We start from the raw sequence: 144,179 nt of genomic DNA, 5'->3' as shown, positions 1-144,179 counted from the left end.
GGGCATGCTACTCATCAGTCCACTGATGAGTTAATAGCTAAATGTGATTTGGAAGGTGAACCGTGGTTGGAGTGGGCAGGTCACTGGAATGTGGCCAGGAAGGGTCCATCTCCTTTCTTCCTCACCTAATCTTCTCTTTGCTTCCTGCTGCCATGCCATAAGCTCTTTCTCCACTTCCATGCCCCTCTGCCTTGCCCTGGAGCAAGCCAGCTATGGAATAAAACCTCTATGAATTGAGATGAAATAAACTTTTCCTCCTTTAACTTGTGGGGGTCAGGTATTGTGTCTCGGAGACAAGAAGGTAACTAAGAGAGTGAACATTGAGGTGTTCCCCTTTTACCAAGGAAAGATCTAGTTTGTTTCATGGCGAATGCCTGCTATTCAGGAAAGTATCCGCAGGTATAGACTAAGAGAAGATAAGAGCTTTGTGCCTAAAGACAAGTAGGTTCAAATTCCAACTCAACTACTTTCCAACAGTGTGAACTTGGGCAAATTACTTAAATTCTCTGAGCCTCATTTTTCTCATTAGTAGCAGTGGGGCTGCTAATATGCTCTGTAAAGTATATGAAATCCTCAATAAACATTCCTCACACATGCCCACATTAGGATCAAAGCTGTTACTTTGTTGCATCCTTGGTGAGATGGCCACCTTTTGATTTTATCTTTTGGGGTCTCTTTCTTTCTCATTTGTTATCACCAGTTAAATATTCATTTGAAAAAACCTTCTCTTTTCTTTTCTCAGTCCATGTGGCTCAAGTATAAAGCTTCCTTCACAGGAAAAGTGCATACATCTTCATCAGTTAGGCCATTCCAGCTTCCTGCCATACCTGTAAATTTAGGAATGAACATGTTACAAAAGTTTGGTCAGTAAGACAACATAGTACTTTTCTTGATTTTTCTGGAAGGAGAAACTTTATTGCTTCAGTGGTTGTTAAAACCATATTAGATGATTCATTCAAAAGTTAAACACTGAAATACCAGGTAACCCAGAAATTCTACCCATATAATTGCAAACAGAATTGAAAAAAGTGTCCAAACAAAACTTTGCTCATGAATGTTCAGAGAAGCACTATTCACAATAGTCCAAATGTACTCAAATAATTCAAATGTACATGCACTGAGTGGATAGCAAAATGTGGTATATTCACAGTGGAATATTATTCAGCCATGAAAAGAGTTGAAGTCCTAACACATGTGACAACAAGGATAACCATTGGAAACATGATGCTAAGTGAACAAAACTGGAGACAGTTCACATATTGTGTGATTCTGTTTATATGAAGCATGCAGAATAGGAAAATCCACAGGGCTTTAAATCAGGGGCTGGAGGGAAAGAGGAGGCAGGAATCACTGCTTAATGATTATGGGGTTTTCCCTTTTGGAGTGAAGAAACTAGAAACAAATGGTAAATTACCTGTTCCCAGGAGCTGAAGTGAGTTTATCCTGCTTATTGATCTCCAGTAGGATGAAGCAAGTGATGCTGACTCATGCAAATGCAAGTTTTGATCCTGCCTTTATTTAAGATTTTGATATCTTCTTCACCACTGAATCTTTTTCTGCATTAATCTGACTTTTAAAGCTATTGTATTAAAATAAGGTCGCCTCATTTTCCATGTAGCATCTCCATCATTCATCATCCATGCAACTCAGTCTATATTAAAATTCTTCTGTTGGAAATGCTCAGGTGGGGCTCTATCTCTGTTCAGATGCTGACAGATGGAGTGCCTCACACAGGCTTCGATTCACACATCTCTACGAGGTTGCTTTACATTCATTTTACATGTGAGGAGTGATGCTCAGACACCTTCGTTAAGCTGCCGGGCTTCACTATGCTGTGTTGGGGACAGAATTGGATCTTGAACCCAGTCTGTTGGGACTACAGAGTCCTCACTCATAAGCACTACACTTTGAATCTCTGTCCCTGTCTCTGTCTCTGTCTCTGTCTCTGTCTCTCTCTCTCTCTCTCTCTCTCTCTCTATATATATATATATATATATATATCCTTCCCCCTCCAAAAGGACTCAACTAGCAAAAGCCATTTCTTTTCATAAGGAGGGAAGCTTTGACTATGGAAAAATCTTTTGAAAGGGTCTCTATTTGGGCTCTTTCAAAATTGAAATTTATATGCAAAGAATGCAACCATGTGAGGATGGATGGTATTTGGATGAAACTGGGCAGGTCCCTATCTTTTCTGAGCTGATTTGTCTCAGTAAATCCTCAAAATATCACTTGTCTCATTTTCCTTTAATCTTTTGTCTGAGTTTCAGCTGAGAATTTTTTCCTTCCTTTCTTTGCAAATCTCTTGATTTTGGTTATACAATAGGACCAAGCAATTGCCTTTACTGAACAAAAGTCTCAAATGAATAGATATCAATGGTAATACCAGTAATTAACAGTTTTTCTCTGTAGTGGATGTCTGAAACTGATTTTATTGATTTATTTTGACTCTGTTCCATATAGGACAAATTTTCAGCTTGCACAAACATATGCTTATCCCCTTTTGGTTCTTACCATCCTAGGTTCTCTTTTTAAAGACTGTTAACTCCTTGGGACAGTTCTGACAGAGGACAGATGAAAGGGGTTTAGAGAGCCTCGAATTAACTGTAACCTTGAGGATTATAAATGAGTGGAAAGAATGGAGTATCTCTTAGTTTGATATTTGTTGTGCAAATTTTCTGTTTCCTTTCAGATTTGATTTAAGTGGAACTTGGAATCACTTGGAATTGTGGATGAGAAGAAGAAAGACTCAGAAGAAGGAATTATCCAGGCCAGAGTAGAGGTCAAGGAGGAGAAATGTGGGAGAAAGAAAGTCGCCAGTTTTTGTTTTGGCGTGTATGACCTTGCTTCCCTTTGATCAATCCCAGTTGTGCAATTTTCTTTCCCTCAATCAAAGGGGAAAAAACAGAGTACTGAAAGGGCAATTTGTTTGGATGACTGAGTGTGTCAAAGGTTGTTGTTTTTTCCCCACAGAATTAAGTCCCTTATTAAATTTGATGTAGAAAATGTAGATGACAGAAGTCAAAGAATGCCATCCCCCAATAAACTTGAGATCCTACTGTATACATGCCTGCAGAAAATTCTAGTACTGACTATACTATCCATAGGCCATTTTTCAAATCATTGGAGTATTGTGAACCCTTTTTCATATCAGTAATTACACATACGCATTTTCTTTGACTGGCTAGTATTCTGTTGCATGGATGTACAAGGGATGATAAAAATATGTGGAAAAAAATTAAATGTGGGTTTAAAAAATTTTTTTTAAATGTGGGTTCCAGTAACAGGCACATTGACATTGATTGACCTGAGAGTATGTCTTTTACTATAATCATACCTCTAACATTTAACCAGTTGCTTAGTGCTGGATGCTCATTTTTTTTCTTGGATTATCTGTCTCCTTTTACTTCCCCTCTCTCCTTCTCTTCCTCTCTCTTTTTATAACCATTCTTAAATAAATATCCCTGCTGTTCCCACATAAATCTTAAGCATTTGCTCAGAACAAATTCTAATGAGATTTTAGGGTCAAAGGGTGTGCTCATTTTTTAGACTTCTCATAGATTTCCTATCTGTACTCTGAAAATGTCGTACTGATGTTTGGAATGAGCATGGCAACTTTACTCTCAGAAACCACAGGGTCAAACGTCTCTGCAAGTGTGATATTTACACTGAGAATTCAAGATTGGTTCTGAGTAATCAAGGTGACAGGCAGGAATGTGATAATGGTGTTGGTGGTGATGGGAGGGTCCTAAGCAGGCAAATCCACATGGGCAAAGGTCTCCTGGTAGGAAGGGGTAAGGAACATTCAAAAAATATTCAAAAAGGAACATTCAAAAAGAGAGATGGTCCCTGCAGATTGAGCCTGTAGGATGAAGGAGGCATTAGCAGGGTTTCAAGAAGCACAGGAGGGGATGTGGCTGGAGGAAGGATAAGATCATCCGAGGCCTTGTGAACCACATGAAAATTTTGGGCTTTCCTTTTAAGTCACTGAATAGTTTTGGTAATGTTGGAAATGGGACGACATAATCACATTCATCATAATCCTACTAACGAGAAAGAGAAGGCACTGCTTTCTCATGTGTGAAGACTGGACTAGAAAGTATAGCCATTGCAGGAACTGAGGAGCACGTCAGCGATCCCCTATTTAGGAGGCTGAGGCAGGAAAATCACATCACAAGAATCACAAGTTTAAAGGAGGTCTAGGCAATGTAGTGAGATGCCACCTGAGAGAAAGAGAGAGAGAGAGAGAGAGAGAGAGAGAGAGAGAGAGAGAGAGAGAGATTGGTAGCTTATTAGTTTACAAGCCCCTCTCTTTTTGCAATACAAGTTACATTCTTTTGGCTGTTCTAATCCTCTTCTTGAGTCAACACATGCATTGATGGAGTTAGAACAGATGCTTTCAAAACTCCATCCATATTTTCCATGCTCTTTCCTTTACATGCTGAAGATTGCATGTTTCAAATATTTGCAGATATCCTTTTGAGGGCTTTTCTTATCCAGCCACAGGAGCATATACCCAATGCAAAGGGCAAACTCTAAGGGCCAAGGAATTAACATCAGTGGGAGTCATCCAGTGGCAGGTGGTGCTAGTGGATAAATAGTCAGCCTTGCAAGCCTGGGGTTGTGGAATAATTCTGAGGTGTGTGCTAAGGGGAACACAACCCAAGGCAGGAATAATCCTTCCATTGCGTTGCTGCCTCTGGGCTATGCATTGTTGAAACTTGGCAGACTGCTTGGCTTGGAAGCTGGAGGTTTTCCTGATGAGTGTGTGGTCAATATTCTCAACATCTATCCTCACTCTCTGTCATGACCACAGAGCTGGTGTTAGGAGAAGGCATTTGTGGGCACTGTGCAGTGCATAAATCTTACCTGGAATGCATTTCTGCTCAAGGCAGGATTAGACAGTGGGTACCTACAGCATGCTGGCAACCGTGTTGACACCAAGTAGGTGTCTAAAGGCTTAATCAGTAGCTCTGCCAATCTGGGGAAATACACCTGCCATCTTCCCACCCCTGACACCTCTGCTACCCCATGGATGCCTGCAGCTACATCAGTAATTCACTTGAGAACCAGTAACATCAGGCCTTGGGCATACTCATTAACAGTGTGGCTTATGGCCACACTCTTTTCTAGGTCAAGACTGGGGCTCTGTCTTCCCAAACTGCAGGTGGCACCAAGAGAAGAATTACCTTCAGGGTGGACACTTGCTGTCATTTCCCAAGGACACCAACATTGGAGATGTGAATTAAATGCTCATAATTAGAAGGTGCCTTTTTATTAAGCTCCTTTAGGGAAAATTTCCTCCTTGCTCTATCTGATATTCCCATGGAGACAAGGGGGAAAATTCATATCTGAAAGCAGGCAGTTGTATCAGAAATAATGACTCGAGGCACCAAGAAAATGTAATCAATATTTACCTGCTGAGAGGTCCCATGATGGGAAGGAAATTGACTCCTTTCCCACTGCACAGATTCTATTCTGGTGTCCTGTTTCTTTGTGTATTTGGCAGAGAGGAAAATGCATACTCTTGGTTCTTCAGACAGAGCAAGAGATTCATAGAACTGTTACATCATCAGTCTGCATAAAATAATCCATTACTGAGGGACGAGAAGCTCACAATATCCAAGCAGGTATCCTGGTGATATATATATCTCCAAACTAATTCAGCCTGAGATGTATTTTTTCTTTATCCTTCTTACCCCTTGTCCACATTTGTTTCATTTTCTGTGTCATCTCCTTGGGGAAGTGTCCTGATAGAGGGTGAACTTGTGTGGGTTGATAATGTTTATCTGGAGTATTTTAATGAAGATACACTTGTGAGAATAGAGAATCATCTAAAACTAAAATGCATATGATCATTTTTCTTTTACCCTAGCAGAAATGTATTGCTCTAAATGTCTGGGTGCATACAAAACAACAGAAGGGATGTCAGTTTAACTGAGCAGAAAAGGCAGGAAACAAAGGGGGCAAAAGCTGTCCAGGACTTGGCCTCAGGACCAGACCAGCCTTCCTGGGATGTCCCTGCTTGTGTGGTTGCCGTGGATACTTGCATTTTGCAACTGCACAGCTAAATCGGCTTCGGCTACATGAGTATCTCTGAAGTTGGCTGCCTTTACACCTTCTGTTCAGATTCCAGTTTCTGGGGAGAGGCACTGGTTTGATGAGCTTCCTCATGATCACCTACCTCGCTAGTTTATAGCTATGATGGCTAGGTGCTCTGTCCCTTCTTGCTCTTAAGGAAAAGTCTTTGAAATCTCAGCCTTTTTTGCCATATACCCATTTTCCTCCTTTTGAGCACCTCCCATCACTTGGTCCCTTTATTTTCTCCCATAATGCTCACACTCTCCACCGTACTTTTTTTTTTTTTAACCTATACTGTCTTCTGTATGTGTTCTCCTAGTAAAATTCTAATTCCATGAGTGCATAGATTTTGGTTTATTTTATTTCTTACTAAAGCCATGGTTTCTAGAACATTGCCTAGCTAATAGGGGTTGACAATAAATACAAGTGAAGTGAATAAATTAGAAAAGTGGAGTATGGTTTGAATGGTAGATTGCTTCAAAGTATAAGAAATGTCTTTCATTATTGATTGAGTAAATGATAACTTTCAGAAGCTAACTCTTTGTTTTCAGGAAGAAGAGACAACAAACTCACGCCACCAAGTAAAATGTAGTATGGCATTGTTTGCCTTTCAGATCTTCAGATCCCATCTTTAGCCAGTGTCCACTGGCCTCTCTGTTCATGTCTAAAGTGTACCACAGAGGGCTCAACAAGGACCCTGGAACCTGTGAGTTATGGACAAGCTTGACTTTTCCTTCCTTCCTTGGGAAGGGACTAAAGGATGAGCCTGGTTTCTCTCTTTGGAGTAGTGATGCCATTTGATGATTCAGACAGTTTGTAATAGAAGAAATCAAAATCTAGTTGTTTGACCTTTCCTTGTCCCTGATTACATGCTAGAAGACCAACATTTCTTTACTTGCTTTATATTTTCTAAGAAATCATCAGGGTCTTATCTAAATCACCTAGAAAGCTAACGAGTAGACATTACTATTATCCTTCTAGTGCGGAAACTGAGACATACACTAGATTTCTGGGAGTGATACCAAGATACTTGAGGACTTTTCTTTTTTCAGAGTTATAGAGGGGAACAAGTTGCAGCACAGCCAGGCCAACCTCTTCCGAAGGCAAGAGAGAAAAGTGCCTACTTGAGAAATCCTTGCTTTACTGGGCATCCATTTGCCCTGAGGAGGCTTTCTGTTGTGCTACAGACTCACTGTCTGTGTGCTCACATTTGTATGTTAAATTCTAATGCCTAATGTGATGGGATTAGCGCCCTTATAAAAAGGAATCTAAGAACATCCTTATCCCTTCTACAACGTGAGTATGCAACATGAATGCACCATGTATGAACCAAGAAATGGGTCCTCACTAAACACTTTATCTGCTACAGCATTGATCTTGGACTCTGCAATCTGTGGTTTATAAGCCATCTATTTTATGGGAATCTTAAAAATCAGTCTAAAAGTTCTCAGACACGTTGACAAGGATTTGGCTCAAAGGGCTACCTGTGTTTGACAACATCGGGACATGTGATAACAGTAGGACATAGAGAAGACAATGAGACTTTGAGGAGCAAGTGTCAGAAGATTGTAGAAATGGCTGTGATTTCTCCATAGGGAACTTTTCCACTTTTTCACTCCATTTGCATTTGGGCTTTGGAGTCAGTCCTCTAAGGTTCTGTTCCTTTATTTTCTGCCATAAAGAAAGCACTCTGCATTCTGGCTATGATTACCTTTTAACATACAGGATTTTGGCAAAAAATATGCTACACTATTGGTTTTCACTGCACTGTTATCAATTTGATCAAATGAACATACATTCAAAATAGTCTTAATTCTGGGACTGAGATGTGAGTTAGAGAAAGACTAGGATTGCTAGACAAGATAAAATGCTCAGTTAGATTTGGACTTTAGGTACACAATAAATTTCAGTATAGTTTTTCCCATGCAGCATTTGAAATATACTTAATTCTAAAATAATCTGTCGGTTTCCTGGAACTGAAGTTTCACTGGGCATCCCATAGTTTTATATGCAAACTCTTGCAACTCTAAGAAGAATATGACAAATCTTGCTTTATTTCTGGCTATTCCTGGTCTCATTATTGGCCTCCTTCCTCATTCTATTCAAATTTGAAATCAGAAGTCATAAAAGGCTTGACAAAATGACAAGAATTTTAGTGGCCTGAGGCATTAATTCATCTCTGACAGGAGACACATCCAATGTCTTTAGGTTCATTGATTTGGAACGGCAGTACTTTCCCATTTTCTAATTTTCCCCTCCAGTTCGTCCCCCACCAAGAACCAGGATGGACCAAGAAGCATTTGTTTCCATTTTCACTGGGAAAAGTTCTTGCATAGAGGGTGAGGTTTAAGGCCTAAAGGTAGACAGAAGTTCTTTGGGCAGGTGTCAGTTACACGTCCTTTGCACCTATGCCAATTTCTTTAATAGATGTCAGCACACAGGTGCAGCTAGCAATGTTGACGAGCGACATCCAAAATCTGGGTGATTAAGACACATTTCCTCATTTCCACAGTATAATTTGAGATGTTCTTGATTTTTATTTCCGTTAATCATCTTCTAGTGGTAGCACCAACATTTTAATATTTAAAGCCTCTGCCCTCACCTTTCAGATTTTCTCTGAAGCAGTTAATAGTCTCTAGATACGCACTTGATCCTCCAAAAGGAAGTACCTGTTAAAAGAGTCTTGCAGAGAATCCTCACACACAAATGAAGATTACTTTTGTAATGCAAATCACTCAACTTTTCCATTTTATTGGTTTTGTAAATTTTGAGTATTTGGGACACTGATTGCATTTGAAAAACAGAATGTTCTTGTTCGCGTTGATATCTTGATCTGACCTCTTTCTTTTCTCTTTCCATCACCCTCCTCTTGCTTCCTTACCACCCTGCTGTATCTCTTCCTCATATTTTCTTCGAATTCACAGTTAACTGTCAGAGCTTAGATTAGTGGTCTTCCACTCCAGCTATAGTTTAAAATTGCAGGGGTAATTGAAAAGAAAAAGGATGCCAAGAGAACCTCTCCAGAGAACCTGCCTTACTTAGTCAGGCATGGTATAGGCACAAATATTGTTTACAGACTCACCAATTGGTGATAATTATAGCCAGGGTTAAGAACCATCAGTCTAGAGGTAACAAACCAACAAGCAACCAAACACCAAACAGCCTGGGCTGAGGAGGTCTGAATTCTCATTTTAGCTCTTATAACGTGCCTTTTGACAGATTACTGAAATGAAGAAGATTACCAGCTCTTGACGTTCAGTTTTTTCACCCATAAGATGGGAGCAATATTATATTCTGTGTAAGTTTTAAGAATTAAATGAGACAGTCAAAAACTTAGCCTACAGGAATCCTTATTAATTTTAGCTCCTGCATTTTCCAGAAGTCAGCAAACCATGGCCTTCAGATCAAATTTGGCCCACCACCTACTCATGTCAATAAAGTTTTATTAGAACACAGACGTAGCTGCTTTTGTGCTACGTTGAATAGATGACACAGATTGTGTGATTTACAAAATCTAAAATATTAACTCTGAGCCTTAGCAGAAACTTTTCCAACTCTTTCTTTTATGCTTTCATGAAGCTCACAGTCTACTGGGAAAGATATTCTAAATACCTCCTGATTATCCCATGGGAGGGGCAGTGTGGTATCATGGAAGCGGACTGAGATGGATTTCTTTCCTCAAAATCTCTAAAACCATACATATGACCTTAAGAAAGCTATTTTTATCCTCTGGGATCTATAATCTTCATTTCTTAGGCAGAAGGGTAGTGCTAGATAGTCTCCGTGGGATCATTAATGCTTGGAGTTTTCTGATTTCATACTTGGCGTTCTGTGGATTTCCCTAGGCACAAGTGTATCTGTTGCATGGGTTCATATGTCTATATCTGTATCTATATCTATATCTATATCTGTATCTATAACCTCAGTTTGATTTTTCAATAGTATATGTTTGTAGTACACACTGATTACATTTATGGTAAGAATTGCACAGGTACATAACACATCTTAATTCTTTTTTTTCATTTCTTTCCTATCCTATCCATTCCAGCTACCTCCAACTTTTCCCATTTACAAAAGCTTTATTTCCATTTTCCTCAGTTCTTCTTTATTGTTTTTTAATCCCCTTTCCCTTTCCTCCTCTCCCCTTCTCTCTAGATCTTTTTAAAATGGAAAATGTGCCATGAGTTTTAAAGCAGAGCTGGGAAAGCACTGGGCAGATGCTGTCCTCCTCATGATTGTTGTTTCATAGCAAATCAATAAATTTCTGTTCTCAACCACTCTTCCTTCTCTGGAGGTCCAGAAGAAAGTGTGTAAATCCCTCTGTGGTAGGTTGAATAGTGATCTTCAAAGACATGCAAGTCCAAGTCTCTGGAACTGATGAATGTTACCTTATATAGCAAAAGGGACTTTACAGATGGAATTTAGTTAAGACTCTCGAGATGGGGAGATTATCCTGGATTACCTGAGTGCACTCTAAATATAGTCACAAGAATCTTTGTAAGAATATGGAAGAAAGTAGAGAAAAATTTACTATAAAGAAGAGAGAAGGTAACATGATGACTTCAGCTGAGAGAGATATCAAAATATTAAGATGTTAGCTTTGCAGATGAAAGAATAAGCCTTAAACCAAGAACTGTCAGAAATATAGGTCCAGAAGCTGGAAAAGGCAACTAAAAGATTCTTCACAGTGTACAGCTTCTGTGAGGATCATGGTCCTGTTAGTACCTTGATGTGGTTCCAGGGAAACTAATTTCAGACTCACAATCTCCAGGACTGTAAGAAGATAAATGTGTATGATTTTAAGTCACTAAGTTTATGGTAATTTGTCACACTGGCCACAGGAAACTAATATATCTTCTTTACATTGATAAGTAACCCATGGAACCCAAGGAGAATTAGCAATGTGCTTGTAAAATAAGTCTCTTGGCAGTCAGAAAATTAATAAAATGTGTTGTTAGTCACGTGGAAGACTGAAATGGAATAGAAAATGGGAAAGGAGAGAGAAGGAGAAAGAAAAAGAGGGGGAGAGGGGAGGGAGAAGGAGAGGTGAAGGGAGAGAGAGAACTGTACTGTAGTTACTGAGCCAGGGCTCACTGCCTGATGTGCAGGAGCCCAATATGACGGTGTCATATTTTTGCAAAGACAATAAACTTCATTGCAGGTTTTCAGACAAGGAGATAGGAGCATGCTCAAATTTGTCAGCCCAGGAATAGGCACTGAAGGAATTTATGCAGCCTGGAGTATGGAGGAATAGAAGTCTGACTGGTTGTAACCAGGAGTCTTGGTGGACCAGTCTGCACCTAGTATGCTGCTCCAGGTGGAACTAGCATATAATTCCAGTCCGTTGCACAGCTGTTGAAATCATTTTTGATTTCTAATCTAGGTCCATGAGGCTGTGTTATTTTTCCTCAAGATCTGCTCATCCAAGATCTGTTCCATCAGCCTCTTCTGGTCATTTTAGTTCAGGTCCTAGTTTCTTACACCTGTGTCCTGAAAAGCATCTTGAACAGTTTTCAGGAGCAGAGAAGTTGCTGTGCAATGACTTGGTTTTAAAGACTTGAGGTCTTCCTTACCTCTTCATTTCCACTCTTCAATGGAGTGGGCCACTACAGGGTGACCTTAGTTTATAATCAGTAATAAACCGAGGCCCTTTGTCCTGCAGCCACAAGAAAATGAATTCTGTCAACAAGCAAAATGAACTTGGAAGAAGATTCTTTTCTAGTTGGGCTTCTAGATGATGCCCATTTCTTCTGATGCCTGAATTTCAGTCTTGGGGACAATCAGCCAAAGATCTAGGTAAGCTGTCTTTGACCAGCAGAAACTGAGATAATAAATATGTACCCTTCTGAGTTGCTAAGTGTGTGAGAATGAGTTACATGACAACATAAAATAAATACGATGACTGCCTGTGGAATGCATTCTAGAAGTCAGTGTAATATATTACCGAGGTGGTTTGAGGTTACTTGAAGTTGTTCACATTGACAAAAACTTACCCTGTTAGTATCCTCAATGCACATCTTTGTGACCTTTATAACTGAAGATGTCAAAGATCTACCTAAATTAAAAATATTGCCAGTGATGTACAGAGCATGGAATACTTATACGTTTTAAATCTAAATTGATTGAAGAATCTGATAAAATCAATGGTCAATGGTACAGAAGTGTGGTATACAGGATCAATTAAGTTTGGATGGGGTGGAAGGGGAAACCCAGAGTGAGTCAGCATAAGAATAAAATTTAGCATTTACAGAGCACTCGCTGTGTGTCAGAGGTTGTACTTAATCCTCCACATGTATAGTCAGTCACACACCACATAATGATCTTTCCATGAGCAATGAATTGAATACATGGTTACACACACCATATTGTCTAATCACGTCCTCTAGCCTTGTGGCACCCCTGTGAAGTTTGAACACTGATGCCATTATTACATTTCTCAGAATGCACCACTACCATTAAGCAATACATGTCTGTGTGTCTAATTTGATCACATATCAGTGCAGTGGGGGAGGTATTTTGATTATTTCCAGTTTACAAACAGAGACAGTGGCACAGAGTGCTTATTAACTAGATCACAGTCATGCTGCATCTGAGTGCAGATGAGTGGGAGAGATGATGCATTGGGATCCTTGAATGGACAAAACACCTAGGGCTGACTGTGGATCAGTGAGAAGTTAGAAAGGACATTGAAGAAGGAGGAAGATACTTCAAAGAATGGGTCTAAGGTAGTCCCATTCAAAGTAAAATGAGAGGCCACTTGTGCAAAACACGACGCGTAGTTTTATTAGTAAAGGATGCCTGAACATGGTGGCAGGTTACACTGAGACCTTGTCCAAGGTTGAGGAGGAAGAACACTTTGATTTATTAGTTGTCATCCTTGGGTGTGGAGAGGATGGAGCAAAGACAGTATGCTACTGATTTGTCATCTTTAACTTCGGGCCTCATGGGAAAGAACTTCCCCAGGTCATTTTAAAGTGATGACATAAAAGCATTCTTCCAGCCTGACACAAAAATTTGAACCATTCAGTAGTCACAGATGAACATACTTCTTGTCATTCATATGAATTTGCTTGAACAAAAACAATACTTGCATTTAAACATATTATATTTAAATATATATATCATAGCCCCTTGAAAGAGGCTGGAACAGACAAAAATTGGAGTACCATCTTGGCTTGCAAAGATTCCCTTTCATGACTGTTTAGGCCTCTATTTATTCTGGAAATAAAACCAACCCCCAGCCCAAAACTAGGTCAACCATTGTCCTTTGCTCCCCATGGCCCCCCTCAGTGATTTTTCACCGAGGGAGAGAGCAGGACAGGAGTTTACCGTGTAGACTATATGTTTGGTCTTTCTAAAACGAGTTGAACCTGAGGCTTTCGTAGGTAAATGGATGAAACTTGAGACCATACTCATGAGTGAAATAAATCAGACTCACATGTTAAACCATCATATTATCTTCAGAGTAAAAACCTGAAACAATAAATAAGATGTGTAGGGGTTCTGCAGCAAAGGAAAAATAAAGGGACACACACACCAAAGGTCAGCAAAATGGCTGCCACCTGACCAGTGTAAGCAAGCAGCTTTTATTGAGATAAAGAACAAAGAAACTCATATTGTGCATGCCTAGATTATGTAATTTGTTTGCTTCTTGTCTTTAAGGGACCTCATGCTTTTATCTTGAGGGGATGTTTCAAGGCCTGAACTTGCTATCAAGACACTGGCAACTGAATGTGTCCAGGACAAAATGGAGTCCGTGTGTCCTCTCTACAAAGATCCAAAATGTACAGTACATACTGTGAAAGTGATAGGGGAAGAAACTACTCAAAGGGAAAGAACAACAGGAATGGGGGAAAAGAGAAAAGAAGGGAAAGGGTTATATCTATATATCTATATACACTAGTTAATCTAAAAGAATGGTTTGTGTTTTATTATATGATCAGTTTTTTATGCCTATAGCTTATAATCTGAGAAATCACTTTGAAGATAACTATACATAATATATTAACCATTGTTAATCTCCTATTATTTTGCTTAGAAATCCTGTTTCATCATTTTTAATGTTTTTCATTTAAAAAAAAAAAGCTAGAGTTGACAGAAAATTCTTTCATGGAACTCTGACTAGATGATCCAGAGCTGCTACCTACCAAGTGTGCCACTGTGCACAGTAGGTGGAATGAGATCACCTTGCTGGGATCCCCCAGGGCTGGAAGAGAGCTGAGAAACATGGTTTTAGGGTATCTGTTTCTATTTAACCCTGATTTTTTTTATTAATGCATATTTGTGGTACACAGTGTTTACATTCCTTGTGTGGCGTGGCACGTGTACCTAACACATCTTAATTCCTCTTTTCACCTCCTTTCCTCCCCTTAATCCTTTTCTATCTCTCAGTCCTCTTCCCATTTGAGAAACACCTATCTCCTACTTCCTATTTTTTTATTTTTATTTTTTATTTTTTGGTACCGGGAGATTGAACTCATGACCTCATGCTTAGCAGGTAGACCTTGTGCCGCTGAGCTAAATCCCTAGCCCTTCCTACTACTTTTTATTTTTCTCTGTATTTATGATTTGTGTTGCTCATATAAGAGAAACCATGCAATATTTAAGCATATGTGTTGATTTAATTCATTTAACTACTTAACCCTTATTTTCATCTCTTTTGTGATGTGAAGCCTGTTACTTGTCTGATCCCATATCTCCTCTCATCTTTTCAGCTTTAATAAGATATTGACATATAATAACCTATACAAGGGCAATTTGAGGAATATATAGTGGTTAAATCACAACCAAGATAATGAACACATCTATAACAACCCGAAGTTTATTCAAGCTTCTTTGTAATCCTTCCCTTGCCTTCCTAGTCCTCAGGCAACCTTGGATTTGCTTTTTGTCATTAACAAGTGGTTTTCATTTTCTAGAATTTTATATGCATTAAATCATAAAATGCTATTTTATTTGGATTCTTCCACCCAGTATAATTTTGAGATCATGTTTTTCCAGGCATCCATAATTCATTATTTTTCTTGTTGAATAAGTATTTTATAGTTTACTTTTCTGTTGTTGAGTAAGTATTTTATAGTTTACTTTTCTGTTGTTCTTTTTCCTTTTTAGCTTTTGACTATAATGAGTATGTCATGACTATTTGGGAGTAAGTTTTTACATAGACGTAGGCTTTCATTTCTCATAGATAAATGTCTGAAAGTGGAAGGTTTGGTTGTATTTAAAAATGAATGTTTAATATTTCAGAAACTACTTTCCTGCTTTCAACAATGATTGTACTATTAATGATGATTTCAGATGCTCCACATCCTTGCAAACAAGATATAATGTCTTTCCCTCCCCTACTTTTGGCCTAAATTATTTCTAGCTGAGTTTCTGTCACTTGTAGCCAAGTACACATATGATTAACATCAGTAACACTGTATGGAGATACTTTATCTGTAGGATTTCTGAATTTGGATATTTTAAAAATGTTTACTTAGATACTCCAAAGAATCCATGCAAAACCTTAAACTATACACAAAGTGATTTAATTACATTAGTTTGGTACTGAATGCTATTAAATGATCTTAATCCTCACACTGGGAGAAATTATAACCTGTAAATAATGTTATTTATTGTCCTCATCGCACAACTTATTATTTCAGCTAGCAAATGGGATTCAGAGACTGAAATAATGATTGGTGTGGTTAATTTAAGCACTGTGGTTTCTTAAAAAATCCCATAATGAGTTAATAAGAATTTAATAATAGTCTTATAGTCATTTCTAATATGCCTCTGATAAGGAGAAGCATGCTGGCAATAGCAGAATATTTTAACCAAGTAACATAAAAAGACAAAAGTGGAAGTGTCCTCATGCTTGCCTGGACCTTACCATACCAGCACCACACTTGGCTGAAGAGAGGTAAAGGAACAAGAGCAGAGTAATTAAGAATGATGGTCCTCAACTCACAAAGCTTTCTCGGTCTGATGCAGCCACACATCCACCTGCAGCCTCGGGCAATCTATAATGTGGAGATAGTAAAGTACCCACCTCATGGATTCTCACAACGATAAAACAAGCCAATCCAACTAAAGTGTTTAGATTACAATACACAGGCAACAGCTGTTAACGGTTGTTATTGCTATCAACTTTGTTATGTTGATGGACAGCATTCTAGCAAAGAGAACTCATCTTTCATAGCATTTTAATTAGATATTTCGGACACTCTGCTTTATAACAATAATCTCATGTCTTCTCATGGTGTTCATTATTTATGTTTCACATGAGAGAATCCTGGATAGACCTTAATAAGATTAAGAAGCCCTAAATTGGTGGAGCCAATGTTCTGACCCAGAATTTGAGCCCCTAACACAAGATATTTATTCTGTTACTTTACATGGTTCTCAAGAGAAGCACTGACAGACTCTAGGGCAAGATATGGGTGGCACCATCAGGGAACAGAGAAAACATTGCTTTCTGCCCCATACGATGCTGGTGCACAGAGGTAGAGCTCTGCTCTGAGATGTGAGACAAAAAGTGCTGTCCTGAAGACTCTGGAAACTTCCTTAAAGCTCCAGGTCTGCATTCCTTATGGCTTTGATCAGTCCTATACTTCCCTCTGCAAACTCTGGAGGAAAGTCACCAGGTGGAAGGAGACCTGAGAACTTTGGTGCTCTACCTGTCTTGGAAATATATTTTTTACTGAGCATGGGGCAAACAACCACATCATGGATGAAGATGTCATCTCCCGGGATGTCATGCCCCATTACTGCAGCAACCTCAAAGGATTTGGGACATAAACTAGAGACATAGTCTTTTTTTTTTTTTTTATCTTGAAACAACTACTTCTGAAGTTTAATGGGGAAGGCTAACCTTACTTTTTCAGCATTTTGTAACTGAGGGAAGACTACAGAGGCACTGGGAGTGAAAGAGACTTTTAGCAAACTGGTCTCCACAAACCTGGGGAATGAGCTCTTTGGGAAAATGGAAAGAAAGAAAGAAAACAAAGTGAATTGTTGAGAAGGGATAAAAACTCCCAAATAAAACAAGAAGAAAAATTGTGCCTTCCTAAAAAGATCCAAAGTAGATGACACATATTAGGAACAAGACAGCCATGAAGGGTGAGACCCAGACTGACAAAGGCAGTGGATGTGAGGGAGACAGATGATGAGGGCGGACCGTGAAGGCGGCCAAGTGGGAAATATGATAAGCTTTTAAGTGTGAGCAAGAGAGATTCAAGTAATGAGAACTTCAGATAAGACAAATACAAGAAGTAAAACCAATTTTAGAGTGAGACTGATGGGTCAAACGGAACCGACAGCCAGTGAAGGCACAGTGTGGAATATGAAGCATGAAGGAGACAAATCCAAAGAGAAAGAGAATGTCTCAGTTGCTATGGCTGTCTACAGCTTCAACAGGGGAGTGGAAGACAGACAATGGGGGGCTGAGGCGATGGACAAATCCCCCAATCCCGAGTCACATAGCATTAGAGGGATTTGTTTTGTGGTCCGTGACCATTGCCATACTGGGTTGCACACAAGGGCACATTCTGAATCAGTGATGCGGGTTCCTTTTCTGTTTGGGATTAGCTTTAGGCTGAACTCTCTAGAAAGATGCTCTGAACTCCCTGATGTCACATTGTATTCTAAATTTGCAACCTGAAAGGGATGGGCTTTGTATTTTAACAAATCCTACAATACTTTTTCTGCAAGTGTTTTTCCTTTCATTTTACATCACTGTTTTTCAATTGTATTCCAAACCCTCACTATGCATATGCTTAACCGAAGAAAACAACTTGGTGAAAAGGCACACAGAGCTTAGTTATCAATAGATGGGGTTGAAAATCTTTATTCCACACATAACTTTGGCCTTCTTATATAGGATGATGATCATAGCCGGTTGTGGAGACCAGAATAAAGTAAACTGAGCAATGTTCTACTGAGTAAAGTTCTCAAAAATGCAAAAGGTTTCTAGCGCTGGCATTGTGACATAACACAGAGAAGCCTCATGTGGAGTTTAGTGACTATGGATATGGCTAGGAATACTGACATTTGCTCTACTAGATTATGAGGAATACAACTGTAGGATCATATGCAAGGCCTGGTCATGAGCTGGGGAAGATCTGTGCTTAACTCTATCATAGTATGGTCAAGGTGAGGGGGAAGCTTTTAACTTGTAATCAGAAGCTCACTGTAAGGAGAAAGGCTTTCCAGGCCCAAGCGGCATCAAAGGGAAAGGCATGGAGGGTGAACTAGCACATTTCTGAAAGTGTTTCACAGTAGGTTAGTTGGCAGAACCAGAGGTGAAAACGCTAAGTGAATTTTAAGTTACACAAACTGTTTTTGTGATGGAGGATTTGTAAGAACCTTATATCTGCTTACAGGTACAATGAATCTCCAAGTGGGACAATATGGGGTACAGCATGTTCCAAATTTATTTGAGTATAGAGATCATTTGAGAAAGATCTTTCAGAACTAGCATTTTCTCCTTACCTCATCCCATAATAATCAGAAATAAATCTTTAAACAAATTATGAGATGCTGACCTCAGGAATGAGGAATGTAACTGAGACAATTGTAGGGAGATTATTTATTTGAAAAGTAATCTTACAATAAAAATAGAAATCTAAGTCAAAGCACTCTATCACCTTTGGATAACATGAAACATATTGAACTGTCCTCATCCAATTAAGGAAGGTGAGCAGCCTGGCTTCCACTGCCTCATGAGATGCATGTGGGAGGGTGCAGAATAGAAGTCACCAGGTTTTCCTTGCATTTGTTTTCAGAAAAGTCTAACACTCAGTAGAATTTAGAGGTGCTGTGGAGGAGGGATAAAGTAGGGAAAAGGAGATTCACAGATGCATAGAAAGTATCTTATTAACATATTACAGAGTAAGGTCCCTCCTTTCTCCTATATTAGAGTATTTATCCTTTGAAAACTAGAGAGAAAGAGCCATCTCTGATCCCCTGAAACGCAGCTGGGGGTCTGAACAACCTATACAAGTATGCATAGTCAGCATCTCAGTAGAGAGAGTGTATTAGCCATCTACTGCTGCATAACAAATTAGTTTGAGCCTCGAAGCTTAAAACCAGCAAACTTTTAGTATAACATGTGAATGTAACAGGAGATTTCAATCAGGGAAGCAGAAACACCTGAACAAATGTACCAGATGAGTAATGCAATGATGGCCATTGTGCTTTGTATTTAATGGGTTCAGTAAACATTATTAGAATGAAAAAAAGGATAAACAAGTGATTATAAGTTTATTGCATGGGTACAAAATCAGATTACAAATTAATACCTTAGGAAAGCCTTTTTTAAAGCCAGCAAAAAACTTTTTTTTTATGTTGCAGTTTTTGTGGGTCAGGACTCTGGCTGTGACTTAAGGTCTATCAGGTTTTGGGTTTCTCACCATCAAGAGGACAGTTAGGGCTGGAGTCACAGCTGAGCTCAAGATTTGTTTTCGGCTCACTTGTGTGGATGTTGGCAAGATTGAGTTCCTATAGGTTCTTAGACTGAGGGCCTCAGGTCTTCACAGGCTGCGGGGCAGCAGCCACCCTTAGCTTGTTGCTAGATAGTTGTATACCTAAGGAAGCTTCATCAGGGAGGCTATCAGAGCACGTGAACAAATCAGAGACAGTGGCAGTAAGACCAAGATCACTGTTATAACTTGGGCCCTGGTATAAAATCCAAGGAGGCAAGAGACCGAAAATTTAGGTGGCAAAGGCTTTATTTCCAGGCCTGGCAACCAGTCTCCGGGAGCCAATTTGGAGAATGTCTCCCAGAGACTGAAGGGAGGACTTTAAAAAGGGGCTGGAGGAAAAGTGTGTGTGTGGGGGGGAAACAAAGAAACCTGCAGAGCCATCAAACTTGTTGACCTGAGTCTGGAAACTGTATTGCTGTCCACTTAGCTCTGACAATCTCGGGAGTTCCTGGTGTTTCTCAAATTACTCCCATCCTACAGACTGACATTATCTCGGAGTGGCACATCTGCAGCAATATTTGGGAAAGAAAGTGGACAGTTAATTATCCCAGGACAGCTCGCTTTCGCTAGTGGGTGCGAAGGGGTCAAGAGTTACAAGAAGCTGAAACTTAAGTTTTACAAAGATCTGATATCTAACTCATTTGATGCATACAGAACAAAAGGAAAGCACCGATTGGGGTTTGGGCCATAGTATTTCCCGGTAATTTCTTTGAAGCTAAACAGTTCTTAAAATTGGGGCAGGCTCATTTTATGACAGATCATCACCGGGTCGGGAGGAGGTCACCAGAAACCCAAATTCTTTATGGCCTAGATAGATAGGTGAGGGGAGAGGGAGGCAATAAGGCGCCATACAGAACAGAAAACGGCGGTTATGTGTCAAGGTCAGGTAAAGGGTTAAACTCATATGCAGATCTCTCTGCACACAAGCAGGTTACTTTAAACAAGTATAAATTAATGGGCCATTCTAGTTTTCTTTAGCTCTTTAGCGGAGAATAGAGGCGTCTAACAGTGATTAACAACCCTTGTTAGCTTGTTTTAGCAGAACTTCTGTAGTTTGGAGAGGGCAACAATGGTTAACATATCAGTTAGGTGAGATTCTTGCAATTGTTTACAGAGGAGAGTATTGCTCAACATATCAATTAGGTCACTTAACATATCAGTTAGGGAAAAAGGATAAAAAAAACACATTTAGTAAGCCACGTTTGCAGGTTTGCTATAATACACATATAACGAAGCTATTTTTTAGAGTACAACAATCACAGTCTTTTATAATGTAAAGCTCCATCACTTTTACCATTCTCTATTTATTAAGTGCAAGTGCAGGCCATACTTGTGGATAGGAGTTTACACAAAAGCATGAGTACCAGAAAGCAGAGCCACTGGAACCCATGCCAGAAACTAGCATACAGGAATGCAATAATGCTTCCAAAACAGGTCTGGGTAAGTCCCCTCTTGGAAATGATACAGAAGTGAAGTTAATTTAGGGTCAAGGATACTGGAGGGATCACTGGCAGTCTGTGTGGACAGTTTGCTAATCACAGTAGTTTTTCACTACATCAAGTCCTAGAAATCATGATGCAGTCCTGTGGGAAGCAAAGTTCCAAGAATGATTTTGCTGAAGGAAAGGCACATTTATAATTTTAACAGGTACTGGCACATTGACAGTCAAAAAGGTTATACCAATTTTCATCAATAGAATTCCTAATCCTTCTTTATTTTCTTTCTTCTTACTGGAAAAATATTAGGTAGCCTAACCATTGAATGCAATAAAGTAGAAGTGATGAGAGTAAAAATGTTTGTATTCAGTCCAAGTCAATGAGAGATGAATCACAGGCCCTGCCAAACAGCAAAGGAATAGTTTCCAGATTAGATTTAGTGAAGTTCAAGGAGAGAAACCCACTTGTCAAGCAGTAAGTGGGCACCAGGTTGGGAGATGTTAAAGAAGAGAATGAAAATGAAGTTGATTAAAGGAAAGATTTCATATAAAATATGAGGAAAAATCTAACTCTGAAGTTCAAGCTCATCCAAACATTAACCTAGGCTGATTTAAAATCATTCATTCATTCATTCATTCATTCATTCATCAATACATATTGGAAATACTTGTTATGATAGCTGACACTGAGGATACAACAGTGAGCCTAGATCAGGGTCAGAACACTATAGCAAGTGTGCCAAATTTGGCATGCCACATCATAACCTTGCACATAAAATTTTATTAGAATACAGACATATTAGTTTGTGAATTGTCTGTGACTGTTTTCACCCCATGACAACAGAACTGAGTAGTTATTAACAGACCATATAGCCTGCAGAACCTGAAACATTTTTATTTGGTCCTTTATAGGAAAAAAAATTTGCTGATCTCTAGTCTAGATAGTCATCATTCTTACTCTCACAGAACTATCTATCACTTACTTTCTATTAATATTAATCTGGAAATGTGCATAATGCTTTGATGGAACATAGTGTGAAGCCACGTTTTTGTTTTGTTTTAGGTTTGAAACAAGATTTCACTATGTTATTCTGACTCCTGCTTCAGACTCTGAGGTAACTGGGGCTACAGAGAAATGGCAGCATCCCGGGCTGAGGCCAATGTTGATAGGATGGTCGGGGGATACTGCCTGAGGACACATATGTTTTTAAGGAACTTGGTTGATAAGAAGAAGCTATCCTGACAAGACATGAGGAAAGGATTTCCACACAGGGAAGGTACCAAGGCTACTTGTTGGGAAAGACTTTGCTCATTCAAGAAATGAAGAGCAGGCCAGTGTGAGTGACACACTGAATATGAGAAGGGACTCACCTGGGGTCAGATGTTCAGGTCCTCCCTGGCCATCGTAGGAGATCTGGATTTTATTTGGAGTACAATGTGAAGACACTGAGGGGTTTTATGATCAGTTTATGACTTTCCTATGAATAAAAATTCTGTCTTATTTAATGGACTGAAATGGAAGAAAGCAGAGACAAGAGAAACGATCAGTGACAGGCCCTTTTCTTCTCTGTCTTGATGCAACTTGTTCAGAACACAAACTAGTTTGGACATCTGGATGGAGCCAGAACATTTTATTCATTGGTTGACGATGCGTGTCAGGAGTGAGAATCCTGGTGAGGCTGCCAGAGAAATGAGGGCAGGCAGTCTGAATCTCAACATATTTTTGTCAAGTGTGTACCCTAGTCCAGAAGTCATGTTATTTGGGTGGCATACTTCACGGTGAAGTCTGATCCATAGGACTGTCTCAGTATTATTCACTTGTCATAGGACTTTTACAGTGAAGAAGACAGTGATGACTTTTTAAAAATATTAACCTGTGGCTTTTATCACATATAAAAGAACTAAGTGTTTCACATAATTCTTTATCTCCATACAAACTGTCTTCCTCCAATTCCTGAATGCTCTTCCCATTATACTGACCTATCACAGGTGCTAAAATGTCCCCAGTTCAACCTTGTAGCTTTTGCCAAAACTTCATGCTTCAAAAGAAAGTGCTAAACAAACCAGCTCCATGGGTTCTCTCCTTGACACTGAGCAAGGAATTAATTCACTTTTTACAGATTGTACCTTATCTTAATGTCTTTTTAATCCCCTAGAAGAAACAAAATAGTTTAATCATGAATTTGAAAATTCTAACCAACACCTCCTTTGAGTAGATAGCAGTGTAATATAATGAGCTTTTAAGGTATCTCTCCCAATTTTATTTAAAACTTAGTATTCCAGCCACTTAAAGTAATTTTGGTAATTTTTCTTTAAGTCACTTCTCTGAATGATGAGAAAACCCAGAGGCAAACTGCTCTGGATAAAGCATTATGAGTGAGTGATGCAGTTTTTACTAATGTTTCAAGATGTCAAATTATAAAAGTGAATCCTTGTATGTTTAAATGAAAGCATTTTTTCCAGGGACTATCATGTTGGATAAAAATTATGTAGCATTATATAAGCAAATGTTGCAGAGCAGTTCTTAATAGTTATTTTATAATCAAAGACAATGTAAGTTAATAATAAAATTAACAGCTTGTAAAACAGTATCATTATCATTAGAGAGAGCAGAGACAATTAGCCAAATCACAAGTGTATATATTTTCCATTCACCTGTGGGTTGAAGATCTGGTTTCATTTTAAGAAAAAGAGATGAGAAGAAATTTCCCAGATTACCAGGATCTGGGAACTCAAAGAAAGGGCAGAAGCGTTGTTGTGAATGTTTAAAAAGCTAGAGGTTAAAATGAAATACTGCCGTTGGAGCAGGCAGGAGCAGGAAACAGAGAAACTCCCATAGCTTTTCTGGCACTTCCTATTACAATAAGTCAGAAAGACAACTGGCAAAGGAGTCTGTGAAACTTATTTTCAGAGTTAAACCAGCATCATTTGATGAGTACAGGGAAGTGGACTTAGAGATCAGAGGCAATAGGTAGATAGCAAGCACAATAATGTCCTTGTGTGTAAATACAGCGTCTTTGATCAGTTGGAGGCCCTTCTGACTGGCCTCTGGACATTAGGCTTGACCTCTTTAAATTTTGATAACTCTCTTGTAAAATATTCTACATTCTAGGGTCTTTTTGTGACTTTTATGCCCCAGGCCTCAAATCAGACATTCTCCAAGAGCCTAATTTTTCTTTAGCACGGAATGGTGTTTAGACACCCAAATCTGGCCTTTATGGATGTTTATATAAAACCTATATTTTAAGTACCCATGGAGCTACAATCCATATTGTGTATACTACTACTGTGTGAAATTTTGACTGGGAACGTTACAAAGTCTCTTACAGAAAGCTAATTTCAGGCTGTTTTAAATTTCCCTTGTACATGTGCTTTTTTTTCCACTGGTTTCATACTCAATCTTCAGATTTCCGAATTTTTAAACCCTAAAGCATATTTCTAGTTGACAGTATAATTTGTAAGTTACTATTCAGTTAAAAGATAGATGAAGAGTGATATTAAAATAAATCAAACTGACACAGATAAGTTTTGGTGTATTTGTGTTATTGGGGATTTCAGTATTGTGAGGATTGGCTGCAAGTTATAACAATAAAATATTTTGCACTATTGTAGCAGGAGTCTGAGAACTAAAGGTTTAAAAATTTCCTATACAATTAAATGGTGGAAAACGGAAGCAGATAGTGGAAATTTACTAAAAACCTAGATATAAAGAAATTCTCAGATTCAGTCAGAGAAATACCTGCTCAAATTTATCAACTGCTTGGGACTACCATTAAGCATTTAAAAACCTAGTGACATCATTATCACCTTTTCCTTTCCTGTTGTTTGGTTGTTCCTTTGATGCCTCTTTGGATTTTGCCCTAATAACTCAAAGCACCTAATTAATTCCTTTGCTTCCCTGAACAGAAAAACTTATATGCTTCATAATTTCACACATGAGAAACCCTGTGAGATTGGTCAACTTACAAAAATGATCTTTTGCTAATTGTGCTTGGGTATGCATAAAAATTCAGAAATTATAAAAACACATTTCCCAAACCTTTGGGTATAGAGAATGCTTTAGGAAGATACTCCATATTTATTTGGACTTTAACATCTACCTCACCACCTTACCTCACCAATGATTTTGTTTTGAGGTATACTAGGAAATAGTGATTCTTAATACCTGCCCTCTATAATCCTGGCACCAATCAGAAAGGAACATGCACAGGAACTAGATAGGGAAATGAAGTATGTTTATTACTAGGGATTACTGAGCTTCAAAGTGTGAGGCTCCTAGGTAAAAGTGAATTGGAGAACAAAGCTTGGATGTGGTATCTCCTATTACCTTCCTGCCTATCTAGGACTTGAGTTCTGCTAATAGCACTGGATGGAGATCCAATCCCAGAAATGCTCCTCCATCCAGTTCAGTGGAGCTTCCCTATCTGCTTTAGTAAGCTCTTCATAGAAAGGAGCCATGAATGGTGCTTGCTGCTAGAAGAGTAGAGCATGCCTGGCTCTCCCTTCTTATACCATGGGGCCCCTTAGAACAGAATGGGTTTTGCCTTTTCCTTGCTTTTGAGGCAAAGAGAATTCACCTCTTGGAATTGGGGTGCAGGTTCCTTATAAGTATGGCAAATAGAATTAGTATCTCCTTTTTGCGGAAGGAAAGGGTGCAGATAGTGGTTGCAACTGTGTTCTTGGGGACCTTCCCAGGGGACAGACATCTTAGCAAACATTTTGTTTGGAAACATGAAGCTAAGGAAATAAGGAATCTTGCTCTTTGTGAAACAGATATCAGAAGTTCAAATATCTTCAAGAATCAGACAATATTATAAATAAGCAAAGGGGCCAGTGTAGGAAAGGAGATGGTGCATGTCCTGCCCAAAGCCCTCATTACTTGCTCAGTTCTGACTGGCATGCTCAGTTCTGACCGGCATTGACATCTGAGAATATGTATTCTAATTTTTCAAGAGAATCCAGAAACTGAAAGTTTTAATATAGAAATTTCCAATCCAGAAATTTCAACAAGTCATTCACCTTTTTAGAAATGCTGTGTCTGCAGGCCAAACAGAAGATATCTGAGTGCTGGAGTTGGCCCAGACATTAGCAGTCTGAGATATCTGGTGTGTATTAGCATCATCAGTTGAAACAGTGAAGCATCCTTTTTTTTTCACCCATGGTTAGACTGGTGAGATGAGCCATTACTACCATGGATTAGAATAAGGAAAAGAAAAATCCTGTACATAATGGCCTTTTGATTTCCTGGCTTCTCTCATATGTCCCAGCTCTTCAGTTGAGAAAGCCTTTCTTTTGTTGTTTTTCTTGTTTGCAGCTTCTCCTTTTTAAAATCATGCGGTCCTGACATCTTGGCATCAAGCACATGAAATCCGGCTGAAGTTTGCTGTCAGGCTGATTAGCAGATAGAGAAACCAGGAGCTGCTCTGCCGGGGACATGAGACATGGAGCTCCATTTTCAGACCAGAAAGGCCAAAGCCTCATCCTGCACCAGTACACATGCCACTCTGCATTCTCCAAGAGCTGGAGCCAAGTAATGTGACAGCTTAGGGCAGAGCACATCTTTAGTGTGTCAGTGCCTCTGTGTGGATGGCGATGGCCCTAAAATGCTAAGTACAATTAAAGGATTCCTTCTTACATCCACTGGACAGTTTGCATCTGGCTCAGAACACTTGCCTAGCAGAGAAACTTCTAACATTCATTCATCATTAAACAAATATTTATTGAGTGCTACTATTAGAAGGCTGTTAGGGCCTGGGCAGGTGGCATCAAACAAAGTTAAGTTGGTCCCTTCTTTCAAGGGGCTTGTAGTCTAGTTAGTTGAGACAGCTAAGTAAATGCACAGAAAAAAAGATGTTTTCATTGATGATGATGCTTTGAAGAAACTTACATAAGGTGATATGGTAAGACCATGAGTAGAGTCTCCTTTCATAGAAGTGGCTATGGAAACCTCTCCAGAGAGATGATGTTTGAGCTGAGACTTGCATCACAAACACCTTTAGCATGTACTCCATATATTTTTATAAAATTACATGTTAAGTCTCAGTGTTAATAATCAAGAATGTTAAAATTAAATGTTTAAGGTCCAGAAGTAGCACGCACCAGATAATTAACAATGGTTTTCTCCTGATGGTGATGGTCATGTATTCACTTAACTTTAAAGGCATTTAATAGGGCTGGGGACATAGCTGAGTGGTAGATCTACCTACTAGTATGTACAGAGCCCTAGGTTCAGTCCTCAGTACTACAAGAAAAAGAAAAACAAACAAACAAACAACATGAAGATAACAACAATGAAAAACAAAGAAACATCTATTGAGTGCCTAATACGATCTTTGTACTGTGAAAGATCAGGAACGCAGCTGTAAATAGAACAGATGATAGATTATGGTTACAATCTGAGTAGTGTTCTGAGGGAAATATGGTGACATGTTAAGGATAAAAAGGGAGCATTTAACTTAAAATGGTGGCTTCAATTCTACCTAAACTAAGTCTGAGAAATGAGGATGATTTTGTCATGTGAAGAATATTGGTGAGTGGCAATGGTAGAAATGTGCCGCTAGGTGATGAGAACTACATTGCAAACACCCGGGGGGGGGGCAGAAAATAATTGGTTATATTTGAGAATAAAATAAAATCTATTAGAAAGAATCTAAAGGGTAAAGAGAAAATTGGTGATTACAGAATTCAGATCACGTAATTCTGGGGTTATGAGGAAGAGTTTGGACTCTGAAAAACAATGGGAAACTGTTGAGGGATGCTAACTAAGTTGGAGAGTTAGAGGGGTGTTAAATTACAGATGTAAATTTTAAAAAAGATTACCCTTGGTTGTTGGGTGAAGCATGGATTGTTAGGGACAGAGTGGGAAGGAAGGAGATCTGTTAGGAAGTTGCTGCACTTATCCTGGTGAGAGATAATAGTTGGCTGGAGCCTGGAATCTGAGGATGCTTATGGTTTTACAGATTGATCACTGCACAGCTCTGGGGGCAGCATTCGTCTGTAATGTGATGTTTTTCATACCTAAAAGGTGGATTGACTTCAAATCTTGAATAAGAGTAGCAGCAGAGGGAAAGAGCAAAATGGTTGGATTTAAGACTGACTGTTAGATTAAGCTGAGGGAAGGGAAAGGAGGGAGAGGACACCTGAGAATGAATCCAAGGCTACTGACCTGCATAACTTGAAAGTTGTTAACATTTTCTTAAAGGAAGAAAGACGATATGAAGCAATTTGGGGGAGAATACACATGAGGGTGTGTTTTTTTTTGTTTGTTTTAAATTTGCTAAATGAGAGATATTGTGAGACATTGAAGAGAAGATGTCAGGGAGATGGCTGAATAAGCAGGTCTGGAATTCAAAGTGAAAGCATAGATGAGATGAAAAATTGGGAGTCATCAGGATAAAGATGTGACTAAAGCCACGGATGCAAAGAAAGAGAAATAATAAGGTGCCAAGATTGTGGCTTCAGGAACCTGGTAAGTAGTGGTAAGAAGAAGAGGATGCCAGTAGCTGCCAGTATGATGGAAGAGGAGCTTCCGTGGACTGGGAGGAAATCAGAAATTTAGTATCAGAGAAGGAACATGGGTGTTTTTTGTCACAAGGAATAATTTTTAATCAGAATAATAAATGCAAACACATGTATTTCTTTTTTAATTTGATGATAAAATTTTACCTACAGTATTTTTCTAAGTATGGTAAGGGTCTAGCAAATTTCTCGCTACACGGTGATCCATTGTCTATGTGTGGAGGTGGGTGTCAGCAATATGTGATTCAGGACTGTGTGGGACCTGACACTTTAACTCTCATGTGAAATCAGTACAACCAAGGTGTGCCTCTTGTAGGGTAGTGGTTCTCACGGGGGAAGTTTTCTTCCTTGGGAATATTTGGCAGGTTGAAGACATTTTCAGCTGTCACAACTAAGTGGAGAGGGGTGGAAGGAGATTGATACTGATATCTAGTGGCTAAAAGCCAGAAATGATGCTAAACAAGCACAGGCTCTACAGCAGACATTAACTACAAATATCAACAGTGTCTAGGGTGAGAAATCCTGCTGCAGAAAGTGCAGAACAATTTGTCAAGATTTCATTGTTCCTACCTGGAAGACCTCCTTGAAGGAAAGGAGAAAACTGGCAAAGCAAAGACTCAGCTGTTCCTGTCTCCTAGCAGCACCTATGCAGCCAGAGTAGTGACTGAAATGTCGGCAATGATTCCCTTGATTACTGTTTCACACATAGGCAACTCTAAGCATCTGTGATATACAATAAGTGACAGAAAATTTCTATGGTAGCACGAGAGGGGAGGAGGAGAGAGGCAGACAGACAGAGAGAGGAGAGAGAGAGAGAGAGAGAGAGAGAGAGAGAGAGAGAGAGAGAGAGAGAGAGAGAGAGATTCTGGTTTAGAAGAGGAAGAGACAAAAGCACCTGGATGTGGCTCTATGTTTAATTTTCCAGGATACTCAAGGCTGTTATCTTCTCCCTCTCAAAAATGGCATTCATCTTCTGTTCTCTTAGGAACTGATTGCATTTTTCTTTACTTCTTGTATAATAAAAGGCTCATTCCCTGCATGAAAAAAGTGACCATAATGTTGGTCTCATATATGAAATCAAAGGTAATGCAGCATTTTTATATTGCTCCTCATTTCTCCTTAATGAGAAGTTCATAAAGGATAGTGAAAAGTTATTTGGGAAAAGGGAAAATCATGTATAACTCAGAATATTAGATATTTAAGGAACTTTTAAAATCTTCTAATTTTGACCTTTAATAATAAGATATTTTCAACTTTCATGGAATTTTTGGCTAACATGATAGTCTCCTCCTCCAACTTGGGAAGTATATAAGAGACTACACAAAGTATTTGAACAGTAATATGAAACTGGCCTGAACTTGCCAGGCCCAGAGGAGATCAATCAGCTAAAGGTGGTTACCAAGGAGAGACAGAAGAATGTGCTGTGCTATGGCATAAGAAATGCAGAGCAAAGTCTTGCATTAGGCAACTATTATTTGTCAAATGAAAATAAAAATAAAGGTTAGGACTAATGTATATATATATATGAAGGGGCACTAGAGACTCTCTCTCCTCTCCTGCTGTTGGACGAAGACATACCAAGAAGGTGGGTGTTTATAAGCCAGAAGCTTATCTTTTTTTGTGTGTAAATCTTGACCTACTGGCTTTCTGGTTTGTAAGAAAAAGAGTTTCTCTTATGTAAGACAGAAAACAAGATGAAAAGTATGTTAGCATCTAGATCTATGCAAGAATTAATGTAAGGGTACATTATGGAAATTTTTTCGCTGTAATTTTAACCCTTTATTGGTGGCAGCACACAATAGGCACTCAGTAAGTATCTATTGAATGCATGACTAAGAAATCAGTGCAAGGACAAATTTTATTGATTTGTAAGGGCAGGAAAGGGGAACATGTCTATTAATCAAGAGGATACTACTTTTCTTACCTTTTGCCCAAAAACTGATCAAGAGAAATATATAGTAAAGAGGACAAGGATAGTAAATATCAGGTAAGATTTACATTCAATTTATGAAACAATATTTAAAATCCTGGTGACTTAGGTAAGTACTAGGTTCATTTTCTTCATTTAATGAAATGTTGGGAAATATTTAGGGAGTCCAGGATGGCAAACTAAGGATGTCAATGGGGATATGGGATTTGTTTATTTGTTTATTTATTGTTCTCCAACTACTCTTTGCATATATTTTTGTGAACATGGACACAGATCTTTTTCTCTATGTCTCCATGTCTAACCATTGTGTGTACTTTCCAGATAGGAATAAAGGAGAAGGCAAGTGTTATTAGGTTTATTTCACTTTTAGCAGGAAATTAATGACTTTTCCAGGAGCCCTGCCTAGTAAAACTTCTATTTGCTTTTCATTGGTTGGAGCTGGATCAGATGCTTACAGCTAACTTTAAGGGAGTCTGGGAAGGATTTGTCAGCCATATTGGAAAAAAACAATCTGGTTTCTATTACTAAAGAAGATGGTAATGTTGGAGGTTAGTTAGGCAATTGGGCACATATTCTTAATTGCACATCTGAAAGTATCAGGACTCATGTTAGGGAACTGATTTGCCTGGTCCTTTCTAGTGGCTTCAAATCAAGAGGGAGCTCATTCTAGTCTGTCTGCCTTTCTTGAAATAGGATGTGTAGTATGGAGCTTTGATAAAACCACATCTGTTTATTTATCTCTACCTGGGAACTGGGGTTTTGGTCTCTATTAAAGGTTACATGATAAGAGTGAGCCTGTCCTCAGAATTCTCAGAGATATTGATGCCAAGTGAGGTAAAATTAACACAGCTGTATCAGTATCCGGTTATCACTATGAAGCTAGTACTTGCTACAGACATCATATTTGGCCTAAGGAAAATAAACCTGAGCAACATCTTGAGTCCAAATAGTGCAATTCCAGACATGGCTGAAGTTTTTTTAAGTTCTAGAATAAAGCTGATCCAATAAGAAAAATGATTAGTTCACAGTAAATTCTCAATAATAACTATGGCCATTATTGTTTAATGGGTAATGTTGATCAGGAGAGAAATATGATGCACCATAGGATGGTAACTAAGAAGGGTATAAAATATATATGATAGGGGTTGTTTAAAGTATAATTTTGTGTGCAAGAGAGGAGGGTGGAAGGCAAGAACTGAGTACGTGGGATCTAGAATGTAGGTTTTAAATTTTTTTCCTAAGTGTGAAGGGAAACTGTTGGGGCTAGGAGAGGAAGTATGGTTTGAAAATGTCACTATGTAATACTGAGAATAGACAGGAAGGAGCCCAAGAGAAAGCAGGGAGCCGGAAGTGAATATTCAGTAGTTCAGTGACAAATGATGGCAATTGGATCACAGTGCCTGTGTAAAGGTAAAGAGTGGTCTGATCTTGACAGATGGAACTGGCTGATGTATTTTATATGGATCTTGAGAGAAAGAAAGAGGGCAGGGGATAACTCTGTAGTAACAGAAATGTGGTGTTGCTATTTTCCCAGAGGGGAAAACTACCAATACAACAGGTTATGGGTAAATGGTGGAATCAATAGTTTTCAACCACATTAAGTTTGAGATGCCCAGTTGAAACATGTAGAAACTTAACTAGGTAATCAGAGAGTTGAGTCTGAAATTTAAGATTTAGGTTAAGGCTAAAAAACAGTGTTTCAATGTCCTTGTCTTACAAATGTTATTTCAAACCATGGTGTAGGACAAGATCATTAAAAGGCTAAGTATAAACCTAAGAAGAGAAGAGGGTCAGAGAGTGGATCCTGGGATAGTGGGAAAAACAACCAGTGAGACAAGGGAATACCAGTGCGGGTAGAGAATTGGAATCAAAATGGAGAAAGAAGCCTAATAAGAAGGGCATCATCAATTGTGTCAAATGATCCCAAAGTCTGAATATAATGAGGACCGAGGTTGGTCATGGCTTTTGTGTTGTACACTTACGTGGTGGTGTTGACAAGAGCAGTTGTATTCTTATGCAGAGGACAACAGCCTGATTGGAGGATAGAGTTCTAGTAATTTCCCCAAGGTTCTATAAGAGAGAGTATAATGAGATTTGGTTGCTATGCAAAGGGTTTTGAACTTCATTAAGGCAATAGCACTTTAGCAAGAGGACTAACACACTTACGTTTGTGCTGTAGGGAGATCACCCTGGCTGTAACTTGGTAGAGTATAAAATCATCTTGAAAAGTTATTGAGTGATGGTGCCTAGAACCAGGTTGATGACAGTGGAGATGGAGAAAATAATTTGATTTGAAAGCAAATTAAAGAGACAGCATCCAGATAACTTGATAATGGATTGGAGGTGACATGTGGGAGAGAAGGAAGTAGGTTCAAATTCTGATTTTGCTTCTTGGTAGTCCTGCTACGTTGAGCAAATTCCTTAAGTCTCTGAGCTTTGATCTTCTCATCTATGACTGGAGATTAAGAAAAATAAATAAGTCAGAGGGTTGTTATAGAATTAAGTGAGATTTTAAATGTCAAATACTTAACGCAGAGCTTGGTGCATAAGAACCATTGAGAATCATAAACAGAACCTTAGAGCAGATTAGAATTTTCACCTCTTACTAATCATCTACTTAAGCAATAAGGATTGACATATCTTCTCCCAGAAAGCAACATCCATTCCTTCAGAATCCATAGCTCAGAAGACAACTTTGCCAGGAAGATTACATGATTCATATTTAATGCTAGGTATCATATAAGCTATGCATTATTATTTAATATCATCAGTGAGACTCAGATATCAAAAATCACTTTGACTAAAAGGATTCATTCAGAGAGAGGTGGATATGATTGGTTGCTGCTGTGATTGACATTCAGTGACAGAGTTAATGGGGCAAAAATTTTACATGCAGGTTGATTTGCATATATCATGTCTTCAATTTGCCCACACAAATTGGGCACTTAGATACACAATTACCCAATTAGTGAGAGTCGTTTTCTAATTGTAGGGGCAAACATGATAATTGTGCCCTCAAATGGCTAAGCACTCACAATTTGCTTCCTTTTAGGAAAGGTGGCACTTTTGAGTTTCATGTTAAAATTAAAAGCATCTGACAGCTAAGGATTTCTCTCTCTAAATGGATGATGGTGTCATTTTAGCACTGTTTGAGCATGGTTCTAAAAGCAAGGAGTTATTAGATCTATAATTTTTACATAAAGATTGTGGGTTTTGTACTATATACTATATTAGAATTCCTTGTTTTGAATGTACCACTGGACCATCAAGGAATTTTGTTGGTAGTTGCTGATGTTTCTACCTAATTTTAGAACCATCTTTGCCTGACTAGTGCCTCTCTTCTGATGTATGCTTCTTCTTTGTTCCTTTATCTTGTCTTAGTTACTTTTCTCATTGCTGGGACACAATATCTGACACCCATAAATTAAAGGAGAAAATGTATATTTCGGCTGACAGTTTGTAGAGCTTTTAGTTCATAGACAGCTGGCTTCAAGGCAGGGCTGCACGGTAGAGGACAAATAACTCATGGGATGGTGGACAAGTAGGAGAGGGAGAGATCAAGGGACAAAGGAGGGAGATATACTCTTGTAGGCCATACCTCTGAGGCTCATCTCCTCACACTAGACTTTATCTCCCAAAGCTACATTTAGCAGTTAATGCATCAGTGATTAGTGCTGATCCAATCACCTCCCAAAGGCACTACCCAATGAGCACATTAGGCTTTAGGGGAACATCTTGAATAAACCATAGCATGCCTTGAGAGGAGGGCTGTTCTCTTTCTCTGTCTGGCATGCCCTTGTGACATGTCTTGTGGCATGCCATCATTTCTGGGATTGAGATGGACCTACTGATATTTCTGGTTCACTGTAGTGAAAAAGGAGATTCTTGGCAGGATCATCATACAATACTGGGTTTGGAAGTATGGATCTGGCCTAAATCTCAGTTTGGCAAGAGGTCTCTGGACATTCTTATGAAGTTGCTTGAAGAAAACATCCTCCCTTTCTTTCTTCTCTCTTTCCTTCATTTCTCTTTTTTTTTCTGTTTTGTTTGTTTCCTTTCTACTTATTAAAATAAACCCAGTAAAATCAACCCAAATTTTTATTTGGGTTTGATTAGAGAGGAAAAGGTACTGAAACAAAGGAAAATACACAAATAAATAGTATACATAAGAAGAAACTTTAGTCATTAGATAGATGTAAAAACAGACATAAATATGCCTCTGAGAATGATCAATAATACCAACTGTTGATGACAACTTGAGGGGACTGGATTTTTCTTACTTTGCTGGTATGATTAAAATAAATTATATTCACTCTAGAAAAAAGGGTTTGACAGTTTCTTTAAAAATTAAAAATATATCCAGTCAATGGCCTGGCAATTCCAGGTTTAACTAAGCTAAATGAAAACACAAGTACCCTAAAAACGTGTACAAGAATTTTCATAAACATGGGCCTTTTACATTAAAAATTTGAAACAATACAAATCAGTAGGTAGACAGATGAGTAAGGTATATCCTTCTAATGGAATACCATTCAGCAATCAAAATTATCAGCTGTACATCTATACACTACCACTAAAATACTGAATGCTTCTATTCCTGTGAAGTTGTAGAATAGGCAAAACTAGCTTTCCTGAAAAAGTGATACTAAGCTGAGAGTTAGAGAATAGTGTAGGGAGAATCATGCAATTAAGCTAGAATCTAAAGGCAGTAATGAAGACGTCAGAAGACGTGGTGAAGGCAATATGGTAACCGTGTGCAGATATATTAGAGCTGGTGAAAAGACAAAGTCAAAGATTGTCATTTAAAAATTATGAAAAGCAAAAAGGTTTGTCCCAAGTCTTGGTGGTCAAAGCTGGATCGTTCTCTTGCTTTTGGTTTTGTTACTTCTATAAAAGTTCTTTAATTTATGTACAATTAAATTAGTATCAGGTACTATCACTTATATTCTTAGATATCTCAGAGACTTCACTCACCAAAATTTATTTCTTGCTCATGAAAAGACTGCTATAAATGATCAAGCTTCCACCTCAACTCTTTCCATCCTATAGCTCTGCTATCTTTCTGAGCTTCAAAATATTCTCCATTTTGCTTGCCAAAGGGTTGAGGGAGATGGAGATGGTACGTCTCTCTTACTCACTTTGTTTGGAAGGAAATACACATCTTTTGATCTCATTCAATTGATGAAAACAAGTCACATGGATCATCTAATTGCAAAAGGTGCTGGAATATGGTCCTTAGGGTAGATGCTTCCCAGTAATAATTGTATACTTTGGATTGGAAGAACCAATCTCTGGTGGCCAACTGGTCATTTATGTAACAGTTCACGTCTTTCACTGAGCATCACCTTTTCTCTTCCATTTTCCATACAACTTGAGCTATTTCATTGTGCTTCATTGAAAGGTTTACATTCTTAGCAGAAGTCTTGCCAACTGAAACAGAAATGCTGAGTTCTTCAGGCTCACTATGGGAGATCTGAGGTTCATAAATCACTATGCAGAGGCAGTTCATCATCTGGAAAGTGAGGAGGAAGGACTGCCAGAGTCTAGCTGGTAAAACAGATGTTTCTTTGGTGGATAAGAGAAAAAGAAAAGCAAGACAACAGAAACTGAAAACCCAGGAATGTAGTCATCTTATCTTAAATAAAAAGCACAGCATCCATGATTTTCCCTCTTCCTGCATCCCATTCTCCAGGGGGGAAATCATTTTTCTTGTATAATTATGTTCCATTGAAAGCTCAGATAATAGCTATTTTCCTATGTTCCAAACAGGAAAGTGGGGGTATTAATTTTTCCCAGTGTGTGATGAATACGATGACATCATAAAAATGACTGTTGGTAAAATATGTTTCATGAAGCATGTTGCACTACCATCCTTGTTATTAAATCTCACTCAGGATAAATAAGCCTCATTTCAGCTGTAGCCATTTGTTCTTGTTAGGGAGCCACAGGATGGCATGAAATATTAAATGACAAGGGTTAATTTTGTTCTTAGCAAAGAGCTGCTATCTAATTTCCCATAAGGTTGTACAACGGGTCAATGTGTCAGGCTTGAAATGATAGCTTGAGCTAGCTTTAACCAGCCAGGTTTTGCACTCTGGCTACACTGATGAATCAGAATTTTGCAATGGAAAAACAAAGCTGATTTCTGCTGCCACTGAGAAGAATTGGGGACATGATTGTTCCCAGACTGTGTAGCAAAAAAATCTTGAGATTTTGTCTCCAGTAACTGAATGCTTAGTGATTTTCTGCTAGTCCCTCTGTGACTAATGGAGATTTCTGGGGTCTCAATACTTTGACCACTGGTTACTCAGTCTTACTTCTTCCTGTTTCTTATCCAGTGATTGCTTGTGTAAAGGGAAAAGGTTGTTGCTTCAAATTAAATCTATGCTTCATTAATATGTTAAATGACTATGCTCAAGCTATATTCACTTATTACAGTGCATTATGCAATACATTAGTAATGAATGGAAGCACTTAAAGATCTCACTATAAATCAGATGAACATGGGAAAAAGAGTCATTGTTTATTTATGAGATCTGGGAAAGAAATTATGCAAAGCACACCTTATATATTCTCCTATTCTAAAAACATTATGAAACATTGATTATATGCTTGCCATTACGTTTATGCATCTATTGACTTGTTTCTGATATATTATTAATCTTTCTTAACAAATAAGCCACTGAAATCTACTTGGGATATAAGAATGGAAAGCTGTGGAGCAAAGTAGTAAAGTCCTCTTAGGCAGAAACTGTGTCTTTTTTCTCTCAGTGTTGAAGGCACATCCTCCTGGGAATGTTTTACTCCGCCCAGGTCCCACTGCAGATTTGCTTTCTGGAAAATACAAATTAACAGAGAATAGCAGTGGAGGTGGGCTCATAAACAAATAAGTTACAACATAGAGGATCTAGTCTCAGAAGCAATAAGACATTAGGGAAGGCATAACAGGCATACAGACAAGCAATTTTGGGGGGCCTGTCTCACCCATAATATTTTCTGTATACAAGATTTCAAACCAACAGGAGACAAGGTACTATCACATTGTTTTGCTAAGATTCTGTGGAGAGGTGTGATTTTTTAATTTCCTGGTACAATGGCTGAAATAAATATGTGGAATTATGAAAAATTAGTTGTGACCTCTGTTATCCTACAACAGAAGATCCCTTAAATCTTACTATCTTCTGTGCCAGGCAGTGATGAGCATTCCCTAGGATGTGTGGACAGTAAGAGCAAAGGGCTCAGGGTTCAGCTTCTTGGAAGGACCAGGCATTTGCAAACATTTATCTGATAAAGGGTTAGTATCCAGAATATAAAAAGAATTTCTACAATTGAATAACAAAATCAAATTGAAACAGCCAGCTAATCAAACAAAATACAAAACCCCAAGTCACTCTGTTAAAAAGACAACGAAGTTTTTGTTTTGTAAAAAAAGACATTCAATAGTCAACAGGTATGTGAAAATGTGTTTAGCATCACTAATTATGAAACCACAATGAGATACTATTATATCTGTTAGAGTGATTATATTAAGAAAAAACCAGAAAGAACTGTTGATCAAAATGCAGAGCAAAGGGAACTCTTGGGTTCTATAGGTGATAACTGAGCAGCCACTCTGTAAAACACTTATGGAGGTTTCTCAAAAAAAACATAAAAACAGAACTACCATGCATGTTATCTACAATCCCATCTCTAGAATACAACCAAAGCAGTTTAAATTAAAACCTTGAAGAGATACTTGTATTCCCTTGCTCTTTGTGTTCTTCGTGGATCACAATAGAGATGTAAAACAATCTAAATGAACATCAATCAATGAAAAGATAAACAGAAGTAGAACATATATTATTTGACTTTTAAAAAGTTGTTTTTCTTTTCTTTTTTTTTTTGCTTTGTTACAATATGGGCAAACCTTGAGGATGTTATGCCATGTGAAATGAACAGTAGGGTAAATGCTACATCATTCTACTCATATGAGGAATCTAAAATATTTGAAGGCTTGGAAGCAGAAAGAAAGGTGGTGGTCACCAGAGGCTGGTGTTGGGGGATGGTGTCTTAGTTACTTTTCTAATTGGTGAGAAAAAGCACCCAACACCCAAAGTTAGAGTTTATTTTGCACATAGTTTTTAGAGATTTCAGTTCATAGTTGGCTGACTCCAAGGCAGAGTGGCATAGAGGAAGAGCATTGCAGAGGAAAAAACAGTTCATGGCAGGCAAAAGACAGCAAATCAGACAAGGAAGGGCTGGCCACAGCTCTTTCTATCCCTTATAGCTTATCCAGCGTACTTAAAGAGGGTAGCACTCATGCCCTTAATTATAGTGCCCTTGGTTATAGCACTGCACCATGAATCAATCTCAGTGTCACATACTCTAGATCCAGCACCTCTGAAAAAGTTAAATCTGTGCTGCATGAGGCTTTGGGGAGACATCTAAACACAAGTCATAACATACAGGTAATAAATGGGCATTAGACAAAGGTTGTAAAGTTTTGGTTACATAAGGTGAATAGTAAGTCTTAGAGATCTGCTGTACAGCATAGTGCCTGTAGCTAATAATACTGTGTTAAATACTAAATGCCAAAAAGACAGATCAAATGGCCAGTGTTCTCAACACACACAGACACACACACACACATACACATACACAAAGGCACTTTTCCCCATTTTTTATTAGTGCATGTTTCAATACCTAACATTTATACTCCTTAGGTAGAGTTGGTGCATGTACATAGCACATCGTAATTACTTTCCCCTTTTTATTCCCCTTACTCTATCTCTTGCTCCTTTTCTCATTTGGAAAGCATCTATCTTCCTACTTCCAAGTTTTTTATTTTGCTCTTTATTTATATTCTGGGTTTCTCAAGAGAAAATCATGAACCATGCAAGCTTGTGTGTTTGATTTACTTCACTTCACATTATGGTCTCAAGGTGCATCCACTTTCTGATAAATGCCTCTAGTTTATCCTTCTTTGTGGGAGAGTAGTACTCTGTTGTGTATAAATACATTTTGTTTATCCATTCATCTGTTGAAGAACATGTAGGGTGCTTCTAAGAATTGTGTTGTTATAAACATTGTTACGTGTGTCTCACTCTCATATGATGTCCTTGACAATTTTGGGGAGATATATAGAAAGACAACAGCTGGGTCAAATGGAATTTCTAGTTTTAGCTTTTTGAGGGCTCTCCATGTAGATTTTCATAGTGGTTGTACTAGTTTACATTCCCACCAGCAATGTAGAAGCATTTATTTTTCCCTGCAGCCAGCCTCACCAGAATTTGTTATCTTGTATCTTGATGATGGGTGTTCTTTTTCCCCTGGGGGTAAGGTGGAATCTGAGAGCCAGGTGTGGTGAAACATGCCTGTAATCACAGCATTTGTGAGGTCGAAGCTGGAAAATTGCTGCAAGTCAAGGCCAGTCTGTACCACACAGTGAATGCAAAACCAGCTTGGGCAATACAATGAGACATTCTTACAAACAAACAAACAAACAAACACAAATGACAGAACCTCAGTGCTGTTTTAATTTTCATTTCTCTAATGGTCTTCAGCATTGTACAATTTCTTCATATATTTATTAGCCCGTGTGCTACTTCAGAGAAATATCTATTCATTTCATTTGTCCTTTTTTTTTTCAAATTAGATCTTTTATTTTGGGGAGTCTCTTTCTCTATATTTTTAGTTATTTACATATTCTAGATGTTAGTCTTCTGTTTAAAGAATAGCTAGCAAATTTATTGTCCCATTGTGTAGCATTTTTTTCACTCTTAATTATTTCTTTTGCTGGGCAGAGAATTTTTAACTTTATATGATTTCATTTGTTGATTCTTGGTACTATTTCCTATGCAACTGGGTTCTGCTCAGAAAGTTCTTACTTGTGTGTATGACTTCAAGAATTTTCTCTATTTTATCTTCTGGCAGATGAAGTGTTGCTGTTTCAATATTTAGTTCTTTGATACATTTTGATTTTAGTTTAGCATGCATGAGAGCTATGCATCTAGATTCAACCTTCTGCATGCAGATAGGTAGATTTCCCAGCACCATTTGTTAGATACTCCTCCAATGTATGTTTTTCAGCTATTTTGTCAAAGATAAATCAGTCATATTAGAAGTTGTTTCTGCATCCTTATCTGTTCTGTGGATCCTTGTGTCTGTTTTTGTGGCCGTATTGTGCTGTTTTTATCACTATAGCTTTATACTATAGCTTCAAGTCCAGGATTGTAATGCTTTTCATTCTGCTCTAATTACTCTGCAACCCTTTTGCTATTCTGGATCTCTTCTTTTTTCCATTTGAATCTTAGGATTGTTTCCTCCAGTTTTATGAAGAATGCTGTTGGCATTTTGGTTAGGATTACATTAACTCTATGTATCAGTTTTGGAACTGTAGCCATGTAGGCTATAATTGTTCTGCCTATACAGAAACAGTGGGTATCTTCCCATGTTCTGATGTCCTCTCAGTCTCCTTTTTTTCCAGAGTGATGTATTTTTCATTGTGGAGGTCTTTCACTTCTTAGTTAGGTTAACTCCTAAGAAGTTACTTTTCCTTGCTGCTACTGGAAAATGGCATTTTTTCCTAATTGGTTTCACAGTGGGTTCATTGTTGGTGAACAGGGATGCTACTGACTTTTGCGTGTTGACTGAATTCTACCACATTGCTCAATTTTGTTATTCTAGGAATCTTTTGGTGGAAGTTTTTGGTGTCTTCTATGTAGAGAATTTTGTCATCTTCAAATAACAAGAATTTGACTTCTTCCTGTCTTATACATGTCTTCTTCCTTTCCTATACATATCATCCTATAAATATCTTTTATTTATTTGTCTTGTCTAATTGCCCTTGCTAATGTTTCAAGTACTATATTGAATAGTGACAGGAGAGTTGTTGTCTAGTTCCTGATTTCATATGAAAAACCTTCAGTTTTTTCCCATTTAATATGATACTGCCAGTAGGTTTATCATAAATGTCTTTTATCAGGTTGAAATAAGGTCCTTCTGTGCTTATTACCATTAGTGTTTTTTTTATCATGAAAGGATGTTGGATTTTAAAAAGATTTTTATGCATCTAGTGAGATAATCATGTAATTCTGTTTGTGATCTGTTACCTCTGTTTGTGTGATGTATTATGCTTATTGATTTGTATATGCCTAACCATCCTTGCCTCCCTGGGATGGACCCTATTTGTTCATGCTGAATGATTTTTCTGCTGATTTGTTGAGTTCTGTTTGCCAGTATGTTGTTGAGGATTTTGCATCTTTATTCATTAAAGAGATTGGTCCGTCTTTCTTTTTTTCATTGGATCCTTGTCTGGCTTTTTAAATCAGAGTAATGCTAACCTGCAAGGCTGACATTGAAAATATTCCTTTCCTTTCAATTTTGCTAAAAAGCTTGAAGAACATTGCTGTTACATTTTCCCTGAAGTTTTTGTAGTGTTCAGCAATGAATCCAGGCCGACCCGAGCTTTTCAGAGTTGGTAGGTTTTTTTGTTAATAACTTCTTCAATTTCAATGCCTGTTATTGAATTGCCCATTATTTTGAAATCTTCTTCTTGGTTCAGTTTTTGTAATTCACTTGTATCTAGGAATATAACCTTCTCTTCTAAATTGTCCAATTTATTGGTATAAAGGTTTGTGAATAATCTTGGCTTCAGAACACACCTTAATATATAGTGTGAGAGAAATTTTTAAATTTTTAATATTTTTTAATTTTAAAAACAAAGAAGAATAAAAATGATGATATAGAATTTCAAAACAAAATAATAGGAAATTAACACTAGTTAATATATTGCATATTGTCATCTTCAAAGTAATTGTTCAGATTACAAGATTTAGGCATGAAGAAATGATCAATCAAACAATGAAAACATAACCTGTACTTTTTGATGAACTAAGAGATTAGTAATATAGTTATCTGTCTTGTATAAACTTTTCCCTTCTTTCTTTTCTCTTTTCCCCATCCCAGTTGTTCTTTCCTTTGAGCACTTTCTTTCCCTTTCATTTACACAACATGTATTGTACATTTTGGATCTTATTTACTCTTTCAGTTTTTTTTATACTAGGGAGATAATACGATATTTACACATATGAGTATGATTTATCTCACTTATGCAAATGGTCTCAAGTTGCATCCATTTACCTATAAAAGCCTGTGAGAGGAATTTTTTTTGAAGATGATGAATGTTTTTGGCATAGATGATTTCATGAGTGTGTACTTTTCTCCAAAAGCATTGTGATATATTCATTAAATAAGCACAGATTTTTAAACATCAGTAACACTTCAATAGTGTAGTTAAAAACTAGAGGTGAATAATATTTGGAAGGACAGGCCTAAAACAGCCTATTATGTTGGACAGAGCAGTAAGTATCTTGCTAATTCTACAGCTATGTTACGGAGGAAAAACCTGGTGTAAGACGAGTTTGAAAACCGAGGTGGAGAGAAATTGCAATACATTTTTACGCAAAGACAATAAACTTGGATTTTATCCAAGTCAGTTAAGGGCTATGTAACACAAAGGAGAGAGGATAGAACTTGTTCTTTAACCATTCTACTACAATTGGAAAGATGTGTGGGAGGACCTGAGAGCTACATTGGAGTCAGAGAGGGCCTGAACCAAGCAGAAGGCTATTTTAACACGAAGAACAATTTGAAACAGGTAAGAAATAGAATTGATAGGATGGCGACTAACTGGATGTAAGGAGAGAGGGAGGGGAGTAATGTCAAAGACAGCTTTCATGTTCTATTTTCTATGCATCAGTTCTAGAGTAAAAACCAGAGTCAAAATTAAACCCCATGCCTGCACCAGTTTACTCCAGCTAGAGTTCTTCAGTTGGAATCAAAACCAATTTTTCATGCTTGCCTTTGACTCTACATTGCTGTAAGGCAGCTGCTCAGGGTTCTGGGGAGTTGTTCAGAGGAGCTGTATTTATTCCCTCTCTCGATTCTTATAGGCCACCATGTTAGATCTCATTTTTTCTTTAAAAAATAATGGACACTTGTCTGTTTATATCACTGGGAAATTACTGATAACATCTCAGTGCTCATCTCAAAGGAAAGTGCATGTTCACAGGCACCAAACTCTGGATTCAGAGTCTCATTTTCACTTCTGATTCAGCTCTTTACTAGTTGGGTAATCTTGTTCAAGAAGGATAATCTTGCTTTCTTTATCTATAAAATATCAAGTAAAAGTGTCCATTGCTTAGTTGTTTTGAGAATTAGAGAAACATATACCCATGGTAAAAGTTCAAATAGTATTCAGTTTTATTTTCTTAATTTAAACAGATAGTTGTTCTCACTGATGGGACTCCAGGTACCAGAAAGGAGAATGAGTAGAGTATGTTGTGATTTCAAGACCTGGCCACTGGCCCTGAGCATATATATTTGGTTGTGGTCACTACTGATGAATTCTTTGTTTGTACTTTATTTTCTCTTCCTTACATCTTTCTGTAAGTACTGTTGAAAATTTGAATCTTGTATACAATGAATGTATATGACATGTATATTTTTTTTATACCTTTTAGACAGTAGCTTTCCTAATTCTTAGTCATTGGCAGGGTGGAGAGATTAGGTTGTAGTTGAAGAGGTTATGAGAAGTAGCATCACATAGCTCAGGTGGCCAGAAGCCCGTGAGAGATAAAAAGAGAAACAGCATTGTATTAACCTGAGGTGCTCTAACTGGTTTACTATCATGAGACACTTGTGAGGTATGTAATGAAATGAGTACTGCAGGTACTGTAAAATTTCTCAGGAGGAGGAGAAAGAACACATCTCCATGTAAAGGAAGATGATATATTTGCTTTGTGATTTTTTTATGACCTTATTTTGAGGAATGCTTAGAATACAAATCAGGAATCTGAACAATCCCTACTCTTTTTGTAATTCCAGAGGAAAATGCTGCAGTGATCTTTCATAAGTGCTCTGAAAATTGAAAGATTATGAAAATATTACAAAACATTGTTTCCTTTTGATGTCCAGTGGATTCTGAGTTGAACATGTGAAGTTAGGATAGTGAGATGGCTGCCTTAGGGTATGTCTGCTCTTCAATGTTAGTGTTCATTATAATACTAACTAATGCCAGGGGATTGAGTTATCATTCAATTAAATGGTGAGGGGGAAGTTATGGTTTGATATGTAAGAAGTTTTCCATTTCTTTCTTTCTTTCTTTCTTTCTTTCTTTCTTTCTTTCTTTCTTTCTCTTTCTTTCTTTTCTTTCTTTCCTTCTCTCTTTCTCTCTTTCTTCCTCTTCTTCCTACTTCTATATAGCAGAAATTTCTGTTGGTTCCTGCAGTAACCAAAGGGACTTAGGATAGGAGAAATAAGTTACTTGGGCTCTGAACCCAGGCAAACTGGATTCATCTCTCATTCTATCACTTACCAGCCACTAAGTTTGGTCAAGCTTATCTGAGCCTCAGTTTTCCCACTTATATAGTGGTAATAATATGTATTCATAGAAAAATTGTGATAGAGTACATAGAATAATATAAATGGCTAGGTACAGTACTAGGCACATAGTACATAGTTGATTATTAATTTGATTCTGATTCCAGGCTCCTTTAAAAGGAAAATAGACATATATGTTTGGTGTAGGGACTAAAAAAAGATGCATTACACAGAAGGATAGAAGAGCTCCTAGTTTTCCTACCTGTAGCTCAGATGGGTAACCTTATCAGGCTTCCTCTTTGGTACCAGATCAGGGTATTCAGCAATCTGGGAATTCCACACTCTGAATGCTCTGTGAAATGAATGAGAACTAAGGTAGACCATGGCTTTGACTACAGCTGGGTTCCCATCTTCAAGCATCATCCCCTAAAGGAATAAAATCGGACATCATTCATTATCTGAACAAATAATATGAGCACCCTGTGGTCCCGTCATGGTCTAGGGCATCACAGAGGTATCATTCCCAGTCTCCTCTTGTTAGACTCTGTCATCACATGCCCTTGTCCTCCTAGTTCAAGTTCATTACTGCACTATTGGGGATTATTTTGAATAAGTCTAAACATTCCTAAGGTCATTGATCATAAACTCAATACCCAGTTTCTTCTTGGTTTAACTTTTTCTTGGTAAGGGACACAGAGACACAATTCATTCCCATCTGGAATGCAAGTACTTTGACAAATGGTGTCAGTAGCCAGGAGCGCTTTGCCACTTTCCCTCTTTTTTATTGTCACCATGCTTATAATCAGCAATAAAATTTGATTTTTATTTTTCTACCTCTATCCTCCACCATACCATAGTTATAAATATGAGTTTAAAAACCTCCCTTGTAAGGAGCTGATATGAAGAAGATTGGCTTGTTCTTCTAAGACCTGGTCTCCTTTCCCTCCAACTGAAGCCTATAAGAGCTGAATGGAGGATGCTGGATTGGGAGGAGGACTTTGAAATGAATGAGAATGAAGCTGAATGAGAATTTATTAAATTAGCACATTTAAAGTTCAGTAATTTTAAATTTGAAGTTAATTTTTTTTATTAAACTATCATGACATAATTATCTAAATAACATTTGAAATCATAAAAATTCAGTGTGGCAAATATTTATTGAAATACTATGCATTTGGCTCAGTAGAAGACACAGGTGAGGGGAGCAATATGAATGAGACAGAGTGAGTCCCTTGGCACCAAAACCTACTGAGAAAAGTACTATCATTTATAAAGAATCCCAAAGCTGGGGCATATTTTTATTCTCTTATTTAAATTAAATTTAGTTTAACTGATACATAAAAACATAAAATTGTGCATAGTAAGGAAATACCATGTAATATGTCAGTACATGTACACATTGTGCAATGTTTAAATCAGGTTAAACACACACATCTGCAAAACATTTCTCACTTTTTATGGTGAAAGCATTCGAAATCCCTTTTTCTGTGGTTTTAAGAATTATTACATGTTTGTAATACAGAAGAGCGATGTTTGTTCTGAGGAACTGGTACACTGATATGCATATCTTGATCACTTTCATTCTGTTTACCTCCCTCTCCTATTTCTCCCCCCTCCTCTAATCATCTCTCCTGTCTTTGAGAGTCTGCCTTCTAGTTTGTTATCATCTGTCATTTATTTTATTCACTGGTTTATTTGCATTTTAGGTTTCTCATAAATGAGAAAACATGAGATATTTAACTTTCTGAAAGTTTAAAATTGAACACAGATAGATCTTCCCAGTTCATAACAGTGCTGAAGTTTTGTTCTAAAGATTAATTGTCAGGATGCCTGGCACCCAGAGTAGGACTTCTTGTAGATCTGACCCAATCTCTTTAGAGAAAAGACCATTCTTTCTCTAAAACACTTACCTGGACAGCACAGATGCTTGGAGCTTTCAGGTGCATGGCCAGTTCCTGAGGACTGCAAACCCTCTACCCCTGGTCAGGCACACAGTTGGGAAACTGCTGCTTTTGTCTCAATTGCTGTTTAAGGGTTTTCACTGCCGAGGGGAGTTGGAGTTCTTAGCCATGGAGAGGGTGCTCTGCCGGAACCTTTCCCAGTCAGGACCCTGAGAGCCGGATTTTCAGGAGTTAGTGCTTCACTGACTCTGGTAACATAACCTGGTTGTACTTTTGCTTTCTTCTGTGTTAATCAACAGTTTATTAAACTTTGTTTCATTGCCTTTAGCTTGGTATTAGAGGGTTTTGTTGTTTGTGAATTCAGATCTTTAAACAAGGCAGCTGCAACTGGAGTCTCTTCAAGCACACCCTTTTTGAGTGTGCCTTATTTTGCATAATATGAGGGCACTGAGTTTCATCAACTTTCCTGCAAATGACATGCCTTCATTCCTCTTTCTCTTCCTCTTCCTCTCCTCCTTCTTCTCTTCCTCCGCCTCTTCCTCCTCTTCTTTCTCTTCCTCCTTTTCCTCCTCCTCCTTCTTCTTCTCCTTCTCCTCCTCCTCCTCCTTCTCCTCTTCTTTTTCCTCCTCCTCCTCCTTCTTCTTCTTGCATGGGGAATTGAACTCAGGGCCTCATGCTTTCATTTTTCTTGAAGGCAGAATAATATTCCATCATGAAATGTACATGGTTGTTATTGCATCTACTATGCAATAGTGTGCCAGACTTTCTGTTCCGATGTAATTATAATTTAGTAGCTATTGACCAACCTGCCTTCATTACCCTCTACTCCCATTGAGCTCTGGTAGTCACCATTCTACTCTTACATTCTGAGATGAATATTTGTATATTCCTCATGTGAGTGAGATCATGAGATAGTTGTCATTCTATGCCTGCCTTATTTCACTTAATAGTATGATCTTCAGGATACAAAGTAAACACTCAAAAATCAATAACATTCCTATATACTAACAACAAAATCACTGAGAGAGAAATAAGAGAAGTCACAATCTTCACAATAGTATCCAAAAAAACTTAAATACTTAGGAATCCATCTAACAAAAGATGTAAAAGTTCTATTCAGTGAAAATTAGAACACCCTGAAAAAGAAATTGAAGAGGACCTTAGAAAATGGAAAGACACCCCTTGTTCATGGATAGAAAGAATAAATATTGTGAAAATGGCCATTCTCCCAAAATTTTTATACAGATTTAATGCATCTGCAATCAAAATACCATTAATACATCACAGATCTAGAGACATCATTCCTAAAATTCATCGGGAACCAGAAGAGACCTAGAATAGCCCAGGCAATTCTGGGAAACAAGGGCAAGGCAGGAGGCATCACAATCCCTGACTTGAAGCTACTGTAATAAAACCAACATGGTACTGGAATAAAAACAGACCTGTAGATCAACGGAATAGATTAGAAGATACAATAACAACTACAAACACAATCACCTTATCTTTGATAAAGAGGCCAAACATGTCCACTGGAAGAAAAGTAGTCTCTAATAAATGGTGCTGGAAAAATTGACTTTCCATGTGCTGAAAACTAAAACTAGACCCATGCCTATCACCATATACTAAAGTCTAAATGTATCAAAGATCTAAATATTAAAACAGAAACACTAAATCTGTTGGAATACAAAGTAGGTAAAAATCTTGAAGATGTAGGGGTAGATGGAGAATTCATGAACAAGAATCAAACTGCATGGGAACTACTTCCCAGAATCATTAACTGAGATCATGTGTTACTAAAGAGTTTCTGCATGTTGAAAGAAATCTCCAGTGTAGTGAAAAGAAAATCCACAAATTGGGGAAAAATCCTAGTCATCTGTCCCTCAGACAAAGGACTTCTGTCTAAAATATATAAAGAGTTTTTATTTATTTAAATAAATACAAAACAAAATAGAAAACAGGCAGAAATAATACGTACTTTCAAAGAAAAGAAATAGACAGTAATAAATCACTAGCTGATGTATATATACTGTTCCCTATAAATAGTTGTTCAAGGTACACAAGTGGAACATATAAATGGGATTTCAACCAGGGAGACTGCAGACAGTTCTGTTCAACTATCCAACAAAAACTAAGTATTATGGCTATCAATCCTATACATTTAGACATGTATGCATTTATCCATACCTTCATTTATGTTGAGACCTAACACAACTTATTAGATTAAAATCCTTCTGAACAAAGATTAATAATATTGCTGGATTTCACATCATAACACGCTGGAATCAGGATTGAGCACTGCAGTGCCACTTTCTTTCCTTCAAAGATTTTGTTCATTTCATCATGTGTCATCAGATCAGTTCTCATAAATTGTTTATAGGTTTTACGTAAGTATGAGTCTTAACATGTATTTCTCTCCTTTCTATATTAGAGGGAGAAACAAAACAAAGCAGGACAGAACTAAACTTTTTAATATAGACATATAAAACTAAAAAGACATATAAATCTGCTGTATAATCTACTCTGGTCACTATGCTGTTTCTTGTTATCATCAACAGAATTGGCCATATCATCTGATAAAATATAATTGAGCATATCAATACATAACAGAAATACAACTTCGTAGATAGTGTAGAGCTACAAAAACAGGTAGTAATTAAATCAGAATGGATGTCGTAGTGAATCATTGTCATTTTCAGTATAGTTGTCTATACTCCTCAACTTGTTATCATCAACCTTACAGTTTTGAATAAAATCTTTCAATAATAAGCAGCAATCAAACAAGTCAGATTTAACTAAGATCAGTCATGATACAACAGTATAAGTCATACATGGATCCTGATTGAGTTAATAGGGAATAAAAGATGTCCCCTATGCCATGGACAGCTGTCTGTGCCCCTCAGATCCAGTGCTTGTATACAAACTAGGATGGAACAAGTTCAACCCAAGCAGAGTGGTGCAAGTAATAGGGGTGTTAATTCCTGATACACTATTAGCTATATCTTCTGCTGTTTTTTTTTTTTTGAGGACTATTCCTTCCCTTTACTCCACCAGAATGAACTGTGTATTTTTGGGTCTCCCCAACACTCACGGTTTTGTATTGTGGGGGGACCTGCTATTTACCTAAGTGTTTCTGAACTTTCTCACTTCTGGGCTGGATTTCTAGTTATATTTCTTCATTTATTAAAGCCTATCAATAAATAATGGTCTAGTTACCCCTATTACTCTCTGATCCCCTATCACATCAAGTTCCATTTTCTCATGTTTGATTTTGGTCCATATAACCTTCTTCAGGCTAATTATATTTCCTATAAAGAGCCTCTTGGTGGACCCTATCTTTTGATCCACTCTGCCTGCAATTCTCTCTTTTTCTCCTTAAGTTAGTGTATCTTGGCCATCTATATCAGAAATTATATCCAACCTTCTCTGCCTCATTTCTGTTGAGCCTTTTTTTGTCATTAGTTGTCAGTTTGTCTTCATTTTACTTTCTGCTCCATTCATTGGGGCCTCTCTGTCACTGTTTCTGGAATCTTGGTATTTTTCTCTTTTAGAATGTCCTGCAGTATTCTCTGTAGAGTCGAATTGGTGGTTGCAAATTCCTCTGGTTATTCTTTATCCTGGAAGCACCTTGTTTCTCCATTAATTTCTAGGGACAATTGTGCAGGATATAGCAATCTTGGCTGGAGGTTATTATCTTTCAAAGCTTGAATTATTTCGCCCCATGCTCTTCGTGATTTGATGGTTTGTGCCAAGAAGTCTGCTGTAATTCTGATGGGTGTTCCTTTGTAAGTGATCTGTTTCTTGTCTCTGATGGCTTTTAATATTCTGTTCTTATATAAGATTTCTGGAATTTTGATTATTATATGCCTGGGTGTTGTTCTGTTTGGGTTGTAGGTGGCTGGGGTCCTGTATGCCTCATATATCTGAGTATCTTTACGTTTTCCCATATTAGGGAAGTTTTCCTTGATTATTTCTGTGAATATCCTTTGCAGTTCATTTGTTTGTATCCCTGCTTCTTCCTTTACATTCTTAATTCTTAAGTTATAGATCCTCTCATCATCTTTTAGCCTTTGCATTGTTACTGCTTGTTTCCTTGTTATTTTAAAGAAGTTTTTCCTTTCATGCTCCCACATTACAAATCTGTCCTCCATTTCAGATAATCTATCCTTAGTTTCTTTCAAGCTGTTATGCCACCTTTCAATAGAGTTTTTAGTTTCCTGGTAATCTCTTCAAACCTGCTTCACGTATTCTATGTTGTCTCCATCAAATAATTCTCCCCTTTTTTCTGTTCTTCCATTCCACCATCTGTTTTTTCTTGGGAGGTACTTAGCATTTCTTTAACTATTCTACTTATATCTTGCTTTACTTGGTTAAATACTTCACATTTGAACTCGTCTATGAGGCTGTGGAGATATCGCTTTATGTCTATTGGTGCCATGCCTGATATTGCATGTTTTCTGTCCTCATTTTCCTTTGCATTTACCTTTCCTGGATTAGCGTTCTCAGGATTAGGGACTGAGGACACTTTCTTGATGCCCCCTCTTCTCATATTTTTTGTTCCTTCCATTTAGGCATATATAGGAGGCCCAGTTTCTTTGTTTGTTTCAATTGTGCTGGCTAGGTGTTCCTGCCCACTGCAGTGTAGGAGGGAGACATAGACCTGGGCAGCCTATGCTGGGCTCGCCTCTCCAGGTCAGTCAACCTGCTGAAGGCTTCACTGCATTAGGGTGCACTGCCAGGCACAGGGACCTGGTTTGGGCTAGCCTATGGGGTCTTAGTCCGTGGTGTCACCCAGGTCAAGTGCTCCCTACCAATCCCGTTTGAGAGGGGAATATGTGACTGAAGTCACTGCAGCATCCTGTTCTGACTAGTCTGCCCAGTCCCAGAATGTCCTCTGTTGGAGCCTGCTAGTCTATGGAAGGGTCCCCATTCCTCTCATTCACCACAGGTTGATGCAGGGCTCCCCACCATCTCTGCTCTCATTTCAGTTCACCAATTCCTGCTCTCAGAGCTTTCGTGTCTCTATCCTTGCTGTGCCAATTCAGATGCAGCAGTGGCAGGGAATTCAAGCAGCGGTTTCCAGAGGCACGAGTTCCAGTATTGGCACTAAGACTTTAGCTATTCCAGTCGTAGCCCCGGGATTGCATTTCCTGTTGGTTTCTCTCAGGTTAGTTCATTCCTATATTGGCAGGGTATATTTCCCCCTGCTTCGGACTCCCCACACTGTACCATTCCTGGAATCTAAGCTGGCTATCTCAGAGAGCCACTGTAGCTGCTGTTATCTATCCCCCATGTTCTCCACTCTTCAATCTCTAGAACATATAAAGAATTTTTTAAAAACCACCCCCAAAATTCAAAGGCCGAATCCAAAATGGGCATCTGAGATGAATACACAGTTCTCAGATGAAGAAATACAAATGGCAAATAAATACATGAAAAATGTTCAGCATCATTAGTCATTAGAGAAGTGCAAATTAAAACCACACTGAGATTCCATTTCACTCCAGAACGAATTGCCAGGATCAAGAAAACTACCAACAACAAATGCTGGAGAAGCTGTGGGGAAAAAGACTCCTGCACTGTTAGTGGGAGTGTAGACTGGTGCAACCACTGTTGAGGTCATTCTGGAGATTCCTCAAAACCTGGGGTTGGAAGTCCCATTTGACCCAGCTATCCCGCCTCTGAGTGTGTTCCCAGAAGAACTGAAAACATCATACCACAGTGACATATGTGCACCCATGTTTATAACAGCACAATTTGTAATAGCCAGATCTTGGAAACAACCTAAGTGCCCACCAACTGAGGAATGGATAAAAAAGATATTGTATTTTTTTTTTACAATGGAGTACTACTCAGCTATAAAGAATGATCATATTGAGATATTTATAAATAAATGGATGCAACTTGAGACCATACTCATAAGTGAAGTAAATCAGACTCACATGTATAAATTCCGTAAAATCTCCCTAGTGTAAGAAATGATAAGAATACATAAGATTTTATGGTAATCATGGTTCCCCATTACATTGCTTTGAAGTCTTATAATGTTTTCACTCACTGGTTGGAATGGTTTTATTCTGTTTTGATTTTATTATGTGTGATGATATTAACAGCTACTTTAAAGAAAACAAAACATTATGGCAGCCATTGCTGATTTAATATCATCTTGCTTTGAAGTCCTACCATGGTTTTGTTCTTCTATTTCCATTGGTTCTACCATGTTCTGTCTTATTGGATTTTAATATGTGTGGTAGTATAAACAAACTTTTTAAAGAAAATGAGATATTATAGTAACCATTGTTCATTATCAGTTATTTGATTTTAAATGTCCTGTAACACTTTCATTCTCTTGAATGGTTTTATACTATTTTGTTATGTTTGATATTATTGTGTTTGAAGGTGTGCTCAATTATCTCAAAGAAAGAAACATTACGGTAGCTACTATTGATAGCTGATTGTCTTGTTGTCAAATGCTGTGTTGCTTGCATTGTTTTGTTCTGATTTGCTTTATTCTGTACTCTTGTTTTATTCTCTTTAAAAAATAATGACCTTCAGTTTCATTTATGTTTTCAAAATGACAGGACTTTATCTTTTTAATGACTTAATTTCATGGTGTGTGTGTGTGTGTGTGTGTGTGTGTGTGTGTGTGTGTGTTTGTGTGTGTGTATGCATGTGTGTGCACTATATTTTATTTCTATCAGTTGATAGATGCTTAGATTGCTTCCATTTCTTGGCTATTATGATTAGTTCTATGATGAACACTGGAGAAGAGTTTGTTTGGCAAGCTGATTTCATTTCCTTTGAATAACTACTAAGTAGTGGGCTTGCTAGATCACATGGTGGTTCTAATTTTAATTTTTTGAGATAACATCATACCATTTTCTATAATCATTGCACTAATTTACATTTTACCCACAGTGTGAAAGGGCTCCTTCTTTCCATAGCCTCATTACTTCTGATTTTTTGTCTTTTTGGTAATGACCATTTTTACTGGAGTGATGTTATATGTCATTGTGGTTTTGATTTCCATTTCGCTGATGACTGTGATATTGAGCATTTATGTCATATGTTTGTTGATATTTTTAATGGCATTCTATTGAGGTCTATTGGCCCTTTTAAAATAGTGTTAGTATGTTCCTTTACCGAGTCTTTTTGAGTTTCCTATATTTTATGGCTACTTACCCTTTGTCACACATAGACTTTGCAAATATTTTCTCATATCTTCCAGGTAGTCTCTTCACTATTGATTGCTTCCCATATTGTGTGGAAACATTTCAGTTCAATGGAATAGCATTTAAGAATAAGATTCACAGTGGTGAAATCTGCAGCATAGCTAGGTGGTCTTTTACTCTAGTATTCCATGGAATTCTCAGAAAATGTGCAGATTTGCTTAGAGTTCTACTAGGAGGCATGTTTGCTTTTGTGTAGTGCTATACAGGCTTTGCTTTCAGCATTTTATTGAGGTATAACTTACATAGAATAAAATGTGCAAATCTTAAATGTACAACTTAATCCTCTTTTTTGATATCTGTAAAAGCATTCTACATATTTAATGTGTATCTTTGAGTTAAGAATAGTCCATGTCCTGAACCCCAGGACTGTTCTACCTTTCCCCCCATGAATTCCCTTTCCCAGACATAACTTGCACTCAATTTTTCTAGATTGATCTCTCTTGCTTTAGATTGGTTTTGACCATTTTTGAACCTCAGAGTAATGGAATGATGCGGTACCTATACTTTTAAATTTTAATCACCATAATACTTTTCAAATTCATTAATTAACTTTCTTTTTTGTGTGTGTGGCAATAGTACTTGATTCTTTTTTGACTATTCAGTGCTTTTGCTTTGCATTCCATTTGTTTATCTGTTAATCTTTTGATGAACATTTCGGTTGTCAACAATTATTTTCTGCATCGGTTAAGCTGCTACAAATATTTGTATATAAGACCTTGTATGAATATATGAACTACTTCTTGACTAGAGTAAGCAATTGCTAGGTCATACAGTGAGTGTACATGTAACACTAGAAAATAGTCAGATTATTTTCCAAAGTAATTGTTCTATTTTACACCACCATAAACAGTGAGAATCTTATGAGAATCTTTGCTGTCTTCTCAGACTTCTTGATGCTATTGAAAATAGAACAACTGGGTTACATTCAGGATCTGCCACTTAGTTGTTTTCAGATCACTTAATTTCTATGAGTCTCAATTTTTCTCATCTATAAAGTGGGGAAAATAACTACCTTTTTCAGTGTTTTTGAGGGTTGGAAACTATGAATGAAAAGTTACAATAGTAAATATTCTAGTATAGAATAGCTACTATTTTTTAAAAAATTATATTTAAAGAAAGACTAAACAGAACAGAGAATGGGTAGAAATAATACATACTTTCAAAGAAAACATAAACAGTAAGAAATCACTAGTTGATGATTACATATTGTCCTCTTACAAATAGTTGTTCAACATACAAAAGTGAAACTTACAAAGTGGGAATTCAAACAGTGAGACTGCAAACAGTTCTGTTCAACTATCCAACAAAAACTTAGTAATATGCTTATCAATCCTATACAATTAAACATACATGCAGTTATCCATATCTTCATTTATGTTGAGGTTAAACAAACCAAAGCTGGCTAAAATCACTCTGAACAAAGAATATTAGTTTTGCTGGATTTCACATCATGACACTATGGGGTCAGCACTGGGTACTCTAGTGTCTCTTTTTCTTCAAAGTATTTGTTCATTTCATCATGCATTATAAGATCAGTTCTCATAAACTGTTTATAGATTCTACACAGACATGAGTCTTAATGTGTATTTCTATCCTTTCTATATTAGAAGGAGAAACAAAATAAAGCAAGACAGAGCAAAACATTTTCCTATAAACACATGAAATGAAAAAGTCTTATAAAACCACAGTACAAGGAGTTCTACAATGGTTACTGTGTTGTCTCTTGTTATATTCAATAGAATTGTCTATATCATCAGCATAGTATAATTGAATATAGCAGTACATAACAGTATTAATAAAAACACAACTTTGTAGATAGTGTAAAACTTAAAACACAGGTAATAATCAAACCAGAATGAGTATCAGAGTGGATCTTGTCATCATCAGTGTAGTTGCCTATACTCTCAGACTTGATTTATCAATCATAACAGTTTTCAATAAAATCTGTCAATACCAAACAGCAATCAAACAAACCAGATTTAACTAAGATCAGTCATGCTAAAACAGTATAAGTTGTTTTCCTGTGGGTCGAGTAAGTCCAGTGGAGGTGTGGAACTCTCTTCTTTGCCTGCGGGCCAGGCTCTGGCTTCCTGTTGGTCCAGTAAGACCAGCGGAGACAGGATCTGGCTTCCTGTGGGTTGAGTAAGTCCAGTGGAGGCATGGAACTCTCTTCTTCACTTGGGGGCCAGGCTCCAGCTCCCTGTTCGTCCAGTAAGACCAGCAGAGGCAGGGAACCCCGCTCTAGGCTGGCAAACTGTTTTCTTTGCCTGGGGCCCAGGATCAGGCTTCCTGTCAAAATCATTGAGTAAGGAAGGGGCAGGGAATTCTGTCCCAGCCTGACTGACTTGTCTACCTCACTTGCAACAAAACTTGAAGCTCAAAAATATAGGAAAATGACAAAACAAAAGACCAAAATGCAGTCTCAAACATCCAGCCCATCCCAAGAAAGCCTAGGAGCCATGTGCATAGAAGAAAATATATGCCATGTACCTGAAATACCTGACATAATAGTAACTGAAATAAAGAAGCAACTTTGGGAAGCCTTAAAGGAAATCAAACTAGAAATTATCTCTCAGGTAAAAGAAGAAATAATAAAAGAAATGAAGGAGATGCTGAACATATCTAAAGAAGACACAGTTTAAAAATTTGAGGAGATAAACAAAAAGATAGAATCCCTGGATGAACAATATAAGAAACAAACAGAAAATATAAAGCAGATGCAAAGAGATATACAGGAAATAAAAAACTCCACTGAAAGCTGTAAAAACCACCTCAATGAAAGTGAAGATAGAATTTCAGACCTTGAAGACAGGATTGCAGCTAGTGAACAGGAGAGGAAACATCTTTTAAAAATAACAAGGAATCAGGAAATAACAATTCAACACCTACAAGATGATGCAAAGAGGAACAACATAAGGTTAATACGGATAAATGAAAAAGAAGGGAACAACATAAGGGGATGTCAAGAGGATATTTAGAGAAGTAATAGCTGAAAATTTCCCAAACATGAGATTGGAAACAGATATCAAGATCAATGAAGCATATAGAACTCCAAATAGCCATAACCAAAATAAAACTACACCCAGACACATAGTACTGGCCATCCCAGAAATCGAACAAAAGAATAAAATATTAAAATCTGTAAGACAGAAAAGACAGATCACCTATAAAGGAAAATCTATCAGACTCACAGCAGACTTCTCAGCACAAACAATAAAGTCAAGAAGAGCATGGAGTGAAGTATTTCAGATTCTAAATGAAAATGATTTCCAACCTAGGCTGATGTATCCTTCTTAACTATCCTTCAAAATGGATGGAGAAATAAGATACTTTCATGACAAAGAACAGCTGAAAAATTACATGATCACCAAGCCAACCCTGCAAAGAATATTGAAAGACAGCCTAGATGCATCTAGGAAAAAACCACTAAACAAAGCAGACAATTAAACAAAACTGAAAGACAAAGATGCAACAGCAGAAAGATAACATGTCAACAATAAATCAATATATGACAGTAATAACCATTAATGTAAATGGTCTCAATGCACCAATTAAAAGAAACAGACTGGCAGAATGGATCAAGAAACAAAATCCAACCATATGTTGTCCACAAGAAACCCATCTAACCCAAAAGGATACCCACAGACTGAAAGTCAAAGGATGGAAAACAATACTTCATGCAACAGAAACCCAAAAAAAGTGGGGGGTGGCTATTCTGTTTGCAGACAATGTGAACCTCAAGCCAATAATGATCAGAAGGGATAAAGAAGGTCATTACATACTGGTTAGGGGAAAATTCCAAGAGAAAGAGATAACTATCTTAAATATATATGCGCCAAATTTCAGAGCACCCAGTTATATAAAACAAGTACTGACAGAAATGAAAAACCAAGTTAACAGTGACACAATTCTAACAGGAGATCTTAACACACCATTGACACCAATGGACAGATCAACCAGACAGAAAGTCACAAAGAAATAAAAGAACTGAATCGCACCTGTGAACAAATGGACTTAATAGATATATACAGAGTATATCACCCCAAAACAACAGAATGCACATTCTTCTCAGCAGTGCATGGGTGATTTTCTAAAATATACCATATATTAATTCACAAAACATATCTAAATAATTGCAAAAGGGTTGAAATCATCTCTTGCATGCTATCAGACCATAGCGCTATGAAATTAGAAATTAATGATAAAAGATACTACAAAATTCCCAAAAACACATGGAAACTGAATAACACACTGTTGAGTAATCAGTGGGTCACAGAAGAAATCAAAGAAGAAATTAAACACTACCTACAAGAAAATGAAAACACAAATACAACTTCGGGAATCTGTGGGATGCAATGAAAGCTGCCCTCAGAGGAAAATTTATTGCACTGAGTTCACACATCAGGAAAACAGAACGAATACAAATAAATAACCTGATGTTACACCTCAAACATCTAGAAAAAGAAGAGCAAGTCAAGCCCAAAGCCAAAAGAAGACAAGAAATTATAAAAATCAGAGCAGAAATCAATGCAATAGAGACTAAAAAAACAATCCAAAAATCAATGAATCAAAGAGTTGGTTCTTTGAAAGAATAAATAAAATTAATAAGGTCCTAGCCAACCTTATTTTAAAAAGGGAAGAAAAAGCTCAAATTCATGCAATAAGGAATGAAAGAAGAGAAATCACTATTGATCTTATAGAAATACAGAAAATCACCAACACCTATTTCAAAAACCTCTACTTTCAAAGGTTTGGTAACACAGAGGAAATGGACAGATTCCTAGAAGCATATGAAGTACCAAAGCTAAGTCATAAAGATGTAAAACTACTGAATAACCCAATTTCTATTAATGAGATCGAAAACATAATTAAATCCTTACCTACAAAGAAGAGCCCAGGCCCAGACGGATTCATTGCAGAATTCTACAAGAAATACAAAGAAGACATAAGGCCAACACTCCTCAAACTCTTTAATGAAACTGAAAGGGAAGCAATCCTTCCTAAGTCATTCCTGGGAGCATATATTACTCTAGTACCAAAAGCTGAGAAAGAGCTAATATATATTATAATAAATAAATTTAGTAGTGTAGCTGGCTATAAAATTAATACTCAAAAATCAATAGCATTCCTATACACTAACAACAAAGTCACAGAAAGAGAAATAAGAGAAGCCACGCTCTTCACACTAGCAACAAAAAAAATGAAATATCTAGGAATTACTCTCACAAAAAAAGTGAAAAACCTGTACAGGGAAAATTATAATATACTGAAAAATGAAATTGAAGATGATCTCAGAAAATGGAAAAACATCCCTTGCTCATGGATAGGAAGAATAAATATTGTGAAAATGGCCATTCTCCCAAAGCTTTTATACAGATTCAATGCAATCCCAGTAAAAATAGCATCCACATACCTCATAGAACTTGAGAAGTCACTCCTAAAATTCATCTAGAGTGAGAAGAGACCTAGAATAGCAAGGACAGTTCTAAGAAGCAAAGGCAAGGCAGGAGGTATCACAATCCCTGACTTAAAATTATACTACAAACAACTGTAGTAAAATCAACATGGTACTGGAACCAAAACAGAGCTGAATATCAGTGGAATTGATTAGAAGATACAACCACAACTACAAACACACTCAACCACCTTATCTTTGATAAAGGAGCCAAGCAGGTTCACTGGAAGAATGACAGTCTCTTTAATAAATGGTGCTGGAAAAACTGGCTCTCCATATGTTGAAAACTAAAACTAGATCCATGTCTATCACCATGTACTAAAATTAAATCTAAATGGATCAAGGATCTAAATATTAAAACAGAAACACTAAATCTATTGGAAGACAAATTGGGTAAAAACCTTGAAGATATAGGAGTAGGTAGAGAATTCATGAACAGGACTCAAACCGCACGGGAAATACTTCCCAGAATCAATAACTGGGATCACCTCTTATTAAAAAGTTTCTGCACATCAAAAGAAGTCTCCAGCATGGTGAGAAGAAAACCCACAAATTGGGAAAAAATCTTAGTGAACTGCCCCTCAGACAAAGGACTTCTGTCTAAAACATGTAAAGAATTTAAAAAAAATCATACCCCCAAAATTCAAAGACCCAGTCCAAAAATGGGCATCTGAGATGAATAAACAATTCTCAGATGAAGAAATACAAATGGCAAATAAATATATGAAAAAATGTTCATCATCTTTGGTCATTAGAGAAATTCAAATCAAAACCACACTGAGATTTTATCTCACTCCTGAAAGAATGGCCAAGATCAAGAAAACCAACAACAACAAATACTGGAGAGGCTGTGGAGAAAAAGGAACTCTCCTGCACTGTTGGTGGGAGTGTAGACTAGTGCAACCATTGTGGAGATCAGTCTGGAGATTTCTCAGAAAACTAGGGCTGGAAGCCCCATATGACCCAGCTATACTACGTCTAGGCATATTCCCAGAAGAACTGAAAGCATCATACCACAGTGATATATGTGCACCCATGTTTATAGCAGCACAATTTGTAATAGCCAGATCTTGGAAACAACCTAAGTGTCCATTGACTGAAGAATGGATAAAAAAGTTGTGGTACTTTTATACAACGGAGTACTACTCAGCTATAAAGAATGACTGCATTGAGACATTTATAAATAAATTGATGCAGCTTGAGACCATACTCATAAGTGAAATAAATCAAACTCAGATGTATAAATACCGAATAGTTTCCCTAGTGTAAGAAATGATAAGAATATATAGAAGTATGTGGTAATCATGATTCCCAATCATATTGGTTTGAAGCCATATAATGTTTTCACTCATTAACTGCAATGGTTTTAACCTGGGTTGTTCAATTTTAGTATCTATGATGGCATGAATAGCTATTTTGAAGAAAGCAACACAACATAAAAGCTAGTGCTGATTTAATATCGTCTTGTTTTGAAGTCCTATCAAGCTGTAGTACATCTGTTTCCACTGGTTTTAACATGTTGTATTTTACTATATTTCACTATATGCTATAGTATAAACAAAATTCTTCATAGGCAAAGAGATAATATAGAATCCATTGTTCTTTTTCTATTAGCAGGTTCTAAATACCCTGTAATTCTTGCATTCTCTTGAAAGGCTTCACACTGTCTAGATATGCTTTATATTATAGCATGAGAAGTTACACTCAAATAATTTACGGAAAGAGGCACTATTGGTGGGAGTGTAGACTAGTGCAACCATTGTGGAGATCAGTCTGGAGATTTCTCAGAAAACTAGGGCTGGAAGCCCCATATGACCCAGCTATACTACTTCTAGGCATATTCCCAGAAGACTACTTCTAGGCATATTCCCAGAAGACTACTATTATGTTAGATTATCTGGTGGTGAAACACAATGATGCTTGAATTGCTCGGTTCTGCCCTGCGTTGTTCTATTACAATGTCCTCTCTTATATCAATCCCCCCCCCTTTAAAATTAATCTATTTTCTCTCATTTTTTTAAATTAAAGGAAAACTAAATTAAAAATAATGGAACATATTATAGTAACATTTTGTTGTCCTATTAACCTGACTTGAACCCCAGTATTGCTCTCCCCATCTTGTTCTGTCTGATTATTATATATTCTATTTTTTTGATAGTATTCAAGTTTGAGGGTATAGGCAATCACTTTGAAGGCAATAAGATATATTATGATGCCCAATATGGATTGACTATTATCCTTTTTTTGAAGTCCTGTAAAGTCCTCAGTGTAGGTTTCATTGGTTTTGATCTGTACTGTTTTGATCAATTCTATTATACCTGGTGATATAGACAACTCAATTTAAAAATAGCAAGAGGCACAATGGTAACCACTTTTGATCACCTGGTATTCTATTTTTGCATCATGTGCTATGCCCACTCTTCTGTTCTGACTCTGTTTTGCTTAGCCACATTTGGTTTTATTCTCTTCAAAAAAGTAATAAGAACTGTGAGAGTAATAAACCCTAAAAGTCTAATTTTTACTGTAAAAAAGAGAGGAAAGTAAGGTGGATTAAGGGATATAACCGCAGGTATGTTCGAGTGTGTAGAAAACCATATAACTGAGCTTTTGTTGGATCATTGAATGGAACTGTCTCCAATTTCACTGTATGAATGTCCACTTTATATGCTTTAATTTAGTGATATGGACAACTGTTTCAGGGAAGATAATATGTAAACTATTAAATGGTGATTTTGTACTGTATATATTTTTTTCTTGAAATACTGTATTATTTGTACCCTTTTACTGCATTGTTTTTTTTATGTCCTTTCTTTTTTTCCTTCTCTCTTTAAATAAAAAAAGTATAAATTATACAGGGCTCCAGATTATGTTAACAAGAAATTAAAGATGATTATTGTACTATATCCTGTTATTTTTGGGATTGCTGTCTGTGCAAGTAGACAAACTGGGGCAGAATAAAATCTAAGCAGAGCAGTGCGTATAATGTGGGTTTTAAATCCTGATACACTATTAACAATATCCTCTGCCATCTTTTTTAAGATTATTCCTTCCCTTTCACTCCCCCAGGGTGCACTGTGCATTTTTAGGTCTCATCAACACCCTCAGTTTTTAGATTGAGAGGACAACCTGCTATTTATCTAAGTGGTTCTGAGCCTTCTCCCTCCTGGACTTGATCTCTAGTTGTATTCCTTTACCTATTAAAGCCTGTCTTTCCAACATATCTACAAATACTGGTCGAGTTGCCCCTGTTAATCTCTGGTTCCCTGTCACATAGAGCATTGTTTTCTCATATTTGATTTTCGGTCCATAAACCCTTTTTACAGGTTAATTATATTTCCTATAAAGAGCATCTCGGTGGACCTTATCTCCTGGTCTACTCTGCCTGTGTTTCTCTTTTTTTTTAATTTTTTTATTTTTTCTGTTGTGCTCTTTTCCTGCCATTAGTTGTCTGCTTTTCTTCTTCATTCCACTTTCTGCTCCACCCATCAAGACTTCTCTGTCACTGTTCCTGGAATCCTTGTACTTTTCTCTCTCTCTAGAATGTCCTTCAGTGTTCTCTGTAGTATTGGATTGGTGGTCACGAATTCCCCCAGTTCCTCTTTGTCTTGGAAGCATATTGTTAATTTCTAGAGACAGTTTTTCAGGGTACATTAATTTGGGCTGGATGTTATTTTCTTTCAGGGCTTGGAATACTTTGCTCCAAGCTCTTCTTGATTTGATGATCTGTGTGGAGAAGTCTGCCATGATTTTGATGGGTTTCCCTTTACAGGTGATCTGTTTCTTTTCTCTGATGGCTTTTAATATTCTGTTCTTATCTTGAATTTCTGAGGCCTTGATTATTATACATCTGAGTGTGGTTCTATTTTGGTTGTAGGTGGCTGGAGTTCTGTATGCCTCACACATCTGAATATTTTTTCCTTTTCCTATGCTTAGGAAGTTTTCCTTAATTATTTCTGTGAATAGCCTTTGTAGTTCCTTTGTTTGTACCCCTGCTTCTTAATTCACATTCTTTATTCTTAAGTCATAGATCCTCTTGTTGTATTCTAGCCTTTGTATTGTTACTGCCCATTTCCTTGTTATTTTTAAGAAATTTTTCCTTTCATGATCTCACATTGCAAACCTGTCTTCCAGTATTGATAATCTGTCCTTAGTTTCTTTCAAGTAGTTTTGCCAGCTTTCAATGGGGTTTTTAATTTCCTGGTAATCTCTTTGAACCTGCTTCATGTATTCTATGTTTTCTTTATATTCTTCATCAAACATTTCTCTCCTTTTTTGTGTGTTCCTCCATTCTTCTGTGTGTCTTTTTGAGAGGTTCTTAGCATTTCTTTTATTTATCTACTTATATCTTGCTTTACTTGATTAAATATTTCACTTTTGAACTCATCTATGAGGTCCCAAAGATATCTCTTTATGCCCACTGATGCCATCTCTGGTATTGCATGTTTGCTGTCCTCAGTCTCCTTTGTATTTACCTCTCCTGGATCAATGTTTTTAGGACTGGGGTATGAGAACTTTTTCTTGTTTCTTCCTTTTGTCATATTTTTAGTTTCTTCCATACAGGTATACAGGGGAGGTTCCAGTCCCTTTCCTTATTGGTTATGGTTCTTCTGAAGCATGCTGGCTAGGTATTCCTGCCCAGTCCAGTGTGTTATTGAGGTGCAAACAGGGGTGGCATATGCTGGTTCCCCCCACCCCCCCCCGGGTCAGTCAACCTGTGGGGACTTCAATGCATTAGTGTACACTGTGCACAGGGAATTGGTTTGGGACAACTTATTAGGTTTCCGCCAGGGATGTAATCCAGGCCAAGCATACCCCACCACTTCCAGTTGTCTGGAAAGGGAATAACTGACTGAAATCACTGCTATTCCTTGTTCTTGCCAGTCCTGCCTGATTCTAAAATATTGTCCTGTTGGTGCCCCTTTCCCGTAAAAGGGTTTTATTCCTGGCACTCACTGCAGGTCGATGCAGGTCCCTTGCCAGCTCTGTTCTCCACTGGGCTCACTGACCTCTGAGTTCAGCGTGACTGCACTTCATCGCCCTCTGTCTGGGACTCCCCATGATGTTTTATTTTAGCATCTGAGTTGTCTGTCTCAGGGACCCTCTGTATTCTGCTCTTATGTATCCATCATCTTTACCAGAACCCTAGAAGAGCTACTATTATAATTATTGTCTACATGTTCTCATCTTATCCACCAATTCATTGGCTTAAGGTAGTGTTTTCCAAAAAGGAAACATACAATATGGCCATCTTTGACATTCATTTAAGTGTCACAAACACACAGCATTCCAAAACACTGAATCACAAAGTGAAGACATGTTTTTATTCTAATTTCATTTCATCCTAATTATATCAGATGGACAATCTCAGTTTGGTATTTGTCTGTATTCATCACTCTCCTACACATGCAAATGTCCTTTTACAATAAAGAGAGATAAAGGCATAGACTCTTAGCCTTTAGTAGGCAACTGTATCTAGAAATAACATTTTTTGTTGTTTTAAAATTTGTGCTGCTATTAGTATTGATGGCAAGTAATACAATAGTATTTGTGATGGTGATTCCATATTTCAATAAATTATTTAAACATCAAGTGTGAGTTATTTGAAAGAAAAAAATTGTCAAGAAAATAAGGGTGCAGGAGGAAGCCAGATGTGACAAAAATAATGAAAGTAGTTTTTCTATGACTGAAGTTTGGAAACCTTTGCATCATAGAGGGGCCCAGCAGAGATTGGAAATGTCATTTTCAAATGATGGAACAAAGGCATTGGTAATTGAACACTTATGTATTAAGATCTGACACTGATATCTCTAAGGAGTTAATGAAGCAAGTTGTAATCTGAGCTCAGTGATAAAATCAGCATTAGAGTTCAGCCTCTTGACTCCTATTCTTTCGAGCATTTAATTAATCCTGGAGGTAACTGGATAATTTTCCCACCTCTTAATTATGTGACTGATCTATGTTTATTGATGAAAAAAGGACATACACATAAAAAGGAAGGGGGAACAGTTCAGCCTGAATCCCATCACCTAGAGATTACCCTTACTTGCATTTTAATATATCCATCCATTGTTCCTTCCGACCATCCATCTACTCATCTATCCATCCTCTCACTATTTCACTCATTTATGTATTTAACAAGAAATCACTCATTTACTTGACAGATACTAGTTATCCATCTAATATGTTTCAGGCACTGTTTTAGGTGCTGAAGATACAGAGATGTACATACAGAATTGTTGCTTTTCCATCTTATTATTGTTCTTCTCATATACAACCATGGAAATTTGTGTTTTAAAATACAGCACAGATACAATGTCACTGTATTATCTACTTTAAAAATTAATGTAATATAAACATTTTTCTTATTCAATAGCCATTTTAATATTTAGATGGTTTTACTAAAGTATAAGTACTGAAGTGTAATTGTGTGGAAGTAGAATTATTTACCATTTTGCCATCATTGGACTTAATATTCCTTCCTTTCAGTGTGAAGTGGATTGTGTATATGTGCAAAGCTTTACTTTGGCTTTTCTTATGAATCTGCCCAGTTCCAGTGCCATTACTGACTATTTTCATGGTCCTGGTAAGGCTATTTCAATCATCTTGAACTTCTGTATCTTCATCTGTTAAAAGAAGCCAATATAATAGTCTAGCTCCTAGGATTTTTGTAAGGAGCTTGGTCTACTGGCAAGAATATGCTGAATGTTAATACTACCTGATGATATTAGCTAAGGCAATACTGCAGCAATGATTCTCCCTTGTATTAATAATAATAATAATAACAATTTTGTTATACTGGAATTGAACCCAGGGGCCTCTTTATGCTGGACAAACAGTCTGCTTCTGAGCTACACCCCAAACTCTTTATTTTTATTTTGAAACAGAGTCTTTATAAGTTCAACTTGAGATCTTCATGCTTTATTTCCTTAATAATTAGGATAACAGGCACATGCATCCAAGCCAGGGTATTATTAATATTTTAATGTGTTCCCCTAATGGTCTGATGCATGTTTATATTACCACCTTTGTTTCCTCCTTAGTGATTTTCCTGAAGCAGTTGCTCAATAAATGAGATCAATGAACATTGGCTAAATTGAGTATGGAATGGATGCTTGGATAAATGAATGAAGGCACAGGCATCTGTTTAAGAGCCAGAATGTGTAAAACTATATACTTCAGACCAATTTCAAGCTCATTATGGTCATAGGTGAAGTCCTGGTCAGTCCAGCCAGTGCCAACAATAGTCAGAGCAAAAGCTGTTCTGTCTTACATTGATTCTTCTCCTGTAGATAATTGTATTCATCTTCATACTAACCACTCCAATACACACAAATACAAGCAGGTGAGTTTTCAAGACTATGCAGTCTTCTCCCTGGTTTTGAAGTCACACAAAAAAATATAGTGGGCTATTGTCTCTGGGAGTGGATGTTTGGCTAACTAGACTGGGGTCAGTCAAGACCACAGCATTTGGAGTGGATGGGCCATCTTCCAGAAAAAGAGGAAAAGGATGCTAGACTAAGCTTCTTTGTTATTTATTTTATTTATCTAAGGGATGATAGAATCAGTGGTAACAGTTGTAGAGTCAAGCAGAATGGGGGTCAAATTATGATTTTGCAAATTATTAGCTGTGTTCTTGTAGACTTAATTTCCTTATTTATAAAATGAAGATTCTAGTGCCTACCTGTTTGAGTTGTGGGGATTAAATGAGGCAACCACAAAAACTTCTCAGTGAATGTTTTCCCTTGGGCACAAGTCTGAGGAACTATTGTGTCTTCATTTGCCTTCTCTACTGAGACAGTTTTCTTGACTGATGAGAATCTGAGAACATGAAAGCTTCTCATATACTTTGTCATACTAATATTCTTCTCTGAAAATTTCCAGCAAAATCTTTGGGTACTCTGTGTCCCATACTCTCAGGGCTCTGCTTCTCTACTAGGGAGAGTTACAAAGTAATACTTGTAAATGGCATAGCAGGATCTGATCAAGATATTTCTGTGTTCAGGCTCTCTTTGTAGTTGTTCAGATCACAGAGCATGTGAATTGTACAAGAGATTGGTTAAACTAGACTGCGAGCTCTTGGGACCCTCGATTCTGGAACATCCAGACCCAGTATACGTGGTCAGTAACACTAGCCAAATGAAACTCTCTGACTTCATTTATTTTTCTAATTTGTAAGTCTTCAGAGGGACGATCATGCCTGCTTCCTCCGGATTGGATCTTTTGTGCTTGGCAGGCTTTCAATAGCTGCAGGTTGAATGAATGAATGAGACAGGGAGGAAGAATGAGTCTTACACTTGAAAAGTATGAGAGCAGGTAACCAGGCCACACCCAGGAGGAACTATTCCTCGGCTAGATCTGTTGCTGGCTTTTCTCATCTGTTCTCTGTCTTGGCATGAATTCAGCAGGAGGCCCTACTCTAGTGCTCCTGCCTTGATTGATTATCTGCTTTGTGATAAACAGAAGGAAAATCATTATAGCACAAGTGCCTTGTCATTCCCCATGCCTCTGTCTTGATAGATGTTCTCCATTTGTGAAGTCGTTGGTGGAAACCTGGAGGAAATGATTACTATCCACGCTTAACCTGGAGCAAGTCCATCATTAAACAACTCCTGTGATTTCCACAGCTTCACATTCATCTTTTTCTCACAGGACTGAGTAAGAACAGAGTGTTGTGACTTCAAGGAAGAGAAAACTGTCACCTAATTGCCCCTTTTATCATCTATAGTTTGTTAGGTGTTAGATAGGGATCATCATCAAATAGACAGCTATGTGAAACTATAAGAACTTTTAAACATCTTTAGAGGGAGAATTTGACATGATTTAGCAGAGTTGATACTATACATATTCAATAACCCAGCAACTGGAATCCTAAGCATTTACCTTTAAGAATTACATACATTTATGCATCAGGATATGTGTGCAGGATACAAAGTTCTGAAGCACATTGTTCAGAATAGCTCAGGCTGTGAGCAAAAGTAAATATCTCTCTATATAATGGTATCTTTTTATACTATGCAGCATTTATATGAGAGAATATTATACAGAAATAAAAATGAATTAAAACAAGAGCATGCACTTTCACATACATAGTGTTGAGCATAGAACAACATTACAAACTGGACTATAGTATGATCATGCTTACATAAAATTAGGAAAAAACCAGAATAGGATATACCACTTAAGTATGTGCACAAAGAAGAAAGCTATCAGGATAAGAAAACAAAATAATCACTGTAAGTTAGAGGTAATGATGAGAGACAGAGAGAGAGAGAGAGAGAGAGAGAGAGAGAGAGAGAGAGAGATTGTGACTGTGGAATGTTGTGGAATGTTGATCATGTTTTATTAGTTACATGTACATTCACTTTATAAATGCCTGTTAAACTGTGTCTTTATGTAGTTTTTTATACACTCATCATTTTTTATAACAACATGTATTTTTAAAATTCTTCTTCCTGAGCACAGACTATAGACATTTAATTTTGATGTATCTTGGTGTTCAGGCCAATGCTACTCAATGTGCAAGGTTTTAAAAAATGATCCCTGTTTTTGTTAAATATGCAAATTGTCAGGTCCCTGGTGATTCTGATTTCATAGGTATGAAACTAATACGATTCTTCTGACACAAATTTGTTGAAAAATTGATTTAGAGCACTTTGTTTTTCATTAGGATAACCTGGAGAGCTTTAAGAATGACTAATTTCTAGACTTTGTCCCTGAAACACCACATTTCATTTGTCTAGGGTAGAGCCTTGTCATCTACATTTTAAAATTTTTCTCTGGTAATAATGTTCAGTCCAGTTGAGAATACTGGTTTAGGTTAGTGGCTTTTAAATTGTAATATGAATTTGAATTAGCTGAAGATCCTATTAAAAAACAGATCTAATTCAGAAGGTCTGGGGGGGGGGGACCTGGAATTCTGAATTGCTCACAAGTTCCCAAGGCAGTCAGATGTTATTGTTTGTTTGAATAGCAAAGGATTAGAACATTTGCAATCAGACTGCAGTTTGCATCCCATTTCTGGCACTAAATCACCATTACCTGGAGCAATCATTAAACCTCTCAAAGCCTTAGTTCTGTAAGCTAGGAGGCATAATAATTATCCCCATCTTCTGGGTGGTTGTGAAAATCAAGATAATTGAGCCAGATAATGCCAAACCAGAGTTTTAGGAAAGGGAAAATGCTCAGTGAGCTTCCTGCTGTGCTCCAAGTCCAGTCTCCTGGAGGTTGTTGAGGGTGGGCACATCACTTCTTTATTTTATATATGTGAAAACTCATGCTTAATGCATACAACTATGTATGACTTAGCCTAATCAAAACATCATAGTGTAGCTTAGCCAAACTTATACATCTTCAGAACACTAACGTTAGCCTACAGGTCTGCATCATAAGAGAATACCATACTGAGTCCGGGGGAGATCAACATTTAACTTTGAAGTATAGTTTCTACTGAATGTGTTTCACTTTTGCATCATCATAAAGATGAAAAATTATAAAACTATGATAAGTTAGGGTATGTCTATGCATATACATAGACATAAACATATTTTTATGATGGATACTCAGCAAATATTAGTTGAATGAATGAATACATTAAGAGACAGACATATTTATTTATTTATTTTAAATTTTATTTAAGGAGAAAAAGAAAAAAAAACCAGAAAAAAGGTTACAAGTTATACAGAATTTCAGAAAAAATGAACAGTAGGAAATCACCAGTTAATAGATTACATATTGTCATAGAAATAATTGTTCAAGTTACAAAATTAAAGCATACAAAGTGGACATTCAAACAATGAGATTGCAAACAGTTCTGTTCAATGATCCAACAAAACTCAGTAATATGATTATCTATCTTACACACTTAAATATACATGCAGTTATATCCTTTAGAGCACTTTCTTTTCCTCTCTTTTGTACAATGACAATTACACATTTTGGGTTTTATCACTCCCACAGTTCTTATTACTTTTTTTTGAAGAGAATAAAACCAAATGTGACATAACAAAACAGAGTCAGTCAAATCAAAAGGATGGACATAGTACATAATGTAAAAACAGAATACAAGGTGTTCACCAATGGTTACCATAATGCCTCTTGCTATCTTAAAAAGAATTGCCTATATCATCAGTTATAATAAAATTGAACAAAACAGTAAAGAACAAAACCAATAAAGCCAAAACACTGGAGACATTGCAGGACTTCAAAAGAAGATAATAGTCAAACCAGAATGGGCGTCATACTGAATCTAATTGTCTTCACAGTTGTTGCCTATACTCTCAAACTTGGTAATCATCAAGCAAAACAGAATAGAGGAAAATCAGTCAAAACAAGATGGTGAGAGCAATACAGGGTTTCAAATCAAGTTAATAGGAAATCAAAGTGGATTACTATAATATATCCTGCTATCTTTTTTTATTTTTCCCTTAATTAAAAAGACAAAAATAAAAAAGTAAATAATAAAAGAAGAGATTGAGATAAAAGAGGACATAACAACAAAACAGCACAGGTCAAAACATAACCACTTAAGCAAAACAGTGTTTCACCACCAGATATCCCAACATAAAAATAGTTACCATAGTGTCTCTTTCCTTGAAATCTTTGAGTACAACTTCGTATACTATAGCATCAAACATATCAAGACAATGTAAAATCATTCAAGAGAATGACAGTATTACAGGGTATTTAGAACCAACTAACAGAAAATGAACAATGGTTTCTGTATAATCTCTTTGTCTATAAAAGTTTTTGTTTATATTATCACATATAATAAAATCTAATAAGATACAACATGTTAAGACCAATGGAGACAGAAGAACAAAAGCTTGATGTTACTTAAAAACAAGATGATATTGAATCAGTACTATTATGATGTCTTGTTTTCTCCAAAATAGTTGTGCCTACCATCCAACCTTTTCTGCCTCATCTCTGTTGAGCTCTTTTTCTGTTATTAGTTGTCAGTTTGTCTTCTTCATTTTGCTTTCTGCTCCATTCATTGTGGCCTCTCTGCCACTGTTTCTAGAATCTTGGTATTTTTCTTTTTTTAGAATGTTCTGCAGTATTCTCTGTAGAGTTGAATTGGTGGTTGTAAATTCCCTTAGTTCCTCTTTATCCTGGAAGCACCTTGTTTTTCCATCAATTTCTAGGGACATTTGTGCAGGATATATCAATCTTGGCTGGAGGTTATTATCTTTCAAAGCTTGAATTATTTCGCCCCATGTTCTTCATGATTTGATGGTTTGTGCTGAGAAGTCTGCTGTAATTCTGATTGATGTTCCCTTGTAAGTGATCTGTTTCTTGTCTCTGATGGCTTTTAATATTCTGTTCTTATATTGGATTTTTGGAATTTTGATTATTATATGCCTGGGTGTTGTTCTGTTTGGGTTGTAGGTGGCTGGGGTCCTGTATGCCTCGTACATCTGAGTATCTTTACCTTTTGCTAAATTAGGGAAATTCTCCTGGATTATTTCTGTGAATAGCCTTTGTAGTTCAATTGTTTGTGTCTCTACTTCTTCTTTTATGTTTTTAATTCTTAAGTTATAGATCCTCTTATCATCTTTAAGCCTTTGTATTATTGCTGTTTGTTTTCTTGTTATTTTTAAGAAGTTTTTCATTTCATGTTCCCACATTACAAATCTGTCCTCCAGTTCAGATAATCTATCCTTAGTTTCTTTCAAGCTGTTATGCCAGCTTTCAATAGAGTTTTTAGTACCCTGGTAATCTCTTTGAACCTGCTTCATATATTCTATGTTTTCTCTATTTTCTCCATCAAACAATTCTCCCCTTTTTTTCTGTTCTTCCATTCCACCATCTGTTTTTTCTTGGGTGGTACTTAGCATTTCTCTAACTGTTCTACTTATATCATGCTTTAGGTCATTAAATACCTCACATTTGAGCTCGTCTATGAGGCTGCAGAGACATCGCTTTATGTCTATTGGTGCCGTGTTTGATATTGCATGTTTTCTGTCCTCATTCTCTTTTGCATTTACCTTTCCTGGTCAGTGTTCTCAAGATTGGGGGCCAAGGACCCTTTCTTGTTGCTCCATCTTCCCATACTTTTTGTTCCTTCCATACAAGTTTATATAGGAGGCCCAGTTTCTTTCTTTGTCAGTTACAGTTTACTGGAATTACAACCGTTAGGTGTTCCCATCCACTGCAGTGTACTAGGGAGACACAGTCCGGGGCAGCCTCTGCTGTGCCCACCCCTCCAGGTCAGTCAACCTACTGAAGGCTTCACTGCTAGGGTGCACCACCAGGCACTGGGACCTGGTTTGGGCTAGCCTACTGGGTCTTAGTCTGTGGGTCACCCAGGCCAAACATTCCCCACCAATCCTGCTTGAGAGGGGAATATGCAACTAAAGTCACTGCAGCGTCCTGTTCCAGCTAGTCTGCCCGGTCCCAAAATATCCTTTGTTGGATGATATCCTTATCTATTGAGGAGTCCCTATTCCTCTCACTCAATGCAGGTCAATGCAGAGCTCCCTGCCAGTCCTGCTCTCAGCTCCGTTTGCCGATTCCCGCTCTCAGAGGTTTTGTGTCTCTCTCCCTGCTGTGCTGATTTGGATGCAGCTTCGGCAGCAGGAAATTCAAATTGCGGCTTCCAGAGGTACGGGTTCCAGCTTCAGTGCTGAGATTTTATCTGTTCCAGTTGTAGCACCAGGATTGCATTTCCAGTGGTTTCTCTCAGCTTAGTTTGTTCCTGGGTCAGCAGGGTATATCTCCCCTTGCTTAAAACTCCTCACACCACACCATTCCTGAATTCTAAGCTGGCTAACTCAGAGAGCCTCCATAGCTGCTGTTATCTATCTGCCATGTTCTCCCGGAAGTCCAGGCATATTTATTTTTTAAAATTGTTTTTAAAAATTTAAATTTTTTTGGTATCAGGAATTGAACTCAGAACCTCACATTTGCCAGGCAGGTAAAGTGCTGCTGAGCTATATCCCCAGCCTGATAGATAGGAAAATTTAGACATGTACATATATGCATACACATACACATACATATATGTATGTATGTATACATGTGTGTATATGTATAATTTGTGTCTTTCTAGCTGTGAATATATATATATATATATGTGATGCATACATACATGTTTAAATATGTACAAATATATACAATGATATGTATATTTGCTTGCTTGTCTTCCTAGTCATAAATGAAAACATATAAACACATAAAATATATAGCATGATGATAATATGTACTGTGTGCTTCCCTGTTTGTCATTTCTTGTCTGTCCCTGATTATAATCCATCAACTCATTTACTCTGTCTTTGCCAAGCACCTAATCTATTCCAGGTACTTACTGGGGAAAGGATAGGAATCAGATTATAGATGAATTACATGGTCATAATATCTTATACTATATAAGGCATATAGTGTCAGTAAGAAACAGCAGGGTAAAGAGGATGGACCAGTGTGTGTGTGTGCAGCTTTAAATTATGTGGCCAGGGAAGGCATTCCTGAGCAAATGACACTGAAGACTTGGAAGAAGCCAGAGAAAGGTACCGATATCCAGGGAGGGAGCTCTCCAGGCACTGTGAGGTCAGGAAAAAGTGCTAGGATCCACTGGAAAGGCCCTCTCTTATTCATGGAGTAGGGAGGAGGAAAGAGTGAGAGATAGAGGCAGAAGACAAAGCCAGAGTGATTTGGAGGCTGGCTTTTTCTCTAAAGGAGACAGGGAGCCACTGAGGGTATGAGTGGAGATATGATAGGACCTGACTTAAATTTTTAACAGACTACGTCTTATGTGTTGAGAAAAGAGTGCAGGAGGACAGAGTAGGATTAGGTAGGCCACTTGGGAGACTATAGTATCCCTTCCACTAGCCCAGAATAGGAGCAGTGGAAGTAACACAGGGCTATCATGTATAGTTGGACACTTTGGGTGTGTCATAGCTAGAGGACACCTATGAGTTCACTTGGACTGGCACCTCTAGTGTTTTGCAGTGTGCAATATGCGCAATGATATGTAGTGTCTTTCTCAGAAGTAGGTGGATTCCATGAAAGTAGGCATTTCACTTTGTCTCATGTTCTATTCCTAGGTGCTCAGGCAGCATCTGGCACAGAGAAAGTGCTCATAAAAATGTACTGTGAATGATACTCCTGCTTCAACCTCCTGTATTCTTGGAAGCACAGTTCCTACGGCTGAGATAGTAAAGGCTACAGTACGTTTTGGCAGTTTTGCAAATATCTCCATTTTTCCTTGATGGCCACTTTGAGTGCCCTGGTACAAAAATCCCTTTGCACTTCAAAACATGATCATTTTATGTCATCACTGCAAACCAGCTTTTAACAGTGTTCTTTGCAAAGAAGAAGATGTCAATTTTATTATATTTTGTTTTCCCCCTCCTCCCAAGCATCACATCTGAGTCACCTCTCACTCACAGATCTGTTCTGGCTGCAATTAAAGTTAAATCACCTTTGGGACCAGAACAGTCTCATTTTTATTTACAGGACCGGCAAATCAAGCAGTTCCTCCTAATTTTAACAACTCCTTCAGTGGTAAAAACCTCTTTTCCAAGAGAACAGGTGGGGAAGCGGTAAAAGATGGTTACAGCACATTTTCTTCCTTCCAAGGATGAAAAAGAGACCAATTTGGGAAAGGAGAGCCCATATTGAATCATGGCAGTAGGTACCCCACACATCCTGTGTGACGTCTTTTGTTAAATGCATGTGTGACCTTGAGTAGGTCATAAAAATTTGCTGAACTCCAGTGACTTCATCAACAACAACAAGAAAGACTAACTCTTGATCAAAAGAACTGTAAGAATTAAGAAATTGCATATGAGAAAGTTGTTTTGTTTGAAACCATTCTCAGTGTTTATGATTGTGCTAAAATGCCTTGAATTACATGTGTATCTTTCTATTGCTATCTCTCCTTCTCTATTCATTAAATTCAAACAGTGACTATTTACTAAACACCAATCATATGCTGGACACTGAGTCCTGTAGTAGAGAACACGACCGGTAGTTTCTGTCTGAAGAAGCTTTCAAGCTAATGGGAAAGATCAAATACATAACTATGTCACAACCATTGTGCTATATCCTAGGAAGGAAAAACATTAGGAGTCATGACAATCTATAATACAGAGACCAAGTAGGACTGAGGGGTCAGGGAATCTTCTCTTGGAGAAATGGTACCAGAGATGGAAAGGATGGCTGAGAGTTTTCCAGATGATGGGGAGGAATAATCTTTCTGGTGGATGGATCAATGTGTGCAAAAATCTGAAAATAGGAGAAAACAGAAGGCTGAGTTGGCTGTGAGTGAGAAGAGAGGTGAGCAAAGAAAGCAGAAATGTAGGCTTGGGAGAGGTCAGGCAGGCGTTATAATGGTAGTGAAATAATGTAGCTCTTGGCAAAGGATGCTGATCAAGCATCCAGTAATAATAAGACTGAACCAAGCAAATCCCAAGGTAAACAAAGGTAGACAAGGTAGACAACCCTGGTATTACTTCACTTGGGTAGTCAGAAACACGTTTTTTAAGAGGTCCATGCTTGCAAGTGTCTTAAAACAATTTTTCAACTTATAACTTGATGTATGTCAAAGGATCTCCTTCTAAGAGGTCAGAAAATGAGATTCTTCCTTACTCTTCTGACTTTGAAAGGAATATTGGGGGAACAGGAGTAGAGGAAGGTAATTTCTAGTTCAGTGCTTGGTGGGTAAACAGAACTCCCAGTCACAGAAAGCCAGTGCTGTTGTTTGTGCCTTTAATCATGTTCTTTGGATAACAATCCTTTGGAAACACCTATCAATCATTCTGTGACATTATTCTAATAAACAAAAGGCCCCCATAGCTGGACCCCAGCAGACAGAAGGCTTTACCCTTCAGGGGACTGGTGGCCTCCTCTTGTTATCATGAAAAGCTCATTACCAAGCTCAAGCAATCACATTTACATTGCTAATTGAAGAAGAAAGCTACAGTAAGCACTAGAGTGAGAATTATTGGGCAATATCAAGGAAAAACTTCCATTTCCCCTGGGGGTGTTGTATTGGCAGCCATAAGGTGCTGCTGTGCCTGATGCTAATAAAACAAAAGCTTAAAATGAGTACTGAAGGAAAATCAGGAGACTCTGGAGATTCTCAGTGATTACCTCTGTCTGATATGGAACTTTAAGCATTTCAAGACAACGGGACTTGGTTGAAGTGAGGCAGGGTGGCAAATAAGACGTGTATCTTGGATGGGTTCTCATGGGATCAGTGGAGATGCTTAATGTGAACTGATTGGTTCTACTCTTAATCAGATGACTAATTTGGCTCAGGAAAGTGTGCTAGTTCCTCTGCATCTTCACTATTGCTGTAATTTGACCTGTGATCCATCTCCAAAATCACTTCCCTTTCCCCAAATGATATGGAACCAAATCTTGTCTCTCATGCATGTGTTTTGATGAATGCTTCTTGTACCATACCAGGGTGTTTGAAAAATCTTGGTTGTCACTGAGAGAGTATGTTAGTCCATTTTCCCTTGCTGTAATAAAACACCTTAGGCTGAGTAACTTCCATAGATAAAAGCTCTATTTAGTTCACAGGTCCAAGAGCATGACACCAGCTCTCTTGTGAGGGCCTTATGCTTATTTCACCATGGGGCAGATGGCATCCAGGCAGGAACGTGTGGTAAGGAGCTTCCAATCTTCTTCTTTTATAATGATCCTCTCTTGCAGGAACAAATTCTAGAGATTCACATGGTTCTCATAGGATCCCAATGACATAGTTAATTTACATTAAGTCCTGCCTCTCTCTTTTTTTTAAGCCCTGCCACTTAAAAGTCCTACTGTCTCTCAGCACCCTCACAATGAGGATCTAGCTTCCAAGACATGAATATGTGGGGACACGCTCAAAGTAAAGCCAAACCATAGTGGGATGTATGGGAAACAGTACCAATCTTGCTGCTACAGTCAAATTTTTGTATTTTGAATAATGTATATTTTAATGATCTTCTTTAGCTATTGAAATTGAGTTGGACTTCACAGATAGCCACGGGTTAATTGGAAGTAGTCCAGGTAGAGGCTTTTGGAGAATAAGGGAATGAATGAGTGTATCTGTGATCTCTCACTTCATTTTAACTTGAAGGGTCTCTTTTCCTTTAATTAGCATTTAAAATGGGAATGTTCAAACATGAATAAAATCCTGAGAAACCAGAATGGAATCACCCATGCCATTACCCTTCAGTTTCAACAATCATCAACTCATAGTCAGTCTTGTTCCATCCGAACAACCACTCACATACCTCCCTTCCTTGAGATGATGTTGAAGCTAATCCAAGATATAAAGTTATTTCATTACTAAAATATTTCAGTAAAACTCTCCAAATGTACAAGATTTGACCATTGCACAGCAATGTATGGAAATATCACACTGAACCCACTGATATGTATAATGAAAATTTTAAAAATAAAATTAAGAACTGAAAAGTTTTCTTAAAAATCAAATTAAAAAAAAACTTTTAGAAATATAACAACAATATCAGTACCACATTCCAAAATTTGCAATAATTTCTTAATTTTATCAAATATTTTAGGCATCATTGAAGTTGTGTTCTGATTATCATAATTATTTGTTTTGCATGAGGACAGATTTACTTTTGTTACTATTTTAAAATTTATGTACAGTAATATTGACTTTTTGTTGGTGTTCAGTTCTATAAATTTTAGCAAACATATAAATAGGTTCGTGTAGGCACCACCTTACCAGTATGCAGGATAATTTCACCACTAAAATTCCCTCATCCTGAAGCAGAACAGACAACTTTGTGAATACAGGAGATGGAAGGATTCTCAGGCCTTAATCCATAACACATTACCCACTAAAAGGGAAGGCATGCTTTTTCCTCAGTCCTCTCTCTCTCTTTTTCTCACATCCTCTCTTGCTAACAATCACTGAAATGCACTCATGCCCTGTTCCCCTACTCATATTTCCCAGCACCAGGTACCTTGTCTCCGGGGGAGCACCAGGATATCTCCAAGGGTGAGAATTATTGCTAATCAATATTCATATTTAAGAGAAAATCCCCTAAATATGTGAGAGAGTCTCAAAGACTACCATACCCATGACCCAAAGGAAAATTTCCAGACCTAGCCCTCCTCATAACATCTATAATGCTTAATCACATTCTTTGTTTAATGAGCCAGTCTGATTTTTCTCCCTCAAACCTGTGCCTCACTCCAGCAATTTTCCTTCTCAAGTTTCAGTCTTTTTGCCATTTTCCTTCTTCTCAGTTAACACTTTTGCCTATAAATTTGTAGTTACTTTACTTTTAATTTCCATTGTCACTGAAATAAGTTTCCCTTCACCTCCTTTATCCTATCCTACTGTGTCTTATTGTGGTCAGCCCTCTATCTTCTCTAACTCCTAAAAACTCATCTGTTTTCTATTGCCACACTTTGTTGTTCCAGAATTTCATGTGAATGGAATCATACAGAATGTACCCCTATAAACATCACCTCAATCCTGTTACAAAACATTTTTATCTTCTTATTATGTTCTTTCATATTTTAGTAGCTTAAAGAAATGTTTGGAAACCACTAGGATCAAATGTCATTTGTTCTTGATTTTTTGAAAGAGAGTAAAATCTCCTCCCATTTCCCAAATCCTCAATTTCATGAGTGGGGCACAAAACCTAGTGGATTTCCAAATAAAGTAATAGCACAGAGGATTCTGAACAGAGGTCAGGGAGGTGAGAAGGTGTGTGAGCAGCTCATTGCAAGGGGAACTCTTTTCCTTGCCTTGGGCAGGCAGGCCTCCTGGTAGAACTGTAGCCAGTCATCCAGACTGCAGCTCTCCAGGAGCCCTGGCATTCTGTGAGACTGGCAATAAAACAAACGCAGCTAGAGACAGCAAGCATATTTCTTAAAAGTCAACTTGATCTACCTCCTGGAGGGGAGGCTGTTTGTCCACGTGCCAGTCACATTTAGTAGTTGATTTCCTGCCAGCAGTCAGTGCAAAAGGAAACCCACAGGGGCTGTGAGGGTCCCCTGTCTGCCAACCTGACAAGGGAAAAGTATGCCACTCTACCCAAAATGCACGCAACCTGGATCCCTTTCTTGAAAACCATCCTTTGATTGCTTGTCAGGGCAAAGACAAATTTAGAAGAAGAAGCTATGGACTTGCTTCATTTTTGCAGGCACAGAACTTCTTTAGGTGTTCTCAGGTTGGGAACCCATGTGTGTGGGTTGGTGCATCTTGGGAAAACATTACTGGTCTAATGTTTCTTGGCCAGTTTAGAAGCAAATGGTTGCCCCGGAAACAGCTATCAGTTTGGAAATAGTAAGTTATGAATATGCTCATGTTTGCATTTATGGAAAATGTTTCCTGCCTTTAATAATGGTAGATAATGCATGGTTGCTGGTATTATAGAGTTTTCAAGCCCACAACTAACCCCTTATGATAGAAAACACTTATGTTCCAGTACATTATTGAGCATTTCCAGTAGTAACGTATCACACACAATTAGCCCAGAAGAATATACAAAAAAGAAAAATCATTTGTCTAGCTGAAGTCTCAAATCTAAACCACAAAATGCCACTGACAACTGGCATGGGTAGGCGTTAGCTCTTCTTTTCTTCTCAGCTTGTTGCCAACATCTCAACAGGGACAAGTCCTTTATTATTCATGCAAAAGCCTGCTCTTTGTGGTTTCTATAGAACTGAACTCCTCACTCTTGAATCCTTCTTCTTTAGAACCATTTTCCCCTCCCTTGGTTCAATTCTACCTCTTCACTTTAGTGTTTATAAATGGGATGTCGGTTGTTCAGCCACAACTGCTTCTGTTGAGGATAAGGCGAAGGATGGTGGTTGGGTGGGTGGAAGACAGTTAGTGGTCTTGAGATCTTATGCTTAGAATATCTACAGTACCTGGCAATTAAGCCATTTGTGTTACATCCTGGCCCTCCTTTTGGCTCATGTGCTTGGTGTTATTATGTTAAAAGAATTTTTATCCATTTCTTACCTTAAATTACAACACCAAAAGAGCCTCCTCCTCATTTGTTAAGTATCTGCAGAATGTCCAGGACCCAGAAGAAGAAGGAGAAGAAAATTACTCATGGACTACATTAACATTAGCCAAAAATAGGAAATAGGCTTCATGACTTTACAATTGCAAAAGTATAAGAATTTTTAAATACAATTTTTAAAACACCTTAGAGCCTGTTAAAAGTTATGGATTTGTTGTGCTCCTGTTATTTTGCAGTAGCACCTCTGGATGCAAGGCCCTGGTACTGACTTTGTCAAGTTTATCGGGTGATTCTTACAAGATTTAGAAATGATAGATGCACAGAGCTCACCTGCTTTCCAAATGAGAAAGAAAAAAATCACTGTTTCCAAGGACTAGCTTAAAAGAAGGTATGTTGAGCAATGAATGAGAGTAATAATATTCTCCCAAAGACGTGGTGGGGAAAGAGAAGCTGATTCTAATGGGAGAGGAGAGAAATACTGCATTAGCAACAAAATGTAGATAATTAATTAGCTATTTAAGAGAATTAAATTTTTGAATGCTAGATTAAGAATTTTGGAAGCAAGGAAAGTCATTGATCTTAAAATGAAAAGCTAGGGAAACAATATTCAGACCAATAAAAATTTCCCAAAGGAGCAAAAATATCAAGAAGGCATTTTCTAGTGAGCCAAAGTAGGACACAAGATAAGTTGCTTCTTGTAACAGAAATATTTCTGGAGGTTTTGAGCCTTAGTTCTTTCCAACTTTAAGTTCTGTGCGTACAGAAATTTTGGTAACATTTTACAAGATAGACCTTGACTTCTAAAGCTCTGTGGCATTCTAGAGAAGAAAAATTCTTCCACTGATCAAAGTGGGATGTCATCACATAATCAATTATTCATTAATTTATTTCACATATATTTATTGAGTTTCAGGCACACATTAGGTAGGTATGTTGGTAATTTTTAAAAGCTCTCTATATAAAGACTCACTGCCCCAATTAACTAAAAGATTTTTTTTCATTAACCTTTAAGCAGTTCGCTATTGGAGTTAGGTATTTATTTAACTGCATAATTTAGTGAGCTCCTCAGTAGTTTAAGGAATAACTTGCTATAACTGACCCCATACTTGGCTTCAACCATTGAATATTTGTTATCTTGTTGTTTTTATGGCTCAGGGATGCAGAGGTATCTCAACCATGATTTTCTGACTCCAGTTTCTCATGAGATTGAAGTCAACATTTTGGCTGACAATGTGATCATCTGAAGACTTGATGTGGGTTGGGGAGCTGATTTCTAGGACAGCCATGGTCAGGAGGACTCAGTTCTTTGCTACATGAGTCTCTCCACAGGGCAGCTGGAGTGTCAATACAAGAAGACAGCAGATTTTTCCCAGGGTGAGTGACCCAAGGAAGAACAAAGGGTATGTTGCCTTTCATGATCTAATTTTAAAAGCAACATAAGTGATTTTGTCACATTCTGTCCCTTAGAGCTGAGTAACTAAGTCCAGCTCATACTCAATGGAAGGAGAAAAAGTTGGATCTTTTTAAGGGAGGCATATCAAAGAATTTGTAAACAACTTTTTCTACTGCTACACACCTTACACTATCTGAAATACTTTGTTATTTGAGTCATGAACAGATTCAAATGCATCCTTAAGAATAATGTATAAGAATGCTGACCTAACCATCTCAGATATTAATTTTATAATTGGTTTTATAATTTTATGATTATTATACAGTTATAGTTGACCATGTTCAAATGTGATAGATATTTATAATACAATAACTCGAGCGGAGGTAGGTTTTAGAAACAGTACCATTCCTAGATCTTATCTCCAGAAATTCTGGCTCAAGAGGTCTAGTAAGGGGTAGATATGTTGGTACTCTTTAAAAGCTCTCTAAATAAGGAGTTACTGACCCAATAAACTAAAAAAAAATTTCATTAACCTTTAAGCAGTTGGCTATTGGACGCCATTTTAGTCTTTATTTAATTGCATAATTTAGTGAGCACTCCAAATATTTTTGGTGACTTTTATCACCATTTAGCCATTATTATTCATTTTACACATATTCTGGTGTAGTCTTCTTATGTATTTTGGATCCAGTTCCTTGACTATATTAGAGTTTGACATATTGATATTTCCTTACAACTTCATCATGCATTCACACATCTAGAGGAATAATCTTAACTCCAACAAAATTGGCTTGAAGCATGTGTGTGCTATGTGAAAATGTCAGGAATGCTATAATTACATTTTATCAGGTGAAGTTTAACATTTTAATAAGCAGTGTCTAAGACTGATTTGACAGGGTGTTTTTGGATGGCAAAATGGATGCTCAAAAAAAGAAAACACCACTCAGAAACTAAATGAATCATTTCTGCCAGACAAGTAGGATTGGAATTTATTCTGAAGGGCCTGCACAATTTTTTCAAGTGCTGCCCTCTTTTAATGTATATTCATTATATTTGATTTGGAAGGTTGAGATAGTAACTCCTCTGTGACTTGTTAATCACTAAAGAAGAAGAGTGAAAAATTGGACAAGTTCTAGTAGTTTTTAGCTTGATATTTATTTTATTCCATTATGAGTATAATTTACCAAAATAGTAAAAGTATAAGCAACTTCCTCATTTACACAGCTCCATGCATCCCTTTGTGTGTTGACATATAATAGTAACCAAATTGGTTGAATGGGTTCATTACATATACACTATTACCAGTATTCTCTCATGGGAAGGAATTTAATTTACTTGTGCTATTCAGCTGATATGTATTGTCTGTGTTTTGTTTATATGTGAAACAGTCACAATTCCTTTGCCTTGAGTTAGGTCTTTGATTGGAAGCATAAGTTTGCACATTAGCTGATAAATAGATGAGTTAGGTCTTTTACATGTGAGTATAGTACTGTCAGCTCTATCATGTAATCTCAAAAAAAGATTGATGTTTTCCATGAGATACTAAAATGAATCTTCCTTTGAATCAGGCTAAAACATCTGCAAACTAGAACTTCCAGATTTGACTTAATCAATCTAATTGACAATTGGCTTCCTTCTTTCTCTACAAATTACACTAGGGAAATAGAGGTAAAGAGAATAGAGGTAGAAGTGAGATCTCGGTCCCCATTTGATAGTTTATTGTGTATGATTCTCAGAAAAATTGCAAGAAGTGCATACTTTTTATTTCTGTTTGTCTTATCTATTTTTCCCCCTATACTATTCACTTGCTGCAGATCCTGTTTCCTTTGGGAAGCTTTCAAACCATAATTCCCAAACCTCCATAGACACGGGAATTTGCTCAAAGAAAATTTAAACAGTATGCTATTAATGGAAATTTATTTAAGCACTTTAGAGATGCTATTTCATTGTCTTACCTGGCTTATATGGTTACTGTTAATAAGTCATAAAATATTGTTAGTATTGCTTTATTTTGGTACTGGGAATCAGGTAGTATTGCCTTTAAAAATAATAGTTCTCTTTCCTGTGACTTTCCAACTTTCTTATTGCTATTGCATTTCCGAAGTTTTACTATGTTGGCTCCAGTGTTTGTGTATTTTTTTAAAAAAATTTTTGCTTCATGTATTATCCCTACTTGATATTTATAGAATTTCTGAGTCTGTGGCTTAGTCTTAAATCAGTTTTAAAAAGTTCTCTTCAAAATCTGTGTATCCCCTACCACTCTTGTTTTTTAATCCTTTATTAGTATAGACTCTTTTCAGAAGCTTTGTGTATCCTTTTTGCATTTTGTGCATGTATCATCATTTTATTTATTTTTTTGTTTAATTCTCAATATAGTCTATTGATGTATCTTCAAAAAAGCTAATTCTCTGTGTCTGGTGTGATGTTTAAATGTTTAGTGAATTTTTGATTTGCTTTTTCTACGTTTTCAATCTAAGAATTTCTACTCAGAATCTCCAAAACCTGGAAGAAGACAGCTGGAAAAAAATAATTTAGCAAACTAACAACAACAACAACAACAACAACAACAACAAAAGAAAACAAAGAAGTAAAGCTCTGAGAATGAAGAAAGAGGTGACAGGAAAACTAGAAACTACAGAAAAATTAAGGAGACAGAAGATATTGTAGAGAAAATTGTGAAGCAGTCTGGAATGTTAACCCTAGGTTTTGGGGATGAGGTGCTGTCTCCACAAACACAATATATGTCTGATAAGGTCAGAAGACCCAAGAAGAAACAACAAACCAGCAGCACTAGCCCAAGGAAAGCACATGAGTAAGATTATTGGGGATTGGGACTTTATTCTGGGATTTTACTCTGAAAATTATTTCTTCCACATAGCAGAATACAGTTAGTCAAGATATACACTACGGTCAAGATATATACTAAGGAGTGATATAATCAGAAGCCACTAAGCGAAGAGATGTATTATTTAAGACCAGTTTACTCTGGGAATCAGACTTCAGGGTTTCTAGGATCACCCTAACAAAGTGGGTAGATGTGGGAGACGCTGACAAAAGATAGCAATTGAGAAGAGATACGTACTCACAGATCCTCCGAGAAGGTTAAGCAGTGGTTAATTCAAGCTTTGAAGGATATGGTGTCTCACACTCTGTGGTGAAAAGCCAAGTCAGTCATGTGGTATTCTGAGGGGCTTGTTTTGGAACAGGCTGACATTAATCCTGCCAGACTCCTTGTTCTCCTTCTCAGCCCACTTTCAGCATACAGTTCATGAGTCTCTTTGCTTTTCTTATTCTGCCATTATGATCAGGGACATGCTTCAGCTTGCACAGCTGTCACATCATGGAGTATATAGGCAGAGAGGTCTCTGGAGCATAGGAGGAATGTCATGAGCCTACAGGCCATAAACTTTTAGAGAAGGCAGTCACTTGGATGCAGTGAAAAACACTAAGAGCCTCTCAGGGCAAATGTCCCTGAGACACCACACTTTTGATTGACACACCCAGTAGGAGAGATGGGACACAGCCTGCAAGTCAAAGGAAAGAAAAATATACTACATTCAAGAAGAGCCCAAAAACAAGCAGGAGTAGTTATCTTATTTTCAGACAGAGCAAGCATCAAGCCACAGTTTATCAAAAGAGAAAAAGATAGCCATTATGTACTGATACAGGGATCAATTCAATAGGAAGGTATTACAATTATAAATATCTATACTCTAAATGTCTATATATTGAACAGAGGCTACTGGACTTAAAAGGACAGATAGACACAAATACAATCACAGTGGAGGATTTCAATACCCCACTCTCACAATTAGGTCAGCCAGTCAAAAAAGCATCAAAAAAACAAGAGTTAAACCACACCATTGACCAAAGGACTTAATCTACAAAATATTTCCTCCAAAAAACAACAATGCACATTTTTAAAACATCATATGAAACTTTTCCCCAAAATATATTATATCAGGGTCCATAAAGCATGCATAAATAAACACAAAGAAATCAATACCCTGTTTCAAAACAATATCTATTGAATACTAAGAAATCAGTAAGACCAAGAAAATAAGAAAATAAGACCAAAGAATGTATACAAATACATGGAAATTAAAAAATACACTATTGAATAATCAGTGGATCATAGAAAAAATCAGGAGAGATATAAAAAACGTTTCTGGAATCAAATGATAATATAAATACAAGAAGCAAAACCTATAGGACACAAGGAAAGCCAGTCTACAAGGGATGTTTATAGCTGTAAATGTGCACATAAAAAGAATAGAAAAATGCCAAATAAATAACCTAATGATGCAACTTAGACTCCTAGAAAGACAAGAATATTTCAAATCTGAAGCTAATAGAAGGAAATGAATGACACAAATCAGAACAAAACTGGTGGAATTGTCATTAAAAAGCAATACAAAGGATCAATGATTCATAGAATTGGTTCTTTGAAAGGAAGGGAAGGGGACCTGGTGGTGCAGGAGACAGAAGGGAGGGAAGGGAAAGTAAAAAGGATTGTATGTGTGTGCACCATTTTCTCCATGATGAATGTACTGGAAACATATACTAGTAACAAACTGAGACAAAATTTCCACTGAATTATTTGATATAGATCAGAGTTTTATTATGCTCCATACTTCCCTTCATTTTCTTAAAAATGTTGAAGTTATTTTAAAATCTTTATTTTCCTTCCTTTCCACCTCTTGATGTGCTAGGTAACTTTTTAAATTACCAGGAAAATGCCAAAATATCACGGGAACTGGATGATGTTATTTTATGCTAGAAAGAACTATTAAAAATAATTAGTTGGGAGGCCATAAGGTTGAAGTGATTGTAGCAACTTGTGTTCCTACATAAGCAAACTAAAATGCAGTCAAGCATAAACAGTAAAATAAATCTTATTTTTTATTTTATGGAAAAATAAAATGAAGGTTCAAAAAAAGTGTTATGAGAATAATAAGTTAATACATTGCATATTGTTATCTTCAAAATAGAGTACAAGATATGTGCATAAAAATTAGAGATTACAAATCACTAGATAACTTTGGCTTGGGAACTTGCCACTGGAATGATCTAATAAGACTACTGTTGCACTTTAACCAATCAAATTCTCTCTTCACCTTGCTTTCATATTTACTCCATAGAAACCCCTTTCAGCAGAGCCCCAAACTGCATGCTGTCTGGCAGTGCCTAGTATATCATCCTCTGTTCAAATAAACTCTTTCAAATTTTAATATGCTTCGAGATGAAAAAATACAAATAGTAAATAAATATTTGAAAACATGCTCAACATCATTGATTACTCAAGAGATGCAAATTAAAACACCAAGATTCCATCTTACACAAGAAAGAATGATTATCATCAAGAAATCGACCAAAAACATGCTGGAGAAATTGTGGAGAATACAGAACTCCTCCTCACTGTTGGAGGGAGTGCATACTAGTGCAACCACTGTGGAAATCAGTATGGAGATTGCTCAGAAAACTAGGATCTGAGGGCCCAGTTATCCCTCTTCTGTGTATCCTCCTGGAAGTATTAAAAGCATCATACCACAGGGGTATATGTGCACTCATGTTCACAGCAGCAAAATTTGTAATAAATAAAAACTTGGATAAACCCAGTTGCCCATCAACAGAGAAATGGATAAGAAGATGTGGTCTTTTCATACAGTGACATGCTACTCAGCCATAAAGATTGATAAACTTGAGACTTTTGTAGTTAAATGCATGCAACTAGAGATCATAGACTCACATGCATTCTGTCTCGCTGGTATCAGAAACCAAAAGAGTAAGTAAGACCTAAAATGTACAGTGGATATTATGAAATGGGAAGAAATTGCTCAAAAGGAAAAAGGAACTAGAATGGGGGAAAGAAGAAAGGCAGGAAGGGGAAAGGAAAAGATGCAAAATACAAGATAATTATACCACTAGTTTCTCTTTGTTCATTGCAAAGAAGGGTTTGCGCTAATATTTTTTGGAGAATTTTTCATGCTCATATCATGTATTCTGATTAACTACTTTAAAGATAACAATACTCAAAGTATTAACTACTACTATTCCCCTATTATTTTGGTATGAAATTTTATTTTTTTCTGTAAAGTAAAAATAATTTTCAATGTGCTTAGGTTTATCTTTTCACAGGACATTCTTTTGACTATGAAAGACAGTGCCCCATTGGAAGCTGGACTTTTGTAGGAGATAGTTTATATTTAGGTCTCTCATAATTTTAGGTTGGAGCCCTACACAACCCTAATGAAAACCTTGAGATATTTATCAAAGACTTGTATTTTTGGCTGGATAATAACTCCTATTTTTGTCTCCCCATCATTGTGACACTACTGTAAACCCTGCTTAGTTGTCAGAATTTTAATTTTTGCTTTCTAGTTGACTTATTGATATTTTAGCTAATAGATATACATTTGTAAAAGCCCCAAGAGGAAATGCAGGATATGAATGGAAAACTTACTCCCATCTTATCTATGAACTTAGTTCCTCACTTTTGGTGGTTATAGCAAGTATGAATTCTGATTTTAACCAGGATCCTGAGTTATCAAGTCCTTCATTTTGCATTGTTGCCAATGGGCTTGGATAACTTCCCTTTTAACACTTTGGAATAATTTTCTGGTCAGTTTTTTACTTTTTAATTGCTTCCAAATCAGCAGATGTCTCCAGTGGAAAATTGGTAGAGAATATTGGTCTTTCCTCACATCCTATTCACCTTTGAAGCTATAAATTATTTCCATTGAGATTGTTGGTCTCACACAAGCTAAATCATTATAGGTGGAAGTAATACTCTGTCCTAAAAATTTTAATTTTACCTAAAGTACACAAATGGAAAAGTTACTGGTAAGTAACCAAGAAAAATTCTTGGAACCATATACAGCACCTACTAATTCTGCAGTGTCAGTCATCTGAATGAGTCATGGCCATTGCTAGATCAAGTAGATTCCTGTGAAAATTTCGAGATTTTTCTCTCCTTGTTACTCTCCTTTAAGCACATGATACATACACCAAATCTCCTTTCTCTGTGGCCCAATAATTTCCTTGGTCAGATGATCAAGGACTCAACAGTGGTAGGATGTCACAGCAGAGGCTGTCTTATGTCCTGGGTCCTCCTTGAGGGTGGAGGTCAAAATATTGGCTATCCTCCTAGCCAATCTATCTTTCTGGTTTTTGGTCTCCAAATCTCAATCAATGAACATCCATAGGAGAAGGATAATGATGTAACATTGTAATGGGAGAAGTGAGTTTAATTTTATCTTAATATCAGGCACCTTGAAATATAATATAGGATGATGGTTATTTCCTACCAACCATGAATATTCTAGTAATTAAATCCTTGTAAAATATTAACAGAAATAGTTATATAGTTTTACACAGAGAATTTTGAAATAAAAAAACTATACATAATTTTGTAGCATAACAATCATAATGACATTTTTGTAACACATATAAATTTCCATTTTTCCATAACATAGCCTTTTTAGTCACTCATCTCTATTTAGTACATAATAAGATTTTACCTAACTTGTTAACATTTAAGTGGGATGTCGTTGAAGAAATGTGTGACACTGTCTGGACTGCTTAATGTTTCAGTATCACTAGCATAGTAGCAAATTCATAGCATATACATCACCTAAGTTCTTGCTAAAGTCAGGTATCTGAATTTGAAAGAAAAGTTTATCATAAGCCCGTTTGGAAGACTTATACATCTGAAGGCATAAATACATTTAGTACACCATAAGATTAATAACAATCAATTGCCACAGCCACATGGAAATTTTTTAAAATTTAGTTTTGTATCAAGGCATCTTTAAATCAGAAAACCTTAATTGTCTCTGGAAAACTTAATCTTTTTATAATGACCAATGTAAACATATCACAATAATATATTTTTAATAACATATATTGGGGTATCTTCCATGAGGCTATGGGGACCACTGGGGCCTCCAGTTACTGAACAAAAATTAGATAATGTTTCCAGGAAGCTCTTTTCTTATTCAACAGTTGGAGTCCTGTCCAACAGTTTTTCCCCAACCAAAGGGTTTTTAACTGCCCAGCTGACAACTTTGATGGAAACACATCAGATAAATGCTTTAAAAATCCGAAAATGAAAAAGGAAGAAAAATTTGTTGAGCTCAAATAAAACAGTTGTCTACATATTGGACACACAGACAAATAAACAAGTATGCGTAAGATACATCTGTCTATAAAATTAGAGTGCTCTAAAATATTTTTGACCAAATTGAATTACAATAACTCTTATAATTTTAGAAATTTGTAATTATACATAGACAAGTCAGAATTATTTGTAGGTCAATTAGCAAAGATCTCCTATAAGTAGAATTTAGAAGAAATAAAACTTTTTACCTATGAATTCTATACATATATAATTATATTATATGCATATATATTCTATGTGTATATAATTTTATTCTGTCTCCAGAATACTGACAACTTTTGTGTTCTTCTTTCATGTAGTATATTTCAATTATCTCCATATACTTTAGCATCTGTTCAGACCTTTGATTCCCATTTGTGGTTACCATCTCCTGGGCCAATTTCTTTAACTGGTCCCAGGTTGGATTTAGCCCCATCCTTGTCTATCAGCTGTGATATGGTCTCTGAGGCATCACTGCCATAGGACTAATCATTAGCTTCTTGAAGGTGGAATCAACTCCCTCTCTGGGTCTGCTTACGTGATATAGTCAGAAAGTATGCTCTGGAAACCAGACAGGCCATTCAGCATTCTCTGAAAAAACACAGGCATACTTTTAGCTCCCTGTGAGTACTGGGCTGGGTTTCCACTGTTCAACAGGAAGATCTTTCTAAAGGATCCTTCCTAGCTTATTTTCTTTATCTGATTGAATTATCTTTCTGCTGCTGTAGTCACATCCCTAGTAGGATTTAAAAAGTTAATAGTATATACTGCCAAGTGAATTCTATTATGAGGTATGAATTTTGGAAGAAAAGATTCACTTTTTGCTTTTGTAACTGAATTTTGAGCATCAGTAAACACATTCAACAATTCCTTGACTTTGAGGGTTATAAGGAATTCTCTTGGTAAAGGAGACATGAAAAGTTTTACAAAATGTTTGGAATGCAGCACTCATAGAAGGCAGGCCGTTGTCAGTCCTAAGTGCCCACAGGCAGCCAAGGGTAGCCTCTTTACATGATTTATTTGCATTTTTAAAGACTAATGTCTGAACTATTAATTTACTAGCCTCTGTGTTATTGATAATTTTCCCATTAGCATGCAATAAGCATGCTGCAAAATCCTGGAAAGGTTTATCAGGATCCTGAAGAATACAGGTGAGATCAGGGGATGTGTCACCCTTTGAAGTAAGTTCCCTCTAAGACCTGTGGCAGCTGTTTTAATTTATTAATATGCTTATAATTTATTATATGCTTGTAAAAGTAATTTGATTATTTGTGGGAGCAAAGGTACTTTTTCCAGTTAACATGTCTTTTGTAGTAGTCACGTTGTGAGTAGCATTGTGAGTGAGTTGATCTGAGTACAGTGAAACAATTTCCTTCCCACAGTAAATAATCCTCGAGATTTAAACATGCTTTAGCTATTCCTTTCCAATCATCTGGGGCCATAACTTGTTATTCTATGAGCTCTATAAATCTCAATGTAAAAGGGGCTGTGGGGGCACTAGGTAGAAGTCCCTCATTTTAGTTCTTTTAACATCTTAAAGTGTACAGTTTTATTAAGACATATAACTTGTCCCACATTATTGATATCTTGGAGCTCAGCAACAGGGTAGACATTTTGAAAACTCTCTAAGGATTCTCCCACCCTTGGCATCTTTTAGCACCAATTGCAAGGGAAAAAGAACGGATGACTCTATTCTATGAAGGGTGGAAGTCTCAACCTGAGATGTAGCAAAATTTTTCTGAACTGAGAAAGTGAAATAACTTGTGGTGCAGTTAAGGTTATCAGTTTTACTTTGAGTGCTTGTGAAATGGAAGTTATAGAAGAACATTCCAGTAGTGGGGAAGGGTCTTTTTGCTCCTCCATACTTCCTTCTTTATCTGATCCAGCAAAGTTAGAAGGTTCAAGCTGTACTGTGGGAGAGGGGTCTGTTGCTCTACTATCCTTTTTTGCTAGGACTTAGTTTTAAGATGGTGCTCTGAGCCAGATCTTCTGTGGTCATACAATCTTTGAGACATTGTCTGATTCAGGTCCACAATGAAAGGGTAAATATGGGAATCAATACAACATATACAATGTATCAATACAATATATATCTGTCATTCTTGAGAATCTGTTGCCCCATCTTTTAAACCTCATGAAATAAATATTGATAATACGAATACACTTCTCTCCCCTATCCTCCTTGGGAGCCTGTTTTGTTCTTTTGCTCTGGTGAGTCTGTTTTGTTTGCACATGCACTCTCAGAGGTGTCATATCACCTATTACTATGTGTTTCCTGTACCGAGGTCCATGTTTCAGGCACCACCAGGCTGCATCTTCTTGAAACTCTGGAGGGGCAATGGTGGAAGATGACTAAAAACAGGAGTCAAGATACAGAAAACTGGGGTCACGTGGAGGCTTTTTTTTTCTGGTGGGAGAGAAAGAATTGCTCAGTGATTTCAGTGCATTTATTTACACACTTGGGATTGATGTCAGTTGAAATTCCTTTGTGTAATAATTTATTTTCCTGGCTTGCCTCAGGCACCTTTCATTTTTAGAGTTGAAACAGCTTATTATATGGTTTCCATTAGCTATTCCATGTTCTTACAGCTGGCCTTGCTTTAGCTCTACACGTGTGATTGACCTCCAGCTACAGCCACTCCTCACATCTACCTATAAAGAGAAAACACCTGTTAGCTGAACTAAGACTAAGAGGAACCAGTCATGCAAGAGCATATTATTTATATAATGTCTTGGCCGTGTGTGTGTGTGTGTGTGTGTGTGTGTGTGTGTGTGTGTTTGTATCTTTGTGCATAAGTGGCTTAGTGTTTACTAGATTTATTTTTTTTAAAACTCTGTTACTAACTTGCTTGATGAACTTTGAAGAAAGCATCTTTTCATGTCTTATTTATAAAATTTTATGTTTGTATGAGATTGTATCTGAAATTTCTTAAGCTTGAAAATCTATGATTTTTATTTAGAGTTAGTTCACTCCACCTCGGAATTGAATCCACATACTTATGTTTTGAAGCTCATAGCCAACTGATCTGGCTAGTCTGCAAAACAGAGTCTTCTTTATTTAGAAAAGTTATCTATAAGCCTTCCTGCTTATATCAAGTGAGACACAAATGAACAGGAATAATCTGTATTTGAGTAAGATTGTGCAAAAATATAGATTTAGGTGGAAACATAATTTTGATGGTAAATAGCAATGGTTCTATATGACTTGGATGTCTCCATAACATCTGAGGTTTTTTTTTAGCCTGAACATTTGGTAAATGTACCAAAAACCATGTGTTTTCATGTTTTGGAATAACTGTATATAGTTACTTTGGATTAGTTTAAGCATACTTTAAAAGTTTGTACTTATATAAACATGTAAATACATGCAGCAGCATCTTTAATGTTCTGTTAGAAAATGTTAATTTCTAAAGAGCTCCTTGCTCTATAAGAACCTATGCATGTCACCAACAACCTATGTTGTTGTCAGTATCTTTGTTCTTGGCAGACAGTTTAAGTTTGAACTGAAGACAACCTCAAAGGCTCAATGTTGAGATATATTTGTGAATTATTACCAGCCCAGTCTTCAAATTCTCTAAGCTTTAGTGTTCACTGAAATCAGTTTATTAGAGATCCGTGTACTTGGTACACATGACTTTTACCCTTTGAGAAGAACTACATTGGCCTCATGATAGTAAGTTACTCAGTTCCTATCATGATCATAGTCAAAGATACTATCATCTCCCACATAACAGCACCTATGTTCTACTCTTTTCTCTGTGTACTTTACATAGTCCCGTGCATCCTATATACTGTTATCCTTTAGATGCCAAATGATGTTTCCAAAATGAAAGCCTAATTGCATAATTCACTTCCTGAAAACCCTTAAGTAGTATCTCATTAGTCTTAGAACAAATGGCTACATTGCCTGGCTCTTGCCTACACAATGATTTTATTCCACAAGCTCCTTATTTTAGTCACAGTGTTTCAAACTCACCATAACAACCTTCTTCCAGGGAGTGCTTTCACATGCAATATTTTCTGCTTAGAATATCATTCCTACTATCGTGGCCTAGGAGATATTACCCAACTTTCTGCTCTCAAGTTGTTGTGGAAACCTAGTATCAAACTGAAAGGAAGACACCTTGCACCAAGGAGTTGGAAGGCAAAGTATTTCATTATGTTTGTGGACTGGCAGGAAGACCAGTTCCAAACCACCTGCTCTGAGATAGCTTTGAGTTTGGTTTATATCAGATTTGCAATCAGGAAGAACAAAAGCTAATAGCAAGTAATTAAATAACTGGTTATATGAATCAAGTTGTATGTTGTCAGGCAGATTTGTTTTAAACAGGTTTACTTAAAAGGAGCTGTGTTTTCAACACAGGGTGTTGAAAGGAGCAGGAGAGTTAAATGTTCCCTTGACTGAGCCAGTCTGTTCTAAGTAGAAAGTCCTTGAAACATGTTAGAAAAGACAGGATACATTTTTAGGTGGGAAAATACAATCATTGTAGTTGGTTAACTTGGCAAGCTATCTGTGAAAAGCTACTGGACGCAGACAGTCAAGGCTGACTGAGTTTAGCAGTCTCATAATGTGACAGACAGGATGAGAAAATCCTGTCTTGGTATAGCAACAGGATGCTAATTGATTTTTAAATTTCTGTTAAATGTCTATCAGAAAGTCAGCCCATGCTTCGCCAAGGAAAAAATTTTGGAACTCTCTGCCTACATTAAATAATCTTATCATCTTTCATGCTCGCATGCATCTACTTTATTGCACTTTACCTTATTCCTGTGTTTAGTTGACTTCATCTGCTTTTGTCTTTGGAAGGTAAAATCTATTAGAGTAGAAACTTTGTATACTCCTATGCATTATCGTTTTTGTTCCCTCCCCAGAGTACATCATAGTTTCTGGAGCATAATAGGTGTATAAAAATAATAAATATTTTCTGGACAAATGGTGAAAGTAACTGATTTAAATTCCTCATTTCTGTTTTATTTTTTAATTTTTATTTTGAAGGTAGTAAAATACAACAGAAAAAGACAGAATAAAGTCAACTGAGACAGTGTAGTGAAATTGGTACAGAACTTCACAGAGGTTACCAGGATAACAGTAATAGGTATCACAGTATATCTCCTTATCTTGACAATAGTTGTTCTTTCAATTATGTGTATAAAAATAAAATGAAATACAGAACATTATAGAACTTATCAAAACAGAATACTGAATAGAGCAGTACCATTAATCAGAATAAAGCAAAACAGTAATAAAAATATTTGCCTTCTAAGAGATTGTAGAAGGAAATCCCCCTTATTTGCTATGGTCAACCTCCCAAGAGATGCTGAGATCTCTGGTTCCCATTTGCTAATGGGGGGCAGGGCAAAGGGACTAGGGGAAGTGAGATGTTTGACTCTCAGCCCATGCACCAGTAGGCTCACTATTGCTTGTCAGGGAGGCAGGCTGGTTGCTTTATTTCCCAGCATCCTAAAATTCAACATGGTGTGGCTCTCAGGAGACTGGTGGTTCTCCCCCTGGAGGGGCCGCAGCCTGCCACACCACAGCCGCTTACCAGGGAGGGGAGTTAGTTGCTTGGTTTCCCAGCATCCTAAGTTCCAACATGGCGCAGATCTCAGGAGACACTGGTTGTTCTTCCCCAGGTGCAGCCACAGCCTGCCATACCACAGCCGCTTACCAGGGAGGGGAGCTTCTTGCTTGGTTTCCCAGAGTCCTAAGTTCCAACATGGTGCAGATCTCAGGAGATGCTGGTGGTTCTCCCCCTGGAGGGGCCATAGCCTGCACCCATCATTTCTGTTTTTGGCACGTTTTTTTAGAATGTTTCATTGAGACTTCCTTCCTATGAGCTCATAGTGTAGAACATTTTCTATTTAGTACTAGAAGTTATCTATCTCATGAATAATTAATTTATTTTTATTTGTCTATGGAAGCTGAGAATTAAATAATGTTGGTTTCCCCCCTTTTTGTTTGTTATTTAAGAAGACTAAGTGAAACTTAGAATTGAATTCCAGCTGGTTATATTCATTAACAGAAATCTATTTTATTCAGCCAGCATTTTCTGAGCACTTTCAGTGTAGAAAGCCCTTTCCCACATACTGGATATTCAGGATATCAGGGAGCCAGCCACACAACTTTTTCTCTTAAAGGAGCTTAGAATCTTCATATAGCTGCCAATTAAAGAATTGTAAGTTTAACCAGATATAGTAGAACACACTTGCAATCCCAGCATTTGGGAGGTGGAGGCAAAAAGATCACAAGTTTGCACTTAGCCAAGGCAACTTAACCAGAACTGTCTCAAAATATGAAGTAAAAATGGCTTTCAGTGCAAAGTGACCCCTGAGTTCAATCTCCAGTACCAGAAAAAAGTCATACATTTGCCTCACAATTGCAATTTTGAGATATGCTATATAAAATAAGCCTGTAGGATAAAGAAAGATTAGTTCTGCTTAAACTGATATTTAAGTGGTATCTGAAGAAGGATAAATTGTTAGATAGGAAAGAATGGAGGGAAGGGCATCTTGGGGAAAATAATGGTGAAATATTCTCCAGTGGAAGGATCATGGTGAGTCAAAGACACTAAAATTAGGCCACTGGGTGTGGTATGAAGAGAGTGAAGAAGAATGTGGGGGAGACGGGTGTGAAAGGAGAGACAGAGGCCAGATAGTGCAGGGCTGCTTGCAAAATGAGTACAGCCATTTTGAACAATGGAAAATTATGAAAGATTTTTTAAAAGGAAATGGGCATGCTTTTATTTTCAAAGAAAAAATTAATTATTAAACATGTAGAGAAAGTCTATGCTTTATAAATTTAATATTTTATGCATTCTTATTTTCACTTCTGTAATACTGTCTTTCTCAAGACTCTCTAGAAACTTAAGATGAGGACTCACTGAAAGAGTATTCTGGGGATGTGAGAAAAACAGAGGGAGAGTTCAGCAAAATGATGTGTGTGTCGTGGGGGATGGGGCACGGGACTGACTCCAAGATCCCAAGGAGAGAATCTGTATCACAGAGCTAATCCCACCACGGGGTAAGGGAACCAGCAGTGGTCACTCCGTCCCTCAGTGTCCAGGGCTCAGCAGCTGTGGGTACACTGCCTGTCCAAGATCTGAGTGGGTACTTATAGTGTCATTGCAGAAGTATTTTTATTTATTCTTTTCTTTAAGTTGGAAGAAATTTTACTTTTAAATATTTATTTATTTCATTGGTAATAAATGCATATAGTTTAAAAATTAAAAATATGTGCAAACTCTAGTTTTTTTCTCCAGAGACAAGCATTGTTAAGAACTTTGGAGTAAAGAGAACACGGCAGATGTGTACAATGAAATAGAATTCACCCATAAAGAAGAATGAAATTTGTAGAAAAATATATAGGTTTGCAGGTCATTGTGTTAAGCAAAATAAGCCAGACTCAAAAAGACATGTTTTTTTCATATGTGGAATACAGAGAAAAAGAGAGATGACATGACAACAAAAAATGAGACTGTTACAGAAGGGGAAAGGAACAAAGAGGAAAGGAGAAAAGGCAGAGAGTAAGGAAAAAGGAATGTGCCAAAATAAAACCATTATTCTGCATGAAGAATAAGAACTAATACTTACCTTGAGTTTTTTTGCCCTTAGTTTTCTTTATATTGTTATACTATACCATATAAAGGTTGATTCAAGATGGATGATTTCCTTTAATTCTGTCTTTGGAAAAGTGACAATCAGTGGGCAAATGTACAGGATAAGCTACCTTAAATACCTGGAATAGAGTATAAGGTACATGACTAGAATCCACATGTGGGAATCTCTTGTCTTGTGGGCATTCACTTAAAAACCAGGATGGGATATGGAAGTAGCACATCCAGGGTGGGTACTGTGTTTTTTTCATATATAACCCGATGAAGTCCAGTCAGTGATAGATATTAAATCAATTCATTATAACCACAGAACTTTGGCTGAAACTCTAATCATTTCATCTGCACATGGCAAAATTCCCAAGCCCATTTCAGAGCAATTTCCGAACATTTCATAGGTTATCAAGAGATTTATTATGACTACATCAAAAGCTTTCCAAACTTTGGTCCAAACTCTACTGATTTAATGTAAAACCTGGTATTATTCCGCTTTAAAACACACTAGGCTGAACTAGATTTGAGCTCAAAGACACCTGTAACCGTATCTTTTATATCAGGATCTTTATTTATGGAGATTTAATTATCTTTTCAAAAATGATTTAATGGACCTAAAGATCTGAAATTGCTACTGTTTGGTTGTGTTGCAAAGTAAACAACTGACATTCTTATAAAGATCAAGAGCTGCTTCAAAAGATAAAGACAGAATCTTGGCTTCTCCCCTGACAGGACCTGTGCAGCCACAATTTGTATGCTGCAAACCCCAGCCTGAAGCTGGGTTTAGAATAGAGTTGATGGTGCTTCCCAGCAGAGTCCCCTGGGCTCCTTGTTTTCATCCTTCCCGGAGGACAGATATTCCATGGCCAGATTCTATGTGTAAAATACATAGCCCTGAATTTCATTCAGTTCCATAATTCTTGTTTGATTGTTTGAAGCCATGTGGATAGAGCTTGGATGTCTGGTTTTACTCAGATAAGAATATTTCTCCAAGAGGCACCTAATGCCTAAAGTTAAATTTAAAATAACTATTGATGGATAGCAATTATATACACTATTTTATGTTGTCCAGTTTCCACTTTAAAATGAGGGCACCATTGAAAGTCTTGAAATAAATTCCTTTCAGTAGTTTGAGGTCAGGTGTTTGGCACAATGTAGCAATTGACACTGATTCAGGATGATTTCCTTTCATTCTCTCTTTGGAAAAAGTGGAAGCAAATGTCAGCTACTTTACCCAGCACTGTGCAGTGGAGGTGCTGAACGAGGTACTTGTTACTAGTGAAACTGAAGTTTAAGTTGGCATAATGTCACATCAATATATGTAGATGGATTATTTTTCTTTTTGGTTTATTTCATTGACAGTCTGCTGGGTGTTGGAGCCCATCTAAGGCCTAATGCTTTATAACACTCAGCTAAACCCCAAATTCCTCATGTTTAAAAGAGTGGTGAGAGACTGATTAGACTTTGTTCCGTTCTGTATGATAGTATCATACAGAAGTTTGGGGGTATAGGCAACTACTTTGAAGGCAATAAGATTCACTAAGATGCCCATTCTGGTTTGACTATTATCTCCTTTGCAAGGCCTGTAATGTTTACAATGTTTAAGTTTTATTGGTCTTGTTCTCTACTGTTTTGTTCAACTTTGTAATACCTAATGAGATAGACAATTCTTTTTAAGGAAGCAAGAGGCATTATGGTAACCATTGTTGATAACCTTGTACTCTGTTTTTACATCATGTACTATGTCTATCCTTGGTTTTGACTGACAGCTTTGTTTTGCCATATTTGACTTTATTCTCTTCCAAAAAAAAGTAATAAGAACTAAGGAGTAATAAAACCCAAAATGTGTAAATTTTGTTGTAAAAAAGAGAGGGGAAAAAAGTGCTCTAAAGGATACAACAGCAAGTGTGTTTAGGGGTGTTAAATAGCTGACCATATTAATGTTTTTGGTTGGATCATTGAACACAGCTGTTTGCAGTCTCACTGTTTGAATGTCCACTTTGTATGCTTTGATACTGTGACTTGAGCAACTATCTCTAAGATGATAATGTATAATCTATTAACAGGTGATTTCTTACTGTTTTTTTTTTTTTTGTAGTTCTGTATTACTTGTACCCTTACACCTCTTTGTTTTGTTTTTTTTCTTTTTCTTTTAAATAAAAATTTTAAAAAAAGAGTGGTGATATTGTTGTAAGGGCAGTGTGAGGTAATTTAAGTAAAACATGTAGTATGATGCTTGGGGCATAATAATTATTCAGTATTATTTGCTATCTTTTTAAAATGGATGTATTAAATAGTATGCAATTTTCATGTACCATGCAATGTTCAGAAATATGTATGGAATGATTAAATCTAGGTAATTAACAATTATGTTACCTTAAATAGCTATTATTTTTGTGACAAAACATTCAATATTCACTCTATCATCATTTTGCAAGAAAACAATGTATCTTCATTAAATACAGTCACCCTGCCTTACTTACATATTGTGTTTCCTTTTATGTAACTGTAATTATATATCTTTTGACAAAAATCTTCCCCCTGACTCTCTTACACTCTGATAACAACCAGTGTGCTCCAAACTTCCATGAGATCAGCAATTTTAGATTCCACATACAAATAAGACCATGTAGTATTGTCTTTTTTTGTGTCAAGCTTATTTCACTTAACATAATGCCCTTCTGTTCTATCCATGCTGTCACATATGATAGGACTACATCCTTTTTTGTGGCTAAGTAGTATTTTATTGTGTATGTACCCTATTTTTTCCTATTATCCATTTATCTGTTGAACGCTTAAAATGATTCCATTTCTAGACTATTGTGAATAGTTATGAGTGTATATTTCTCTTCACCACACTGACTTCATTTCTTTTGAATGAGTATGTAGTAGGGATATCACTGTGTCATGTAAGAAGTCTATTTTAATTCTACACTTAAGTTCATTTACCATAATTAGACGTGTTTCATTCCAGAGATGCAGGGATGATTCGATGTACAGAAACCAATAAATACAGTAAAGGAACATAGATGAACCCGGAAGACGTAATATTAAGTGAAATATGTCATTACAGAAAGACAAATGAATTATGTTCTACTCATGTGAAAATTAAAATTGTTGATCTTATAGAAACTGAGAGATTACCAGAGTTTGGGGAGACTAAAGGAAAAGAACAATGAGAGAAATATTGGACAATAGTTACTAAGTTATATAGAAGAAATAAGCCGTGATGTTCTATTGCAAAGTAGGGTGACTATAATGAATGATAGTGTACTGTGTATGCTTTTATGTAAAATCCTAGAAAAAAAGGATTTGAGTGTTTTCACCACAAAGATACATGTTTGAAGAGATATAGTTGCTCTAAGTGAGACATTATACAACATACACATGTATAGAGATATAGAGTTTCCATTTCCTTGAAAGGAAAGCTTTATCCAAAGTTACAGCTTTGCTAAGTCAAACAAAATAAATGATAGAAATGGGTAAAGACAGTAGCCAATTGATCTGTTGGCTATACATTTATTAGAACATTTTTCTCTTTTTCTCTGTAGACCAGGAGGCTAGCTATGTAAATAGGAGTGATAGATGATTTGGGAAGCTATGAATACCAACTCTCCATGTATAAGTTTTCTGAAGAGAGCTCTGGGCCATTTTAGTACAAATCAGTGAATTCATTGACCTTAACTTTTTTCTGATAACTGAGTCACCCATACAAAATTCCCTTGTATATGAATATTTTATCAAGAAAAAGACAAGTTGGATTTGGACATTTGATTTTGCAAGGACTTAACTGATTTGGTTTTTAAAAAGAGAACTGAAGCAATCATTTTTGAGAGGTGATCCACTCTTTCCAGCAAATACTTCAGAGTGAAACTAAGGAAATACTAATTTATTCCAAAGCCTCAGAGTTAATGGAGACACATTGAGTTCATACCTGCCCTTGTTATTCTTACTTCTTTGCTTAGGGAGTCTCTAGGATCCAAACTTACCAGAATCTACTGTTAGCCAATACCCCTTAGGCATGCATGGGAAATTTTGATAAGAGAAAGTCTTTTAAGTATTCACAGAAGATAGAATTAGTAGTGACTTTGGTGCTACCAGATGAAAGTCAAATAAACCAAAGAATAACATGAAAGCAGTATCTACAAGATACTGTTTGTTTCATTCTTCATTTAAGGCCTATTTTAATGCAAGTTGGCATATATATGCATGTTTTAAAAAGTAATTTCTCTGAATGTCCATTTGTTAAATGGATAAGCTATCCTTGGCTCTATCAAATGGGAACAGCGAATAGTGTTGCCTAATGAATAGCAACCAGAAGAGATTCAGGGTGATATTTTATCGCCTTCAGTGCCAAACTCATAGAGTGTGCCAATATTGGGGATAATTTGGAAGTCTCCATAATAGTGGTGATAAACTGACTTTTCAACATGCCTAATTAAGGCTAATGAAACCTATCAGAATTCTGATCATAGTGCCAAGAAATCTGAACATGCCTTCTCTTTTGTTTTAGACAGTGTGACACAGTGTGTTGTAGAAACCCTGATTGTAACTCAATTCTGTTAATTCAAGAAGGCTGTTTATTTTTAGACACTTCATTTCTTCTTCTATTTTTAGCTGACTGGACCTGGTACATGATAAACCTGAGTCTGTAATAGTTGCATGCTCATGTGGCAGGAGCAGGCTAGTGTAGACACCATAAATAAATAAAGGTTAATCAAATTTAACAAAGGAGTGCAAATGTCTGTCAGATTTGTTTTTATTTTGTTTGTTTTGAGTACTGAAGGCTCCAAAGTGAATTTTATAGCCATTTCTCAGCACAGCACTGTGTTTCAAAAAGTTTAGTGCTATTGTCATATCTCAAAACTTGCTATAAATCTTCATTAACTAAATTGGGATGGTATCTCCATAGGTATAAAAAAAGAGACTGGTGGAACAGAAAAGAGATCCCATATAAAAGAAGTGATCTTGCAGAACAGTCTAGAAAAAGTGAAATATTTGTCTATGTATATTAGCAAAATATATAATTGTACTCCTATCTTAAGTACACACAAAAATTAATCCCGTGTGCTGAATATCTAAATGGAAGTGGGAAGACTATAAATCTAGATGGATATTTTCATGAATTTAAGATATGAAAGGTTTCATAAGACATAAAAAGTGAAAACAATAAAGAATATGATTGGTAGGACATAGAAAAGACTAAGTATATATGGTCACAAAAATACATTATGTGAAGAGTGAAAAATGAAAAACTTGGTGCAGATTTATCAGGATTCTCTTGGTTCTCTTTGGGAGTGCTGATCCATCAAGATCACTCCAAACTGTAAAACTGTAGAAAGACACAGGGCTGCATAAACCTCACAACCCGTACTGACCTCATCTCCATCATCAGTGCCCCTGTAGCTGCTATCAAAGCAATTTTCTGAGAGCACAAATTTAACATGTTGCTAATTCCTGCTTATTCTGAAGAGTGTTAAAGGTCCTTTGAACCACTGTAGTTAGCAGCATGTTTGTGGTATGTCTCACATTTGCCAAAATATACAGTTTCTTCAAGTAGCTCAAGCTAGATAAGGTGTGTGTGTTTCCATGCGTGTTTGCACATGTGTGTATATGTGAGTTTGGCCAACTTAACAAATACTAAAAGCAAACTTCTAGTCTAGGGTTTAAATGTAATATATGAGAAAATTTCCAATACAGAAAAAATGTAAAAGAAAACATAAGTCACTCACAATTCTCTCGACTACAGTCAACTATCATTAGCATTTTATGTGTGTTTTTTCCATGTGCATTGCACTGTGGGCAATGTATGGCACTGCAGTCACTGCAGTTAAGAAAATAGCACGTGTTCCTTTGTGTATTGCTACAAATTTAGGGAAAGCATAATTTTTAATAGCAGCTCATGGGATGCAATGTACCATAGTAATAAGGATTACAGGCTTGAGAGCCTACAGCCTGATTTGAATTCTGAATCCATTATTTTATGGCCTGGTGATTATGAGCAAGATACTGAACATCTTTTATTTCAGTTAACCCTTCTGTATAATGGACTAATGTCAGTAATTACCTCAATGGTAGGGCCATTATTTGATACTTATAAAGTGCCTAATTTTGTGATTGGCAAGCTGAAAATAATGGCAGTTATTATTTTATTGTTATAAAGAGATTTCACTGTCATTCAGTGCTTGGGCTTTCTTTGGTATCTGTTACAAAGAACATGACAATCTGAACTGAGGGATTCATGTGTGTCCCAAAAGGAACTGGACCACACAGAATGAGTCAGAGGTCCACAAAGTATCAGAGGAGACATAATTGTCCATTTTTCCTCAAATGACAGAAATACCTTGCTGTGAGGAAGGGGCACATCTCATAAATTCTTAGATCTACCCCTAGATGGGCTATCTACAATGAGAATGTCCAGACTGTCTCTTAATCCAAGTTTCTCCTCATGTCATTGCCCTAGGAACCATTCCTCATCACATAGGCAATACCTGTTGTTCAAGATTTCTTCCAACTATGAATGCCAAGAAAGATGGCAGCCATGAGAGTCTACTCTTTTCTTTTCAGCCAACTATTGTTGCAAAAACTTTGTTGTTCATCTTTCTCCCAAAACATTTTTTGTGGTTACAGAGGCTTATTTTGAAAGCTAAAAAGACTGAACACTGACCATTTTTTTCCATTTTTGCCATAATACTCTCAATTTCTTTTGAATGCCTCTGATTAACTTGGAGAGGGGTCATGTATAATGGAGTACAGAAAAAAAGCTCAAAGATTAATACTTCAAGATATTATCTCATCATAAATGAATGTATCATAATTTACTTAATCACTCTTCTATTGCTGGACATTTAGATTATTTCCGATTTTTAGCTATTAAAATGACATTGTGATTAACATTGCTGAAAAACTCTTTCACATTTCGGATGACTTAGGAAGAATGACCAGAAATGGGAATTCTGGATCAAACAATACAAAAATAATAAATACTTTAAGAATTTTTTTCTCATGTTATACATAAATTGTACTGCTCTCTTGGTTGATAGAAAATCAGCATAGGAACAGGGTTGAATCTTTAAAAACACTGTCACTTATTTAACTGCCTGGATGCCTATAATATTAATTTATGTTGACTAAAATACTTTCTGGAGTTTGTTGATGTCTGAATTTCTTTAGTTAATAGTTCATACTCATGTTAAACTATTAATACTCTTGGGAATAGTAAAAGTTTAATACTATACACTAAGAAAAGTATTTCATTTTACTGGATCTTTAACCAAATTTAATTAGTAAGGGTGGCATTACCAGTGGATCAAGGATGATTTATCAAGATAGGTCAGTGCTACCAGGTGGGACATGTAGTAATGAAATAGGGTCCTACAGGAACCAATAATCAACTTTCAGTACATCTATGTTAAAAGAAAAATGAATAAGGAGTAAACTGCATGAGTCATAAGGATCACTGGGGCTGAGGATATAACTCAGTGGCATAAGCGTCTTCCTGGCAAGTACAAGGTCCTCAGTTCAATCTCTGGTACCAAAGAGGAAAATAAAAAGTAAAGATCACCAATAAGCCCCAGCTGCACTGTGCATTTTCTGACAGGTAATAGTATAACAAGGTAAGAACCAAGAACAAGGGTATCCTGATTGCTTTGCAGTGGAAGGGGAGCTGTGTTCCCTCTAGGTGATGAGAAAGAGGAGTGCTGTCAACCCAGATTCTTGTATGACATGGGCTTCTATCTGTAACATGAAATGCTGTAAGGGCCAAAAGGAGCAATGTAAATAAATGTTATGAAATATTACGTATAATTGTATTACACATTTGACAAAATAATTATTCATGAGAAATTACAGATACAGTATAATGAGATTTACAATTAATAACCAGTTTATACTTATGAGGAATTATTAAAAGTTTAGCCTGTGGTTGTGTTCTAATTTGATATTAATTTCTCTTCTTTTTGTTAAAACTCTTAAGATCTGTGAATCACTTTCAGCATATCTTATGCTCTTCTTGCCTTATGTGGACCTCTGCTGGAATGCCTGCTTTTCTGAGTTAGAGAACTTAATACCAAAATTACAAAAAAAAAACCTGTTTCTGGAAATATAAAAGCTCAAAATTTAATTTAAATATGGAGCCATCATCAGCTGTGTTGCTATGGAGATTCTTCCTCTCATGTGCTGTGCAACATGTCTGCTGCCAATTATCCAGAAATAACTTCTCTATTTCTATGGAATCTTCTGTGTTTCACCTACTGCTGCTTCTGTATTCTGTTTGAGCTTTGGTGAAAAGAGGAGGGCTTTTTCTTTCTGTTCCTTATAAGCAGGAAAGCTAATCTTCAACAGATTCAAACTAAAAAGGATCCCCCACTGTGTCACTTCCTGTGCAATGCTATTACACATACCCTTTATCACAGGAGATGGAGGTGAATTTTTTTGTCCATTTCATACTCAGAATAGACATTGCCTTGATGGCTGTGGTGGGAAAGATGACTATGTTTAGTATAGGTTAATTTTTAACTTTATATTATAGGCTCACCAGGCCCTTTCCTTCCCTTTCATAATGGTTATTTTCCTTCCTGAGTTAACACTCAAGAGTCACTCCCTTGAGCAGGTAGGAGGTAAGGATGGGATTTTCTTGCCTCTGTATTTTGGTTTTGATCATCCATGCTTAGGAACTAGAGAATATTTCTTGAAATGATTCAATATCATGTGGACAGACTTGAAAAATCCAGTCTGTGACCACTTACCTAAACTAAATGGGTGGCCTTGCCCAGCAGCTGAACTTCAACTGTGCAAAGCCCTTACTTGATTCTCTCTGTAGGCCAGCAGCTTCTGAAGCTTCAGGAGCCTGCTTTCTCTGATGCTGCATGCTGAAGCCTGGTGACCCTGTCGCTGGTCATTCCTTTGCATCGGCTCAGCCCAGTGGTGTTCAAGAACAGCTCAGGTTCACTGAAGACCTTCAGTGCATTCCATAGACTCACTTTCAGACTGGTTTAAAGAACACAGACATAGTTGAGGTGTTGAGTTTCTTTGCATCTGCAACCAGGATGGAGAAACTGAGGAGGAAAGATCTTTGAACACTTTGCTTAATTTATAGGTCAATGCATGGAGAGAAATGAAAGTTTTGTCCGTCCTCTTTCCCTCATCTTTCTGACTCCTGGCAGGGAGAATGTAATCTCCGAGATCCAAAAGTGTCACTGACTATCTGAGGTAAAAATGATAGATAGCAGGGAAGGCAATGAGAGGATGTCCATACTATGTTTAGATCAACTTCTGAATTTCACACGAGTAGGTTTCAAGTCACTGGAACTTCCCTGAATCAGCACCACTAGAGAAGCTGCATAAAATGGGGTGCTAAATATGATTCTTGAGCTTGTATTCTCCTTCTTTGGTAGATACGGTAAACATGCACCCTTTTGGTCATATGACAGAAATCATCATGCCTGTTGGACAACACAAAAGTAGCTTTCTTTTCCCCAAAAATTTCAGCTTAAAGGTATTATAAAATATCAAATTAGGGTTGTAATGAAAGACCACTAGGAAGTACTGAGGAGATAACCTGTTTAAAAAATAGCTAAAATAAGGGGCTGGGGATATAGCTCAGCAGAACAAGTGCCTGCCTGCAATGTACAAGGTCCTGAGTTCAATTATCAGTACCAAAATAAAATAAACAAAACACATCCAAAATAGCCAAGATATAGATTTTTAGAGCTAAAAAGAAGATGCATTTTGAGTTGTGACATTGCCAAATAACATTTTTTCAATTTTTATTGTTAGTACATGTTTTCATTACATAGTGATTCCATTTCCTGTGAAGAGTTTGTATTTGTACACACACATATTAATTCTTTTTTTGTCTCCTTCTTCTCATCTCCCTCTCTCCTTCCTTTATCACTTGGTTCCCTTCCCTTTTTGCAAAAGATCTCTCTCACTATTTCCTATTATGTAACTTTTATTTTGCTCTTTAAATACTTTGTTTTGTGTTTCTCACATATGAAATATCATGCAATATTTAGGTTGGTGTGTCTGATTTATCCCACTTACAATTATGATCTTGAAGTACATTCATTTTTCCACAAATGATTAAAGCTTACCTTTCTTTAAGGAAGACTAGTATTCAATTGTATGTTAATATCACATACTTTCATTGTCCATTTTTCTATTGATGCACATATATTCTTTTCTAAGTTTAACTATTGTGAACTATGCTGCTATAAACATAGGCAGGCATACATCACCACAATATGATGTTTTAGCTCTTTGGGGGAAGATACCTAGAAGAGAATTAGCTGGATTCAATGGAATTTCTAATGTTAGGTATTTTTTGAGAACTGTCCATATGGATTCAATAATGATTATAGAAATTTACATTTTTCCCAGCAATGTAGAAGAATCCATTTTCCCTGCAGTGTCATGCCTATGTTTGTTATTTTTTGATTTCTTGCTGATAACCTTTTCTCTTGGAGCAAGTGGGATCTCAGTATTCTTTTAATTTATAGTTCCCTAAGGGCCAGAGATGCTGAACATTTTTACATGTATTTATTGACCAATTGTACTTCTCCTAAGAACTGTCAGTTGCCCAGTTTTAATAGGGTATTTTATTTGAGGGAGAAGAATCTAAGTTTTACAAGTTCTTTATATATTCTAGATATTAGTCCTTTGAGGAATAGCTGAAAAAAAATTTCCTTACTGATTGCCTCTTCATTCTGTTGGTTGTTTATAGAAGTTTTTAATTTGATATGATCACATTTGCTAATTCTTGGTATTATTTCTTGTGCAACTGAAGTTCTATTCAGAAAGCCCTTGCTCATGTTATATGACTTCAAGAGTTTTACCTGTTTAAACTCCTTCAAGAGTTTTATCTGCTAGCAGATCAAGTGTTTTGATTTTAACATTTAGATCTTTGATACAGTGTAATTTAAGGTTAGCACAATAATGAAAGATATTGATTTAGATTCAATGTTCTTCTTATGGATAAGCGAATTTCCCCAGCAGCATCTACTAAAGGGACTGTCGATTCTCCAATATATGAATTTTGTCAACCATCAGATAGCTTACTGTACTGGGGGTTGTTTCTTCATCCTCTATTATATTCCATTGATCCACATGCTTATTTTTGTACCAGTACCATGGTTTTTGTTCTCATTGTAGATTTGCTCATAAAATAAGACAGATAAGGCATAAACATTTGAAAAATTAAATAACAAGAGTGTCACTAGTGCAAGATATAATGAACTGCTAATGGAAAACCCAAACAAGTCCTAGAATATAGGCAATCACTTCAGTCTGAAATGCAGAAGCACCCTAGGTTTTAGGAAAAACGTGGGCATTGAGGCTATTCCATACCTTCCTCACATGGAGATAGAAGATCCCACTCATCGATATAATTGACTGCCATGCAGTAAAATCATTTGTCTCTTAATTACAACTATTAAACCACATTAGTGGAGCAATATAATTTACTTTTTGTGACTTTAATTGTATGCTTTGGTTTTATTTACTCATTCAGTTTCTCACACTAGTGAGACAATATGATGTTTACACATATGGGTCTGATTTGTTTCACTTACAAGTATGGTCTTGAGTTGCACCCATATACCTATAAAAGTCTCCAGTTTATGTATAGTTGAGTAGTTACTTCATTATATAAAAAACTTCATTATCCATTCGCTGATTGATGGGCATCAAAAAAATGAAATACTTAGGAATCAATCCAACAAAGGATTTAAAAGATCTGCACAGTGAAAATTACTGTACCCTTTAAAAGGAGATCAAAAAGGATATCAGAAAATGGAAAGATATACCTTGTTCTTGGATAGAAAGGACCAACATAGTGACGATGGGCATACTCCCAAAACTGATATACAGATTTAGTGCAATTTCAATCAATATACCATTAGTATGCTTCACTGTAGTTTTGCAATATAAATGGAAGTCTAAAATTGTGATGCTTCCTGCTTTGGCCTTGTTGCTCAGGATTGCTCTTGTTATACTGGTTCTCTTTTGCTTCCAAATGAATTTTAGGGTTGTTTTCTCAGTTGTGAAGAATTCTGTTGGTATTTTGCCTGGGATTGAATTAAATCTATATTACAGTTTTGATAATATGTCCACTTTGAATATTTTTTCTGCATTTCCAGAAACAGGAGATTTCTTTCCATTTTCTGATATCCTCTTCAATCTCCTTTCTCACAATACTTTAGTTTTGTTGTTAGAGATATTTCACTTCCTTGATTGGGTTAACTGATATGTATTTAATTTTTCTTGATGCTATTGTGAAGGATATTGTTTTCTTAATTTTTTTTTGTCTTTTTCCTTTTTATCGGTACCAGGGATCAAACTCACGACTGCCTTCTTGCAAGGAATTTTTTTCTCAGTTAGTTCATTGCTGGTCTACAGGGACACCTAATTTTTGTGTATTAATTTTGTATCCTAGTATGAGACTGAATTTGATTGCTAATTCTAGGAGTGGAGTCTTTTGGTGGAATATTTTAGGTTTTCTCTGTATAGTATCACGTTGTCTGCAAATAATAATAATTTGACTTCTTTTCCTATCCATATTCTTTTTATTTCTTGGATAATGTCTTGAGTATTAGGTTGAACAGAAGTGATAATAGCAGATAACATTTTCTTGTTCCTTATTTTACAGAGGAAACTTTCAGTTATTCCTCATTTAATGTGGTATTGGCAGTAGGTTTTTCCTAAATAACTTTTATCAGATTGAGATGAAGCCCTTAACATTTTAAGAATTGTTTTCATCCAAAAATCCATTCACACTAGTGCGCAAGGCTGCATGCACAGGAATGGCCATTGCAACTCTGTTTAACAAAAGTGGCATTTAATTATCTTAATTAACTAAAGAGATTACAGTCCATTTATATGGTGGAAAACTATGTTTGCCTTATGTAGAATTGGATGAAGCCTGAAAGAGTGACTGCAGATTAGAGTATGATGCAAGTAGAAAAAACCTGAAAGACCATGAAACTCTTCATATAACATTCAAGAATGATTTGAATCAAAGTAATATGATTATAACTATAGTATCCTCTAATTATCCACCAATATCCTCTAATTTATTTTTAAAAATAAAGACGCTCATAAACTTCATATTTTGTAAAAAAATAAATTGTATAAAACATTATATCTTGAAAAAACAAGGCAGGGAAACATTAACATTGATGGAAAACCACTGAGGTCAAATCAAGTATCTTGCAGTGTTGTAGGCACTATCAAGAAGATTAAGTGCCATAATTGCTCTCAAACTTCATAAAGCAGGGGAGAAATATATTATGCAAGATAGCTCCTGGTGAGTTCCCATCCCGATAAGAGTACCTAGGTAATCTGGGAACAACTTTGTCTCAGAAACTGACTGAATTCTTCACAAAAGAAGTATCTCAACAATATGGCATGATTAAAAAACTTGCAAGCATTTTTGGGTGGTTTGAAGTTAGGAATGTACATGATAGGCAAATATTGTCCTAAAAGAATATTGCAACCTTCATGAAGATAAGGTATTTATTTCATTTACCACTAATGTCTACAGAAAGATAGAATGTGCTTGATATATTAAATATTTTCTTTGCATAAGTACTAAGTCAAAGTTTGCATCAGCAATACAACCTATGAATTGAAGTGCTCTTTTGTTATAACAATCGCTATTCTGCATTTTCCTGATGCACTATCTCCTGGACATGCTGATAGAATAAGTTCTCCAGCAATAGCCTTGGAAGATTGATTATTTCTTAGGTCTAGAGTCCTTCAGTGATTGTTGAACAGCAGATAAAGAGAGACAAGATCTTTGCCAGTAAATAGTTTACTGACTTCTTGGTGTGACTAGTCTTTATTAAGTTGCATGTCTGCCTGGCTTCCTACACTTAACTCTATTCGTGTGATTCTCACACTGATCCCAGAGTGATGATAAATAGCTTCAATTATTATTCCCCTTTTATAGCTACTGGGATCTAGAACTGAAGGGACCTGTCACTGATCTCACAGCCCAGGATTTTCAAAGGAAATCAATGTCTCTCAACCTTGGTGCAGTTCTATTTATTCTCACACAGACTCAGGCCCTTTGAGGCCTCTGTGAACAGCTTGATAAATTTTAGGACGCAGTGCTTACTGCTGTAATTAAGGTGTGTATAATAGGTTTAAACTCCTCTGGGAAAGAGAAACAAAACAAAAGAAAACAAACAAAAAACCATTTAAAGCTTTCCATGCACTGACTTGAAGGCTTTAAACTGTACTGAGGGTTACATGAGCAAAAGTCTCTTTGCTTAAGTTTCCGGAAATACCAGGAATAAAATTTGCATTTTACCACTTTTGATTGGAATTCTTATTGAATTTTTTTTTCTGTTCTTTTTCTTTTGAATGCAACTTTCTTTAATTTTTGGTGAGTTACACCAATGATTTCATGTCTATGTCTCTAATATTCTCTTCTCCAAATAGTTTCTGACTTTTGGGAAAATGAGAACAGACTATTTGAATTTCCTGAGTCATAAGGGTGAGGTTCATTGCTGAAACAATTGTGAAGTATTTGTCCATATTTGGTTTTTCCCTTTCCTTTTTTTTTTTTTGTACTGGGGATCGAACTCATGACCTTGTGCTTGCTAGGCAGGCACTTATGCTGTGGAGTTAAATCCCAAGCCTCTATTTCTTTTTTCATTCTCCTATTTAAATGCCTCCTTTCCGTGTAGTCTCTTCCCTTTTCATAACTGTACATGTATTTTATATCTGGGAATACATAGAAAAATAAAATTGAATTACTATGTGTTCAACCACATTTATGTGGGCTTCATATATTTCAGGCACTTTCAGCTGTCTATTGCTGCATAACAAAATACCACAAACCAAGTGACTGAAACAAGACAATGTATTATGCCACAATATCTACTAGCTAGGAAGCCAGACATGGGTTCTCTGCTCAGTGTCTCATAAGGCTGAACTGCAGAGGTGAGACCAGCTACAATCTTATCAGGTCCTCGGGACCTTCTCAAGCTTGAAAATGCTTGGTAGAACTTTGTGTGCGTGTGTTTATATGTGTGTGTGTGTGTGTGTGTTTTGTGAGTGTGTGTTTGTAAGATTGAGATTCCTACTGTTTGATTGATGTTAGCTAGGGACCACTGTCAGCTCTCAATGGTTCCTGTGGAGCCCTTATCATACAGCCTCCTAATTCTCACAAGACTCTGGGCAGGTACCTGCTGCTGTTGAAGACCCAAGGTAGAGCCTGCTTTTGATGAACTCAAAGTCTATTGGCCAGGGACCTTAATTTCATCTTTATAATGTTATATTTATCATATAATGTAAACTTATCATGGAAGTATAGCCTTGCTTACTCATAAATCTTGCCTACACTAAAAGGAAGAGGGGATAATTAAGGTATGTATCATGAGGGGATAGGGAGAAATCTTGGGGGTCATCTTAGAAATCTGCTTATTAAAGCTATGTGGTGGAGACATAATTGTGAAAAATCATGCATAATTCTTGTCCTGATAAGACATTTGCTGGGACAGGCAGAAAGTATTAACCACTATATTTAATTTGTGACAAGTGCTATAGAAACAAATTTATATGAAAAAATACTAATGCAAGGGTAATAGATAAGTAGGATGATATTTAAGCAGAAAAAATGAAGGAGGAAGTGTATTCTATGCAGACGACAAAAGAGTTCAAGAGCATGGTAATGAGAAAAACCATTGGCTTTTTAAAATTATTTTTTATTTTAAAGAGAATAAAACAAAACTAAACAGAATAAAGCAAATCAAAATAGAACAATTCAAGTTATACAGGACTTTAAAACAAGATAACAGGAAATCAACAATGGCCACCATAATGTCTCTTGTGTCCTTCAAAATAGCTGTCCATAGCATCACACATAATAAAATCAAATAAAACAAGATAGAATAAAACCAATCAAAACTAAAGAATTAAAGCATTATAGATTTCAAAACAAGATAATAAGAAATCAATAATGGTTAACATAATACATCCTGTTATCTTCAAAATAGCTGCCCATATCATCAGATACAGTAAAATCTAACAAAACAAAACAGAATAAAATCAAACCTGACAAAATTTTGTAAACAATACAAGAATTCGAAGCAAGATAATAGGAAATTAACAGTGGTTACCACTTTCCCTTTTTAGGCCTTTCTTCTATCATTTTCATAATATCTCTTATGCTTTCTGGATCCCACTTACTTGGTCAGTTTTTTGTGCTAGGAAAATAACGGTGTTACAGTCTCATAAAGTTGTTTCTTTATTTCAGTTGCTATCCTCTCAGAGATTACAGGTGTGTGACTTCCATTTTCTTACATGACTATATCTCCCAGACTTATTCTTTGTGGGCTGGAAATCTGAGATTGCCTTTTGCTCCTTCATCTTGATATTCTCCTGAGTTCCTCCCAACACACCAATTGTGAGGTCCCAGGAACTTCTCTCATTGGCTGCCCCTCCATGATGTAGGGGAATGGGACAGGCACCTGGGTTTCTTTGCACCCAGGTTGGCAGGGAGGTAGCAGGGCATGGGCAGGGCTTCTCCAGGTCCATGAAGCTACACTGAGGCATCCCCTTCATGGCCAAAGGTACATGGCAGTGGGCTGCTGCTTCTCTCAGCTGCCTGCCTACATTAGGACTCCCCCAATGGCAACAGGCACACGAGTGTGTTTGCTTGATTCTCCTGGTGGACACTGCCTGCCCAAAAGAAGCAAGGGTCTCCAGTGGTGGCCTGCAGGTACTCAGTGTGTATCTGGCTGAGTCTTTCTGCTTGCACAGGCTACCCCATATAAAGCAAGGCTTCTGATGGCAAGTTGACAGTGGTTGTTAGGAAATTAACAATGGCTATTTATTGCATATTGTTGTCTTCAAAATAGTTGCTTAGATTACTAGATATAGGCATAGAAAGTTGATCAAACAATATAAGCACTAACTGTTCTTTTCAATAAACTAATTGAATAGTACATATTTTAGCTATCATATATATATATATATTTTTCCCCCCTTCTTTCTTTTTGCCTTTTCCTCATCCCCTTTGTTCTTTCTTTTTGAGCAGTTTCTTTCCCTTCTACAATATCTATTGCACCTTTTGGATCTTATTTATGCTTTCAGTTTCTTACATTAGGGAGACAAGATGATGTTTACACTTGCAAGTCTGATTTATTTCACTTATGAGTATGATCTCTAATTGCATTCATTTATCCAGGAAATCCTTGACTTTATCTTTATTTACGGCTGAGTGTATACTATTGTATACTCCATTGTATAAAAATGCCATATTTTTTTTATCCATTCTGTGGTTGATGGGCATTTCGGTTGTTTCCAAGATTTAGCTATCATAAATTGTGGTACTATACACATGAGTGCACATATATCACTGCAATATGGTATTTTGAGTTCTTCTGAGAAAATATCCAGAAGGAGAATTGCTTGGTTGAATGCAATCTTTAATCCTAGGTTTTTGAGGGCCAGGGTATGCAATGACTCTGAATCCATAGTAAGAAACTTCAGGTATGGGAAGTCAAAGAGTAATTTTAGTCAAGGGAGGAGTATGATCTCAATTGTTTCAAGATTGTTCTTCATGGGACAATGAAGGAAATTAGGAGAAGCTGGGATGCCAGATTAGAAACTAGAAAGAGAGTCCAATAAAGAGATGTGGTTGAGATGGATTGTAATGTTGGTAAGGAGGGAAAAATGTAGAATCAAGCTATACTTAAAGGAGTGAGGGTAAGAGTTGCTGATAGATGAAATGGTGCATAGCAGAGAAATTTCAGTGTCAAAGGTGAATCACTTTGCTTCAGGTCACACAATTTATGAGCACCTGTAGGCAAGTTTTAGATGTAGGGTGTCCAGCCCCAATCTGCGTGTCTATGTCCATACTTAAATTCATTAGTTAAAGAACCATATGAACTAGTCAATAGACATTATTAATGGATAATACGGAAAATATATTGCCAGTCACAATGTTTTTTCTTAATTAAAGCCAGATGTAGTAGGAGTAGTTAAATAAACCTGACATATTCATATGTTTGTTGCAAAACAGAGTAAGGTGATGCTTGGGCCCATGATTCACCTGAGTGGAACTGGAACTGTAAATAATTTCAATCAGTTGGTGACAAGACTTCAGGGGAAAAGACCACTTTCCTGGAAGTTTTCCAAAAGAACCCATCATGGGATTCATGATATCTGTTGGTCATTGCCTTATTGCAAAAACACCATTTTATAAAGAGCAAGGAAAAAAGCCAAGAGCAAATTATTGCACTAGATTTTGGATAATTTATGAATTTGATTCTTCCATTTGAAAATCAGATTTCAGGGCTAAAATGACCCATAGAGTCATTCAAATTATCATAAAAACAAACTCTCCCTCACCACCTGGCCTTCTGACCGCACGGTCGAGAGGCAGACAATGCATTTGCATAAGCACCAGACTAAATGATTGGATGCCTATTAGTCTACATGCTGAAGATTATGGTTTTTTTAAAATGACTACAAGTTATATTAATACAGACAAGGCCAGTGAGAAATGGAGGCCCTCAAAATGTTAGAACTAAATCAACAAACTAAAATAATTACTTGTGTTACAGGATGTTTTTAATCTCAAGATCACCTCTAAGACTTTTGGTTTCCAGTGGAAAACAAAGACATATATCACTAAAGAAAGATACATAAGGGAGAAATGCTGCCCTTTTCAGAGAAATAGCTGGGAAAACACTATAAGGTGTGATTTTCCCTGAAAAATGTGTTTCCAAGTCTTACAGTTTCTAGGAGGGGCAGAGAAAACAATCTCAAGGACAATCCATTAGACCAGCTGTAGTTCATAATCATCAGAACATGTAATAGCTAACATAATCATAGCTCAGGATTATGTTAATTGTTTTCATAGATTATGTCATTTAAATAGATCTTTTGTAAAAGGAAAAATGACCAAGAGATGGAGGGGGAGGGACATGGACAGGGGAGAGGATGAAAAGAGAGTTTGGATGTGTTATGTGCGTGTACCAATGCTTCATGACAAATGTAATCATTGTATACTACACACATGTACTGATAAACAATAAGCAAATAATCTCATTAACTCTTTGAATAATTTTGTTTCACAGATGATATTATCTAAAAGAAATAGAGATTTAGGGAGGTTAAAGAAACTTTTTAAAGGCTAATAGTAGTGAATGGCAGATCTAATAATTGTAGTATCCTCAAACATACCTTCCTGTGGACTCAGTGCTTTTAAATATAGACTATAAATATAGAATTATTGTGTAAAACTGGGCCTTAAAAATCATTAAATTAGTTCAACTGTTCTCTTCTCCATATCACAGTATGATAAAGAAATTGTGTCTTTGAGAGGTGAAATGTTTCTTTCAAGATCACTTACATCTATAGATATTTCTTGAATTATAAGTATTGAAGAGATATAGTACGTTAGGAAGATTTCTGAACATCATAGGCATTCTTGGCAGGAAAATTAAATCCTGTGGAAGAAATAAGAGCCTTAGATATATTAAAAGATATAGAGAGAGTATCCATGTTTGTTTGTGAGTCTTAAGTCTTTAGGTTCAGAAATTCTGGTTCAGTTGAAGAAAGTGCCCCATTGGTATCTGGGAGAAAAACAGGCCTGCCTTCCTTTTTCCTTTATAGTCTACACAGGTTACAAGTCTATTGGTTGGTGTCACCCACATTCAGGATAGGTCTTCTCATTATTCACAGCCAGAACAAAGCTAAACCCATCAGTGAACTGATCAAATTATCACACCCTTAGTCCACATTCACACACACTAGATCCAGCACAACACATGCATGATCCAGCCACCTTCAAAAAGCCCAACCTGTGAGTGCATGAGGGTTTGGAGGCATCTAGATATAAGTCATAACAATCTGAATAGAAACTTCTAAAACAATAATATGCAATATATTAACTAGTATTAATTCCCTACTTTTTTGTGAAATGCTGTATCATTTCTATCCTTTTTTTCTGTTTTGCTTTTTAAAAATAAGTTTTAAAAATCAATGGGAAATAATATTGTATTGAAAAGTTGCCTCTAAATTTAGAAGTTTGCATAGTCTTGTAGGTTAAAATATAATGGACCTTAATATTTTTTGAAGGCCTGAGATGTTCACTTATAAATGATCCAGATTTGAAAATTATACCACATCTTTTTCCCCCAGTGAAACTGTGTTCCGGACAAAAGTCATCATTTTTCTTAGTCTTCTTCACATTGTCTCCCTATAGACCAACATAAACAGTTGAATTTCATGACATCAGTTGAATTTCATTTTTCTTTGCAAAGAAATATTTTTTCATAGCTCTCAGGAGTTAATGTCTATTGATGAAAAATGGGTAACAGTGTTTGATGGTCAACTAAATCCATTCCCTAGTGATGACTCACTCTCAGAAGTGCCCTCCTTAAATTAGCAATTATATCAAATCTTTGGAATACATTCTAGAAACTTAAGTAACCTAATGTAGTATAGCATGCATAACCATTTAGTATAGCATGCAATCCCCTGAAGAACTACTGTGAAAGATTCCTTTAAGAAACATATTTTGATTCACTTTTTGAAAATTTCTCTATAAAATTCCTCTGAAGGGCCAGTGTGAACAACTACAAGAAAATTTGGTAAAACAATATGAAAATTTAAGCAACCTAATGGTTATAGATAAGGAGACCAAGATCCTACAATTTCTACAATGTCACTTAGTTAATAGTAGAGTGTGGATTAAAGGCCCCTTTTCCTCTTCTGCAACACTTTCCAAACTCTAGTAGCATAGATGGAATGAGAAATAAATATGCAAGAAATCAGGGCTTTAAAATGTCTGATTGAAAGAAGACTAGACATGAGTAGAACACATTTGGTGATGAAGGCTACAGTTCACCTGTGAAAGCCCACAGAGAAGTTTCTGGCATCAGCGACACAAGCTTTCAGCCCACAGTAGTAGTGAGGAAGAGGTAGTACAATATTGGGAATTGGAAAGTCTGCAGTTGAATCTTTGCTTTTCTGATGATGATGGTGTCCTAGGCAATCATATAATATTGCTGAACCTCAATTTCTTCTCATGTAAAGTGAAAACTTTTATTTTTTAGAAACTCTGTAAATATCAAATGAGACAATTTACTTGAAAAGTATATTTTAAGTAAAAAGTTCTTCTTATAGTATATACATAGTCTGATATGAGTTTTTTTTCAGGGTATCTTAGGACCTAGTTAAGATCTTCTTAGTTCTAATATTTGGTTCTGGGCCCCAAAATAATATAGTGATACCAGTATTTTGATAAATCACTTGAACTTCATGTTGTGGATGGAACACATTCTATACTCTCTTACATTTGTCTAGCTAAAATTCCTAAAACAGCATTAAAATGGTGAAATGTAAAAAACAAGAAAGCAAATCCTTAAAGGAGAAAAATAACCCAAGAAAACAATAGCAGAGAAGAAATGCCCATGTAATATTAAGGATTTTTTTGTTTTTGCCTACCAAGAATCAAACTCAGGATCTCATGCTTGCCAAATAGATGCTGCACTGTGGAGCCATATTTCTAATGCCCATATAATTTTGAATTTAGAAAAAGAATTAATACGGAATAATTGACATAACACTTCTAGGAAGCTGAAACTTACATATGGAGGACCACCTGGATGACTCGCCTTGAATAAAGAGCAAATATAAACTTCCCAGACCAAAACAAGGTCTGAGAAGGGCTCTCCATAGCTAGGTACTTGCAAGAGAGGGAGAAGTGCTAATGAGAAGCAAGCTTATGTGCTGTACAGAAGCCCAAGAAGATTAAAAATGGATTTGGAAAAGGACTGGAAACAAGAAGGCTCATTAGAAATTTTTATAAGAAGTTAAACGATGCAATTTCTCCTTCTGCGAACCTCAAAGTCACCTAGTTATACATTTCCTGTCCTTGGAAGACTACTTAATTTTCTAAAGAAATATAGCCAGAGATTTATTGAGTTGAGATATCAGATTCAGATGATGTTGGAATAAGATGCATTGCTAAGAAAACGTCTACATGCTGAATCCTGAGAACCTCAGCTCCTCTTTCATTCTCTGTTTTTGGAACATGGTGAACCAGACCAACACCAAACTAGAAGGGAGACTAGAGAAACTAGCTGCTTGAAAACTGACTACCTGAAAAGATAATATTTAAAGGTATACAAGTAGTTAGGGATAACCAAAAGAAGTAATTAGATCTTTAATCTTAGAGTCAAGCCCACTCACTGAGAGGCCCTATCTAAAAACACATAGCTACCTTTTGAGGTCAGCCACAATATTAATTAATTTACTTTTAGATTTTTCACAGTATATGTGTACATCAAAGTATCATATTGCACATCATTACTTAATACAATTTGCAGCTCCCAAACTCATCATTTTAGTGCCTTACTAATAGAAATGAGAATCTCATGAGACAGAAGAGAAGTGCCTGACTTTCATTTTTCCATGCCAGCTGTGTTAGGGGATGTAGTTTGACTGTCAACTACCTGCCCCTCCCCTTTGGTTCCCTCCATGCCTCTTTGCACCTCTGTGGACTGGGACAGTTTGCTTCAGTGTCTTCCCTGGCTATCAAACCACCATTCTCCACTCCAACATGAGTGTAGCCAGACTGGGAGCATACTTTCTTTTTCCCATTCCTGCTACATTAGAGGGTACAGTATTGTTGCCTTTCTGAAGGAGGAAGAGGGTACACTGGAGTAACCAAGATCAGAAGGGAAGGGCTCTAGGTCCTTATTTGCATAACCAACCTTCATAGCAAACTTTTACCCTGAGACTTTCTGAAATAGACCTGCAGCTATACAAGTGGCATTCCCCATGAGCCTTCTCAGGTTTTAATCTAGGATAAAATTGCTGTGTACTGATACCCTCATACTGCATCCCAGCCTCTGTTAAAGATTCTCTTTGGTATTGCTGTAAACTTGTCTTGATTTATTTCTTGGATAACATGGACTCTTAAACTCTTTTAAATCTATTTGAGATATTTTTATTCTGAGTAGTATTAATGGAGGAGTAGCTTCCAAAGAAAATTCAACAAACATACAGAGTTGTTACCACTGAAGATCTCCAGAGACCAGCAGTGAACAAAGATCAATGGCAGAAACCATCACCAGGTAGAGTCAACCTACGGTGTCCAGCACAAGCTGACACTAGAAGGTGATGGCCACCAACAGCCAAAAATAGCACCAAATAGTGCTGGCCTATGGTGTCTGGCATGAGCCAGCATCAGATTTGATGGTCAGTGACAATGTGATGACCAGTTGGCTCTGTCAACTGTTGACATCCAGCATTACCTGGTGACATTAGTACAGCTATCAGAGCACTGTGCAAATTCATGAGTAAAAGAACTCTAGGATAGTTGGCAATATCCAGGTGGCTAGACATTTATGGAAAACCTCTGGTATAAAACTCAATGACCCAAATTAATAGAGATAGGAATGTAGAGAAAATAGATAATGTTGGGATCACAAAATTACAATAAATATCCACAGAAAGAAAGCAAAACTTCTACATTTATGAAACAAGAATGGAATACTTTAGAAAAAGGATAGCAAAAGATCAAGAAATAGATGTGAAAATTAAATAGAAAAGAACACATATCAAATTTTAATGTAAAGATTTGAAGATAAAATCTAGGAAATTACTCAAAAGTAAAAAATGATAAAGAGATAAAAAAATAGAGAAAGATGAGATTGCTAGAGGGTCAAGCAAAGAAAAAGTGGGGAGGAGAAAAATTCTAAATTGTTACACCCATGTAGCATACAGTTTTAAATAAAAGGGCTTATTCTGCCTACACACTGAATGAAGAAAATTTCACATGCCAGGACACTTCACTGAGAATTTTTAGAGCAGTAATGATAAAAAGAAGGTCTTGAACATGCTCCAAAATTTGAAAAATACCTCAAACAATGTGATATCAGAATGGCATTAAGTCTTGCAAGATTAAGACTGCAATGTAAACACTGGAACATAAAAGACAAATAAAAGAATTCTTTAAAATTTAGAGGAAAATAATTTCCAATCTAAAACATTATACTCAGCAATTGGTCTATCAACTTTGATAGCATAAAAATAAAGTAAGTCTTCAGGTGTACAAGATCTCATTAAATTTATTTTAGAGGCAACTTTTTTGAAAGCACTGAGAATATGTTCTCCTAAATCAGAATAATAAACCAAGAGAAAGAATTCTGAAAACAAATGCTCCCATGTAGAGGGAAGCAAAAAGAATTTCCAAGTTAATGAGAGAGATTTCCTGGTTGTTTAAGAACTATGTAGGAAGCCTTCACAATTCTGGTTATAACTGGATAAAGGACAACTGAAGAGCTATGTTGCATAAAAATAATGAAATTAAAAATCTCTCTCAATGTTTCTGATTTATGCTCTTGCCCACTCTCTCCACTGTCTCATTGGAGGTGACAAAATTAGTGTGGTGCAGGAATTCTGGACTTGACCAGCATATTCCCCCCTATATTAGAGATTAAGAATCTGAGGCATAGGAAATTAAAGATGTTCTTATCATGCAGGCATCCATATCCACGGACTCTGGTGAACTGCTTTACCTACAGATCTATAATTAAAGCATTGTACTAAAACAGTTTTTTATTGCTAAACTCATAGAATCTAGAAACGACCAATAGCTGGGTGTGACAGTGTATGCCTGTAATTCCAGCACTCGGAGGCTGAGGCAGGAGGATCCTTACTAGTTTGAGACCAACCTGGACTACAAAGAGAGCTCAAAGTCAGCCTGAACTGTATAGCAAGACTCTGTCTCAAAAAGACAAAAAGAAAAAAGAAAAGAAAAGAAATAAGAAAAAAGAAGAAGAAAAACAACTCTTAGTCATTTAAAGATTTTATGGAAGATCAAGAAGTCAAACTTTTGAGAATACAGTGAATGGATTGTGGATTATTTTGGATTTAAATCTGAAGATGTATCTCTCCCAAAGATTTTTTTCCCTTAGAAATAAATATAATGAACACCACTAGTTTTGAGGAAAGGAGAGAAGACAGGCTATGTATATTGGCCATCTAATGTGTACCAAGTCTTATGCTCGGCATGAAACTCTATGCAAACTGATCAGCATCTTATGATCTTGTAGAAATAATGAAAATATTTTGGGGGAATCCTCCCTCAAACTTTTGTGCTGCTATTATTTTTTTTGGTTTTCCCTATTCCAGAGATACTGATTTGCCTTTTTCTTTTATTTTAAGAATTTTTTTTTTTTGGTACCTGGAATCGAACTCACGACCATGTGCTTGCAAGACAGGCACTTAAGCCACTGAGCTAAATCCCCAGTCTGATTTGCCTTTTGCTAAGAATTCCGAACCATAAGAAAAAAGAAAGAGGCGGAACTATGGTGTGAGAAGCAAATCAATGGCCAGGAAGTTGTGAAATGTGGGCCTTTTATTTCACTCATGGTGTTTTATGAGTCCTCCATTTTATCCTTGTCATCCTATTCTTCCCTTTTTATTCCCTCTTCTTCATTTTCTTCTTTGTACAGGTGAGCTTCCAGAGAAGCCAAGTCAATTAATGAAATTCATACATGTAATGGGCCTGGAATTGATTCTGACTGAGAGCTCAGCACTTTGCTTACTGAAACAATTACATAGTATTTATATCTCCTGAAACCTCTGATCTTCACAGGTTTTCTTTTCTGTATTGGTTCTGTTTTCTTATGAAGTGGAACCAGCATTTCAGCACCAAACTTCAAATCTTTAAACGTTTGTATGAGAGTGAAAAATATGATTTACTTTAAGCCACAGATATTTGTGGTTAGTAAAAACTAACATTAAGTCCTTTCTTCACAGAACATTCTACTATTTTATTTTTTCCATAACTATTTATTGATAATATGCTATATGTTTAGTACTGTGCTGGTTCCTGAGAATAGAATAGAACTGCAAACAATTTTGGGCAACTACCTAATCTTTATGATCTTTTGTCTCTTCCCTTAAGATGGAGATGAATGAAAAAGCCTCTGGTATAAAACTCAATGGCCTAAATTAACTGAGATAGGAATGTAGAGAAAATAGATAATGCTAGGATCACAAAGGTTATAATACATAGATACAGAGAGAAAGCAAATAATAATAAACATCCAGAAGAATACATATTGGGAATGTCAAAGGAAGGTCAATGTTCTTATAAGGTACTTAGGACACTGGTTCATTAACACATATAATGTGAATTTAAAAATCAGATTGGCAAAATGAAAGCTAGGACATCTACAGGAGTGAGATGTAGAGTAATAAAACATGGTTTAAATTTTGGGGTGCCCTAGATATTTTGATAATGTGCAATAGAGTAGTTGATAAAGACAAACTTTCTTTCTAAATTTGTCCCCATCTTTGGGTCCACAGATAAGAGCATTCAGTGTCAACCATGAAGTGAGCTTTCTTATTCCACCTGATTGTGCCACCTTTTCTCTTTTACCTCATCTGACACACTTGAGGAATCAAAAAAAGGCTCATTACTTAGCATTGTTCAAACAGCTAACCTATTATATGCTTCTTGGGTGGCCTATAGAGCTCATTTTTTGATTTCTCAATAATAAGATATAACAAGTTAAAAATAACTTCCCATCACAGGCATCAATCCAGAACATATTCTTAGCCAAGAACTGCCATTCAACATATGGAGAAGAAAATCCCACAAAGTTAGTAGAGCAGAAGACTAAAGGCTGATGGAGAAAACAGAGAGAGAGAGAGAGACAGAGAGAGAGAGACAGAGAGAGACAGAGAGAGAGAGAGAGAGAGAGAGAGAGACAGAGAGAGAGAGAGAGAGAGAGAGAGAGAGAGAGAAATGTTCAGCATCTTCATCCAAAAATCTTCATCCAAAAATGTCTACTGGGTTTCCATTAGATATCGTTCCCTTGGAAATAGACTCAGAAGGAAGTTAGGAAGGGACAGGTGAAAACACATAGCTCCTAATTTCTTTAGGTTACTTGTAGCTATCCAAGCATTCATCCAGTCTACATATATTTACTGAGCATCTACCATGTGCCACACACTGGACCAGGCACTAGGCATGCTCACTGCTGTATGGATCTCCCACACAAGCAGAACACGAATGAGTTCAGGGAGAGCCTGGAGTAAGACGCATTGAGTTAATGGTAAAGAAAGAGGGCATTTTTGAGTGCCTATACTTCTCTTATTTAACTTCCAAACAAAATTATCAAAGATAGTGTTAGTATTACTATCCTCATCTCCATCTTAAGGGACGAGACAAGAGATCATAAAGTTTAGGTAATTGCCCAAAATTGTTTGCAAAGTATCAAAAAATACCAGAAAGAGAATGCTAATCTATGTCAGTCTGACTCCATTACTTATGTAATTGGTGGCTGAATGAATGTCACATGTCAACACCCCAGGGTTTATCTGGGGTTAGTTCTTCTATGAAAACAGCACAAACATGTTCCACCCCATCTTCTTGGGAATAAAAATTCATTTTATTTTTAACTACATCCAAATATTATAAAAAATGGTAAACCTGCCACTATATATGTATTTAAAGACTTAAAAATCAGACTCATACTGAAATAGCATTAGAAATATTTGAATTATGCCCTTGATAACAGACTTTGGCTATGCACTGTGTCCATGAATGTTGTCTTGGAGTTGTCAAATACCTGGAAAAATCTTTACTACTATATGTACAATGCACAATTTGGAACTTTGAATTTTTTCCCTGACTAAAAGATAAGATACAATCAATCAAACCAGACATATCTATAATGATAGATGAAATTGGTTCATTAAGCTTTGGCTGCTGTTCTAAGTGCTTTACATTTTACTGCATTTAATCATCTCATTTAATCCTTCCAACATCCCTTAAAGGACTTTAATTAGCATCATTCCCTATTTAAGGATGAAAACCTTCAGTTTAAGAAAGTGAAATACTACATACTTTCCACTGGACCACATAACTGACAAATAACAGGGTGGGGATTCGAATCTAAGTGTGCTTAATGTTATAGCTTGGTGAATATTCTTCCATCTTTCACCCATGGTAGGAAAATGTTCTCTGTGTTTGTTCTGATTTTGTTAGTCAGGAACTAAAAAAATATTGGCAAAGGCTGCCCTGGGACAAAGATTAAAAGTGAAAGATCAATTCTTCTCAGTCTGATCATTCATTATCTTTCTGAGCATCTCAGAGGGATGCGAGACCACAGTCTTTTCAGGTTTAGGAAACTTTTAGTCCTGGGGACCAGAGGGTATCAGTTGAGTAGGTATTTACTCTCAGGGTCAGTGGGACTGTCACTCCTTCAGTGGGACTCCTCAGCACCATCCATTGCCATTGGTGCAATCCAATGTGGAAATGCCGAACAAGCAAGTGCTTGGGGAGGAGGCATGTGACTGTGCGTGTGACACATAAAGTCTGCAGGTCTGCAGGAGGGACAAGGAACAGGGCTGCACAAGCCTCATGGGAGGTAGTGTAAAGGTTCACATTTGCTCCAAATAGGGCCACGTTGCTTTTGTGTGTTTTTTCTGGAGGAAAATCAAGACACGGAAGGTGGACAGGGTAAAGAATAAGGAAGCCATTGGTGGAAAGGGAAAAATTTTTTCTCTCTAAAGAGGTATCAACTGAGGGAAAACAAATATCTGACCCTTTTCATATATTCAATAGGAGATCTGTGCTGTACTTTCTAAAGAACAACAAAAACAACAAAGCAAAACTGTGAAATATCTTTGTACATTCTTGGGAATATATCTATTAAAGGTATGGAAAGAACCAAAAAGAGAAAAATTAAAAGGAAAACAGAGAAAACAGAGAGGGAGAGAAGGGGAGCGAGGGAGAAATAGAGAGACAAAGAGACAGAGAGACAGAGACAGAGTCAGAGAAATATAGAGAAGTTAAAATATGAATGAATACTAGAAAACCTAGTCTTACAGAACATATCAGAAATGGTAAGTTTTTAATTTTCTTTCTATTTTTTAAAAATATCTCACTACATAGTGTGAGCTGCTCTTGAACTAACTACATAGCCAAGGCTGGCCTCAGACTCCCTGCAGTGATCCTCCTGATTCAGCCTAGCTGGGCTTGGTGGTGCATGCCTGCAATCTCAGCACTCTTGGAGGCTGATGCAAGAGAATTTTAAATTCAGTCTTAGCATAGGCAACTTAATGAGACCCCCGCTCAAATTTAAAAAATAATTTTAAAAAGGGATTGGGATACATCTCAGTGTGAAAGCCCTAGCTTCAATCTTCAGTACTTCACAATCTAACACATTGATTTTACCTATATTCGCCATGTTGCACCATCTGCTCTCGTTGTAACTGGGTATCTCCACTGTTCTCAGGAGCTTCTTCCTCTTATGTTTCATTTGTACCAATGTTTGCTGGTCCAAAGGTATTAGAATAAAGTGGCTTTTGAGCCAGAATTGTTCCTGTAAATCCCAAACCTGCCATACATGACCTTAGGCAAGTGATTGTCTCTCACTAGGAATCGGTTTTCTCACTGGTGAAATAAAAGTCTAAGAATGAAACAAATTCATTGTCTTGGTTATTTTTATCTCATTACTGGGACAAAATATCCAACATCCAAAGTTAAAGGAAGAGAGGTTTATTAAGCTCACAGTTTGTAGAGGTTTCAGTCCATAACTGGCTCCAAAGCAGAGTGGCACATGGCAGAGGGGCAACAATTCATGGCAGTGGAAGATAGCATAGTCAACAAGAACACAAAAGGGAAGAGTGAGCCTCATTCTGCCTGTTTTATCTTATCCAGACTGCTGGGATGAGGGCAGTGTCCATCCAATCAGTAGGCTCATCCAGCAACCATACTTAGTCCCAGAATTGTACTATGAATCAATCACAAACTCTAAAATCAGTCTCTGAAAAGTCCACCCCAATGACTTCATGAGGCTTTGGAGGAACATCCAGACACAAACCATAAAGTCCATTCTCTTTTCTTGCTGATGCTGCTATTTAAATGGACCTGTAACTCCCGGAGTCTCCTTCTCTCTGTTGGCTTCGTTTCCCCAGCTTCCTAGCTCCTCACTTTCACCGGAGATGCTTGTTAACAACACAGACTTCCAGCCTCTCTCACACCACCTCTTCAGTCTCCTGGGGGCTAGAAATAGGCATCAAATACCCTACGTGATTTTTATCTTCAGGGAAATTTGGAAAACTAGAAACTAAGCTAATTGGATTTCATGACTGATATGCTTTGATGTAGTTTGCCCTAGTTAAAATGATTATATTTTAAAGGGGACTGCATAAACCCAAAGTTTATTAGTGCTAGTGAAAATATAAAAAGGAAACGTATTGAGAATCTCATTAGTTCATGGAAATAACTAAGTGTCACAAAATCTGTCTCATTCTCCTGTCACCACAGACTTTGAACAGGTAAGACACTTGTCTATGACTCAATTTCTTCATCTGCAATATACAGTAAAAATAGTACTAACCTCACTGGTTACTGAGGTTATATAAGCTTAACACACATAATGAACATTCAACACATATTTTCTCTGTTGGGCCTCAGGAGAAATATGTTACTATCCCTGTTTTGCAGATCTGGAAAGTAGATTAATCTGAGTCAAATTTATTACCAAAATGTGTTTTGTAGGTAATTTGTATGTCACAGAAGTGGAATTCAAACTCTGGTCTCCAGTGGATCTAAAACTTTTGTTCTTTTGCCTGTACCTTACGAGCATCTATCAAAGCTGAGTGGAAAGGAAGACAGGCCGTTTAATTACATTAGTGGTCCATCTAGTAATCTGTGTTTTGATGATGGTCATTGAACTTAACTGGATGGTCTACTTCTGCTAGTGGAGCTGATTTGTGTTGAATGTTTTTAGCCTCCAAATTTCATGTGTTGGAACGCTAACTCATCATGTGATGATGGGGCTTGGGGGTACAGCCTCATTGATGGAAGTAATCAAACTTCAAAGACATCATAATGGTGAGCCCTGACCTGATAAATTTAATATTCTTATAATATCAGGGAGACCAGAGTACTTGCTCTTCTATTCTTTCTCCCTTTTTACTTTTTCCTCTTTTCTCCTCTCCTTTCCTTCTTTCCATGCATCCTTCTCTCCTCCATGTAAAGGCACAGCAAGAAGACAGTAAGCAATAAGCCAGAAAGAGAACTTCCTCATCACAACTCAACCATACTGGCATCCTGATCTCAGATTCCAGCATCAAAAATGTAAAGAAAAAAGTTTCTGTTGTCTGAGACATTCAGTTTGCGGTATTTTGTTGTGGCATCCCAAGCACACAAAGAGAGTTTAGCCACTCTATGCCCAGACTTTGCAAACGTAGGTGTGCAATTTTTGATTTGAGCAAAACAAAAAAAAATTGAAGCAATTGGTAACCTAAGATTTCTATGAGACATCTGAGTTTGGGAAGTTTGTGAATATAAATTTAAAGGAAAGTCAAGTCAGGAGAACTAGAATCTCCCTACCGCTCCTGCTATGCTCATTGTAAGTTAATTTACTTCAGAATTAGTCATTGAAAAACTGTGTACTTAGCAATGGTTAAAATGGTGAGTTTTATGTTACATGAATTTTACATCAAAAATACTTAAGGTATATTGATATTTACATCGAAGTAGAGTCATAGGTTAACAAAATGTGATTTTATAAAACAGAATGCTGTACAGCAATGGTGATAAAGGGATGATACCAGTGTGTATAAACACAAATAGATCTGCATGACTAATATCAAGGAAAAGCAAACATTGCAGGAGGTGCCATTAAGTAGCTAAAATATACACAACAGTGCTATGTGGGTTTTATGATACTGCACAGAAATTTAGTGATATTTAGATTAAAAATGTGGGTTCAAAGGATGCTTACCTGATGGAGATGTCACTTGTAAAGAGAGAATGAGTTTGGGAAAGGTTCAAAAGGGAGATTGTAAAGCTACTGAGTGAGTTTCTTAAAAACATTTAAGTACAATTTGATTTACTTTACACATTAAATACATAGCTGTTGATTGCATTACAATCTATGCCATTTTATGCATGTAATCCCCCCACCCAATATAAAGTTTGGTATACCTTTGTAGATTAACTCTGGAAAGCTAAGAGAAATCAGTTGCAGTGCTTGTTTGAGGAAGAGGAACTGGTGACTAGGGGTATGAGTCAGAGGTATAAAGGAAACTCATTTCGCTGCTGTGAACCTGTGGAAGCTGCCTGAATGTCTTGGCTCTTGTGCCACCTGTTAAAAGTGGTAGCAAGAGAACCTGCCTATATGGATGTAATCTCACCAGCCTTTCTTTGCTGCAAGCAAACACTTGAGAAAAACAAGTTAGAGGAGAGACTTAGTGTGGCTCGTGCTTTCAGAGGCTTAAATCCCTGATCAACTAACTCTGTGGTTTTAGGCCTCTGGTAATCTAGAATGATCATGATGGGAAGGTGTAGCAGAGAAAAGGTGCTCATCTCAGGCCAGCCAGAAAGCAGAGAAAGAAGAGCCAGAGAGGAAGGGGCCAAGGACCCAGTGCAGTCCCTGACATCATGCCCTTACAATCCATTCCCTTCAACTAAGTCCTATATCCTGTTTCCATCATCTCCCAATAATTACATTGCGATCTCATCAGTGAATCAATGAACATGATAATGCAGTCACATCTCAAACAACCCATGAGATGGCAACTAAATTGTCAGTATATAAGTTTTGGAGGAATATTTCAGATCTGAACCATAAACAGATAAACAGCCAGATGAGGATGCACATAGGGTAGCGGCTGGAAGGGACCCAGTTGAAGAGTTTGTGCCCTGGTGAAGTCAGATGTCCCTACTCTTGGACATCGAATTCACCAATCAGTAACAGCCCTAGAGTTTTGGAGTTTAGATTTTTATGAGATTTTATTACCTAGACATGACTCATCAAATCATTGGCTATATTATTGAATTCAGTCTAACCTCCTTCTCTTCCAATCCTCATGAGCGGTGATGGAGGGCTTTTGGAGGGCTTTGGACCCTGGGGGGAGTGTACTCATTGGAGGATTCATGCAGCCCAGGGTTCAGTGGCTAAGTGTACTGCTGGAGGGTGGGGCTGGGTCAGAAGAGATGGTTTCTGGGAATGTGAACTGGAAGAGTGTATTTCCCTCCTCAGTTCATGCCTTCCCTCTGCTGAAGTCATGTTGTGAATGACTCCTATGCTGGGACGTTTCTATCAAGCTGTTTTTCTTTTGGAGCCAGCCAACCACATATGGACTGAAACTTCTGAAACTGTGAGGCCAAATAAACCTCTCGTCTTTTAATTTGTGCGTATTGTGCCTTAGTGAAGAGTAAAGTGACTAAGATAGTTGGTGTCATTAAAATATATTCAATTGTCTGTATGAACTCATGTTTCACTTAATATAGATAGACGGCTAAGTGTATATGCACAGCGTGAGTACACACACATATACTTCTTTCTCCACCAGTTGATAGCACCTAAAAACAATAATAATTTGGTAGCAACAAGTACTACTAGAGCTAGTGTAGGGGCAGACCCTTTTTAGAGGCTAGAGAAAGCAGACTCTGTGTGACTATCAGCAGCAAGCAGCTTTGTGGTTTGAAGTTGACAGATTGTGGTTTTGACACCTGCCTCTGTGCAGGCAACACTGTCCCTCCTAGTGCAGGTTGCCATGCCTACCCACATTCCCTGATTAGCCTAGAAGACAATCCCTAGCAACAAACTCAATATCCAATTAGTCAAGCATGGACCCTCAGAAGGGTAGAGATGGGACCCTGCTCCATAAAACAGGATGGCTGCTTCAGATTTGGTGGTGATCCTGCTCTGGGCACCCCAATCCTCCAGAGTGGCTTTGTGCTACTTCTTACAACACTAGTAATAAAGTACTTCTGCTTTGCACTGGTTTTCTCTGACTCCTTTTCCTCTTTCTATGTTGGAGAGATAGGCCTGGGGGGCGGTTAGTCTGTGGACCCCTAGATTCCAGACCCATCATATGTAACACTAAAGTCTTAGTTTATGATTCTGTTCTTCGGTAATTGATATTCTCCAAAAAAGAAACCAAAACTCCTCTGTGTGTGTGTGTGTGTGTATGTGTGTGTGTGTGTACATGCACACGTGTATGTGTGCGTGTGTGTGTATTTGTGTGGCGCTGAGGCTTGAACATAATGGTTTCCCACTGAGCAAATCTCCAGCATTTTTAAAGTTTTTTTTTTTTTAAATTTTAAGACAAGGTGTTTCTAAGTTTCTCAGCTGCAGAAGTTAGACCTGAATTTGTAATCGTCGGGCTTCAGCTTCCCAGAATGATACAATTACTGACTTGTGTCATCACAATGAGCTACCAGGGTTCCTTGAAGACACCAGTGATTTAACTCTAGAACAAATATTACACAGGCTAAACCTGGCGTATCCCAGGGTGCCAGAGAATACAGAAGTGTTTATGGATAAATCTCTGCAATGATTTGGGCATATGAAAGACAATAAAAGTCCATTGTAAGAGGTCAAAATGGCTAAGCTGGAACAATTTCAGCAATAACAGACTAAAGCAACTTCCAGTGACAAAAAAGTGAAATAAATATCCATGTCCATATAGGTATAAATAAATAATAAATAAATAAATAAATGAGAGAGAACAAACAAATATTCCATCCAGAAGAAACAAAAAAATATTACATAGACACTCCTTCAAGGAGGGAACATCATTTCAAATTGTTGCAAACATCGTTTGAAATCAGAGATTTTTTTTTTTAACTAGAACATGGCAAGAGACAAAGAGTGACTTTGCAATGGAGAAGGCTGGGCAATGTAATGAGAGGTCTGGTGACCAAGACTGACGTCCACAGTGATAAGCCACCCTGACAGAACGTACCTGTCTACAAGCCAAGTTTTGTATGTGGATGTCACAGATGAGGGATAGCTACAAAGTAGTCCATCAGTACTCCTCAAACTCTCAAGGAGATGCAAACAAGTCAGGTCTCTAAGAAACCAATCCTAACAACAAAATCCTAAGGAGACATGACGACTAAATGTAATTGTCATGACCAGAATGGAGTCTTGTGATAGAAAAAGGACAGCAGATGAGTGCTAATGTAACTTGGATAGACTATAGATTAATGTCTATAATAATGTGTCACTGTGTGTTCTGTGATTGTGACAAAAGCACCACACTAATATAAGATATGAATAATAAGAGGACCTGGATGTGGGGGCATGCAGGGACTCTGTGTTAATTTCACAATTTTCCTGTAAATTCAAACTTATTCTAAAATCCCTCTTCTTTTTTGCAATGTCCTAGAGTAAGGGGAAAGAAGAAAATGATTCATTTTATTATGGTTACAATGCCCATTTGATCTGCTACTCAAGTATAAATTGGAATATTTAACTATTAAAACTAAGGTGTAACTTTTTAATAGTTTCACATTTTCAGGTGGTATTCACATTTTATGAGGCTATTTACTCAAATCTCAAAATATAATACCCAGCAGATATTTTTGTGCAGAATATTTTTTTAATGCTGCTAACTTGTGACCTCTACAAGCAAGTCAGAAAAAACAACACAAAAATAATTTCACAAATTCCCCAACAGACTTCTGAAGTCTCTGAAGACAAAGTTGAGAGCTTTTGTCTTACATATTTAATTAAAATTTCAAAAGATTGCACAAGCACAGACACAGCATGGTGTAATAAAAAGATTTTGGCCACAAAAGAAAACAAATCTGGGTTCTAATTGTGGTGCCAGAGCCTTTACCTTCGTGGCTTGGGTTAGGGTGCTTCACTGACCTGGTCCCCAGGTCCTTCACTTTAAATAGGTATAACTAGAGAGATTGCAGTGCATAAGTGACATAATACATATATAATCATGTATGATGCCTAGCACACAGGAAATTTTTTAAAGAGTTGACTATTACTGTGGTTCATCAACATCTTTGTCATCATATTCTGTGGCTCTGTCATTTTCAAGCTGAGTAACCTGAAAAAAAAATCACTCTCAGCAAATTACTCAAAATTTTCTCATGTAAAGTAGGGATTACAAACATTCCATTTCTCTGCGAGGATTTTCTGTGAGGATTAAATGAAGGAATGTTTTTACCATGCTGTTTCTATCTCTTCCTACTATTATTTGTCTCTGTCTGTCTATCATCTTTCTGTATAACTACCTTTCTATCTTCTGTCTGCCTACATTGATCTTTCTTTCTTTAACATTTAAATGAACAAGTCTAAGTTCCCCTAAAATTGGTTAACAAAACAGAATGGGGAAATTTCCTTTCAGAAAGTCGTCATTGTTATTAACAGTGGAAAGGAAAGAGTTTTGAAAAAGCTCAGAGGACCTCTTTGATATTCATGTGTTCCAAAGAAAATTCTCAAATAATGCATATAAATGAGGAAAGTATTAAACTGCAATAATTTAAGGGAAAACTATTAGTGATACTGAAATTGTAGGTTTAATTACATTCTGGTGTCTTGAATTTAGAGTATAAAATAAAACAAAACCTACGGAGGCTGTCTCTACTTATAGATCGCCCCTAACTGATAAATTGATTTTGCATTTTAAAAAAATTGGTGTTTTCCTATTGGTGGTACTGAGACCAGCCCAGAAACCATTAGTAATCCTGGGTGCTTTGGAGCCTGGAGCCAGAAGTATTTATTTTATTTTTCAGTATAGCTGCTCACATCACAGCATCCTTACAAATCGTTGGGCAATAAAAATTGTAAACTTTGTAGTCATACTGAGGTAATCAACACAGTGGTTAAACGTGCATTGTTACTCTAGTCACTCACTCTCTGTTGGAACCTGACAAGACCTCACAGACGCTGCTTCTTGTATTCTAGCCAATAAATGGGCAGACATAATAGCCAGATTGCTGATAGAGTCCATGTCTGAGATTTTTTGAGGTTAATTGGGAATCTAGCACAGAAAATGAAGGGCAGGGAAGAGATCAGAGGTAATTCTTCCTGAGAATTATGATGTCTATTAGCATTGGATAGGAAACAAATTCTACTATACGAAAGCATTCTACTTACCGCTTAAACTAACATTAACAGAGCAATTTCATTGAAATACATTTTCTGATTATGGCATTTTATTTCTCTGTGAGTTTTCATGGTACTTCATTTTTGTGAAACTATAGAAACACACAGGCTTGTAATACAGCATATCACAGAGTTGGTGTGATATGTTAAAAGCATAGACTTTGAGGCTGAGTTATCTCTTGATTATTTCCTGGTTCTTTGATTTGTAGGTGTATAACATTGGCATGTTATTTAGTCCTTCTGTGATTCAGTTTCCTCTTATACAAATGAGGATGGTAGTAGTTGGACCTACCTCCTACTGTTTTAGTGAAATTGATCTAAGTGGGTTGATCTATACAAGTACTTAATGAAATGCCTAATTCATAAAAAGTGCTCACTAGTTACTAGTTGATATTACATGCATATGTTTTTCAATAAAAATAAATGACAATGGAATGTTGATGTTCAAACTCTTTAAACCTGGAAACTTTATAAAGTACTAAAATATTAGCCTCTGTGGAGTGAATAAAGAATTCTGATTTTCCTTTTGGGAAAATGTTCACAGCATTTTAAAATTCTCTGTTGCTCATTTCAGCAAATACAAGTAATCTGAAATGATTTTTAAAATCCTGACTATATAGGTATGTGTTGTCTTTCAGGAATGCATTCTGTTTCTCTGTCTTTGCCTCTCATTGTGTTTGGCCTTTGTCTTTCTGGATCTGCCTTTGTCTGCTTTTCTGTCTTTCTTCTCTTTGCATTTGTCCTTCACACACATACAAAAACAATTAAAATGGTGTGTGTGTGTGTTTGAATTTGTACATGTACAACACAGAGAAGACTGATTTTTTTTGTCTTTGTCTTTCACCAACTCTTCATCCTCATCATGAGCAAGTGGGATTCAAAAGTATGTACATTGTCTTTTCCAAATTTGAACTGGGTCAAGTGGAAGACAAGAGCTCCTTTTCTGTGAATCCACACAGAAAACACACCAATATTTATTTAGAAAGTGTTCTGTTTGGAAGGATTCCTCCACCCTTGAAATCTCATTTAAAATTACCCATTTGTACTTTGCTGTTTGTCTGTTACTCAGCCTTACTGAAGGTCAGTCACCTTTCTTCTCTGCTTTTCAATTATCTTTGGTGCTTTTATTGCCATCTACAATTTTAGTTGCTACCTAGCAATTTGAAGGAGGTGGTCAGCCTCTAAGATTTTCAAGAGAATAGAACCTCTGATAATAAGCATCGGCTGACAGGCTCCGTTTTCTCTGGGCATTGTTTAATGGTAGGGAGAATAAAATGCAAATGACAGTCAAAATCCTAGTATCTTCTTTTGGATAATATACCTATTAATTTCACTTAGAGCAGAAAACCTCCAGCCTTCGTGTGAGGAAAGGGCTTTTGATGGTAGAACTTTTTATCAAATTTATCCAGAGTAGATTGAAAGCTGATTTTGAACATATGTAATCAATATCTACAAAGACCTGCTTTGGTGGGCTTTGTTTTTGTGACTTTAAAAAAAAATCCCAGTCTCTTTTTGACCTTTACCATCTATCTTTGGAAAATGGTTTCCACATGTGTGATATGTTTGGCTTGCCTCTGAAACCTCAATTTTTACTTGACAGTTTTAATATTTTGAACACTCTAAGTTGACATTTTTATCAGACGGATTGTTTTTCTTGGCAGTGGGAGCTTGCAAACTAATAAAGAAATAAGAAAGGAAATTAGCTTGAAACTGCTGAGTATTTGCGATCAGAAGGTAAATGAAGGAGGTGCCAGAGTCTACAAATAATTATCATCACTGCCACAGACCTCCATTAGCACTGGCAAAAGACCCAGGGTCTGACAGTTAAATTAAAGCTTGCAACCTGGTGAAAAATTAGCATCAGAAAGCTTAAATTCTGGTAGCATCACACCACATGTCATTTACTATAGAAATCAACAAATTTGTTCCATTCATAAGATGCACTGGGAAGTAAAGGCTGCTTGGAAATGTAGAAAATGGATTCACCTGTGTTAGGTTGTTTTACAAAGCAGTGACCCAAACAATTTGCCTTAAGATACAAGCTTGCTTAGTAGAATTCTTTTGTTATGCAGCATTGGATGATGCCTGGAGTCTGGGCTTAAAGTCAGCCCAACTAGAATGTAAGCCCAGCTCCAACATTATGAGCTGTGTGTCTCTGTGCTAGTGACTTAATCTTTTTACCCTCAGATTCCTCATCTTCAAAATGTAGTTGATCAAATGTCCTATATAAACAGGATTATTGAGGAGTACCTAAGATAATACATCTAAAGTTCAAAACTAATGTCTTAAATAATGATAATAGTAGTCACTCTTATTGTTATTGAAACAAATGGTAGAAGAAAAGATTATTGCAATGCTGACATTTGGAGGCTTTTTGGAAAAGACAGAAGTTGAGCTGATGTATGCATCTGGATTGGGAGAAGAGTGGCCACCTAGGAAAAAAGAGAATGCTTGAGCCATGATCTGAGGATGGTTGAGTTTATGACTTGTTCACTGAGTGGGAGAAAGTTAGAATCTTGAGCTAGTAAAGTTTAGGATCATCTTTCTCTGTCAGTCTTTTGGACTTCTGGGTGACTAGGTGATCTGGCCTGTGGATCAATCCGTGGGGTGTACCTGGAGGGGGAACGGGGATGAATAAAACAGGGGGGAGACAAAGAGAGATTGAAGCAAGTCAAGAGAACCTGATCAAGCCTCGTTTATTCAGGAAATGATTGCGTCCTTTATAGGCCAAGGGCGGGCTGGTGGGACAGGAAGAGGCTATGGGGTGCTTTCTGATAGGTCATCGTCATGTCTGGGTATGTGACGTAAGCAGGAGAGGATTATGGTTAATGTAGACAGGTGCATCATATGCCCCTGCATATGATGGAGAGAGGTGGGGAGGCAGCAATGGGTGGTCATGCCGCTCCTTACATCTCCTCCCTTTTTATATTATTTAATCAGGAGTATGGCAGGCCCTGTGAGGACAGCACCTGTCTTAGGTCAAGGAACCTCATTACATGAACCCAACCAGGCCTTACCTGTCATGGGCTTGCAGGATAGCAGTTGGTCCTGTGCCTGTCTTAGGTGGCCGGTGGAGTAACATGCATGTCCTAGTTGCCCGTCTCTGGCTGCCTGTCCATTGCCCCAGGGCAGTTAGGCCGCATCTTTATATGGGCCACTCATGGGAATTCCTTCCCAGTAGGTTTGTTGATCTGCCATCTCCAGCTGGTGATAGTGTACCTGAATGGGCTTTGCCATAAATGCATCTATTTGGTTGTTAATGAGTGTCATAATCCTCTGAAAAATACAAGGACCCACAGAGAGGAGAAGCAACAAGGCAGCTAGGGAACCCAAAAGGGGTGCTAGGTAAGGGAAAAGTCCCCCCGACATAGAGGAGAAGGAGTTAGTGGCCATTTGTTGTCATCTCTATTGAAGTTGTTCTTCTATTTCTTGCCTCGCACAACACTGGACTGATTGACATAGAAGCAACATTTTTCTTGTAAGGCAAGACAGATTTCCCCCCTGCTCTGCCGTGAGCAGGTCTAGCCCTTGTCTGTTTTGTAAGACGACCTCTGCCAGTGAGTCTAATTGGTTTTGGAGAGTTTTTATCATAAAGGATAAAGCTTGAACATCTTTAGACAACTGGTTGGTCACGTCAGCATATTTATCTAAGGCAATGGCAAGGCCAGCAGTACCCGTGGCTACAGTGCCAGTGATGCCCATTCCCACCAAAAGCGGGATCAGTGTTACCGCTCGTTTTGGGCAGCCAACAATGTAATCAAGTGTTGGCACCAGGACAGGTTGGTCACCTGAGACAATATCTATGTCGGGCAGGAGGGAAGCAGTTATGTATGTACCTGTCCAGTTGGCTGGAATATAGGTATAGGCCCTATTATTACCACAGACAAAAATGTGTCCTGTTGGGGGGCACAGGGGACCTGTATGATTGACAAATTGAACACAGGCGGTAGACAGGGATGGCCCATATCTGTAAGGGTAGAATCATTTTGGAGAGAGCCCTGTAGGCAGGTCATGAATATGTTGGGTGTTATTAATGGCTGGACTAGAAATGATTGGGAAGGTCTACAGGTAAAATTACATGGATCACGAGAGGGGTCAATTGTTGAGTTGGAGGGGATGGCTAAGGGCATAGGACTGCCTAAAGGCCATGCACTACCAGCAGTCTTGTGCTAAAGCAGGGTTAGTGAGGTTAAGTACATGGTGAGTGGCTGAAAGGATATCATAAGTTTGTGGGTCTAAATCCACACCCCGTGATTTGGGGAGAGCTAATGGATGGTAATTGATCTTTGGGAACAGACTGTCTTCTATTTCTTTTAGTTTTTTCTCAACATAAAGTTCTCTCACTTTGTCTTGAGGGCCTCCCCCATCTGAGACATGGATTGGAGCCCTCTTAAACCAACAGACTAGCTTGTTGATTTCACCTTTGCAGGAGGCTTGGGTGTATATGGGGGTTCCTGATACAGAGGGGTTGAGGCCCCAATCGCCTCTGGCTGCTGCCATTTTTATTTTTGTAAGTATGGCTGTAAAATAAGTGGCATTATCTAAGGCAGTACATTCTTGTACAGCATCATAACATCTTGTACAGATGCATCTTGTACAGATGCATCTCTATCTGATATGACTTGTACTCCTGTGGGCAAGGCTGTCGGATGCAGGCGCCATTTTAAGAGTGCCATGAGGCTTGCCTGAGGCAGGTGCCATCTTAGGAGCACTATAAGGCTATGTAGCTCGGAGGGCCTTGTGCGACCCTCTCCTCAATCTGAGGATCTGCATGCCACTGGGTCAGCAGCTCACAGATTAAATTCCAGTATGCAAAGGTGGTCACTGGAACCTTTTCCAGACCAAAAACCCTATAATAATCTTTTAGAGCATCTCCTACTCTTTTCCACCTCTTGGTATCTATAGAACCCTCTAGCGGGAACCAAGGGCAAACCTTATGGATAAACTGAAAATACTGCAACAATTCTTTTGTTCTAACACTTACCCCTCTTGTCTTTAATGCCTTGCTAAGGCCTCCCACGAACAATTCATGTTCACTCAATGCTTGACCCATGTCCGGGAAAGGGAATGGGGTTGCCGTTCACTCACCGTGACTTGGGCGGCATGTTGGGCAGTCATCCGCGCAGGCCTCGGTCCTTGATTCAATGTGCTTTCACCTTTAGCCGGCGTTCTCGAATGGCTCCCTCGTTGATTCCCCCATGCCAGGAGCCCCCAAGCTGGGCACCACTTGATCCAGCCCGCAGATCAATCCATGGGGTGTACCTGGAGGGGATGAATAGAACAGGGGGGAGACAAAGAGAGATTGAAGCAAGTCGAGAGAATCTGATCAAGCCTCGTTTATTCAGGAAGTGATTGCATGGGCTGGTGGGACAGGAAGAGGCTATGGGGTGCTTTCTGATAGGTCATCATCATATCTGGGAATGTGATGTAAGCAGGAGAGGATTATGGTTAATGTAGGCAGGTGCATCATATGCCCATAGGAGAGAGGTGGGGAGGCAGCAATGGGGCGGTCGGGCTGCTCCCTACAACTAGGTCATTTGTTTAAAATAAAGCTCTCTTCTTTATGATACAATAATATTCCATTGTATATAAATACTGTACTTTTTTAAATCCATAAAGACCATTTCCAAGTTTCAACTATTATGAGTTGCACTGCTTGAGTCATTTGTAGGAAAATGGATGCAACTCAAGACTATAATGTTAAGTGAAATAAATCAGACATATTTTTCATGGTTCCTCTTATAGGAGGAACCCAAAATGTAAATAGAGAGCAAAATAAAAGATGGATGATAGGAAAGAGTGAGATAGGTTATTTGTAAACATGAAGAGGACCAAGAGATGGAAGGAAAGGGAGAGGAAAGTGAAGGGGTTGAAAAAATAATTATCTGTTATGTACATAGTCCAACTCCCCACGAGAATGCAGTCATTATGCATTTCAAATACATTCCAAAACAAAACTGAAAAAATAAAATGAGGCTCATTAGTCCAATCATTGATCATCCAGACTACAAGGAGGACCCAAGGAAGTTCTACCATTCATGAAGCTCATCATTTCTTCCAAGGTCATCATAACACAGGTATCTTTCCTCTTCACTCCGTGTGGTGCTTGCTAATCTTGTGGATTAAAAATGGTTTCTACAAGTTAACTGCTTATTTGGGAAATAGGTACAATGCTGCAAATACAGTGTTATTTTTTCAAACAAGGAAACCAATCTGGAATGTCTATTAAAATTAGATATATGAAGACTTCATATATATATATATATATATATATATATATATATATAGTCTTAAATAAATAAAAGTACAAATGCATGAAGATACATGGATGAGCTTATTTATTACAGTATTATTGAGAATGGTTATTGAAAGTAGAAGTGAACTCAGTGCTGTCTGCTGATTGAAGTGGTTGAATTAATGGAGAGGTCTGCTTGTTACTGTATGAAATAGTGCACAGTTTTTTACTGGAATGAATTGCTTCTCCTATGCTCAGCAAGTTGCATTATTATGTGTTAATCTGAGCGTGTTGCATATGTCACCCTAATCTCAGTAAATTGAATACTGGAATAATACAAGTATGATTCATTTTATCAACTTAGGAAAAATCTTTCTGTATGTGACTATGTTTTCACATGGTTGTATAAGTGTATAGAAAGCACAAAGGTTCACATACTAAACTTAGCCTTGTTTCTTTGGTAGCAGAGTGATGGGTTAAGCAAATAGAGGGAAAATACTATTATTCTTTGAAAATTTGTTTTTTACTTTTTTCTTACAAGTATGCAATATGCAGTATGGATGGAAAATACAATAACATGTATAAAATAGGTATTTACCTGCTGAATGAATATACAGTAAAAGAGTAGAATGAACAAAAATTGTGAGAACCTTAAGCACAGAATAGCAGCAACTTTGTTTATGTGCTGGATTGGCATAAAAATCTGCTTGAGTAGGAGTTTCTTTCCTTTTTGTGCCATGAAAGGGATACTATAAAGTCAACAAACACATCCTAGCTTGGCATAGAAAGTTGGTTGCTTGAGGTGGTCCATGCTCACCAGTCCAACCCCACTCCTTACTCGATTGCTACTCACTGGTAATAATGAGCTACCTGTCTAGAACACCTGCCCACTCTGCACACGTGTGTGTGCACGCACACACTCACACACACACACCACACACACCATAAACTTTGATTGTGTTTCACACTGTCCCTCAACTATCTCTATGAACACTCTGCCCCTTCTTGTTATGTGATTTATTTCCCTTCACTTGGAAAATGTACTTTCACCCAAGCCCAGGCATCATTCACAGACAATCCCTTTAGCATCCTGAGCCAGCTTCTAACTCAATAGTGCTATGGGGCTTTGAAATAATTTGCATAGGTCCTGTCCATCCTCAATGTACATTTTATTCCTTTTTCTTACTCTAACTATTTTAACTGGATTTCTGCACCTTGCCTTGTCATAAGTAAGGGTTGTCACATAAATTTCTGCCAAAATTCTGTGAATTAGGTGAGTTGTTATTAGATTTATCTTTCAGATAAGATAATGGAGGCTCGAACAGTTGGGTGAACTGCTCAAAGTTATCCAGTGAGATACTGATAGGAACAACTTCAAATCCATACTGTCCCAGACTTCTACCTTGGAACTCTTCTACTCTGTTCAGATGATAAATGGCAGAAATAATACAGACACTCAGAGAAATTAACTAGTGACTGTGTTGCTTTTTTTTAGATGTGCTTCATATTGTAGAAGAGCTTGCCTCAGAAACTCAGCCTGAGTGGGAGTCGGAACCGTGTGCTGCAGGATGTACAGCAGCAGCCCTGGCCTCTACTCAGTGATGCCAGCAACCACACTGTTTGTCTTGCCAGACTGTGTCAGACATTGCTCCCAGTTGTGAACCACTGATACAAATGTCTGTGTTTTTCCCAGGTGTAATATCTAGATATTTATCGTTTTATTCCCACTTTAATGACAGTGGTCAATGAATTATTATATAATCTTTACTCACTACTTTTTAGTGTACATCTTCTGCTATGGTTCAGATTTGAGTGTCTTCAAAATTTTCATATGTGTACAAAGTGACTCAACCATGGCGAAATCATATTCATCAAAAATTCATCCACCGATGAAGTTAGTAGCCAAATGTGCTGTTTAAAGGTGGGGACTAGCTGGCAGTGGATCATTGGGATGGGGGTGAACTGGAAGATGCATTTTTTTCTCCAGAGCCTTCTTTACTTTGCTTTGTGGCTGCCATGAATGAGCGGCTGTTCTCTGTCCAAGCCTTTCCACTAAGTATTTTTTTTTATTGGCTTTGGAACCAGCCAATGATTGAATCCTCTAATGAGCCAAAATGAACCTCTCTTTTAACTTAGGTGATGAGTATTTTGTCCCAGCAGTGAAAATATGACTAAGACACCTGCCATGTACAATTGTCACATTATCTTTTCTCTGTATTGATACTTTTTGAGTTTCACACAACTGCAAATACATTGTTTCAGAAATATGGTTTAGAAACAATCCCTTTCTCATTTCTAGAGAAGTGTGTATTTGTTGTAGAAGATGCTTTTGACCTCTATAAGTTGGTGAATAGTGGCCAGGGCATGGGAAACAGGAAGGAATTTGGTCTTGAGATTCCAGTTTAGCTATTTGTACATCGTGGCATTACTTGGACAAGTCCATTAAAGTTTTCTTGAACTTTAGATTTTTCAACTCTGGATTGGGGAGTTTAAAAGCCAAATAAATGGTTGTTAGGATCAAATGAGTTGATACCATGGAAAATGAAAATATAAAACATTATATGAATGTTATTTATGTAAGTTTTCCAAAAGTGTTGAGAAACATTTGAGCTGAAACATCAACCTGACACAAATGTGGATTTACCACCAGGATAAGAAAAATGCTCCTCTGAAGCACCAAAGTCTTTAGAAAGTTTATAAAACAAATGACATAATGTTCGCAAATCTCTTTTGCTGGTAAAGAAATATCATTATGTGATTAATACATACAGGTATTGAGTAAAAGGAAGTTGAAAATACACCACATTTTATTCTTTGGTGATTATGAACTCTTGGGAGCTGGAATATCACTGTAGGCTTAGACAAGAAAATGATGCTTGATTATGATATTTTCAGGCCTGTAGTGCCAGAACAATAATTAAGAAAAAAAATCAAGTTGAAACTGTGACACTTCCCATTTTCACAATTTCTCCTGCTTTTGTAAATTCTAAGAATTTAGAGATTCTGTACTTGTTCCATTATCAAGTACTGAAATCCTTGTCTCAAAATCTATTTTATTGTACTAATAGCTATAGCGTTGTCTGCAGTTTAGACATTTCCTTGCAGGCAGAAGATTATACAATGGTGTAATCAGAAAGGCATGTAAGCTAATTATCTATGGTTGAGTTTTGATTCATATTTGGCTTTCTAATAAGAGCTTTTACAATTAGGTTTTGTAAAACTATGTGGGTGGCAATTTTTCTTGTATGTCTATGCTATGTGTATGTGCACATGGAAATGTGAAGGGTGTGACACACGGAAAACTATCCAGGGAAGTTGTGAAAGGTCTCTGCAAATTCTGACACTACTGACAATCTTTCCAACTAGCATGTGGATCCTGGGCTGGAAGACAAAGTCTGGGCTGTATTCTGTCTTCCAACAGTTGACTTTGTGCCTTAGGGAGAGTTGCCCCTATTTGGGTTTCACATTTCTTACCCATAAAATAAGATTGAACAGAACAGAGGCTTTGCTTCTAAGATGAATTCTCTTCTCTACCTAATCCTTATTTCTCCTCTAAC

This window comes from Cavia porcellus, unplaced genomic scaffold, assembly GCF_034190915.1.
Source record: "Cavia porcellus strain 051 isolate PalLab524CR breed Dunkin Hartley unplaced genomic scaffold, mCavPor4.1 scaffold_16, whole genome shotgun sequence".
In the NCBI taxonomy this organism is placed as follows: Eukaryota; Metazoa; Chordata; class Mammalia; order Rodentia; family Caviidae; genus Cavia; species Cavia porcellus.
This window is presented reverse-complemented; position numbering follows the sequence as displayed.